Below are 112991 nucleotides of genomic sequence, written 5' to 3' on the forward strand. Positions count from 1 at the left end.
AAACCAATTTCAAGAATTCTCCCATCATGTTGGAGCACACAGATAAATATCCTTCCATCTTAAAAATTAAACATCTCCAAGTGTTGTCAAAATTTGAAGTTTGAGTTTATTAAACTAAAAGTTTAAAACTGTAGTCACAGACTGTGAACTTTAGAAAGTGCCACGTTTTGCATCACAACACACAAAACTGTTTATAGCCAGGAAAGTGTTCCTCTTCCTCTTTTTAATTTTCAGAAAGGCGGTATTTTGCAAGCGTTAACTTTCCACTCTCTGGTGTTTCTCTGAGAGGATTTTGTCAGATCACATGCGGATCGGTTGATGCTTCTATGTGAGGTTCTGGCTTTCATCTGGGATTCCTTTTCTCATTTTGTAATGTGTCATCGTTGACTCCAGTCTTCAAGTTTGCTTGAGACCCGAAAGGTCTGCATGGTCACCCTGAGGAAGTCTGTCAAAGTTCCCCAACAGGAAATGGATGGAAACTTAAGCTATTTTAGTGGAAAACAACTTCTCCTTCTTTTTTTTTATTAATATCTTGACAGAAGTCTGAGGGTAAAATTGTGAACCAGCTGTTCGTCTATTTTTTCTCCATCGGGGAGAGAAAGCCCTAATAGAAAAACACTGAAACAAATTTAAGACTAGTCGAGACTAACCTCCAAAAATAACCTTTAGGTATGTTCTGCAACCGCAAATAAACAAATAGAGCTGTGAGGCCATTGAACGGCCCTTCAAACAAGAGAACTCACCATTTTTTTTCTCCCAACTTTTGTGTCTTTACCTGAAACAATAATTCACTACACACATTACTTAAATGTCAATAAACTTCTCTTTCAACTGGGTGACATGTCTTGAAGTTGAATCACGTCTTTTCTTCCTGAAATGTTTCGCCACAGCAAGATCTTCATTGTCATGTCATCTTTTTTTTCACACTGCGGCTCACTTTTTTTTTTGCCATGTTCGTTAACTTATTACATGTTTGAGTATCTGCCATCAAGCTTGGTCTCCAACAAATTGAGTATTTCATCACCGGTTTCTAACAAAATGATCTGACCACCCTGGATCCAGCAGGAGAATCACTGCTGCAGTGGCAGTTCTCCTGTCACTGCTATCCATGCCATCTTATGCCACACCAGAAGAAGGATCTGACAAACCCTGGTCCTCAAGAGCCTCAACCCTGTCTGGTTTCCAGGTCTCCCTGGACGGCTTGATGCTGACAACCTATGGTAAATTACGTGTGTTGAGTCAATCAGAATGTGGAATTACTTGAGTCAGCTAATCAGCAGCCAACTGGTCAGAAGTGGAAACAGGCAAGGTTGATGCTCTTGAGGACAAGGGTATGCCAGCCCTGTCCTTGCAGCTCTAGTTACGTCATGTTGGGCCACTTCCAATCTATTCATTTTTGACGGTGATTGCCAGGGTCACACATGTGTGTCCCGTCCCAAAGAGGGTCACCAGGGCTTCTCTTCATGTTCTCCATCCCTGAGGATGGTCACCTCGGCCACTCCTCTTCATGTTCCCTATCCCCGAGGAGTGTCACCAGGATTGCTTTTCACCATGTTCCCTATCTCTGAGGAGTGTCACCAGAGCATCTAATCTTCATGTTCCCTATCCCTGAGCAGTGTCACCAGGGCTGCTCCTCTTCATGTTCCCCATCCCTGAGCAGTGTCACCAGGGCTGCTCCTCTTCATGTTCCCCATCCCCGAGGAGTGTCACCAGGATTGCTTTTCACCATGTTCCCTATCCCTGAGGAGTGTCACCAGAGCATCTAATCTTCATGTTCCCTATCCCTGAGCAGTGTCACCAGGACTGCTCCTCTTCATGTTCCCCATCCCCGAGGAGTGTCACCAGGATTGCTTTTCACCATGTTCCCTATCCCTGAGGAGTGTCACCAGAGCATCTAATCTTCATGTTCCCTATCCCTGAGCAGTGTCACCAGGACTGCTCCTCTTCATGTTCCCCATCCCTGAGGAGTGTCACCAGGACTGCTCCTCGTCATATTCCCTATCCCTGAGGAGTGTCACCAGGACTGCTCCTCGTCATGTTCCCCATCCCTGAGGAGTGTCACCAGACCGTCTAATCTTCATGTTCCCCATCCCTGAGGATGGTCACCAGGACTGCTCCTCCTCATGTTCCCCATCCTTGTGGAGCATCACCAGAGCGTCTAATCTTCATGTTCCCTATCCCTGAGCAGTGTCACCAGGACTGCTCCTCATCATGTTCCCTATCCCTGAGGAGTGTCACCAGGACTGCTCCTCGTCATGTTCCCCATCCTTGTGGAGCATCACCAGAGCGTCTAATCTTCATGTTCCCTATCCCTGAGCAGTGTCACCAGGACTGCTCCTCTTCATGTTCCCCATCCCTGAGGATGGTCACCAGGGCCGCTTCTCTTCATGTTCCCCATCCTTGTGGAGCATCACCAGGGTCGCTTCTCTTCATATACCCCATCCCTGAGGAGTGTCACCAGAGCATCTAATCTTCATGTTGCCCATCCTTAAGTAGGGTCACTAGGACCGCTCCTCTTCATGTTCCACCTCCATGAGAAAGGTCACTGGGATCCTTCCTCTTTATGATGATGACGGTGCAGCTAGACAGTTAGAAATGGGCAAATTACCGGTAAACAATCCAACCGTAGTTTGTGGTTGACTCGCTTTTGTAACTAGCCTAGTGGTCGTCAATGGAACTACAGAGTCAGGGAAATCTAATGACTTGACTTCAGGGTTAAGGTAGGGTGTTTATTGTTTGAGACATAGCTTAATTATTTCTAAAAGCATCTATAAACATCTTTTCATTTTGTAATGTGTTTAGAATCAGATCGTACTGCATGTCAGACTGATAATCTCAGAGTCAAAGTGGATTTTGTCTCCAAAAATTAACATTACTCTCATGATTAGCCATGACGAGAACAGACCCAAGCGCTGGAACCCGAAATGATCATACACAAGTCTTTGACGTTAAGAAACTTTTAATTAGTTTGTGGATGTTGGCAAGGAGGTCCGTGGAGCCGTCACCAGCGAGGACGCTTGGAGCTTGGAGTGATGTGGACTGACGAAGAGCGAGGTTGTGGCGTGACTGGAGTTGATGGCGTGGCTGGAGTTTAGGCAGGTAAGGCAGTCTTGAAGGTGAGGAGCGTGGGACTGAACCCAGGTCGGCATTTGTGGAGGACAGATCTCTGTAGGCAGATCGAGAGCTTGAATTGGTTTAGAGAAAAAAACACATACAAGGCTTGAGATCGACTGGACCATGTATGCACCATAGTGGGCAACGAACTGGCGATGAATACTGGACTGGAGCCATCTCAAATACAGAAGCGGGTTGTAGGTAAATGCCGACAGCTGGGTCCAATCTGTAAGGAAGGAGAGAAGGAGGGCCGAGGAGAGGACTCACGGGGGCACCATGACAATTACCTGTTTTTTTATATATCTTAAAATTGAAAGTAAACACTCAAATGAGTTATTGTTTATCTTCAAGCTTCAAGCATCTTCATCGTTTCCATGGAGCTGCATTTTATGGGTTTTAAATAACTAATTTGTCAAGTGTGCAAAAATCCACATCAAAACTAAAACAGCAGCAATTATTTTTAAAGAAATGTGGTCAGTTTGTGAGTCATTTAGTGCTGTGTTCCTTTTTCTGTCATTTATTGGATGCGTGTCCAAAGTTCAAACTTTTCTTTTAACTGTTTTGGATACCAACTCTGCAGTGAAAATTTAAATTTGCTGATGGGAGTGTCCTACGTCACTTGTTGCTTTGAATGATGTCTTGTTTATTTTGTAGAAATGGAAAACTCAAAGCTAACTAATCCTGCACAGCCCTACCTCTCTAACATGAACGTCCCCCCCTGTTTCCAAAGAAACCGTGAAATGCATATATGTAAAGTATTAGTTAGATGCAGGAAGAGGTCTGTCCTGTTTCTGTATTTCTATATTCATGCTGAATCACTGTCAGTTTTTGTTTAACCTTTAAAGGCTTTTTCTGTGAGAAACAGCAGGTTTAAAAGCTAAAATAGAGGGAAGCTAAAAATAAAGCAGACGTTTTTGACATCCTTCATACAGGCGATAAGCTCACATCAGCTGTTTCTCTTTTAATCAAATGACTGTTCATATTTTTATATGAAAGTACATTTTTGACCCTTTCTTGACATCCAGCCTTCATGTTGCCCCGCCCACTTTGTGTGACGAGCTTTGATCCTCAGTTGATCAGACTCACTCAAATATTCACTCAAAGGGTCTCTATATAGGGATCAGAAATCCTGCAGTAAACAAAAAAAACTGGTTTTTATTTCCAAAATGAGTTTTTACATTTTTGTTGCACCAGAGAGGAACTTCAAAAAGGTTAGGAACATGAAACTCAACACTCATGCAGTATCTCATTATGATAATAAAGTATCAGCAGAAATTTGCATTTAATTTTAGTTTCAGAAAGTAAAACGGTTTCTGACACCTTCAAACATCTCAAATAATTAGAACATTGGGAAAAAAGTTCTGTATTTTTGTCAGTCAAATTTTACAAAAAGGGATCATTTTGTTTTCTACTGAATTATTACACTAAAATTTAAACATTACAAGCATTCGGTTAATGTAATTTTAAAGATTTATGGGCTTAGTACAATAAAAAAAAAACTAATTTAGTGTCTCCGAAAGTAAAAATGTCACAGAAGATTTAAAAAAAAAAAAAAGGGGTTTTCAGCAGGATTTGTTTTTTTATATTTTTTTTATTGTGTTCATTTCTCTCCACTTGTTGTCGGACATCCTTCTGCTGCATCAGTGCTCTATGGAGTTGATCAGACTGCTACTCTGCAGAAGCTCAGGTTGCCTTGATAGCAGGTCATCTGCATTGGTTGGTCTGGTTTCTCTCTTCTAAACAACAATCCATAGATGTCCAGTTTAAAATAAAAAAGCCCCAGAAAACACAATAATTACTGATTCATCAAGTTAGTCAAAGCTGCTAAAAAGACTGCAAACAAGAGGGTACTTCTTATTTTTTATTTCAAAATATGTTCATTAAGTTTTAGGATCTTTTAAACATTTTGTTTAAACAGATCTTTTTTGCCTGGAACGTTTAAAGGTTTTAAGTTTTAAGTTTATGTAGTCCGTAAAATTCTGTTTATGGGTCAAAAACTACCCACCCTACCAAAGCCCCCGAATCAAGCAGCCCCTGCCTTTAGACACAACTGCTCTAACAGGTATACTGTGGGTCTGTGGGTAAAAAAAGAGGGAAAACCTAAAGAGAAAATGTTCATGCCCTTTTTATCCTATAGGCATGCTGTGGACGATGGACGCTTTTACAACTCGCAACGATAAGTAAAGGCCCGTTCACACCGGGACGAATTTCGCCCACGATTTTCGCCGACGTTTAACGCCTCGTGACTAAACAAAGGGCACCAATGTGAGTGTGCACACCGACGCGAAAAAACGCCACGCGTCAAAGCGTGACTTTTTAAAAAACGCCTCGGGTTCGTTTTTTTTTTGACGCGTCGCGTCGAAATCTATTCGACCAATGAGAATGGCGCTTTTGCACACGTGTCTGGAGCTTCTGAAGTTACAGTAAAACACAACTTGGGGGCGCTCAAACACAAAACTGCCTTGCTGAGCACACATACCAGCGAAGAAGATAGACGCCGAGTTGCATCTACACAGCCGCGAAGAAATAATGACAGACATTCTAAAATATACCTGAACCAAGCACCAGTTGGAGCTACTGGTGCTTGAAATATTCATGTTTTCTTTGTATTATTCTGACTAGCGGGTAAATACTTGCTCTCTTCTTCTGAGTGAAAAGCGACTTTAAGAATCGTAAAGTTGCGCAGCGCCACCTTGTGTACAGGAGTATTTATGTTTTACATTAAGCGCCATCTAATGTCAGGGAATGAAATTGCATGTTCGCTCGGCTAGTCCTCAGCGAAAATCGCCTGGGTGTGAACACAAAAAACGTGGCGAAAAACGCTGGCGAATAACGCCTGGCGAATATTCGTCCCGGTGTGTACGGGCCTTAAGGGTGAAATTGATGAGATTTTTTCTGTTTTTAACCCTGCCAAAACTGTTAGAAATATTAGAACGGAGGAAATCAAAGAATAAGTAGTTTGAGTGGAATTCCTTCGGGCACATGCGATAAGTAAGGAGCCAGTACTCGCCCCTTTCTAACAGCTAGAGTGTGGCGTAAGGAAACCGTTCAACAGAATCACCTGTACGTCATAATGTAACTTCCATTTGCCTTACAAATACTTCACAATACTCTTACCAAACACACGACAATGGTACATTCCATGTCCATGACGTCTCTTAAGGTGGCCGTACGAGCCTCAAGGGAACTGCAAGACACACCTGCGATCCCCTTAAGATGCAGCCGCTTCTCTCTATGACCCTCCATGGACTCCGACAACCCAAAAACCTGCAGCACCTGTACAGGTGCATGTGACTAATTCCTCCACTGTATTTTAAATCATAAATCTATTGTGCATAATAACACAACTGGATGACTTAAACTAATTTTAATTTTTTTAATGATATTTTTGTTACACTATACAAAAAGACGATCACCAGTGAAAATTATTTCACTTTATTTACACAAACCAACTCTAAAACGTTTTCTTTAACAAAGTAAAGGTTTCTTATTGCTATCACATAAGGGTGAAGTACTTCTGTAGGAAATGGTTAAACATTAATCCACATTAAACATGTACTTTTACTAAAGTAAATATTTAGATTTGCAAATCTTTTACTTTTATTTCGAGTAATGTTTTATAGTAGCACTACTGTTAGATCATTTTTGGAAAATCTACCCGGCTCTGGTGTTTAGTCACGTGACAGACTCCGGGTTTTGAACCCCCACCTCCATATGCTCCCCGCTTCAGACGGAACTTCCCCTCTCATTCTAATCCCGGCCGTTGATGAAGGATTACAGCAGAGAGCTCCCTCCTGCTGATTATGTGCTGTTGTGACCCTGGGTTTGTGCGCGCGCGCCACAGCGGCGCGCGAGGACAGCTTCCAAGCATTTGAATAGCAGTTTCTGCGTGTCATGCAAATGCGGCTTCGCTCTCCATTCAGCGCACGCGGAAAGTGAAGCGGAGCGACTTCAAACTTGTTTTAATTTATTTATTTGTTTGTTTTTATTCCTGGAATTTTAATTTACCTTTGTTTTTATTTGAAGGGGGGAATGTGATTAAAGAAAATCAAAGAGGGGGGAAAAACGCGCTCGGTGGGTGGGTGCAGCCCCTCTGGGTGCAAGCAAAGGAAGACGTCAGCTGAGCTGCTCAGGTTCCTCTTTAGCGGGGAAACGCGCACCACGCACACTTCCTCCTCTGAGAGCACTTCACCGCGCCTGTCCGTCCGTCCGCACCTTCATCCTGAGCGGGCCCGGGGAAATGATGGAAGCCCCGAAACAGACGTGAGGAATACGGACCCCCGCAGTCGCCATCCCCCCCGAAGTAAATTCCGAGGAGACGTTTCTGAAACTGCGCAAGTGCGGTGAGTGCCCTCTTTACTACCGAGTTTGCTGCTCTGAAACAACTGTCAAACAGGCGAGACCCCAAACTTGCTAATATTTATATTTATTAACTGGTAAGTAAAACAAATGTAACATATTTGAAGGTTTTCTAAAGGGAAACACGAGTTTTACAAAGAGAGGATGCCCACCTCCGAAAGAGGAACCTGAGCTTTTTTTTCATGCAACATTCTGCAGAAGTTGTCCTGCACACAAATGATATGTAAAGAAGTGTGATGGGACGCTGTTTTATCTCACTGATGCGCATCGTTTTCTTCAACTGTTGCCTCTGTCAAGGGACGCATGATGGCTCACAGCTCCTCAGTGTTCAGAGAACCAGGCAGCTTTCAGCTCCACCTGGGCTTCAAAGTTTGGTGGCTGCAGCCTCAGAGCTGCTGAATGTTGCACCATGATGGTGACTCAAGCTTTCATGTTGCAGCTTCGTGTTTTCCAGAATGTCCTCAGTAGCTAAAGGGTCATTACATCCAAAAATGTCCAGATGACTCAATAGTGTAAAAGACACACTGCTCAGGTGGTTTGAGAACATCCACCTTCACTGAAAAGACCACAAGAATGACAAAAATGACTCATTGGGTACTAAACCACCGTATTTTTAACATGTCTTTTCACCCCACGTGTTTTTTAGGTCCTGTTTACAAATGCATTTCTTTTTTTTTTAATTACGACATTAAAGTCCTAAAGAAAAGAAAAAGCGCAAAGGTTGTCTGTTGATCATAGCCATGCCCAAAGGTGAAAGATGTGGAGGATTTTGTGAAGCTTTATTTCCGGATAGGTTTCAAAAATAAACAAATTCTGGACCTTTTGGCGGCTCAAAATGAAATTATTGTTAGTGTAGCCGGCTTTCCGGGGTTTGGTTTCGGTAGAGCAGAGTTTCGTATGTAAATGTTTGGGTGTAGAAGACCGCTACTTTATTTTCCTTTTCATTCACATACCCAGAAGTCCACTCGTCACCTTGCATCACATAACTGTCATGCACACAGGAAACACCAAAGGGGAATGTAAATAGTTTGTCCCTTCCTCCAGATGAGACGTCTCGTTTCAACATAAAACAACAAAAATCTGTTACATTATGAGAATGTTGAAAATGCCAAAAACTGGGCCTCAAGTCTGTGTGACGCCCAGTCACACAGACTCGGAGATCTTGTCTTTGGTGGATGAAGAAAGGATTGAAGTGGACACCTGCAGGGATACTGATGTCTTCATCAACGGGCTGCAGAGATCCTGCAAGTCGCCAATCAATAAATAAAACATTAATAACCCTTGTGCTATCCTAGGCACTAAAACATTGGAAGTTGGGTCATCTAGACCCACTTGTCAGTGCGCTGAACCTTTTTTCTTCAATGATTTGTGATCTTCACTGGTGTCCATGGATTACATGAAATCTTTCCACCTTTATCCACCTTTGTCATGGTAGGGAGAACACGTCAATGTAAGGGTGGGGTCATAGGATAGCACAAGGGTTACACCGTAGATCAAACAAATGAGCTTCCAAACATTTGGAACGTTAGTGAACATTCAGCTCACCTGTTCAACTGTCTGCTCTGCTGCTGCGCAGACTTCACTTGCTGCATTGTGTTTGCTCACTTCCACTTTAATCTCATACATTTACGAGAAAAAAGCTCATGCGTTTCCGAGAATAAAGTCCTAAATTAACGAGAAAAAAACACCAAAGTCTCTGTTTATCGCATCCATCCCCAAAGATGAAGTATGTGGAACGTTTTGTGAAGCTTGTGAAGCTCTTTTTCTATCCTTTAGCTGATTATGCAGTTAAACTGATTATAAACATTCCCTCACTACACCCCTCGAAAACTATGTAGTGCAGTACTATCCACTACCCTGGATCATAACACAATTCTGACAGATGCTAGTTCCCTTTTTAAATTTATTATAATACAAATATGACCCATTTGCCGAAAAATATATACTCTATATGAACCCACTCTGTTCTGATGAGGAAAACTTGGAATGTAAATACATTTTTCTCAAATGACAAATCGTTCAAACGCAATGCATTGTGGTCTATAACCCCTAGTTAAGTGAGCATTGATGAGTTTTTCGCAGAGACTTCTGGGAAATTTCCAGAATTTAGGAAATGACGATTTCGAACACATGGCAAACGCCAATTATAGTGCACTAAATGGGGAGTGGTGAGGAAATTTAGATAAAACAACGTCCCATCTAAGATTTGGGGCGTTAAAGGTTTAATTTAAGTTGGTTTATTGATGTTTGAAATTCTTCTTTTTTTTTCAACATTTAAGAAATCATGTTTGAAAAACAGTCACGTTTCACCTTTGTGAAGCCTAATCTAAAAATGTGGAGCATGAGAAAGTCTAAGAAATATTTAAACAGAGTCCGTTCCGTTGTAACAGAAAAGATGAAAATAATCTGCTGGTGTGTTTCTTTTCTCAAATAGCCTCATATCAGGCCATCTGAACTCAGTGATGTCACTGTGATAAGGGCTATCACTGATAAAGGACAATCAGGAAATTTGCTTAGAGGCGAAGCCACAAAAAATGAACACAGATATTTGTCGGCTCCAGACATGCAAAGAAGTCACATGTGCTTCGCATCTTTCCACTTTCCATACATTTACAGTAACGGTTCAGAAGGAAAGTCACTTTTTCAAGATTTTGTTCATCATTTCCTTGTCACCGAATACAGGTAACGCATGCCCTTTGAAGTACTGTAACTCTTTGACCATTTGCACGGTCAACGTAATTCCAACAAATTCTGAAGATGGAGAAAGCAACTATGTAAGAGTTAATAGTTTGCATTATCAGAAATTAACGCACGCTGTGGAAGCCTGAACACGTTAATGCTGATAAAGCACACTTCTAAGGCCATTAACCATGGTCACTTATAAAAGAAATAACTATTAAACCACTTTTTAGTACTTTATTCTTGTTATTTTTTTGGTTTGGAGCGCTTTAGTCACAAAAAGTGGAATATTTGTTGTGTGGTACCGATCTCGACTGCAGCGGCAAAGGAAAGCTATATATGCTGGTCGTCACGACAGGTTAAATAAAGCATCAGTTCAGAGAGAAAGTTCACCTCTTACTGTTTGTTTTTGTCCAGATGATGAAGATAAAGTTGGTTTTAAAGATACTAGCGCAGTGATACCGAACATTTAAGCTATGTGACCAGAACTTCTTTTTTAGGTGTGCAATATCCCTGTGCATTATCACTGTGCTTTACGCACACGCAGCAGCCAATCAGAATTCAGAATTCACCCGGACTATGGTATAAGTCCCGCTTAAGAATCCTTTGGAAGTATGTTAATTTCATAAACAGTCAAAGAATTTCAGCAGTTTAAAGAATGTGTGTTATTTCTGGTTACCGGATGTAACACCGGTTGTGTTAGCGCAAAGAATTAACTTCAGCATCAGAATCCGTTGGAATTGCGTTAATTTTGTAAACACTGTACTGCTGTGGAGTGTTACATTGCAGCACAAATAAATTATCCCATGCATCAGAATCAATGAGAATTACGTTAATTGCGTAAATACTTTAATAAAGTGTTGCATATCAGTGCAAAGAATTAGCTTCAGCGTCAGAATCCATTGGAATTTCATTGATGGTATAAACGGTCTAAAAGTTATGGTAATTAAAAGAGCTAAAGTTCCAGTGTTGATGGTTAAAACAGCTAAGAACTATGGAAAAATCCAGGTACAGTAAAACACGGCTAGGAGCCTAGGAGTACAGTGTTCTGTTGTTTTTTGTGAACGTGCCGTTCCATCACAGTTACATATAAGGCTTAGAGGCGGAGTGCTCACGCCTCAGCTGCACGGTTGGCAGTTTAATTCCTGACTACCCCCAGTCACAAGTCAAGGTGGTCTTGACACTCACAGCTAGTTTGCAGTGGTTAACGTTGAGTAGCGTCGCTGCTTCCTCGTGAGTGTTTGTGTGCAAATGGGGGGCGGAGGCCGTAAAAAAAAACGTTTTGACCACAAATTAGTTACAAAGTGCTTCACATGTCCTTTTGCAGCTTATTTCATGTCTGCAGCTGACAAAAATTCTTTATATTTTAAAATCAAAACGGGATTTTTGTGAATCAAAAGTCATTTTATTCAATTAGAAATGGATTTTCTGGCTGTTCTGTTTTGTGTTGATCAGACAACAGTTTTCACCTGGAGCTCACCACAGGAAAACTGTCTGAGCTCAAAGGTTCGTCTGAGCAACTTTTAATGGTCAGACTGTGTGGAATAAAGTTGGATTTAAACCTAAACGTGGTTAATCTAAGATTTGGGGCATATTAAGTTTAATTTAGATTGGTTTATTCATGTTTGTAATTCTTTTTATTGGAGAAATTTGGTTCATATTTAAAAAACAGTCACAAAGATAACTCCAACATGGACTTAACCATTGTAAGTTATGATGTTCCAAAAGCTAAAAATAACCATCTGAGAATCACAAATGTTCTGCTGAACAACTTTTAACGGTCAAATTATGTAGATTAAAATCTACATAGTTTTAATCTAATAATCTGGATGGTTAAGTAGCCAGATGTTATATCTCATGTTTCCTTTCTGTCTTGATGTGTCAGACATGGCAGATCTAAGAATAACCAACTGTGTTCTCTCAACTCATTTAACCGTTTTAACCATCATCTATAAAAACCACGAGCTTGTTGGTCTGGTTTATCTTTTATTTGTTTTTTCCTGTTTGTGACCTCCAGAACATCGAAACATTACCACCACCACCCCACCCCACCCCCTTGCATTGATTCCGTCGTGCCTCCGCAGGTGGTTTCTTCACCTGAGGCGATGCATTCATGGTCTGGCTGCTTCCCAGAATCCGGAAACTTTCCCATCCGTCTAAAAAGTTATTTGTAAAATCTGTCTCATGAGAGAACGTCTCCTCTGATTGGATGTTGGTTCATGCTTCTGCTGTTCGTAGTGACATCTCAGTATTTCTGCTAGTGGATTGATGACCTTTCCTTTGGATGTGATGCCTATTTGCATTGCACCTGGATTTTGCCTTTATGTTTATGGAGTGTTTGTGTTTTGTGGTGTTGTAGAGCAGGAAGTATTAGTTGTCGTCATGACAACTTTTCATCTCAGAAAAAAAACCCTTTAAGTTGTGAGCAAAGGTCTTTCTTTTTATTCTGGTATATTATATGTCCTTAACCCTTTAACACCAAAGCTACAGCTTCAGTTTTGACATTCTCCCGCCTTCAATAACACTTTGTAATACTTCTGTAATACTGTTTATGCAATAATTCTGCAGAGAAAAGCAGAATTATTGTCAAAGAGCGTGTGTTATCTAGCTGTTGCTGGTGACAGCTGAAGTGATAGAGGTGACATTCTATATGAAGAAGTGTCTGGTTGAAATGGTCTGACATTTCCAAAACAACACATCTTGATTTTCTCTTCTTCATCGTCTGTTCCTCTGAACGAAATCAGAAAAAATGGAATCAGCTTTTGCCCTTCGATGATGATGACTCTTCAGAATTATTGTCCAACAAGTAGACTTTTTAAAGGTTTGTTCATTAAACAAAGTCTACGCTCAGAGTGGCCTGACCTTTTTAATCTTTTAGAAGAAAGTTTTAGCTTTTGAGCTTACCAGCTCCATTAGATAAATGACATGACACACATTAATGGTCTCAACTCTAAAGTGTTTGAGTTGCAGTGTTAAAGGGGACCATATGTATTGGTTTGGACAATGTATTGATATTGATATGAATAAATGGCTTTTCTGTAAAGATCTTTCAGACTGTCAAGGGTTAAAGGGCCTAAATCATGTTAATATCAAATTTTTTTTAGCTTTTAAGTGTATTGTATTGTTCATTCCTCAATATAAACAACCCCAAGAGCAGTATTTTAATCCATTCATGGATTTCTGAGCATTCCTTTAAAACCCTACACTCTGTGCACCAGCCCCTCCCAATTCACGAAAACGAGCGGGTTCTCACATTGGGACATAGATAAGTGAGGAACCTCCCCTTCCAGGAGGAGTCTCCACTGGCTAACAAACACTTTCTAAGTGGAGCTAGCAGGGATCAGCAAAAACTTTTTTATTATACATGCACAATATGCACACCCATCTTTGCAAAAGTTTGGGCGTTGTTTGTTTTCATGGGAGAAACGCAGACAGGTTAACGTCATGAAAAGGGGCGACACCCACACGGAGCGAAAAGCGGTACCTCAGAGATCGAGTCGTCTTACCTCCAAGTAGGAAAATGAACTGCGAAAATAGCTCATGTTTCATAAAAAGTTAATTCAAGGGTAGTATATTATCGTATACAGTACAGACCAAAAGTCCCATTCAAATGAATGGGAAGGTCTGTCCAAACTTTTTGTGTGTACTGTATATGGATTATGGATATAGTTTACTCTCAAAGACTTAAGAATTGCATGATGTAGACCCTTTAAGAAGCTTTCCTGTTTTTTTATTTGCTTTCTTTTACCAAAGTCTTAAACTGAACCAATCAAGTCATCTTGATTGGTTTATTCCAAGTCTTAACAAAAGAACATCTGAGTGACAGAAAAAGAGTGACGGACAAAACAGAACTGAAACTTTCAGAAGAACATTCTCAGAAATCCGTCCTCCATTTAAAATGTTGACGAGGCTTTAAAGTCGCAGCTTAAGCCCTTTTTTAAGTCTTTTTATAGAATCCAAAACAGAAAGCTCTGTGTAACAATTCTCACAGAAATAGCCCCGGGATGTTCTCCTTGTTTACTGCTTAACCTCCTGTTCCAGAGAACGAATGAGTTCCCACGCCCTTCCAAGTAATACAATTTTCACGATCCTTCCTGCAGAACCGATTGATTAAAACCTTGTTTCCACGTGTTCTGCTCTTTAAACTGGAAACACGAATGAAGCTCACGTTTTCTACTGAGTCAAAGTGAAGCTCCAGCATCGGACTAACCTCGTTTTTCAAACGATAGAACGTGACCTGGTCCTAGGAAACCTGCTTTGACAGACTTCCCTAGAAGGTCCAGAAAGGAGAGATGAAGGAAGTGAAATGGAACCACTTCCTGGGATTTCACATTCAAATGAAAGATTTTTCCTTTTTTAGGGCTTGACAAACGGCAAGAATGAACACCAGTTTCATTGAAAGCTCCATGCTTTCAGTGACGTCTGCTCACTGTCAACTCCGAGTACATGTTTATCGGGCTCTGGGATGGAGGCGCTCACAATAAACATGCAATAATCTGTGGACTGAAGAGAGATTTGATCCACCGTCTCCCTTGTGTCCTCTCCATCTGTGCAGCCTACATCTGCACACCACCGCAGCCCTGTCCCGGTACAGACGTTCTTTGTTCCTGCCTTCCTCCATTTATATGCATCCTCATTTACCTACCGGTACATAAAACACAACAACAGTTTGATGCAAAGGTTGGAAGAGCAAATTCCCTCGACGCTAAACACAAAGTGTCCTCTGTGGAGAAACCCTTTGAAACACACAAATGTTATTTATTTCTATCTTTTGTCTTTATTTTTTAAGAAAATATGTAGACTAAGCACCTGGAAAGCTTCCATGTGGACATGCAGCTTCAGGCGGAGGTTTGCGTTTAGTTTTCCCGTCCTGTTTTCTTTTCGTTTTCCACTTCAGTTTGATGTAATTCCCCATGCTAAGCAACAAGGAGCAACATCAAGGTGAACCAAATTTAGCGAAGCCCATTGAGACGACCGGTGTTGGGATTTTGGGCAGTACAAATAAAATTGAATTGAATTGAATTGGAGAGAAAGGCGGATTCGCCTCAGCTGGTCGCAGTCAGAGAAAACTGGAACGAGACAAACGTGAAAACACCGGAAAAGTCTGTTTTCTTTCTAAAAGACATGGTATAACATGATACCATCCACATCACCTTAGATGGTACCATTATTATTTTGATGATCATCAGGCATCGTTTCATTATCCTTAAGGTTTCAGGAACCGTTGCATGTGGCTTACGCTTGATGTGAGAAGAAAAGCACACAGATACTATGATAATACTGAAGATGTGTAACCCTTCATCACCAGAGCTTTAGCTCTAGTGATGACGTTCTTTGAATTACCGTTACGCTTCGACCTTTTGCGCAATTAACATAATTCCAATAGAAGTGAATCAAAGCGTTTATGTACAACACTTCACGCTACTATAGTGTTTACGCAATCAACATAAAATGACTGCTTCTGATGTGGAAAAAAGCATCCTCTGCAAATATGTCACACTTTAGTACTTTAAGGTGTTTACACAAATGATGCACTGTATACCGATGGATTCTGACGCCAAAAAAAAGCAGCTTTGGGCAAAACGCGACGCTTTACGGCAGTAAATTAATGTGAATCAAAATGAGCATTACTTTTTGTTTTTTAGCCTTTTTTTGATTAAAATAATTTTATAAAAAATTTTCTGCTGTTTGTTGTCTTCATATTTACCAACATTTTTTGTTTTACCTTTTTTTTAGGAAGTGAGGTGTTGTCTTCCTGCTGAGGCTCTGCTGTTTCCAACAGTGTAAGGATGACCACTTTAACTGATTAAAGCACAGTTCTACCTTTAATTTTGAGTAATAAAAGTTCATAAACTTAAACCAATCCATGATCTTTATTGTTTTCTTGGATCAGTTACTTTTAATTTTTTTCAGTTTGTTCTAGCTGACAAATAGAGAAATCAAGTAACTATTTCTTTACAAAAAAAACAAATATTTTTACTAAGAATTGTAAAGTTATTCCTTGATGTTTAGACAAAAATAACAACCTTTAGTCAACAAAACCTTTTTGTATGAAATTTAATTTCTTATTACATGGATGTTACCTTGTGGCTATTTTAATTCAAATTTCTGCATCAAACTAGTTTTTATTTGAAAATGTCACTTTTATGAAAGTTTTTAACTATTAGTTCCTGCTGTGATGGAGTTAGAGAAGTCCAATTCGACGAAATGGAAACCCCTTTTGGTTCATTAGAGACTTCTGTGAGCTTCTGTGTCGGATGATTGTCTCAGGCTGCTCTCACTTCTGGTTTCTTCTCCTTTCTGACTTCCCTGCAGACGGCATCATGGGCTGCATCGGCTCAAAGAAGGGGCAGGAGATTCCCATGAAGGAGAACGCCAGCGACGAGCAGAGCCAAGTACCTTCCGGACACTATGTCAAAGACCCCACCTCCGGCAAAAAAACTGTGTGTCATGATGCTGTGTCACCACCCCCAAAAATTGCCTCTTTTTCTCACTCAGTTGAAACACGCAGAGCTGCCTGCAGAAAAATAAGTCAGAAAGAGCGACAAATGCAACAACAACAAAAGTGTTGCTAAATTTAAAATTGAGGGAAGATGGGTTTCAATACACCGAATGATTTGTTGCAGGTTTGCATACAGGCCAGACTTTGTTCTGTGGCATGACTGAAGTAACTGATCTGAGTGTGTGTGGTTCTTCTGGCCACTGCTTCCTGTGTTCTGACAGTAACATCTTTGATAACCTCAGTGAAGAAAGAGGAAGTGACAGAGGCTGAACCAGACCATTCTGGCACGGTTGTGCATTCAAACAGCAATTTGATGCTTGGGTTAGAAACACATACGGTGTTATCTTACAGATGTCTGCGATTGCAGACACTTGACTGTTCTCCAAATACTTCCGGGTAGTTTGTCGTGGTTACAGAAAAAAACGCCTTCAGGTCAGAAACTAATCTGGAACTTTTTAAACAAACTAGATGGCAACATGTTGAGACAACCTCAGGCAGTAATATAAGGCTATATTTGACATAACAGAGTTCTTTATTTTTAAATGCTAGTATCTCCACATTACCACATTACAGACATCATACCGTGTGTCCTGAACCCCAGGACTGAAAAACTGTCAGGCTTTTTCGACAGAGTTGTTGGTTCTACATCACCTAAAATGCGAATTGTTGATTTATGTTTTCCAGCTACATGGGAATTACACTTTTTTTTTTGGAACGGTGGGAAGACTGAGTGCAATGATGATGATTGGGGGGGGTTCCAAACCGGCGCTGTTGGTTTTTGTAGTTTCATCATTGACCGTAATAGAGAACTGAACTGAGTGACCGCACCTCCCTCGCAATCTAAAAAGAAGGTACTTGCTGGCTCCAAGAAGGCTAAACCCCATAGACCTCTATAGAGAATAAACTATTACTATTACTATTACTGACCAATCAGATGACTCAATAAAAGTAGGTGGAGCCTGCTGCCCCCCTCATTCAACATTTAAAACGTTTGATTGACAGACTTTGTGAAGCTCACTTTTAAGTGAAAGGGATGTGGACTTCCAAAAAACTCACTCCTGATTGGTGAGATTGGTTTCCATATAAACTCAAACCGGCCCGAATCAATGAGTGCTGACTAACAAAATCTGGTTCCAACATATCGCTAAAAAGTGGCGACTGAATTGACTTCATTTGGTTTAAGCTGGAAGCACGTCATTTTCTATGGATGACGTCACACTCACTCGGTTCAGTTCCCAGATATGGTCCATGAGTTTCACATGGACATCCGTACTCTTCAGGATACCCCGTCACAGTTATCAGACACATTTTGGCCAAATGGGCACCAACATTGGGTCACGACTGTTGGATAAACGGCTAAGTTTTCTCAGTCAATCCCATCACTTAAGGCCAAAACCTGCCCCATTTTTAATACCTGTCCAACATATCTGTTACCATCTTTTATTAACCCTTTAACACTGGAGAAGTCGGCAGTAACACTTAATTAACACATGTTCTTTGACGTACCATATCTCTTCAACCAGTTATGCGATTAACGTAAATCAGCTGATTTACATCGATTCTGTAAATACTTCACTGCTGTAAGTTACGGTAGTCAAAAGAATGTCAACACTGGAGTTGAAGCTTCTGTGTTAGTGGGTAAAGGGGTTAGTAAATATCTAAGCCAGAGTTTGGACAGTTATCGGTTTTATTAACACAGGGCTGCATTTTTTATTTATTTTATTTTGCAGATTTGTCCTTTCTGAATTCATCTAATCTTTAAAATTAGCACCTAGGCCTACAAAGCCATAATCCCGAATAGAAAGGGAGGCCTTGTTTTTAGACTTTGGGATTAAGTAAGCACAAATCCAGTGGTTTTTACTAATGATAACCTCAGGACAAACCTCTGTCCGTCCCTCCCCCACAAGCAGCTGTTGTATCTGTGGGATGTTTCCAGGCAGTTTGGTCAACCGAGTGTGAAAGCGAAGCAAAACAAATGAAGTTGTGAAAGTTCGGGGTATTCCCTGCCCAATCAAACCAAGTCTCAAGGGCTGTTCTTGTGTAAAAGAATTAAAAAAAAATGTTTTCTTTTTAAATATTTGGGTTATTTTACGTATGACAAATTAAGTAATCTGCTTTACATTTAAAATCTTTCCAGATTTGTGCAGTTAGAAGTTAAATCCTTCAACGAGCAGCTCAATAGCGGAATTATTATAAAACTGAAGAGTTTTTACATCACTTTGAATCCTTTCTATCAGTCAACCTGTCTTTTCTTTCAACAGCCCAAACTCCCAGGACCAAATTCCTCAGAAGGTGAGTTTATGTCCACTTTCTTTGACAGACTCAACTAAAAATGAAGCAGCATTAACGGGGCTGTAATTACAAACTCTGACACGCGCAGCAGGTTTCAAAACCCTAAGAGGCAGAAAGGCCTCGTTTTTTAAGACTGAAAGAGGAAGGAGACTCAGAGTGTCGGTAAAGGGCGATAAGCCTCTCAGCACATCACACAGCAGACCCGTCCCAGTGCTATTATTATCAAACGCACGCGGAAGTCAGCCATGCGTTCAAAAACCAAGGCCAACCTACTGTGGGCGAGAAGCACTAACTTATCAAAGTAATAGGGTTCAATAGATACTCAGCTGGTGTCAAGATATTACTGCTGACAACATGCTTTTGTTCTTACTGCATATCTTGACCTGAGAGTGGAAAAAAATACATTTCCGTTTTGTTTATTTTTGACCGCTTTAGGGGAGAGTGTTGCCATCGCATTGTATGACTATGAAGCCATTCACGAGGGAGACCTGGGCTTCAAAAAGGGCGACAGGCTTAAAATTTTGGAAGAGTGAGTGGACCAAAGTTTCCAGGTTTTTCTTTCTTTATTTGCTGTATTTCTGAAGTCTTTCCTCTCTTTGTCCTTTTTAGATCAGGCGAATGGTGGAAAGCCAAGTCCATCAGCTCAGGCCAGGAAGGCTTCATCCCCAGCAATTATGTCGCAAAAGACACTCTAGAGACAGAGGAGTAAGTTCAAGATGTTTTCCTCTGGATGCACTGGTTTTTATGTTTTCAGGCACATTTTAATTAGATTTACAACAGAGTTAAACTTCAAGAAGCACAAAAGAAACAGCAGCCTGAGTGGAAAGTTATGACGTGAGAAACAAAAGAGAAGCTCGTGTGCTAACTAATCTGTTTCCTGTTTTTAAGTTGGTTTTTTAAAGGGGTAAGTCGGAAAGATGCTGAGAGGCAGTTGCTGGCCTCTGGGAACAAAACAGGCTCCTTCATGATCCGAGACAGCGAGACCACAAGAGGTGAGAGAGTTGGTTACAGAAGCTGTTTCGACTGTTTCCTGAATGTCATTCTGGGCTAATTCAGGAGAGAATTGGGTTAAACATTTACCAGAACCACCAGCCTGTTGGGATTATTGACATTGACACCAGTCAGGAAAACGCAGTTGAATGTGATTCGACTGTAGTAACGAAACTGTTTTTGTGGCCCTAATGTAAATGTTCGGAGCACACAGTAATGTGGGGCAGTACAAGACTGAAAAAAAGAAAACAGGAACTTCTCCTAACCCTATTGACACATGTATTCATTTTAGTGTCTTCATATCTGGTTAAAACATGTATTTATATTTTTTAACTGATAGTTTATTTAAACTTGTTGCAACAGAGCATAATACACAGTTGTCTCCATGGTTTCCACGATAGTCATCCTAAATACAGTACGTATTATCAAACAAGGTACACACAGGAAGTTGAATTACCACAATACTCTTTATCTAAAACAGGAAGAATGAAATCTAAACGCCAACATTTGACTAACTAGAGGTATTAATAGGAGGATGTCAGTAGTAAGGGTTTTTCTGACCCCATCTTAGGTTAAAGGTGTGCATTTGATGTCTTAGTTGGAAAGTTATTCTTTCGTTTTTAAAAAGTTCTCTTACTTTTTGTATTTAGGTATCCAGAGAGGATGTCTCTGTTTTCATCCATCTCATGTAATTCATTTTAAAACTGCTGTAAAGAGTACATGCCTCCCACCTCCTCCCACATCTCATCGGGTATGCCTCTGGCTGACTCCACCTCCCACCCTTGCTTAGCCCCAACAGGTCCATCATCAGACATTGACACAAAAATGTTATAGCCCTTTTATCCCCACCCTCTTTTTGATATTGTATTAACAGACTTTCAATTGGTGTGGGGTTTAATACTTTGTTCCACTCTTTGTGAGCGGTCAGAAAGGACCCGCATCTGCAGGTACCTGAAGAAGTCAGAGATGAGATACCCAAAATCAATTAACTAATGGATATATAAAAGTCCCTGGTTTGACTATTTTGTGAAGCCCTTATTTAAAGAAATAGGTGTGAAGGATTTATTATGCCTATGCTTGAAACAGCAGAAAGTTTTTTTGGGTAGCTTAAACGATGTTCTAACTTTTTTCCAAATACTAAGAGTGTTTTTAGTCCACAATGAAACTGAGGTATCTACTTGTGAACACACACTTCTACATATAGAAGTTTGTACACACACTTGTATTTGTAGAGGACACAATTCTACAAATACAAGTGTGTACAGTGGTTCTGAGCACATTGTTTGCTCAATAGTCAGCCATCGTGCTTGGGTGTCACTTTTCATCCATGAGATTATTGGTTTCAGTTGTGCAGAGTCCCACCGTATGACGTGGGATGTTTCCGGTGATTTGTTAATATCTAAGTAATTTCTGAGTTCTGTTTTAATGACAGTAATGAAGTCTTTATCATTAAAAAAGGTGCATTCAGTCTCCACTGTCTATAGGTTGGTGTAATGCCTATATCCCACTTGAGCACAATAGGGGCGTGATCTGAGATTGTGATAGGCATTACTGTTTTTTTGTCAATTCTATGTATTTCAGCTTTATGGGTAAAAAAATAGTAAATTAGTGAGTATGAATTATGGCTGTTCTCTTTTGGAAATTTATATGATCCACCGAACCAGTCTCTCAAGACAGAGATTTAACGGTTTTAGCCATTTGGATAAAGGACATGTAGAAATAGAATGCCTGTCCAGTTGTGATATGTTCATGTTAGTCGCTCTGCACACACAGAAGAATATCACCTAAAAAAAACTATCTGTCTCTGGAACCACAGGAAGCTACTCCCTTTCAGTGAGAGACCACGATCCCCAAGCCGGTGACACAGTTAAACATTATAAGATCAGAACGCTGGACAATGGAGGGTTCTACATCTCACCCCGCATCACATTTAGAACCCTGCAAGAACTGGTCAGCCATTACAAGAGTAAGTGATAATCAAATGTGTCTTCTTTGTTTTTATTGCTCTTTTGTGTTAGACTATTCTCCTTAATTTAGTTAACCCTCTAAATAATGATAACAATAATTAGGACTTTTTAAGTTATTTTGTAATATCATGCTATAATGATTGAGTGTAGCTGGTTAGGACAGCCATGAGAAACGTGCTTGATACAGAAACGCTCCCTGATGGCAAAGTCAGAAACATTAAGCTAATTATAGTAATAATTAAAAAGTTGGTAACAGTTGGTAGTCTGTGCTTTATCCTATTTGTTTACCATTCAGAAGAAGCCTGTATGGTGGCCCTGAACTCCAAATCAAATCAACAAATCACTCAACGCAAAAACATATTAAAGGTCACAGCGACAATTAAAAAGGCGAAATAAATATTTGAAAAATTTACATCTTAGAAATCAAAACAAAATTCTAGAAACCAAAAATTAATTTAAAAAAAAAAGATAAATTTAAGCAAAGAAACAAAACAGAAAAAATTGTTTTGGGAAACAAAAGTAACTTCCAGAAATCAAAATATAGTGTAAAAAATGAAACAAAACTAAGAAAGAAGAAAAAGTTAGGATGATTGGATGACGTTTGTCATTTATTTGTCATTGTGATATCTACTGACAGGATATTTCTTTAGGCTTCTGACCAAAGCCACTGCAAACGTTCAGTGATTGTTCCATCAGCTCTTTACCACAATTTGGGTAAAACCTTGGGTAAAAGTTTAATTTGATATATTCAATTTCAATATTCATTTTCCACCACAATTTATGAATAAATTCTTTAAAAACGTGATTTTCTGGATTTTTTGTCTTATTTTTTCTCAGTAATGAAAATTACAGCCCTCTCTCATCTTTTTAAGTAGGAGAATTTGTACAATTGGTAGCTGACTAAATACATTTTTTCCCCACTGTAAATAGTAAGTCAGAGAAATAATAGTAATAAAGCAACCTTGAAAAACAAAGATAGTTGCTAAATATATGGTTTACAGTTGAGGTGTGCATCTAAACCCCTCGCTGTTAAGGCTGTGAAATGGATAATTGTTTATTTGAAATTACCAACTTACCACTGAATTGTTGCTGATTTTCATGACATTTATGCTGATAAAATAATATTTACTTTTTTTATGTAAACAGAGCAAGGAGATGGCCTCTGTCAATCCCTGACCTCCCCATGTCTGAGCCCCAAACCTGAGAAGCCCTGGGAGAAAGATGCATGGGAAATCCCACGATCATCACTTAAACTGGAGAAAAAGCTTGGTGCTGGACAGTTTGGAGAAGTCTGGATGGGTGAGACTTGTGTGCTTTAAAACCAGAAATGCAGAGTCTACACCAGAGTAAGGAATATAGAAATGGCTCTTCTAACTGTAAACATTTGTTTGTTTTTAAGCCACTTATAATAAGCACACCAAGGTAGCAGTGAAAACCATGAAGCCTGGCAGCATGTCCGTGGAAGCCTTCATGATGGAAGCCAATCTGATGAAGAGACTGCAGCACGATAAACTGGTTCGACTTAACGCCGTGGTCACAAAGGAGGAGCCCATCTACATCATCACTGAATTCATGGAAAAAGGTACACAGTGTGTACAAGTGTTTTTGTGTTCTTGTTTTTGTTCAGTTGTGGGGTCTGAGACCCCAGGATACACTTCGCAGTGTGGGGGACCAAAAATGTAACAAACTGATTATTGCCCCCTAGTGTTTAGTTTGAATAGTTCATAATAATTACAATTTCATAATAGGATTTTACCATGATTTATTTCAGAGTGGATCTATTGAAAAAAAATACAGTATTTTCAATATGTCTTTCATCCATTCATTCATTTTTCTTTAATAATGTCTGTAAAAAAAATCTGGCAAAAAGTCCTTGTGACAGAATTTAAAACACTTGATGGAGTTTTGTATATGTGTTTTAGAGGTGATGGACACTTTGGTGACACAAGTTTAAAGTTCTTCTTTTCAAATAACAGTTTGCAAGTGGTTTGGCACTTTCACATATACTATACTTATACCATAGTTGTCTATTGCATCCTTATACTCAAAGAGCGGTTGTTTTAGGTAACTTGCTTGCATTTTTAAAACATATTCCAGTATTTAAGTTCTCGCTCCTAAAAAAAAAACAGAAAACCAAAAAATGAATGCCTGTCCAGTTGAATCTAACCTAAATAAGACAAAAAAAACAAAGAGAGAATGGAATAATGGATCTCAGTATCGGTTGTAATCTGTCTGTGTGTGTATGTTTTTTGCTTACAGGCAGTCTGCTGGACTTCTTGAAAAGTGATGAAGGGAACCGTGTTCAGCTTCCAAAGCTCATCGACTTCTCTGCTCAGGTGAGAAGCCTTCACTAAAAGTTAGATTTGCATTGAAAACAAGTTTTAGGTAAAGCCATGATTTTTATTTTCTTTATGTCGTTTTCTTTCATTTGAGAAAAAGTGAATGCTAATCCTTTGGTTGTGTCTTTGAGTTCTTGTCCTTTGGTCTTTTTGGACTTTTCATTCTAGACTAGAAGGTTGTGAGTTCAAAGCCACCTTTGATTCGTACCGAAGACTATAAATGGGACTCAATGGCCTCGTTTCCACTGAGCAGTACGGCCTGGTATTTTGAGTGTTTCCAGTAAAACAGACCGAACCGTACTATTTTTGGGCCCCTGTTGGATTTAGGTCCATAGAAAAATGGAATGGACTGGTTAGGTCATACGATGAAACCCGTTTATTGGCAGAAAGTCACTATGACAATGGAAAATGTCAAACTAGCCATAATCCAATGCAGACGTCTTCATTAAATCATTCTTAAAATTACCAAAAAATCTTGGCATTTATAGAACTTTAAATTTAGCACAGTTTTTTCTTTTAAAATAGCAATCAACTGGTCTTATTTCCTCTTTTCTAAAATTTTAGAATATTTGCAAAGATAAACCAACATGGACTTCTCTTTTACCCACCACTTTGATGAAGTCACCTGGATGCAAGACTATACAATTTTTTGTTGTTTTAATAAACTGCTCATAAAGTCCCATTAGCCCCATTGCTGTGGTCGGGAACCACTTGGTGTCTTAACCCCCCCCATCCAACCCATAATGCTGTCAAGCGGGGGGTCCCATTTTTAGAGCCTTTGGTATGACTTGGTAGTAGAATTGAAGTCACAACATTCCAATGTCAGGGCAGACACTCTACCACAAGGCCACTGAGCTGGTTACACTGCCTTCAAGTGTTTGACAGTGTTATTACAGAGCTTTAATGTATTAATCTGTAAAATGTTTTTCTTTAAAGCATTTTCCACAGGTTGTCATATTTTTGTAACACATTTAAACAAATTTATTTAGATTTAAGTTAATCACACTAGTAGCAGACACAGTGTTAACTAGATTTTTATTTTATTAGATATTGCTTATTATTTTAGGGTAATCTCTTGCTAATCAGTCAACGTTTAAACTTTCTGCCATGCTTAATAAATTCATTTTCAGGTTTTAAACAGACAAGGAACACAAAACTAAACTAGAAACTAATCTGATTTCTTGTTTGTCTTTAGATTGCAGAGGGAATGGCTTACATTGAGCAGAATAACTACATTCACAGAGACCTGCGAGCAGCCAACATTCTGGTCAACAAGGCTTTAGTTTGCAAGATTGCAGACTTTGGATTAGCTCGTATCATTGAGGATAACGAGTACACAGCTCGAGAAGGTATGAATCCTTTTCAAATGTCACCCATAAGGACTCAAATGTATGTGTTCAAGCAACAACATGCAAGAGCTGAAAATGTTTCTATTAAAAACTAGTAACTTTGTTGTGTTTTTAATGGGATAACTCTAATATCTGTAATGCCAACACATTTTTGATACAAGCAACTAGCAGAGATGAGCTTTTTAGAAACATCAATTGATTAACAGCTCTGTAGTAGTAGTGGGAATAAGTTAAATTCATAATAAGATGCTTTATCAAGATGTCAAGTAGGGGAAATTGAAAATAACTGTTTTAGAGTCTGCAGTCATCACTTTTGGAGTGAACTTGCTTTTTTCCTATTATCTATTTTTAGTTTTTAAGTGCATTTTACAGCCTTAATGTTTTTATTTGCAAACATTTTATTCGACATTTTTCTTTCAATGTTTAGAACTCCTTTCCTATAAAATATACATTAGATTTGCTCCATTAATGGTGGTTGTTGAACATACGGCAGCACTACATTGCAATTAATGTGTTATGGTTTTAGTTTCTTTGCTTTTATGTTTTGGTTCTCTTTTTGTTTTGTCATGTTTTGAGTTCATTTTCTGTTTTATTTTGAAACGTTCCTGTGTTGTGTTGTGTTTTCGAGTTTTAGTTTTGGTCCCCATCTGCCCTCATTGTTTCCACCTGTGTCTCGTTTGTCTGTATGTATTTAAGTCCTGTCTTTCCCTTCCTCCTCTGCTGGTCCATAGTTTTGCTGTCCCCTAGTTTTTGTGTCTTGTATTTCGAGTTTCAAGTTTACCAGCCTGCTGCAGTGGTATTTTGTTTTGTTTAGTTCAGTTTTAGTTATTAAAGATCCTGTTTCCTGGAACCTCCCCCCTCCTCCTCTCTGCGCCTGGGTACTCCCTCAACCCCCCTCCATAACATGACATAATGAAATAACTTCTAACTTAGTAAATTATTACCTCGTTTTTTTAGGTTTAATTTAATTCTACAACATGCTTTTTTCACATCTGTTACATACGTTTTCCTATATTTAATGAAGGGCAACAGATACATTTCAAATAGTCGTGGTTTCATGGAAATATGAAATTATACTGAGTGTCAAAAACACAGTAAAACTGACAACAACTAAAAACATCATGTGTCTATTCAATCTACTTCTATAACTAGGAGCCAAATTCCCCATCAAATGGACAGCACCAGAAGCCATTAACTACGGGTCTTTCACTATTAAATCTGATGTCTGGTCTTTCGGTATTCTGCTGACGGAGATCATCAGCTATGGACGCACTCCATACCCTGGTAAGAATGCAGAACATTTTAAGTCTACACTGTGGCTCTTCAAGCTCCTGAAATATTTAGACATAAACAGCAGCTGTGATGCTTAAGCCCAGAAGATGGTGAGAAAATTCAGCTATGTTTCTGCTGATCTCCAGGGATGACCAACCCAGAAGTGATCCGCTCCCTGGAGAAAGGCTACCGAATGCAGCGCTTGGAGAGCTGTCCTACCGAACTCTATGACATAATGTTGGATTGCTGGAAGAATAAAGCAGAGGAGCGCCCCACCTTTGACTACCTGCAGAGCATTCTGGAAGATTTCTTCACAGCCACTGAGAGCCAGTATCAGCAGCAGCCTTGAGTCGCATTACATTTGTTTCTTATGTGTTCTGTACGTATTACATACCCACTGAGCCTTTTCATTTATCCTTCTTTGTCTTTTCATACTCAAAAAAAAGAGTCTTATTACAACGTAGCTCAGTCATTTTCCATACATCCACGAATAAGCGATAACTAAAAAGTTCATGCTTTTAGACTTAAAATAAGTTAATTTTATCATCAAAACTATTTTTCTTTTTTTGTGTGTGGGGGGGGGGGTAAACCACTTGTCTGAAAAAAGTTAGATCATCAGCGAAGAAATCAACTTTTATTTGGCGTTGTAGAGCTGTTACAGGCGAATACGATTTGCACGGCCAGTTTCAATGTTAAGTCATTGTACAGACGCCGTCAGAGGTCCTGCGTTGCATTTGGAGTGTTGGTTGCAGCGGTCTGGTGGCAGCACGTTGCAGCAAAAATTCTGACGTGCGATATTTCCAGAGTTCAAACATCAAAACTTTCGCAAAGAATATGTGTCACATAAACCAATCAGAAACTTAGCTTTGACCCGTGACGCATTGATGGCGTGATCAGGGGGGTGTAGTCCAGAAGTGATCAATGTAGATTTTTTGGTCAGTGGAGATCATTACCTCTTCCTGTAAGGTTTGGAAATCCCTCCTCCACTTCCTTTTTTACCCCAGTTAAATCAGGCTTTGAAAAACCCTGTTTTTCCGACCGCTTTTAGCAATTTGGGTTGTTTGATATTTTCCGAAGCAGCTTAATGTAAATATGTTATCTTGAAAGAATTTTATAACGCCTTTTTTCAAATAATTGGGAATGGGCTTATAATTCCTGTCATTTATTCCAATGCATCGGCTTTAAAAAAAAACAACAGCTCACTTTTTTAGCTGCAGGCTACTTTGCATATTTAAACCTCGTGCACCTCTATTTCAACAGAAAAAGCATTGTCTTGCTATATCATCTACTTTTTGGAGGCTTGTTTAACATCAGTTTTTCACTTATAATAGATTTATTTGTCCTATTACAGTTTAGTTCAATTTCACCAATAACAGGAACGCATCGTTGGATCATAAAATGTCTGCATAGCAACCGTGCAAAGCTCGGATCCGTCTAGACGCATAATAAATCAAACTGTAGCGTCGTCTGTTAGAAGAAAACTGCATTATACAAACAGCATTTTGGTTTTCAAAAGTGGCTCTCTTAGTGTAAAAGATGTATTTTATAATGTAATAAACAAAATGAGTGTTGCAAGTCAGAAACTCATTTTTCTTGTCCCATCTGAAATGCCCTTAAAATTCCAACACTGCAAAGTAAAAACTGCTTTTTCAAACATAGAATAGTTTGAAGGCTCATATCATATGGATAGAAAGTCTTCTTTCTTTACAGGAAGGCTGTTTTTTTCTGTCTGCAAACCTTTTTATTTTATATATCAAACTGAGCTTATTTCCTCACAGTGCCTTCTTAATACAGTAGCCATAAAACCCTGTGTATGATCTGTTCACAAAGTCTTGCGGAAGTTTAGTGTTTTTCAATAAAACAATATATTTTTATTGCTGTGTAACTTATTTTTAAAAGATGCATAAATGTAACAAGTTGGAGAGGTACCGTACATATTTCAATGATATGGTGACTGGAGCAGCATTTTATTCCCAAGAGCTTTTTATATCTTTGTGTTAAAGGGTGCATGTGAATGACTAGTGATGGCTGCTTTTTCCTTTGCTGCAGCATCTGTGTCTTTCTCATATGTTGTTTGAATATTCATAATGGTTTTTGCACATTTAAACTATGTTTGGTGACAGAAAATCAGAGAAATTTAAAGGGAAGCTATGAGCCTGCAATAGAAATGATTTTGTGCTGGCATAAATTGACCCACTATTTATCAAAATCTGTGAAGCAAAGATCTAAGACGTTTGTGCTTTTCCTAAATTATTATGATTGAAAGAATTTGCAAAGTTCTGTATATAATCATAGGAATATGTTTATTTTTTTGTTCATTCTCTCTACCAATATGAATCTTTTTGCAGCATCTGCACCTGAAATGTTAAAATAAATAGTTTTTAAAAAGCAAATGTGTTATTAGTTTGTTTTCATTTATTGTTAGAATTGTGTTCATTCTTTTTTTTTTTTTTTTTTTTTTTTTTTTTTTTTATTTTTTTTTTTATTTTTTTTTTTATTTTTTTTTTTTTTTTAAAAAAAAAAAAAAAAAAAAAAAAAAAGAATTGTGTTCATTCTTAAAAGATCGTAATGAAGCTATTGGGAAGAGTAGTGGAAAGTTAGCTGAGGTTAGAAGGGAACATTTGGGGTATGGTGAGCAACAGTTTGCAAAGAAGAAGAACCAAAGATGCAAAATTTGCTTTGACCCTTGTGCTATTCTAGGCACTTTGACGTTGGGAGTTGGGTCATCTAGACCCACTAGACAGTGCGCTGAACCTTTTTTCTTCAATGATCTGTGATCTTCACTGGTGTCCATGGATTACATGAAATCCTCTTCACCTTTATCCACCTTTGTCATGGTAGGGAGAACAGGTCAATGGAAGGGTGGGGTCATCTAAGATAGCACAAGGGTTAAGGATGCATCTGCAGAAGAACAGTTAGGGTCAGAAGAGGTAAAGAAATGTTATGAAACAGAGAGGGGAGCTGTGGTTTGGACAAGGAAATCTGGAGTGACAGAGGAGAACGTTGGAGATCTTCAGGACATGTGAGAGCTGGAGGACAGTGCTGGGACAGAGGAGTTCAAGGCGGAGGTGAAACTGCACCAAGGATCAGCCTCTAGATTTTTGTGGCGATGGACAGACTGACAGATGAAGTTGGACAGGAATCTCTATGGACCAGGATATTTACAGATGACACTGATTTGTAGTGAGAACAGGTGGAGGAACAGCTGGAGAGGTGGAGGTTTACTCCAGAAAGGCGGGGAAGGGAGGTCAGCTGTAGCAAGACAGCATATATGAGTGTAAATGAGAGGAACTCAAGAGGAATGGTGAGGTTACAGGGAGCAGAGGTGAACAAAGTGGATGACATAAGGTTCTTAGGGTTAACAGTTCAGAGGAACGGTGAGGTGAAGAGGCAGGATGGAACGGGTGGAGGAAGGTTTCAGGTGCGATGTGTGACAAAAAGAGTAAAAGGAAAGGTGTAGAAGACTGTAGTGGGAGCAGCCACAGTCTCTATGGAGACAGCTCTCCCTCCTGGATCCTTGCAAAGAGACAGAGCTGGAGGCAGGACAGGTGAAGATGTTGAGGTTCTCTTTGGGAGTGACCAGGAATCCATCAGAGGAACAGATTGTGGAAGATGTTCTGGAAAGGAATGCAGGGAAAACAAATTGAGATGTTTTGAAAACATTGAGAGGATGAATAGTGATGATGACAGTAAAAAGATGCTGAAGTTTAAAGATGAAAGTGGAGGTTCTTCAATGCAGAGGGGGGGGGGGGGGGGATGTGAGGATATTTGGTGAGCGAGAAGGAAGAGGAAGAGAGATGGAGGAAGATTATTCACTGTGGCGCCCTCTATAGGATGCAAAGAAAAACATTATTTAAGAACAGGAATGTTTCAGGGTAAGGTGTCTCAAGCTCAAAAAATAACAAGAAAGAAGAGTGTAGGAATTAGTGTTAAACAATAAATTGTTACGTATAATAACTGTTATTGTCTCACTACAAGTATCAATTAGGATTACCTTTAGTAACTCCATTTAAAACCTCACATTCTTTCCAACTCTTCCCATCATTTTCTGCAATTGCCCTATTTTTCCAGATTTTGTCTACAAAATCAAAAGGTGTTTTCATTTGAACAGTTTTCTTCAAAAGCTTTAAACTGTCTGTAAGGCACACAGACCAGTGACAATTAAAATAATATTGTTAAAGTAAGTTAAAAGAATCAATTCCTCCTAAATTAAATCAAGTAGCTATACAACAACAAAGGTATCATCGATAACCTGCACTTATATGCTGATGATACCATCTTGTACACTTCAGCACTTTCAGTTGAGCTTGCCATATCAAAGCTCCAATCAGCTTTTAATCAACTGCAGAACACCTTTTATCATTTAAAACTGGTTTTAAACTCTAATAAGACTAAATACATGCTATTCTCTATAAGCAAAGCCAAACTCCAAAACCTGCTCCCAATTACTACAAAAGAAGGACATTTAATTGAACTGGTCACAGAATACAAATACCTTGGTATTTTAATTGACCTAACTTTTAAACCACATATTCAGAAACTGGTTCACAGGCTGAAACTAAAATTACGCTTTTATTTCAGAATCAAATCATGTTTATCATTTGAAGCCCATGAGAAACTTGTCACTGCCACTTTTATGTCTGTCCTTGATTTTGGTGATGTGATTTATATGAATGCTTCTGCTGATGCTTTGCATGCTTTGGACACTGTTTTTCATGGTGCACTGCGTTCTATAACAAACATGAGGTCACTAACCCATCACTGTGTTCTGTATGCTCGGGTGGGTTGGCGCTCCTTATCCCAGCGCAGACTGAAACATTGGTACCTTTTAATTTATAAATGCATTCTTGGGTTGGTACCGTCTTATCTCCAGCAGCTCATAGAACTGAAGAGCAGCAGCAGCTACAGCCTGCGGTCTCAGGACATGCTCCTGCTCTCTGTGCCCAGAGTGCGCACAGAGATGGGAAAAAAGGCTTTTAGATTTGCTGCGGCACAGTTTTGGAATGAACTCCAGAAAGAGTTTAAATTGAAAGATTTGATCTCCCTGGGCTCTTTTAAAAAACTTTTAATGCTATAAACTTTAACATGCTGCTGCCTCCTGGCCAGGACGCTCTTGCAAAAGAGATTTTTAATCTCAATGAGTTTTTTATCCTGGTTAAATAAAGGTGGAATAAAATAAAAATAAAAAAAACAATTCTTATTACTCCCAAATTTTTAGCAAACCCTGACTTTACAGTAAAATTTACAAAAAAATATTACTAAATATGCTTTACAATAAACATTTAGTAGACATTATATTATGGTTTTTTTATTGTTTTATTATACACTAGTAAATTACAGCGTTTTTTCGTTTGAAAAAAATCTTTATTGACAATTTAATATTGAGAAATAGTTGAAAACATTTAAGGGCAACATTATAAGAACTTGTATAACTGTTTTACTCAAACAAACCAAACAAACAAAAAACACGTGGAAGACTATCTTATAAAGAAATACACAATATAATATAAACCAATCGAGAAAAACAAAATAAATAGGGATCTAGCGCATATCTAAATACAATATCCGAAGGTTCTAAAAATCTAAGTGTTTGTTTTTTAATATTTCCCGATTTCTATTTTTTTATTTTTCTATAGAGAAAATCACTGTTTTAAGTCTGTTACTTTAAAGTCATAGTTTTTTTTCTTCTTTTTTAAAAAAATTAATAAATTGACGCCGTTTTTAAAACATTTGCCACTTCCGCAACGTCACTAATGACACGTATTCAAGATGGCGGCCGCTGCGATGGTAAGTGGAACAGAGAAGCGTTTCTTCAACTTTCTCCCTATTTCCTTTCAAACCAAAGCAAGACAACGCGCTGTCATGCTGGTGGAGTTAACAAACCCAATCGAGGGAAGGCGTCCGGATGTTTAGTTGTCTTTACGGGAGTTCGTTGTTGTTTTGGCGATCCGGCTACCGGAGTTAGCATGCTAGCGTCGCGATGGTTAGCCTGAACTGTGGCCCTTCATACACTTCATTATGTTTGTGTCGATTACAAATCTATGTCGACATAATCTAAATAAAGAGTCAAAGTCTATGTCCTCAAATTGTTATTTGTTGTTCAGCCAGGAGAGTTTGGGGGCCTTGTCAGGTTGTCGTTGGTTTGGTTTTTGTCGTTGTTCAAACACAGAGTGATAAATAGCTGAAGCGTTTTTTTACAAATACCAAAATCCCGAATAAAAGCCTTTATTTTGTCGCTTGGTCTTATGGTCTTTGTAGTTATGATGCAAAAGTTCTGTCCTGGTTTCTTAACTTCCCTTTTCTTCACGTCATAAGCTCTCATGCTGAGATATGGAAATAATATGTAAACATGAAATAATCTTTAGGTTTTAAAGGCAGGAAACTGGCTTTAGCCTTGATTTATAATCGGTTGATTATGGTTTCATGATGTTAAATTATCTTTTTCCCCATTTAACCTTTAAATGGAATCCATTCATTTAAGATTAGGCTGTTTTCTTTTACTTTCTCCTGATTGATTTGTGTGATTTCCTAATTTTTCCTGAATGAATGAATAAATTCAAACCTTAACATGTGATCCTTTCAGTAAGACTACAGGTTTTCTTATTTTGTTTGGTTGTTTCTAAGGTATTCTCTACTGTGTCATGTTTCCTGGAGCATGTAATGTGTTGCTAAGTTGGCAAACTTGTTTTGTAAAACAGTTTTTTTTTGTTTTTCTTTTTACATTTTAAGTTGATCCATATCTTTTTTCAAACTTGTCAAAAATCTTGAGGCGTTGGCAAAACGAGAAACTGATTGTTCCTCCATTCGTTTCATACAATCTGCTTCAAGAAACCATGAATACATAAAGGCCTTTGTGTGTGCATTAACAAGCTTTAAAAGTCAAACATGGCCTTACTGACACAGTGGCTACAAAGTTGACACCAGCCTGATAATTAATTATTCTGTTTCACCATTGAGCTGTAAGCTTCCACTTAAAGTTTTTAATAGAAATATGGTTCCTATTTTATGAGGTTTATAGTTCATTAGTAATTTTAATAAAGCCTCCACTTTAGAGCGCATAAACTGTCTATAATTTTCATGCTTTACCTATATGTAGAGGAAGAAAGTAAAAGCATTATATCCCTCAGGTATTGAGTTTCCCCCAGAGTCTAATTTTATTTGTGGTGGCTTCATCAAAAATGTTACCTTTAATTTCTACATTCCAGATTATGTAATTTATGTTGTCTTTAATGTTCCTTTAGTATTAATTACAAGCAAACTATGAGGAAATCCTGATTAAACCAGTGACAAGGAACCCTAACTGTGAAAACCATCAAATAATCCAGGCGGTCCTCGGCTCGGTTCTGCTGAGTTCTTGACGTCTCTGTTGGACAGAACACGGAGGCTGACTCTGCCCTGTTGAGAGCGATGCTCCTGTTTTACCTGTTCTGAGACAAATGAAGCGGGATGAAAGATGTTTTAGTGCAGCTCTCATGTGTGAATAAGCTGATGTGACGCTCACACCCTCAAGGTTCTTTACATATTTGGCTTCCCGGTTTTTTAGGATTGTTGAGCCAACAATGTGATGAAAAGAATCTGCCTGTTAAGCTGCGTAAGAACATGTGACCTCGCAAATGAATGAACTTTGCCTGACAGTTCTTTGAAATAGAAGTTCAGTTTCTCCTGAAGTCGCATGAAGCTGCTTAAAGATAAAACAACTACATTGTAGACAGAAAGAAAATCTAAATCGGATGAAAAGCAGTCGGCGAGTTTATTCTAAAATGGTTTTAAGTACATTTCTTTAGTTTTGTGACTCGAGAATCCCAATAAAATAATAAACCAATCGGGAAATCCATGCAGGAGAGAAAATTCATCAAAATAACACCATTTAAAAACTTGTGTATTTGAATTTTCTAAACCTTCTGGATTTTATACATTGGTTTTTATTTACATTTTTTTTACTTTTTTTCATTTTTTAATTTTATTCGTGTATCATTTTTCAATTATGTTGGGTGTGGGGGGCCGAGAGGGTTGAGCGTTTCTTTGTTTTACGATTTAATTTTATTTCATACAAAGCCCTTTGCGCTGCTGTTGTATGAAAAGTGCTTTTTAAATAAAGTTTGAATAGATTTAAAAATCCTTCATTCAATTCAATTATTCAATAAATAAGTACAGGACGTAAGCGTTAGGATTAAATGTTGATGGTAAATGTCTTGTGGTCTGAAAGGCTGGTTAATAAATACAAAAACAACATTTTTCAACTATAAACCATTAAATGCTCCATAATTTATATTTTCTTTCTCTTCTGCTGCAATTCATGTCATGTTTAACAGACTGAACTCTGGAGCTCAGAACAGCTGTTTTCATGTTAACTTTGATTTCATGTTAATCAACTTTATTCAACCCCGTTATCTGAATCTGACCGTAAACCGTTTCACAGACTGATTTAAAAAGAAAAAGACAGAATAAAGACAGAATCTGTGCTTTTTTACTCACTGAAATATCTCCCAGTGTTTATCTTCAGTGAGAAAGAGGGACGATTGTTCAAAAACTTAAAAGTTTTTTATATTTCTGTTTGGTCATGAAGGGGGCAGCTCCTTACACTTTGGTTCGGTTTCATTTTTTTTTACAATATTTCCTTTTTTCTTTTAGTATGTTATAAAGTCAGAAAACGTCTGGGGAAAAATGCATTTAGACATTCTTAAATTAATAGATGATTGAAAAATGCTCCACAGTTACAACAGCACATGTTTCTTTACTTAAAAGGGTTGCACTTGTTCAAATATTTTAAATTTGGACATGCACTCATATTTTGTGATATAGACAAAAATTATTCAGTTTTTTTCTTCTGGTCCTCTATTTTCTAAAAATGTCTACGTTTGTGATTTTTGATTAACAAAAAAAGACTAAAAACAAACTCGGTGTGTCTCTGATCACTGAGAATCAATTATGATCATTTTAGAATTGTTTTTTTTTTTTTAAACGGGAGATTTAGGACCTTCACAGAAAACCTCCACTGTTGATTAGCGACTCTTAAAGGTTTGATTACAGCTGAGGGCTGAAACTGTCCGTGTTATGAGGACGATCACTGCTTAAACTTCACAAAGAGCAGAAACTTTCATCTTAAACCTTATTCCAGAGCAAAACACCATTTCTTTCCAATACGTTGTGTTTTTGTTACTGAAAAAAACACTTTGTTTCTCTTTTTCGTCATTTTTTACAGATTTCATTTATTTATTTTAGCTAGGAAGTGGTGCGCTGCGACAGCTGTTGGAAGCGGTTGCTGGTTTAACTCCCTCATTTCGACTCTTAAAAGTGGAAACGGTGGTCTCTAATCTTTTTTTTTAGACTGACTGCATTAAATTCACGGATCGGCCTGTACAAAGCTGAATCTGGCCCCTGATTTTTATTATTTATTTAATAAGTTTCTGATTTCTCTTAACTTTTTGAAGGAAAACATTCATGTTCACCCTCTGTTAAATATCTGCATCCGACTTAAACAGTTTTTTTTTTTGTTACAGTAGATATTTTGTATTTATGTATTTTCCCTTTAAAACCCCCTAACCGATAAAGTGGAGGCTTAAGAATGAATTCAGCCTCGTCTGACCTTTTAAATTATGGCGTATAGATAAAACAAAATACAATGACACAACCATCTCAAAACTGGTATTTTCTAAATAAAATAAAACAGAAATAATGTAAACGTTCTAGGCCTGCACAATAAATCTAAAAGGCTTCATCATCACAACATCTGCCTTTGCTGGGCGTGTAATGTCGATGTAAATGGTGACAAACGGTTGCCTTAGATAATACATCCTAAAAACTCTCATGGCAGCTTGAAGTGTTTAACGAATGAGTTGCAGCCTTTTGCACATCTGACCAATTGGATGGAGCCCTTTTATGTCAGATACCCGCCTCCTATGTAGACGTTTGAAAAGATGTAGTGGTATTTTTGTTTTGTTGTTGATGAATGGCAAGTTCTCTACAGTTATGTGTTTTTGTTCGGCGGTCCACTGCTTGTGCTAAACGTCCGGCATGTTGGACCCCCTCTACAGGCTCAGGCTTGACCCCAACTGGATTTGAACCCAACTTTTTCTAGACTCGGAGTGCATAGCTGATAACGTTTTGCTTCTTGGCCTGTTCACGTTGCAGGTCCTGCTGAAGCAGACGATTCCACATCGGGGATAGAACTCTCCCTCTAGATCGGGGGTGGGCAATTATTTTGACCCGCGGGGCCACATAGGGTTCTAAAATTGGAGCATGTAAGGACCGGACCAGGAGCAGATGCGTGGAGTGAGAAAGAAACAATGTCATGGAATCTGGATGAAAACATTTGGATTGAAAATTGTATTTTAAAACGGAGCATTTTAGAGTTTTTAGGTAAAAACATTTGTTTTCATTTTAGAGCCAATTGCACCAACGGCTTGATGTACCTCGTGTGAAACTTAGAGAAATGCTGCATTCATGTGGGGTTTGAATGATCGGAACAATAAAAAAACAACAAATCTTCCAACTCCACACGGATGCTAAAGCAGAGTCCCCAAACCTTTTTCCTGTGAGCGTCACAATAAGTCTTTTTCTTTAAACTTCTTTTATCTTTCTTTTATTGTAAAGCCTTATGATAAGGTTTTGTTAATTCATGATCCTTTTAATATGATAAATAACACTATTTCTGAAAAAAAAGACCAAATAACTGCGATTTTCAAAGACAAAAAGTCAGGAAAAATTGCTGATACATTAAAAAGAAAAACCAATAAATAGTGGATCCTCTCCCGTCATTTTCCCCGCTGAGACTTGGAGGGCTGCAGCTCCTCACACGTCTCACAGTTTGCACTAAAACTGAACAGCTGTGCTGTGTCCTGCACGTCTGTGTCTCATCCAGTAATAATGAAAAAAAATGCAAATTTTTGTTTTCTGCTGCAGCTGCGCATATATCTGCGTTACCTTTTCACCAGTTCCATCATTTATTGCAGGAGTTACGTCCCAAAAATATTAGTGATCAGTCAAATCCACGGAGAATGATTATAGATGTTTATGGCAGTAAAACTCCTCACTGCACACTTTATACACTTTTCTCAGACAGACATGAACATTTTCACACTTTTCTCTTGTTTAAATTCTCAAACCTTCATAGAAATTTGGTCCAGGATCTTAGAATGAAAGCAAAGATTTGACAACGGTCACAGATTTCTGTACATCTGAAGAACTCCATGTTTCTGTACACGAGACACGGCACGGAGGAGATTGATTGACAAGGTCTCCAGCCAATCAGGACACAGAACAGGGTGCGCTGTTTAAAAAAAAAAGCAGCTTAATCGCTCTAAAAGAATGAGCTAAACCGGGAAAGATGAACTGCGACGTAGAAAGGAAAGACTGTCTTCTGTTCTGTTTGACAGAGATTTTAGAGGGTTTCAGGTTGGAGCACAGACTGCACAAGGGTGGAATAAAATATCACGTTCTATGCAGGGCTTGATCTTGTGGCCAGATAAAAAAATAAAAAACATGGATCTCTGATATTGTTCAGTGGGCCGGACCAAACATGGAGGCGGGCCGGATCCAGCCTGCGGGTCATAGTTTGCCCACCCCTGCTCTAGAGCATGGATTTGGTTGCTCATTGGCCTTTTTTTTTCCTGTAATTCTCAAAACCTCTGCTCTTTTGCAGAGTTTAGCCGCTCGGTTGAATGTAAATCATTTGATCATTTGTGTTCTTATCAGTTGCATAAAGTTAATAAATCTTGGAGTTTGTCTCTAATACAATGAGTTTTCCTCCCTTTGGTTTGCAGCTGAAGTGTAGAACAAGTCTAGAAATGAGTCAAATTCACTGAGTCATGCTTTGTGTCTGAGTCATTGCTGGTGTTTGCTGCAGGTGACGTGGTGGGCCTTCACGCTTCTCACCTTAGCACCTTTAGTCCGGACCTTCTACGTTCCTGGAGTCGCGCCTCGAGATTTCCATGACGGAGAACCGGTGGACATAAAGGTGAGCAGAAGTCCAGGGTTGTTCATGGGGTTGTTATGGGGCGACAGTGGCTCAGGTGGTTGAGCAGGTCGTCCAATGACCGAAGGGTTGGCGGTTCGATCCCCGCTCCCACCAGCCAAAAAATGTCGTTGTGTCCTTGGGCAAGACACTTCACCCTCCTTGCCTCCAGTTTGGCTCCACTGGTGTGTGAATGTGCATGAATGGTCCCGGTGATGGTCAGAGGGGCCGTAGGCGCGAACTGGCAGCCACGCCTCTGTCAGTCTGCCCCAGGGCAGCTGTGGCTACAACAGTAGCTTACCATCACCAAATATGAATGAGGAGTGAGTGAATAATGGACACAATGTAAGCGCTTTGGGTGTCTTGAAAAGCGCAGATAAATCCAATCCATTGTTATTGTTATTGTTCAAATATCAAGGATCTCCCAACTTCTAATGAAAGCGGGGCTAGAAGGCATCTGAGGAACGCAGCAATTTTTTGGAGCTTTGTGTTAAAGTGGGCGCGAAGCAAAGTCAATGAAGAACATTTTTAACTGCAGCAGGAAACAGTTTGTCCAACTCAGATGGAAATATCTTCTACTGGTTTGGTTTTTAACTATAGTTTTTTTCATTTTAAACATTTGTCATTTTTATATATATATATTTTTTTATTTATTTGCAATTTATCATCAACTAAAAAGAGAAGAAAATCGGTTATTCCACTGTTTTCTTGTACTGTAACATTTTTCAACTGCTTCTTTATTTGATTTATCACCTTCTGTTTTTCAGGCAGTGAAACTGACTAGCTCTAGGACCCAGCTTCCTTATGAATATTACTCCCTGCCTTTCTGTAAGCCGGACTCTGTGGTTTACAAAGGAGAGAATCTGGGTAAGTCCTGCTGCACACCTGCCTTCTCCTTTGACTGTATGTGAGACCCGGACTGAGTGACCCCCCGCCCCCCGTGTCCCAACAAGCTCACTCCTGATTGGCTGGAGTGCTTGCCATAGAAATGTTGACTCGGACCAATCGCTGCTTGCTGACGACGTCCATATTGCAGAAAAATGGCGACTACCGTATTTTCCGGACTATAAGTCGCACCGGAGTATAAGTCGCACCAGCCCAAAAATGCATTATAAAGTAGAAAAAAACACAGATAAGTCGCACTGGACTATAAGTCGCATTTTAACTTTCACAACCTCATATGACACAATCATAGCAGACTGTTTATCTAATAATTTCACATTAATTTTTTCTCAAACTTATTTATTTATTCTTTTCATGAAGCATCATTGGCCAACTAATACTCTGTTTTCATCCTGTTTTTGTAGAAACAGTTGTCATTTTTATTGCATTTCTGAATCTATGAAATCATTGGAAAATAGAATATTATGTCTTTAGCCGTCAAGATCTTACTGTAAAAAAAAGTTTGCTGATTCTCTGAGTCACTTAACATACCTCATACATCAAATTTAGCCAGGAACATCATCTCTGTTCCTCACAAATGAACATAACAGGAGGGTTAACAATGTATTTATTTCAATTTATTTCTAATATAAGTCGCTGCGGAGTATAAGTCGCACCCCTTGCCAAACTATGAAAAAAAGGGCGACTTATAGTCCGGAAAATACGGTAAATTGACTTCATCCGGTCAGAATTTAAATAAACCATTTTCTATGGGTGATGTCACACTCTCTCGGTTCAGTTCTGGGATAAAGTCAGTGTTGCTACCACAGAGTATTACCCCAACTATGCCATATTTGGTCGTTGTTGGGGGTATTTCTATAAATAAGAAATCTTTTGAGGGCCGGGATGATTTTATCGTACAAAGAACAATGTGAATCCAGTATGTCTGAAATATTCTATCAAAAAATCTGGGTTTTTTTTATTGAGATGTATAAATTTCAGTTTTTTTTAATACAAGTATTTTTAGAAATGAAAAAAAAAAACAGAAACTTCCATATTGGGATTTCATCCACACTACTGTAAAGAAATGCATTTACAGCATTAAAATCAAAATTAAATTTAAGCCGAAATTTTAAAAAGAATTTGCTTTCTATAAAGAGAAATTAAAGGATGGTTTAAAATAATAGATGATCTGCATTAAAAAAGTTTTCGTTTTCCCGCACAAATACTGCTTCTGATCCACAGCAGTTTTGCTTCTGACCTCAAAGACTAAATGTGCGTTTTGACTTCAGTAAATTCCCTTTTCGCAGGCGAGGTCCTTCGAGGCGACCGCATTGTGAACACGCTGTACAGCGTGGAAATGAACAAAGACAAGAAGTGCGAGGTGGTGTGCGGCAGCAAGAAGCTCAGCCTGGAGGAGAGTAAGCTGGTGGCCGAGCGAATCCAGGAGGAGTATTACGTTCACCTGTGAGTTTCCTCTGACCGCACGCTCGCCGCTCGCCAGGCTGTTCTCATGGCGCCCTGCGCTGTGTCGCCTCAGTATTGCAGATAACCTTCCAGTGGCCACGAGGTTGGAGTTCTACCCCAACAGAGAGGCAGGGGGGGAGGAGCAGAGCAAGGACGTGGTGAAAGACGTGCAGTTTGAGCACGGATACAGGCTGGGCTTCGTCGACAACAACAAGGTTTGGGAAGAACAACGGTTGAGGATGGAAACGCTCCTGAGAAGAGTTCTTTGCAGGACAGCACTGATATGTCTCTCTTTTTTTTGTCCCTCACAGTTTTATCTGCACAACCACTTGTCCTTCATCCTGTACTTCCACAGGGAGAAACAGGAGGAGGGCGAAGTCCACAACTACAGGGTGGTGCGATTCGAGGTGGTACCTCAGAGCGTGAAAGCAGAGGGTTGGTATCACCAGCAGCTTTTAAACACAAATATCGCTTTCTTCTTATTCTGTTGAAGATCAAGACGGCACCAAACTTTCTGTGAACGTTAACGCATTTTTTGTTTTTTTCCCACAGATTTAAAGGCTTCAGCAACAGAGAAGACGTGTGTTTTGCCCGAAGCCAGTGACTCCCACGCCATGGAGATTGACCCCAACGTAGAGAACGAAGTCCTCTTCAGTTATTCTGTTCACTGGGAGGTCTGTGTCTCTGCTGCTGTCGTGTCCACATGTTTGGTTGGATCACAGAAGGTTTTCTACTAACTTTGTTTTCATGTTGACACACAAACCAGAGCAGACTCACTCCTCCACCTCTGTTGAGGAAAAAAAATCCCAGTCCCCTAGAATTTTGGTTGATATATTTAATATTTAAATTATTACAACTCAGATCTGTCAAAAATCGAAAAAAAGGTTTATAGCACTGATAAGCAACTCCAAGCCTCAAAATACTTTTTCCAATTTATCCCACCTGGATTAGACGCTTCCAACCAGTTTCTGTGGGATTCTCTTGTGTTTGGCTTTAGACTGTTTTAATAATATTAGAAAAACAAATCAGTGAAGGATTTGGTCCAATTATCTTTTGACATCATGACAGATTTGTGGTCAAATGGTTGAAAAAAAATCAACATTCCTCCAGGTTTAGATTAGGATTATTTCTGAAGGTTCTGCTCCTCAATAAAGCCTTTTTAAATTATTTTGATCAAAAAATGCAAACTAGACTCTTAAAATCTGCAGATTCCTGTTTCTTTATTCATATTACAGGCAAAAATAGTTGTTTTTGTTAAAGTTCCATCTTTTCTCAGTTAAAATTCTTTGTTTTGTAAAAAAAACATTTTACATATGTATTTTTTATTATTGTGTATGGCATTCGTTTGTTTTAATGTGTTTGTTATTTAAAAGATGTAGATTCAGGTTTGACCGTGTTCTATATACAAATAGAAATCCGTTTTTTAACTGAATCATATCATCTTTCTCGGGTAAAACTAACCTTTTTTTGCCTGTTCTTCTGTACCGTCAGGATTTAGCCGCTCATCCTGTTTTTGCAGGAAACAGATTGTTTTCTGAGTTGGAAAACCTGGCAAAGTGTCTCTGGTGCCACTGATGACATGTTGTGTGCGCAGGAGAGTGAGGTGAAATGGGCGTCTCGCTGGGACACGTACCTGACCATGAGCGACGTCCAGATCCACTGGTTCTCCATCGTCAACTCCGTGGTGGTCGTGTTCTTCCTCTCTGGTGAGATTCTCACCATTTAAGAGAACAGACTTTCCAGCAGTGTTGAATTTGACTTCCAAGACGCCACAACAACAAAATACAAAAGATAAAACACAATTCCTGACTTGGCGTGTAGTTTTCTAACCTGCCAGACCTCCTGACCGTCTCCTCTTCTGCCGCCGCTCCTCAGGTATTCTCAGCATGATCATCATCAGGACCCTGAGGAAGGACATCGCCAACTATAACCGGGAAGACGACATTGTAAGACGAAGAAGAACGCCCGACATTTGTGTGAAAAATGCACGCCAAACGTCTGATCCTTTCTCAACCAGGAGGACACCATGGAGGAGTCGGGGTGGAAGAACGTCCACGGGGACGTCTTCAGACCGCCTCAGTATCCCATGATCCTCAGCTCCCTGCTGGGCTCAGGGATCCAGCTCTTCTGCATGTTTCTCATCGTCATCTGTGAGTTTTGCTTTTAATTCATGAACTGCTTTCATAATAGAAAGAAAATCAATGATTTGATCAAGTGATGTTTTGGCGCCACTGATTTGTGTCAAACATGTTTGATTGAATTTGATTGCTGGGATTGTAATATTCTGAATTCCTGCAGGGCATTTCTGTTCCTCATTAAAGTCTTTTTTTGATGTTGAATTTTAATTTCTTTAAATATAATGCGAAATACTTCCCCCACAAGGCTGAGGCGGGTGTTTTTTGTGCTCTGTGTGTGGCAGTTGTTGCCATGCTGGGAATGCTGTCTCCATCCAGCAGAGGAGCTTTGATGACCACAGCTTGCTTCCTCTTCATGTTCATGGGGTGAGACGCTTCCCCGTCGCTCAGGTTCTTGGCGTTTTGACGTCTCTGGGTTCTGATGGTGGCGTCTTTTCCTCCTTCAGAGTGTTCGGTGGTTACTTCGCTGGTCGACTGTATCGCACACTGAAGGGCCATCGGTGGAGGAAAGGAGCCTTTTGTGTGAGTTTGCTCTCCTGGACACCTGAGCTACGGCCTTCACAGACACTTGGTCTCCACGTTTTTGGTTTTCTTCTGCAGACGGCGACTCTGTACCCCGGCGTGGTTTTTGGAATCAGCTTCTTCCTGAACTTCTTCATCTGGGGGGAACATTCGTCTGGAGCCGTAAGCTGAGCCTAGAACATGCTGGAATTTTCATGGGTGATGGGTGTAAAGGTTCCTGCTGTCAAATAGGGTCATTTGAAGTTCCTGCAGGAACCAGCCTGTGGTTTCATTCATTCTTTTTCTAGACAGACTTTCAAAATGTTGCGTGAAGTTTGTCGTCGGAGTTGCTGAAGCTTCTGGAAAACTTTGGACTCAGATGAAGCAAAAATGATCAAAACAAACCTAAAAGTTTGACTGGTTTTTGTTTGACCACACTGACCCCCCCCCCCCCCCCCCCCCCACCCCCCCCCCCCCCCACCACCACCACCCCAGGTCCCCTTCACCACCATGCTGGCCTTGCTCTGCATGTGGTTTGGCATCTCCATGCCTCTGGTCTACCTGGGATACTATTTTGGTTTCCGTAAGCAGCCGTACGATAACCCGGTCCGCACCAATCAGATCCCTCGGCAGGTCCCCGAGCAGCGCTGGTACATGAACAAGTTTGTGGGGTGAGTTGGCCACGCCCCTTTCCATCACTGCCACAGATGTATTTTTTTTTTGGGGGGGGGTCCCTTTAACCACCTCTTTGATCTTCTCCTCCAGAATCCTGATGGCTGGGATCTTACCGTTCGGCGCCATGTTCATCGAGCTCTTCTTCATTTTCAGCGTGAGTACAGATCTGCTGCTGGCTCTGAACCCGACTGTCACTGCTGCTCGCCGCTGACGGCTCGTCTCCACACACAGGCCATCTGGGAGAACCAGTTTTATTACCTCTTTGGCTTCTTGTTCCTGGTCTTCATCATCCTGGTGGTGTCCTGCTCTCAGATCAGCATCGTCATGGTTTATTTCCAGCTCTGTGCAGAGGTAAATGTGAACTCCAGTGTCTGTGCGCATTAGGAGGGTGGATGTTTACAATCATTACGGTCAGGTTTACAAGTAATATAAATCCAAAAGGGGATTGGGCCTGTCCACACACACACACACACACACACACACACACACACACACACCCAAATGCCACAAACATACCTGTTTGCTCCAAAATATTCATTTTTTTAAAATGTCCTTTTTTAGTATTTTCTTTTTATAGAACTAAAAAAATAATTGTAGTCATTGTGAACAAGTTCTGTAGTTCAGAGATCTAGTAGAACTTGTTCTGTATTTATTCTGACTTTTACTAGTTGTGCAACAACAGAACATTAACTAGTTTTAGTTCTGTAGTTTGTGCAAACTGTTCTGTAGTAAAGGTGGTTACTTTTTACAAACTACAGAACTAGTTGAGTAGTTTGTAAAAACTACAGAACAGGTTCTACTAGAACCCAGTTCTTTAATTTTTTACCAACTATTAATCTTGTTCATAAAGACACTATAAATTTGTGTTAATTTTCCAAATTTAATGAATTACCCATGAAAAAATATCCAAAAAATGTCAAAAAAAAACATTTTTATTCTTTTATTTATTTATTTATTTATTTAAAAAAATGCTCATCAGAGATGGATTTTAAGTTGGATGTCTTGCCTGAGAGGCGGAAACTAAATATACTTTAAATCAATCTTCCCTGATTTGTTAATAACTTAAGTTTGGGTGAAAGCATTTCTGTCGTGGATCACAAACTCTTCACCTGCATCTCCTCCTCTTCCTCCTCCTCCTCCTCAGGACTACAGGTGGTGGTGGAGAACGTTCGTGGTGTCAGGCGGCTCCGCCTTCTACGTTCTTATTTACGCCATCTTTTACTTTGTCAACAAGGTAAAAACAACACACAAACACTGTGGGCTTCTGGGAGACTTGGACTCTTGAGCTGTTTTTATACAGAAAACATCATTATAGATAGATTTGTGTTAGAGGATCATGACGTCTTTGCTGTCCAAACAAATACAAACAAAAGTGGAAAAAATGATTCAAATGTTTTTGTTTCTTTTTTCTTTTGTTTCTACATTTTCTTATAGACTCGTACTGCATTCAATAAAAAAAAAGGGGAAAAAAGTAGTATCTTGATAGATTTTTATTTAAAGAACTATAAACGCCAAAGAAAGCTGATCAGCAATTAGAACTGAGCAAAGGTCTGTGTCCTGAATGAACAGTTTGGTCTGTATTGATGCCGAAAACGGGTCAGAACCGCCGATCTTTAGGGATGGGTACCGTGCCCCGGTATTGAACCAGCCCCGGGGCCACATTCTTCAAGACCACAGTATCGTTAAGATCTGACCTGAACGGTACTGCTATCGGTACTGGAGAAGTTACTTTTTCTTTTCTTTTTTGTGTCCCACAAGCGTTATCTGCCATATTTAAGTCAGTCAATTTTCCGTTAATTTATGATGATATTAATTTCGGTATTCACGTTGAAGCGGAGAGCTCTGTCTGTCTATTTGTGTGCAAGGGGGGCGGGGCTGTTGTTCAGACAGCACCCGCGCGCACAAAAAGACAAGGCAGCGCACACACAGTCAGTGGCGATCTCGTAGGGGACACCTGAGCCCACAGACTAAGAACACCCGTTTCTGCGTAAAATTAATGAAGTTTGCATCAAGGAGCCCCTAACATGCCGTCACCTTGCTGCTACGATGACCGTATGTTGCGCTGTTTGTGTAGAACACGCTGTAGCGGCGTGTTTTACACAAAACGAACAGGTAAAGAGGCGCGGCTTAAATTCACCGCTCATGATTCCAGACCAGTGACACACCATCAGCTGCTTCCTAATACTTGTTTTTTTTTCAACTTTATTGAACAAAGTATTAACATACAAAATACTTCCTAATACTTAATAATAATTAATGACTAATGATAGTTGTCATTCGTAAAATTAATATAAATCATTGGGTTTACTGGATTTAAACAAAAATAAATAAATAGAAAGGAGTCTGCATCAAAGTGAATTTGTTTCCATCATCTCACTTAACTTAACTCTGATGTTTGACAGACAGAAAAGTCTATTCAAGGTTGTAAAGAAATGGACAAAAGATCAAAGGAAACATCACGCTCATAAAGAATAAAAATAATTAGATTAAAAATTAAATGAATATCCTGTCTGGAACATTCTCATGTATAAAGTACATTTTTTTGTAAAAAAAAAAGTGTTGTTGCATAATGAGGAAATAAAAAACTTTGTTCTTAATTTGTTATTTATTTATTTTTCTTCCTCAAAAAGTATCGATAAGTGTACCGTTAAAATGCCGGATCGATAAGCAGTATTGGTAAGAGTAGTAGTACCGTTAAAACCTTAACGATACCCATCCCTACCGATCTTAGTTAAATGAGCTCCGCCAACAGGACAATTATTTTAAAACGTTTTCTAGAAACAATTGAAAAATTCTCTTAAAACATAACATTTATGAAAAATATTTAAAACAGAAAAATATATATTTTTTAAAATTATAAAAATAAAGGAAAGCATGAATTTTCTATTTTCGAAAAACCTTGAATTTCTTTTTTACATGTAAGATGCTTCCATTACATGAGTCAGCATTTGTGTTTTCATATTTCCATGACATCAGCAGAGTTCCTCTCATTGTGAGCCATGATGTTGTTGTTAGAACTGAGACGCTTGTTGTGATGTTGCAGCTGGACATTGTGGAGTTCATCCCCTCCCTGCTGTACTTCGGTTACACCGCCATGATGGTGATTTCTTTCTGGCTGCTGACGGGCACGATCGGCTTCTACGCCGCCTACATGTTCATCGGGAAGATCTACGCCGCCGTCAAGATCGACTGAGGCTCCGCCTCTGCGGCTCTCCGCAGTTTTTGATTTTTCTCACATTTAGGTTTTTGTATTTTTTTATTTTGCACTCTTGTTCAGAGAGCACTGACTCGAGTGTGGTGGGAACAGGAGCACAGCGCCATCTACTGGTCTCATGGAGGAGCAAGCGGCCTCCCCCTCCATCTCACTCCCTTCCTGGTTTTTTTTTTGGTGTTCAGAACAGAGACGGTTTCAGATCCTCTCCGTCACACAGCAGGCTAAAGCTTGACAGATGAAGGTTTCTACCTTTTTTCGTTGTGTTGTTTTTGTCAGATGATTTGTGATTTGTTTTTTTTTTTCTTTTCCTGTTATGCTGCTGGGATGTTTGTTTTTTTTTTGTCTTAATTTTTCCCATCAGTTTTGTCTTCACTCTTTCTGCTGATCATGTCTTTTGATTGTCTCCCTTCAGCCTTTCCGGGTCTGGGAGGGACTGTCGATGGGGACGGGGGGCGGGGAGGCTGGGATTTAAATGTTTGTAATATGGAACTGGTGGAAAATGATGCGGGGAGTTTTATACTGTAACAGAAGAACGGATGAATGAAATGTTCTGTTGTTTTTTACTGCAGCTCCAGTGCTTCTCCCTTGCAGATCAGCGCCATTGGACCAGACCATTTGCCCCAAAAAGTCCCGACTGTTTGGTTTGGGTCTGAACTGTTCGTCATTAACTGAGCAGCGCTCAACTATGCAGTCATGGAGGGTTTGAACTGTTCTGGTGGCCTACAGTTTAAATCAAACTGAAATTGTGCTTATTGTGCATAAACGTGGTTTCTTCTTACAAGCCCAGTTTTTTTTTCTTTCCTGCACCGGCTGTTCGGTTCTGCTCTTCACAGATCTGCGCTTGCTCTGAAGATCTAGTTTAGAGCCTCTCCAGGTCGCGAGGCTCCTGGATGACTGTTACTGTCTGGATGTAGAGTCTGCGGCACAAACCGGCGGGCGGAGGACGAGCTCCTGCTTTTCTGCGGCTCGCGTCGGTTGGAAGGGTTCCCTCATTTTGAGTTCCCCCTACATCGGTTTAACCGGGATGGAAATGGCTTTCACGAAAAACCCAATTAGTAGAAATGTTTTGCTCCTTTCCAGAACCGTTCCTGATGAAGGATAAAAGATTTGACTTTCAAAATAAAAGTTTAATTTAATGGCAGTCTTATTGTTATTATTTTGTATTTTAAACCTTTCTGCTCTGATTTACTCACAAATGTTTGCTAACGTTTCCCCGTCTATCTTTAAGGTCTCAGAGAAAACATCAGTATTTATTTATTCTGGTTGACTCTTGCTTTTGCAGCCGTTGGTGAGCAGGTTTTCAGCATAGGACTTTAGAGGAGGGGGGGGGTTCTGGTTCCTCCTGGAGCTTTAGCTGCTGTCCAAGGGGACCTCTGTTATGGGTGGGGGGCTCTAGGGGCTATTCCAGTGTAAATAAAGACGGCTTTTGTGTTTGTTGCGGTTTGTGGCGCTCTGTAATTATTCCCACCCCTTTATTTTATTTTTTTTACTCAAAGCATGATGCCTTTGATGACCATGAGAAGAACCCTTTTCTTTTTCAGAATGTACAAAACAATAAAGTTCGAAGTTGAATACAAACATTTGTTTCAGTCCATGGATTTTGTTTTCCCTCATGCCTACAAGTGTACAATCCATGTTTTATAATGTAATATAAAACTGATTATATCCATTTTTTTCATGTTCTCTGCTGAATCCTTTTCTGTGAGGCGGGGTTGCTGGGGTCTATCCCAACTACTGTTGGCTGAAGGATAGATTCACTCTGAGGGGCAGTAGTTCCAACAACGGGCTGTACGGGCGATTTCCCGGGGCGCACATTTATAGGGGGCGGAGGCTCGGTGCTTAGAGAAAAAAAATCTGGGCCACTATTGGTTTGCTATTTTCTGTTATCCCATGGTCCGGGTGAATACTCGATTCTGATTGGCTGCTGGGTGTGCGTTAACCCTTGTGCTATCTTAGATGACCCCAAAAGGTGGAAAAATTTCATGTCATCCATGGACACCAGTGAAGATCACAAATCATTGAAGAAAAAAGGTTCAGCCCACTGTCTAGTGGGTCTAGATGACCCAACTCCCAATGGTAAAGTGCCTAGGATAGCACAAGGGTTACGAAGGTGCCACAAATGTGTGTGAAGGAAATGGGGCAGGGTTGCAGGACGCAGCTCGAGGGGTGAAACGGCGAACAGAGTTGGTGTAGAACCGCCACTGATGAGGGGCAATACAAATAAAACGAAGCATGTGTAAATACATAATAGTAATACACATCATAGCTAAAACACAATCTCCACATGGAAAGGCTCCACCAGGGTTCTGAACCAGGACTTTCTGTACTGTGAGGCAAAGGCATTGACCACTGCACCACCACGGATTGATAGATGCACTAATTTTTACGCTGGATGACCTCCCTGACACAAACCTGTGTATGATCCGGGCTGGGGACCGGCACAGGGAGACCCAGACTCCTTGTGGCTAAATAGTTGAGCAGTACCGTAAAGGATCTTTCCCAAGGACCCTCGCTGGATGAAAAAAAATAAAAAGTTCATTAGGTGTTCCAATCAAAGCACACCACCAATTTGGTGTTTTATTTCCAAGAGGTGCCTGGATTTAGGCTACTTGGTTCAGTTATTGTATTTTTGAAGCAGTTTTTTCTAACAAGTCTTTTTGAAGGGGATTTGGTTTCTTTGGTTGTTTTAGATCTCGACCCCTTGAACGGAAACATCTTTTCTTTGTTTTTGTTTTGACTTTTGTCAAAGAAAATCCCACATTCTTTGAAACGATCAGTATTTTGTCTTTTTTTTATCTTCCTTGGATAATGTGTGGCAAACAATTCTGATGTGCTTCATGCTTTTATTTTACAGTACTTTGATCAAGTCTATATTAAACTACAGTATTTAATTGAGTGAATAATGGATTAGATGGATCTCCAGCCTGAAGCTGACTACATCTATAAAAGTGATTGAAGAAAGCCATTTTGTCGCTCCAAGTGTTTACTTTTTTCTACATTTCAAAGGTCAATAAGAGCTAAAGTGCTCACTGGAAACTGTTCAATTATTCAGTTCAAACATTTGGGTCTTCTTACCCCTGTAACAAACCAACTAAGACAAAACAAGTTTTTTTTCTGCTTCTTATTGTCTGTGGGAGTAATTAACACAACCAATGTTTTAATATGTTTGCTAAATGTGCAGTTTTTTGCAGTTAACCCTTGTGCTATCCTAGGCACTTTAACATTGGGAGTTGGGTCATATAGACCCACTAGACAGTGCTCTGAACCTTTTTTCTTCAATGATTTGTAATCTTCACTGATGTCCATGGATTACATGAAATCTTTCCACCTTTATCCACCTTTGTCATGGTAGGGAGAACACGTCAAAGTAAGGGTGGGGTCATAGGATAGCACAAGGGTTACACTACATAAAATACGTGTAAAACTGCGTAATTCTCACCTGACCAAAAGCTTTGAACGGCTCAAAACTGTATTGACGTGAAGACCTGTCTGCGCACATCGACAAATGACAAACACAAAAAACACTCACGAATGATGTAAATATCATACGTGTAAAATACACTAAATCTACAACACGGCTGTAAAATAGGAATTTTAAGCAGAAAAAAAACAATGTGCATGTATTTGTATTTTCTTTTTTTATATTTTTGAGCAAAACGAATTTTTTTTTGTCAAAAATAAATGCCCACCAATGCTCAGAGGGTATGAAACCGCTGGTTTGCTTTTTAATTATTTCAACATAACACATGACAAGTCAAAGATACACTGTACTGTACAATAAGTCAATAGTTCTGTTGTTGTGTTCATCATCTCTTTGGATCAACCAATATACAAATCTGTAAATTAAACATTGCAGATGAGATATGTAACAAAAAAGCAAGACTCTTCTTTCTTTCCTTTTCTCCACATCATTTCTTCAACTCTTGCTGCACTTGATAAACTTTGAGCTTAATAACGCACCGTAGGCGAATGCAAATAATCAGGGTTTTCACCTCGTGTACTCCGAGAGGAGGCTGTAATAGCATTTCATAAAAATAAATGGGCTATGTCACTTCACAAGATACACAAAGAGATTGGAATGCAAGACTTACATGGAGCTAACAATATATAAAACTATATGTGGATGTATAGCCGGCACCAGACGGTGCAGCTTCTTTCTACAGAAGAGGGCGTGTTAAAGGTGAAGAAGCCTTTCTCAGTTTTAGAGTGAAGAATAAAAATTCCCTTACAAGCGTAGTTTGTACTGCACCTACTAGAAAAGAGGAAAACGTGAGGATAAGTGCATCTCTAGTAGGTGCATGACGAGGTAATGAAGCTACAGCCGAGCTGAGAAACAGAACAGCGGCGCCGGTTTGAGTTCTGCTGAGGATACAGAAGCCCATTTAGGACAAAAAAAGACCAACTGAGGCCTGAAATTCACAGCGACATAGTTGCGCGTTAGCTGCACATGGCTAATGAATGTTAGGATTAAAAAAACAAGCCAGAATGCAACCTGGACTGTGTCCTCAATATGGATTAGAAATGTGTTGATTTATTTGGATCCTTCATGCAGGATCCTTTCAGAGCAGATTTTAAAACGGATCATTTGGATTTAGATGTTCCGTCATCACAAATTTTTCAGTTAATTCTTTTTAACAAAAATATTCTTCTTATTTTGTACGAATTTAAGATATGTTTCTAAAAAAATAAAACACACCGGTCATGAAAATAGGTGTCATTTTTAAAAGTCGTCATCAGAGAGACTTTTAAATGTGCAATCCTCTATTTAAAGTTCTTTTTTAATGTTATTTACTGCTGTAAATCTGCAACATTTTTTTTGGGAATTCATTATCTTGCAAAATTTGTTTTTTCTTGTTTTACTGAAAAACAAGTTGTGGATCAAAGTTCCTCCATAAGACATTTGGCGTTTCCTGTTGCCATGTCAAGAATAAAAACAGAGGGGTTTCAAACAATGCTAGCTTTATTTGGCAAACAGCCCCAATATTTATGTCTTAATTCTTTCATATTCTAAAGAAGAAAACTACTCACTTAAGATAGATTGTGATTTTTATGTCTAATGTGGAATTTTATCAGTATAGTTGAATAAGAACAGGTTTCTACGGCATTTTCTTTGGTGTCTCATCAAGCTTTTAGTCAAAAGAGTCATGGATATAAATCTCTGATTTCTTTAGAGAGTAAAATGTAATTATGGAGGCGGTCTTAATGCTGGGGAAACTTCAAAAAGATTTTTTCTGAAGGGAAGTCAAAATGTCTACATTATTTGTCAGCACCAGGCTTCTTAATAGTTGCTATAGACTTAAAAGTTTCACAAAAGTTGCAGTTTTGTAGTGAAAAGGTTTATAGAATTGTTTTAATCTTCTCCAATAGGAATGCAGAGCAATTCAAAGCTGCCTTTTACATCTTTGCCACATAAACCTTATTTTTCTTTTACTTTTCTTACCTCAAATGGACTTTCACGCATGTCCAGCCGTGCAACATCAAAGTGAAGTTGCGACCTGCTCACATCCCGAAACTCTGATTCTGCCACTTTACGTGTACCAACATCCATTTGAAGCAACGTTTTCCCCTTTTTATTTTTTTAAAACTCAGATTTGTTCTGGTTTTGGCAATAAAAGTCCTCTCAGCCTGGACTTTTATTTTGAAAGCTGGGCATCACCACACCACCGCCTCAGATGCTGCTGTTCTGTTTGAGCGCTCGGCTGGAACGAGGCTCGACTAGCTAAACGAGTGAAAGCTGGTTCAACCCAAAAAAAAAAAAAAAAAAACAGATCAGGGAGGAAAGGAGGCGGGGCCAATACGTAGAAAGGTATTAGTGAAAAGTATATCAAAAATACTGTTATTCTTTTGGAGAAGAGAAATACACAAAAGTTGATAAAGTCTACACATCAGACTAATGGCACATACATATACAGGATCAATACAAAATTAAAAACATGTACATATAAGCTGAATTTTAAAAAGAAAAAAAATACTCTTCTTTTTTTTTAAGGTTGAAAGTGCTAGAATTCAGATTAGCTCACAGAAACCCAGGGAGGACAAACTTAATGCCAAAAGCTTTCTAATCCTTTCTTTCCAGGAATAAACGAGATAACTGTTTTTAAGAAAATCTCCTTTTGATCGCTACAAACTGAGACGTTTTTCTTAAAAACAACCTATTTTTTTTTTAAAGTAAAGATCCAATTTGAATTCCGTTTTCCTCCAGAACGTTCCACAGAAAGGTGCAGACAGCCCATTTCAGATCAATCCAACGTTCGACCATCAAACTTATTGAAATAACCAATAAGGGGAGACGTTTCACATGCTTCCATTTTGGATTGAGATTGGATTATGATATTCCTAATCTAGCCTGTGTGAAGCTTTTCTGCATCAGTGCTTTTCCTTGTTTTCTCCAGTTGCTCCTGCCTTTCAAAGGGACTCGAGTTTTTCGTGTAATGTGCACTAGAGTCATCAGCTGCTCATTGTGAGAGTTTTATTTCCTACAGTTTCCAAAAAAAACAACATGTTGTTATAAGTCATAAGCTATTGTGCAAAAAATGAAGTTTCTTCTCCCGAGGTTTTGGTAAGAAAAAAAATGAGGTGATGTGTTGTGTTGTTTTTTTTTTTTTTTTTTTTTTTTTTTTTTTTTTTAAGGTCCTGTTTGTACAAACAGAAAACAATATATCATATGACAAACAAAACAAATAAATGATAAAGAGATACGCCGGGCGGAGCGGCCATTGATGACCGCCATCCTCCGGGTATCGCTTCATTTCAGACCCTTTTCTTTCACTCTAATGAAGCAGCAAAACGAGGATGAGGAGGAGGAGGAGGAGCAGGTTGGACTGAAGAACGCTTTGTCGGTTCCGGTTCTGTTTTAGCTCCCTGCTCATCTTGCAGGATGTTTTAGTGGTCTACAGTTGTGGTAACTTGGAAACCGTGGCGAAAAGCAGCAATTTGTTATTTTTTTTTTTTTTAACGAAGACAAAGCGAGCGGCTCCTCTGCACGACGAAGGACAACATCCCTCAGAATGAGCGAGGAAAAGCACATTTCTGTAAAACTGAATGCTTCTGGCTTATTTCAGCCTCGTCGTGTGGCGTCAGAGCTCTCGTCACAGCAGCAACCTGAAGTTTACACAAAGACTTTTTCATCCAACTGATGTTTTTGGCGTTTGCAACATGATCGAGTCCTTTCTGTGTGGCTCAGCGTCCGGCCTGAATGAGGACTGAGATTCAACCAACATGTTTTGGTTCTTAACGGAGCTCCAGCAGCAAAACCAGCTCAGCTGCGCTCGTGTGGCGGGAAAGTTGTCAGATCAGGGGCTTTAGTGTCTGCATGACATCCAGATATACAAGCTCCACTCATGGCTGATTACCTGGTTCAGGTGTGTCCTGCCAATTAGAACATGCAAGGGCAGGTCGTGCTGGAAAACATGCACGACTGCGGCCCTCGAGGCCTGGCTTTGCCTATCAGATGATGACTGCTCCATCGAGGGAGGAAGAACAAATTCTACACTAAGGAGCTTTGATTAGAAACAACTTTGAATGAAACCAGGTTTTAGAAGTTTACTTTATGCACCGACAGACAAAAATCCTTCAACTTTTTCATGCCGTACATGTTGAAAGACACCTTTCTCAGAATTAGCTGGCTATACGTTGATTGCGAAAACACTTAATTACCATAAAGTGTTGCCCATCGGCACAGAGCTACTTTTCTCAGTTTCAGAATCCCCTGGGGTTACGTTAAATGCATTGAAACGATTGAAAGGTTAAGCTAATTGAAAGAACGCCGACGCTGGAGCTAAAGCTCAGATCGGACAAATTCAGAAAGCTTTAGGCCACAGCGCCCCCTGCAGGTAGCAAATAAAGACAGCAGTTTGGCTACATTCGACTTTCTACGTGTAAATGACCAATAGCTGCTTAGCCAATAACAGCACAAAGAGCCGCTTTTCTCCGCTTTAGAATAAGTCAGTTGACACACTTTCATGCGATTAGGTTTTGCATGTCAGCGCAGAGCTACTTTTCTCAGATTCAGAGTCCGTTGGAATCACTTCAGTTGCAAAAACGGTTAAAGAAATGCGTTATAAGATTGCCAACGATAGAGCGATATTAAAGAATTCAATTCGGAAAGTTTTGCCCCTACAGGTATCAAATGAAGACAGCAGTTTTCCCTCCGTCTGCACATTCGAGTGTAAATGACCAAATGCTAATTAGCCTTTTAAGGCGTTTAAATGACAGAAATCTTAAAGTTTGACAATGACTTGATGAAATGGAGTGCTTGTAACAATCTGAAACTAAAGAGTAACAATAACAAGACACGTGGCTGCTAAATGCGCTGCCATGTTTGGAGTTTAAAGGCAAACTTCTCATTGCAACTGTACGGAGACCCATCAAATCCTGTCGGGATGGTGTTTTCAGGACTTTCTGTCCAGCAGGAGGGTGAAATAAACCAGAAATTCACTGTAAGCATGACCTGTGGGATGAAGAGCATCCCATCAAAACAACCTATTCTGCTCAGAACCTAACTGACAGCCGATCCACTACCAGCCTTCTAGAAATACTTCCGTCCGCAGCTCTGACTCCGCTAGAACTAAACTCACGTAAAGATCGGGTGAAAAGCTTATGGGGAAAAGCTAATACTTCATCCTGTTGTTGATCAAGAAATAAAAAAAATGCAAGATACACACAAATGTAAACCTGCCAGACATCAAAAACATTACTTAGTTTTAATACATCTACCAAAAAAGTACACCTTACTGAGATAATCAATTATAATCATTTTTCGAGATATTTCGTACACTGCAATAACATTATTTTATACTTTTCTGTGATTCTTTGCTCTTTTTCTTTTTTTCCAGCCATTCACATATTTCGGGGTCCATCATTGCCATGATGATGCATCTTTTTCAAAGACTGCCTGAAGGAGCGTTTTCACTCAAAACGTTGAGTCGGCACAAACGGCTCCAGAGAACTTTTGAGGGGGGAGAAGGAGGGAGACCCCTTATGAGGAGTCTCCCGCCGCCAGGAGGGAAGGAAGGAAGGAAGGAAGGAAACCTCCGGAGGTACGAGGAGGAGGCGAGGAGAGCAAAGGGCAAGTGCCTTCAGCCAAAACAAAATGAAAAAGTGCTTCTAATGAGGAAAAGTTAGCGCAGAAACGTGTTTGGCAGCTGTTTTCTTACGTTGAGCCCGTTTTGTTTTTTGTTTTTTGCATGGAAATGATCAAACTGAGCCGACTCTAGGAGCAGATCAGCTTAAGTTTTTCCTTGTTCGAAGAGCACTTTCATGAAGACGACGATCGATCGGTTGTTGGGGTTTTCTATTTTTTTTGTGGCAGTATTTTGGCCATCTTTCATATTTTTCGCAGCCTAACCGATCTTTCTCCTCTCCATAATAATCAGGTTTTCAGCACAGATGCTTCAAACACATTTTCTACCATGTTTTTTTTGTTTTTGTTTTTTTACATTTGCAAAAAAAAAAAAAAAAATTTAAACAAAATCTCCACTTCAAACTATATGCTTCCTGGGTCACAACAAAACAGATAATCTTCACTAAATTTCTTTATATTATTACTTTAGAAAGTATGCAGTACCACGCCTTTTGGCCTACTGATGCTGCTCTCTATAATACTAAATAGGGGATGGAAGGGAGCTAAAAGCAGAAGTAAACGGAAATAAAGAAATGGGGTTAATACGTCGTTATATCTATAGGATAAGGAATAAACAAACAAGAAAGCCCAAATAAAAGCTGCTTCAACTTCTTTTCTCACCTTTTTTCTTTTTGTTCAAAGGGGTTCGACGTCCTTTTAAGGCTCAATCAAAAGCTTTTGTGCGCACTTTCATTTAAGGCTTCTAAGTGAATGTCCGTCTCTTTTCTCGGGATCTCCCGCGGTGTGATCGGGCCCAGTGAGGGACCGCCCGTCCCAGCTGAGCTTGGGCAAACGGGTGGGCCTTCTTTCTCACTGGAAGGCTTGGTGGAAGCGAGGCAGTGTGGTGGTACTGAGGCTGGAGCTAAACACTGGTGGGAGGGGGTGCAGGTGTCCCAGGCCTAGCCCCCCGCCGGAGCTCTGCTGCTCCTGAGGTTGTGGTTGCAAAGAGGTAAGAGGTGCCGCGCTGACGGCGGCCGCTGCCGAGGCGACTGCTGCGGCCTGAGGCTCAGCAGCGTGCAGAGATGAGGAGGAGGATGTGGAGGAAGTCGCAGACGAGGTGTAGCCCATCACCAGACCTCCGGTGCTCATGGGGGCGCTGTATGGAGGCAGGTTCAGGGGCAGAAAACCCAGCAGGTGGGAGAAGTCCATGTTAGCAGCACACAAAGACTCAGCGATCACCGCAGGGCTCTTGGACAGGAGGGGATCCCCGCAAAGCTCGTCCGCCAGGCCCGAGGTAGGCTCCAGTCCGTCCTTGGGGGGTGAGGCAGCGGCGTGAGGCTCTGCAGAGGGAACCGGGCCAGGTAGACCACTCTGCAGATCCATGAGGAAGCTCTCCATCTCCACTTTCAAAGGCTTGTCCAGCAGGTATGAGGTAGATCCCAGCTGGTATTTGGGTGCTGGCTGGGGCTGGTGCTGCTGCTGGGGGGCCGCAGGCTGATGGTGAGGGGGGAGAGGAGGGGAATGGTGATGATGGTGATGGTGGTGATGATGGTGGTGGTGATGGGAGTGTGGGTGGATGGATGCAGGGGACTCCATGGGACAGCCCATGCCCATAGCTGCAGACAAGGAGTTGGGCATCAGGGATGGGTGTGGATGACCCACCCCGGGGTTAGACATGGCCTGCAAATGGTGGGGGTTGTACATGCTCATCGGAAAAGATGCCCCGCTCGGGAACGACTTGCCCATCATGGGGTCTTTGTTGGGCCCCATGCCACACATCATGGGACTGAGCTCCTCCTTCACAGAGCACGGCGGAGACCCCGACGCCAGGAGGCCCAACATATCCGGAGGTTCCGTTTTGATCTTCAGCAGCTCCTGAGAGTGGCTCTTCTTCACGTGGCGCGTCAGATGGTCCTTCCTGCCGAAGCGTTGGGCACAGTACTGGCACAGGAAGTCCTTTCGGCCCGTGTGGACCACCATGTGACGCCGCACGTCCTTCCGCGTGTAGAAACGTCTGTCACAGTGGTCACATGGATGCTTCTTCTCCTTGGCACCACCCGAGGACTTCCCCGAGTGGCTCTTGAGGTGCTCCAGGAGAACGGGGGTGCTCTCGTAGCTCTGCATGCACACTTTACAGGTCAGGTCCCCCGCAGTTGCAGAGTGCATGGCCACGTGGCGTTTGTATCCCAGCTTGGTGTTGTAGTGCTTTCCGCACTCGTCACACTTGAAGGCCTCCTTGTTGGGGTCATGGGTCTGTAGGTGGTTCTTCAGGTGGTCTTTGCGGTGGAACATCTTCTCACAGAACGAACACTGATGGGTCTTCTGTGGAGAGTGTGTGGCCATATGCCTGCAGACGACAAGACAGTGTTAGGACTACCCAGAAGACGACACGACATAGCAAGGGTCCCCCCCCCCGGGCCTCGAGGGCCGGTGTCCTACATGTTTTCCCACCAACCTGCCATTGAAGCTCCTTATCGGCTAAACACACCTGATCCAGGTAATCAGCAACAAATACGGCAGGGTTTCTTGAAAACCAGCAGGACACCGGCCCTCGAGGCCTGGCAGTGGCGGTTTTTGATATGGGCGATGTGGGCGGTCGCCCAGGGCGGCACTTCATAGGGGGCGGCATTTGCCGTGCCCGATGCACACATATTGTGCTACGATATTCAAAGAGGAAGCTTGAAGCTTTTAATCTGAAATTGCTTCAGCTGCCGACACTTAACACTTTTATTTTTGACACATCAGACTGTTAAGTATGTCTTCATCCTGTTTGCTCTTCACACTTATGGTGCAAAAAAAAAAAAAAAAAAAGGATGAAATAACTCAGAGTGAAACAACGTAAAACAGGCACATGAAAAAGAATTAGGCAGAACAATCACCCGTGCTCAACCCAATTTCGACAAAAGCAGGCAATGGGGATTATTTCCCACAATTCCTTGCTCTGAGACGGCAGACCAGACACGCACGTGACCACCGCCCTCTGCTGCAAGACGCTTGCGGCCAACACCTCTTTGCGGTACAACATAAGTCAAAAAACTCGAGAGGGGGGCGCAACTCGCCGGTGGCTGGCTGAATCACACTAACAGGCGTGAGGGGAGTCTTTTTCTATCTGACAATCAACTCTGGGCCGCAGCTGCGCCTCCCGTTATAGAGACGGAGCCGCGTGTGTCAGAGGGAAGGGGAGGGGGAGGGGTGGTGGTGGCAGACCATTTTTTATGGATTGAGGTTTTTTGGAGGATTTCTGCTGTTGGTGTTGCACAAATTTAGGGAAATGCCAAATATTTTTGGAGTAATCCCACTGATGAGTTCTATGATTTAGTCTTTAATGTTTTATAAGACCTAAACATATTAATCACAATAAGTTATTTTTAGACCTAATCCCTCTGATATGTTTCACAAAGACACACACAGGACGTCACACATTAAGAAATTATTGCTAAAAATGAAGCAGGAGTCCAGCTCTAAAAAAATGCCCTAAAAAATGATAAAAGAGCAAAAAAAAACGGAATTATTTGATTTGTAATTTCTTATTAATATTTCCAGGCTTTCTTTGTTTTGTTCTGCAGAATGTTCATATTTGTATAATTTTGACAGAATATATTTATATGGAGAGCAAAATATTACAAGTTATTTAAGGTTTAACTTGTGTTCCTGTTTTTATTTATATTCATGTTCAAAAAGTTCAGTTTAAAAGGTTTAAAAGTTTAGCTTTAGCGTGTTCAGTAAATGTTTATCTTCTTCGGCCCAAAACCTTAAGCATGTTTTTAATTTAGGCCCTCTGTGTGACTGAGTTTGACCCCCCTGTAATACAAGTCTAGAAAATTCATGCCTTTTTTGTGTAAAATGGCTAAATAGAAGATAGGGAACACAACAGGATGTTGTCAAATTTTGTATGTGTGCGCGGGGGGGGGGGCGCTGGTGGGGTTACTCGCCCAGGGAGTAAGTCAGTGTAGAACCGCCACTGAGGCCTGGATTTGGGGACCCCTGACGTAGAGCAACCTCTTTGAGGCTGGGAGGTTCAAATCCACGGTTGGATTTGACAGTATCAGACCCACCCTACCTAATATGCAGCGACGGACTCTCCAATCTTACAAGGATGCAGCTAATAACGGTGGATTCACTTTATTAAACTTAGAAAATACCAGTTTTTATGATGGTTGTATGATTTTTTTGTGTTGTATTTATGTGCCTTACTTTAAAGGTTAGTCGTCCGCTTTTTGAGTCTCCATTTTATCGGTTTGGGAGTTTTAAAGGACAAATACCAATTACAGATGGTATTTAACAGGTAATATTTACTGTAAAAACTAGAGCTGCGACAGTGTGGTACTTTTGATCACCGTGGTGATGAACCAGCAGGGGGCGTGGTGCCGGGGTTACCAACACCAAACACGAAATCCCCCAGTGGCCGCGACACAAATGAATACAATTACAACGCAGTATTCTTTATTAACAAATAACAGTAAAAACTGACTAACTAACTACTACCTATCTAACTAATGAAATAACTACATAGGTGTTGTAGAATGACTATGTGTGTGTGTGTCAGCGCGCTGCGTGTGTAGGAGGAAGGAGCGCACACACGTGTTGGGGGTGCGTGTTGATTCTTCTGCAGTGGACCGCTCTGGAGTTGCACGCGAGTTTCACCTGTGCTCTCTGGTACAGACATATTCTCAAAATATTATTTATTGCTCAGTAATAAACAGACTGCAGTCATCTTTCCGGTAGCCATGAGGCCTGACACCCATGAAGAACGCGGGACAGGAGGCTCCGCCTTTGTTTATACGGACACGTAACTGTGCGTTGCACAAAATAGTTCCCAAACAAAACATGTAGTGATGTTCATCGAAATCTAACAGTACGCGTTCATGTTTGGTGTTACAGAGAGAAGGAGAACAGTACTAAAAGGTTTCTCCCAGAAACCCTTGAAGTCTGAACACAGGACTAGCAGAAAAAGTACATTATCAGCAAAGATGAATGTGTTTAATGTGTTTATTATAGTTCTAATCACGCACCATATGCTGAAATTTAAAAAAAATAAATAAATAAAAAACCTGCGGTGATGCAGTTATCGTCACACCCCCAGTAAAAACAAAAACAGTTTAATCTGCTTGCTGATATTTTACAGAGCGTGAAGATGTATGTCTTTCATCAAAAGTTAAGAGTAATCAGAAACTTAGGACAATAATAATTAAAAAAAATCAGAGGCCATTTTCAGCTTTGTACAGGCTGATCTGTTTTGCGCCTCTTTACATTAGTAAAACATAAAACTCTGGCTTCACATTAGATAAGTGATGCATATCAGAGCAAAGCTGCTTTTCTCCACGTCGCAATCCGTTGGATCTTTGTCAACCCTCATGCTATCTTGTGGGGTCCATTAATAGCACGTTAACGCTGGCACTAGACAGTGCGCTGAACCCTTTTTCTTCAATGATTTGTGATCTTCACTGGTGTCCATGGATTACATGAAATCTTTCCACCTTTATCCACCTTTGTCATGGTAGGAATAACACGTCAATGCAAGGGTGGGGTCATCTGGACCCCACAAGATAGCAGAAGGGTTAATTGTCCAAACCAGAGGTCAGCCACCCGGGGCAGGCGTGCCACAGTTGGCACATGGAGGAAAGGACAGTGGTACTGCGGGGGGGTGACAACAATAAGCGTTTGATCTGTCGTGTGTTTGGATTGTTCGGATTTAAAAAATATTTAAAAAGGGGGTTTGAGTGACAGTTTTCCTCCATGGCGTCACAAGGTCCATTCATGCAGCGCTGGGTCTGTGACCCCGCCCACCTATATAAATACAGACTTTTTTCCACGTCAGCCTCCATGAACAGGCGATTAAACTTGAGTCTAACGCAGTGAAATGAAAACGGTGTAACAGTTCCCCTGGGTTTTGAAAAGGTTGCGGGTGAGACGACAGGTGTGGTAATGTGAGCGCGTGCGCAATCGGGAAAAGCTGCACACGTTTACGACTGCACAGCTGGCTTTTTTGGTCATGTTTTTGGCGTCTCACCAGCTGACGTTTATGAAGTTATAAGGTTTATAACAACCAATAAAGATCAGATTAAACCCAGACTTTCTTTCTGTTCCGCTAAACGTCAACGTGAAATGTGAACAAGTTTTAAAATAAAACTACAGCTGATCACATTTACTGAGGGTGACGATGATGAAGAATGATGCAGTGGAAAATGTATATGACTATAATTAGGAAACTAAGTAAAAAGTAAAAACATTTAACTTGACATGCAATCAAAGCAGAATTACAAATTTAACTGACATGAAGTTACTCAGGCCCCGTCTCTGAATGTAACAAAAAATGAATAAACCAAAAGCGTTCGCTTATTTTATCATATTAGCGGTTGTGTTTAGAAATATTGATGGTATTTTGCTCTGATGTATTGTTCTAGGTGTGACATACCACAAATGCAGTACTTTTTTCAAAACAAACATAGTTGCAATACTATTTCAACTTTGACCCATATTTCTTGTGTAATATTGTTATGAAAGCACTTTTTTAAGTTAATGTATGTTTGATCTGCTGTTTGTGAATTAAATAACGTTTCGGGCATAATGGAAATGTTTTCATATTTTTTTGGATCAAAGTTCACATCATAGTTGGTGATGGAACCGTTGAGACAGTTTGGAATTGGCGCTTGATGTCATAAACGTTGCTGACCGCTGGTCATTCAAAGAGCATGATTTTGGTTAACCGATGAACCTACTGCAGATATTAGCTCCACCTAGTGTCAAAACTAAGAAGTGTTGAGAAGTCAGAAATCCCAGTTTTGAGCGTAAAACGTTAAACATTTTGTGTGCTCAAAGATTACGTGCAATCAAAATTCAATTCTCTCTTTTTTCTGCGCTCGAAACAGAGCGCTGTGCCCAAAAAAGCCAGCCAATCACAGACATGGACATGAAGGTTTTTGTCTTCATCCTCACAGCTCTAGTAGAAATAGATCGAAATGAAAACATCCTAGCGAGCGCAGAGATCAACGTCTTGGCAAGAAAGATGGTGCACTTTAGACGACTGAACCAACGGGGCATCTCAATAATAATCTAGGAATTCTGCACTTCGCTCACGTTCAACCATCCCAAAATGCTCCAAAGCTAAAGCGCACTCGGGTCAGACTCAGTCATGACCCAAAACAGACGTTGATCCTGGAAAGCCTGAGAAAGTTTACGAATTCAAACCTTTCTGGAAAGAAAACTCAACAGACATGGGAAACTCTGACAACTTGTTGCTGTGTGAGGCAGCAACCATGTTGCTGCCTCACACAGCAACAAGTTGTCAGAGAAGAGTCATGAGGTTGAAGGTGTGATTCCCCCAATCGACATTTTCTGAGCTTTTTGGAAGAGGTTTTCTCACATCGATGTCCAGAAAGGTCAAGCGGAGACGTTGTGTACCTGAAGAGCTTGTACTTGGAGCTGAAGGCCTTGGGACAGTGCGGCTGCGAGCAGTGGAAGGGCTTCTCCCCCGTGTGGCTCAGGCCGTGGAGGCGGAGCTTCTCCTGGGAAGTGAACAAAGCCCCGCAGACCAGACACTCGTTTCCTTTCGCTCTTCCCACCTCCTCCTCCTCTTTCCCCCTCTCTCGCTCTCTCTCCGTCCGTGGCAGCGGGGCGGCGCTCCCGAACAGCTTGGCGGCGGCGCGGCGTCCCTCTTCCTCCGGCGTCAGTGCGGTGATGTGGTGTGAGGCATCGGCGGCAGCAGCTGCCATGGCAGCCCTAGAGCGCCGCTGCCATGAACATGCACTCGTGGCTCCCCGGGCCTGCAGGCACAATGCGGGAAGGTCCGGGCGGGAGACGGACAGCTCACAGGAAACGCCGGCAATCCAGGGGAAACATCCAGGTGATCCGAAACCTGAGGAGACGCAGACGCTCCTGAAGTCAGAGACTTAGGTGGAAAAACATGGTACAGCCACGGATGGTCAACAATCCCTACTTTTTTTCTGGGTCTCTTCCTCACCCAGTCCCAACAGCGGTGGCTGGCGGTGAGTGAGAAATGCCGCTCTGCATCCTTACGGTTCTGCGAGGAGAAAGAGCAGAAGAAAATTCAGCCCGGAGAACACCACATGTCGTTTTTAAGAAAGTTTCACGTCTGCAGAGAAAGATCCAAGTCCATCAAACTGCTGAGCAGGAAGTCGGTGGTCAGGTCAAAACGGAAACAGCAGCAAAGCAGCGACCCACCCTGATGAAGAACGTGTTTTTAACATGTACTTGAGGCATTTTTCTGATACATATAGAGAAACTTCTGCTCAAAACTGCAATTTTCTTTATATATGTCCTTTTAAATAAAAAAATAATTTCAAGTGATAACTTTTGTTTGATAAAAGTCTTAGAACCAGATTGTGTTCCTTTAAGTCCCACTGTGATAATCTTTTGATCTATTTTTAAAACGCTCCCACTGGTCTTAATTATGGTTATGTTATTTTGAGGCAAAACCCCAAAAAATGTTATTTTCTAGGACATAGTTTCTGCAAAGCGACAGTAGTTCATTAGAAATTCCCCTCTAAGTTGTTGGCAGGACCGTTGCCAAGGAGTAAGCTCGTCCCCTCATCCCATCAACCCTTGCTGAGAGGTCGGAGGAGGGACCTTGTGGCCCGCCAAGCGTATTTCCAATGTCACAAATAATCCTTTTTTCAGACTGCAATTTTTCATCTGCTCATTTTATTCATTTCTGAATAAAGAAATACTCAGAAATGCCATTTTAAGCCACATTTTCTATATACATATTTTCTCCATCATCAGAAAAAAAGGACGTTAAAGAATCCGAGTTGGTCTGTTTCTGGATGTTAAAGTCAGAACTTTGTGAACTTTATATTCACAGCATATAGAACTGATTCTAATTCCGTTTTTTTCTTTAAACATACACAAACCTCTGTTTACGTTTGATTCTACTTCCAGCAGGGGCTGCTGCTGCTTCCTCAACAGGACTCAGTCCAGCATCCTGCTCTAAAACTCTCACTGAATCTCTTTAGTTCAGCAGGTTGGACTCACGTTGTTATGCCAGTTCACAACAGAAGAGGGCGCCAAACCGTGACTCAGACGATTCTTTTGGTTTGGATCTAAAGTCTAAAAATGTTGGGACTAAACTTTGTTACTGACGCTCTGCTGTGTTTACAGCTGTCAGACGTGGGTGCGTCTGTGTACATGTTATGAAAGCGCATAAGGCTCTCGTAATCCATGGCAAAACAGAAACACCCCCCAGATAAGAGGGGGAGGGCTGTCACCAGATGGGGGGGTGGCTCTGACTTGACTGAGCAGCAGCTACCTGCACGACTGAGCTTTGAACGAGATCAAGGAAACGTCAGCTGCTGCTTCCCCCGGCAGGACGGCGGGTTTGATCCCTCCTCGCAGTTCCTTATTTACCTTCAGTGACCTTCTAACCCCCCCGCCCCGCTCGCCACTACACCGGCTGAGTCCAAGGTTGGGTCTGGCGTGTGGGCCCACGTGCCAACACGCCGCAGCGGCGTGCTTTCCGCGTCTTGTTTACGGATCTTCAGGGCCTGGAAGCTGCAGTTCAGTGCCCGTCATCCCCCAGCAGGGGGGGCTGCAGCGGGGTGGGATGGGGGGGGGGCAGATCTTTTGTAGCTTGGAGGCTGATTTTGCATTCCTGATGTGAACCATGCAGTGTCGCGCTACACAACATCCCATGCAGGGAGAACAGTCCTGGTTGCCATGGCAGCAGCTTTATACAATGCAAGAAATGTCGTGTTCTGGATGAAAAACTTTACGTTACTGAGCTAAAGTTGTTTATTTTAAGTACGTCTTAATGTTTTTTGGCTGATTTTCTTTCTGGGTTGTGCTTCAGTTCAAGGCAAACATTTATCCATAAATGTTGATGAATTAATAAACTAATTTCAGTCACATGGTAAATATTACATCATCAGGCAGGTAAACTGGGATTTAAAGGGTTTTTAATTGATATGACATTAACGACTAAAGACAAAAAAAAAGCACTTTATCTCACATTTCTTCAGTTTTGTCTTGATTTATGACATTTTAACTAAATATCTTACCAATTTTCATTGTTTGTTAATGTTTCGGGCTTAACCTGCCTCCATTCAAATGTTCTCAAACTAAAGTAAATGAAATACCTTAAAGAGCCGTCATGAACAGTTTGTATCGTCTCATGCCGCGATAGATGAAGATCCTGACTGGCTGCAGTGTCTCCATTGTGGACCGTTAAAAGAAGTTTTGGTGCGACCGGGGTGCAACGATAGGGCGGTCGACCTCTGATCGGAAGATTGCAGGTTTGATTCCCGCCCTGCCCATACATATGTCAGAGTGTCCTTGGGGAAGACACTGAGCACTTGTGGATGTTCCAACTCCAAAGCACCACGATCCGCAATTTTATATGGTTCCGGCAGCGACGTGGCACAGGGTTCTGGTTCGGTATACAAGCTAAAACTAAGTAGTACATCTGTCATAACAACAGCTAAATGTTCAATCTGCGAGGCTGATTGAACATTTAGCATTTAGTGCAAGCTGATATATAAATAAATATCATCTTGACAGCATTTTAAATCAATACAAGTATCGCCAAATGAAATATCGCGATATATCGCCGATTTTTCCCTACACCACTACTGAACACCCACCTTCGGCAGCAGAGTGTGAATGTATTGGAAGTGAACTATCAGAATTTATTGAAATGATCTGGGCTGAATGGGATTATTTTAGCTATAATGAATCCAGATAAATGTCATGTTTTTTTGCTTTGAGACCACCTCAAACATGATCTAGAACTTTGTCAACTAAAGTGAGTTTCCTTTCGGGCGGACGGATAGAATTTATTCCAGACTCTTTGTTCAATCAACAAAAAGAAGTGCACAATGTCAAGAATACACAAGTTAAGAATACAATAGTTAACAGATAAATAATTAAAAACTTAACTAACCTTTTGCTTATCATGCATCTTAATAATGTATCGTCATAAATAGTTAGTAAAAATTATATATTAATAAGTTTAGCTTAAATCCTTGAGTTTTAGTGACCAAAAATTGAAAAGCTGCAGTTCATATGCTCAAAAATGACATCTATTTTTTAAGTTTTGCATCTTTTTCCTGTCCACATTCCACATAAACGCCTACAATTGTTGCAGCTGTACAGAGGTTCAGTAAATAATTATGGACAGAGAGGCAAAAAGGCATCAAGGAAGAGGACAAAGAAAGAGTTGATCCATTTCTCCTAAAACTGTCGGCGCGCTTGTTTCAGCGAAGGCTCGTAAGCGTTTTTGTTTGGATGCATAACTGCACGTACACAAAGGTGGGAACACTCCGTGCCTCATCACTCTGCCTTTTTTTGTGTTTTCAGCGGCACAAAAGTGCAGCCATTTCAACCATTAATCACGCTCTGCAGCCATGGCAGAGTTTCGCTGCAGCCGGATGGAATTTCACTCCAAAATGGCAGATGCCACTGCAACAAACAGCGCGCCGCACGCTCACGTGGACGCTCGGCCCGCTTCTTCTAATCAAAAACTTTGAAAGAAGGATTGAAGCGCCACTTTCCAACCGCCTGGGTGTCTTTGGTTTCTGAGCTGGATGAAAGAGCTTCCACATTCCTTTCCTGGGGGGTCAGAGGTCAGCCTCTGCACTGCCTGTGTGCCCGCCCGCCACGGCTCCTGCATGCTGAGTTACTGCCGTTAACTCTTTGCTGCCCGCCGCAGACCCGCTGCGGTCTGGGAAGCTCTTTGCGGGGCCGTCCCGGCTGGAGCAGAACCCAGCGGAACCAGCAAACTAAAAATAGAAAGGGGGGGGTTTAAGGTTTGGAGCTTGGGTGACAACGTGGGGGTGGGTGAGTGTTCGGCTGCATAAACATTTATGGCAAAACGCAGGAGTCACCCTGGTAAAAGAGCTCACCAACACGTGTCAATTCTTTTACTTTTCTAAACCGACTTGGGGATTTGAAGGCAAAATTTCTATAATATGATCAGCAATTTAAGGCAAAAGTTACCGAAAAAACAACTAGAGTTGATAAAGAAAAAAACATTTTTTCCACACAGAGTGTAAAAAAAAGAGAGAAAGAAAACGTTTCGGTAAATCAAGGCGAGGACAGAGGGGCAGCGGAGTGAAGCTGGGGGGTGGGGGACGGAGGCGAGGTAAACAGGCAGGAGGGATAAAGGGATGACGAAAAAAGGGAGGGAAAAGCGGAGTCATTTGCAGCGGTGGAGTCAGGGGTCTTTGCACCAGTCAAGTGACTCCAGAGGGAGAGAAATACAGTTTGGGAGGGGTGGAGGGCAGCAGGTCATGCTTTACTAACCACATTGACCTGGACCATCCGAACAGGAAGCTTTGGGTTACTGGAGGGAGCGTTCACAAAGGAGCGTTTGGAAGGAAAAGTACAATTTTTTTTTTGCTAGGGTGCGTGAAAAGTCAATGAATCCACGGCGGCTGGAGAACCACCGCTCCACCCGGCCTCGTCTGATCCGTCTACGCCACCAGCTACTGCTGAAAAACATGAAAAACACCCACCATGTGTGCACGGACACCAGTGACGATCAGTCATCCAGGATGCTTTCATGCATACGTTATATAAAGCAGACGTTTCCAACTAAAAAAACTAAGTCCAGATGACTCGTTATCATACATCCCATAATAATAATAATGATTTTGAGTGAGATGTTTGTTGTTGTTGTTTTTTTCTTTCATAAATTACATAAAAGCTGCAGCTGCAACCCAAATAAAAAGCTCTTATTTTGAAAGTTAGTTGGTTTTCTAGAAAGGAAATGTGTCGTAAATAAAAAAAAACTGTGACGATGCAGAATTTAGTTTGCCCTAAATATCTTAGTTTACGGACTATAAGGAGATTATAGAGCGCGTTAACAAAAGAGTCAGATAAGAGATATGACTACATTACCCAGCATGCCTAAAAGACTGCAATTGCACGCGATTGGTCTGATGGCTTGATGGGAAGATTTAGAGTTCTAAACCTAATAGATGACAACTCTAAACACGTAAAAACCAAAACAGTGCTCTCACTTTTGCAGTTGATTATGTTAAAGGGCTACTTCCGCCTGGTTCCTAACTATATTACCCATAATGCTCAAACAGTCCATCAAGCAGTGCGGCTTCGTATTTTCCATAAGTTGTACTAAAATGGTCGGATTTTTGAGTGCCATGTACCCCAGAAAATCGGTTCCAGGTCAGTCAGTGCAACCAGAATTCGTCCAAAATAAGGTGCCGCTTCACTGTTAGAACATTTTTAAGGCTTTTAAGTGCTTTTTGGATCAGAAATAAGCATTAAACTTCCTTTTCAAGTAAAATCTTTGAGCTTTTTGTATGTTTGGAGTCTCACATGTAGAGGCCAAGATTCTCCAATAACAATGCAGTCAAGTAAAAGTACTTTTATTTTGTGATACTCCTACTCATATACGTTCCTCATGTTTCCTTAACTCTCACACAAATCAGGAAAACAAAATAAAAATGAGCAGGTTTTGCTTTCGCTATAAATTCTAATATCTGCATACTTAAAAAATAAGTTGAATTACCTGAACAGAAAGGGAATAATCTTTGATTTACAGTCCAGTTGGCAACAACCAGACCTCCGATTTAGTTTAACGTAAAACGGAAATTTTAGTCATTTATTTAGAAGTCGTCTACATGAAATACTGACATTTCCAAACCAAACGCACAGCAGATTCTGTGGTTCGTCTCAAGACTAACAGATAACAACAGAAAGGTTTATCTGTCAAATTAATCACACAAGCAAAGCGTGCAAAACTTGTTATCTATCCCTAAATTATACTATGATCCAGGTGAATACTCAATTCTGATTGGCTGCAGGGTGTCCATTAAAAAGTGAAAATGGACACCTAACAAAGAAGTTCTGGTCACATAGCCTGAATGTTCTCTGCTAATTATTCCTTGGAGTAATTATGGAGCACAAAATAAGCCGGAAGCCACAAATGCGCAAGTCAGAGCTAAAGTTGCTAAAGGAATAGATAGCAGTGTTGGGACAAACGCGTCATACGAATATTTGACTCACAAAACGCGTTTACTAGTATATTCATTGCTAGTTCTATCATATTTACAGTACTTTGTTGGAGTTTGGGGAAAAACTTATGAAACAAATCTACAGTGTTTGTATATCTGACAAAAAAAAAACTCTTTGAATAGTTCATGGTGTGAATTATGGGACGCATATAAACGCACTATTTTTAAAATCAGGTTTATTGAACTTATGGAAACTAAGGAAGCCTTAAACAGCGGTCATGTTTAAAGCCAGAAACAGCTTCCTTCCAGTCAACACAAAACAAATGTTCAAGGACAGAGATGGGAGTTACCAGTTAAGAAATCAGCTAAACTTCCAAAAAACGGTGTATTCCTACTACAAAAAAGAAGATGTGCTTATCACTTTGTCGTGTGGATTTAAGGAATGGGTTGGCCGAAGATTTAAACAAAGCAAAAGTTTACATATATGAAAAAAAAACCTACAATATGTCACTCATGGAAGTTTACAAATGATCATCTGTGGTTCTCTGAGTCTGCATGAAACCAAACTGCAGCTCACAAACATCCACCTCAGCCTCTACTCTTCCCATAACTTCTATCAGTTTGAGTCCATCTTTTTTCTTCTCAAACCTGGAACCAAAGCACTTCTCCTCCATTCCTGAGGTATCTCCACACTCTCCAAAAACCTTGTTCAATCAGAAACCGACCGGTCTGCCTCTGTCAACAGTCCAGTTTCCTCCGCATTTATCCGGACTTGGGACCAACAATAGACAAGAACCGCATTGTGTCACGTTGTGGTTACACTGTTAAAGTCAAACTTACTTTCATAAAAACCTACAAATAATTTATAATAACAATGCTGGTTTCTTGCAAGCAAAAAACCAACCAGAATCTAATTCAGGAAGCGGTTTTAATCACATGATAAACCCTCTTTTCTGCACCACAATGAAGGAAAAAAAGACAACTCAAGAAAGAAAAAACAAAAAGCAAACACAAATAAAGCACTTTTCTTTAGTGCCTCAACTGTGGAACCGCATTCAGAAAAAAAAGGAGATGAATGGAAAGTAGGAAGAGAAGCCATCAACTCTACAAACCTGGTAAGCAAAAAGACTGCAGCTTTGGGAGATGATGAAGAGCAGACACACATGAAGCACACATGAAGCACACATGAAGCATGCTGGCTGTGTCTTTAGAAAAACATTTGGAGCCAACTGATGGCAGAAACTCAGAAGAATCTCCAAAAGTTTGTCTTCTCCTTAAAGTTACAACCGAGGCTCAAAGAAGACAAACTCCTCCAGAGAAAGTCACATTCCCTTTTTTTTTTGTCATTTCGCTTCAGCTCCAGGATGAAAAGGCTCCAGAAAAAACACCACTAGGCTCACAAATGAATCTTAAAAAACCATCAGCTTGGTTTGCATGTTTCTGCATCCCTGAGTAAAATCAGGAATCTGGATCTAATCAAAGACCGGTTTCTGCTTTTGTGATTGTTCATCAGTCCATCCCAAGGGTGCCACAGTTTTGGGAGCACAACAACTTTTTTGCAAACAAGTAACTTGCATTTTGAGAAGGAAATACTGTTGGAGCGTGCAAAAACTTGAACTCAACAAAGAAAAATGTGTTGTTTTTTTCTCTGTTTGTTTTGCTCCAGCGGATCACAGACGAGGAGAAAACGCCTCTGATTTATCTCTAGTCAGCAACCAATCATTGGGAAAAAAATAGATTTTTTTCATCATTTTAAATGCTTAAGGCATGAACTGAACTCATTATGAACTCATAATCATACAACAATCCAACTGGAAAACAGTATTCTTCAGATTCTACTCGTAGGGAAAATAATTTAAATAGTTTTTTTCCCCAAACATTAAGGCATTGATTTTCATCTGTCAAATCTTTGATTATTTACACTTTTCTACATCTGAGTGTTAAAACTCAGATGTAGCTGAAGGTTTCCAGCTGTTGTTCATGATCATCTTGTCTTAAGCTGCAGTCACATACAGGGGGGGTTGACCTGTACGGGGGCGGCGGGTTTTTCCGTGGAGGGAGGGGGGAGCGCAGGTGTGTTTAGCAGTTTCCTTGAAGCACACCTGTGGGTGGTAAGCGTGTTGTGAAGTATTTGTAAAGAACAGGTGAGTTGCACACACTTTCAACGCTGTCGTTTGGTGGCCTGACGCTGCACCCTTGTCCACATTTTTTGCCCCGTGGGCCACAATGGGCACTATAGACTAGGAGCAGATGTGTGGCGTGTTTCGGGTTTTTTACCACATCAGAGAAAGAAATAACATGAAACCCAGACAAAACCTGCTTTCATTTTTGATTGAAAATTAATATTTGTACTTAAAAAAGAATTTGGAGTTTTTCTTTCAAAAATGTGGATTTTGTTCTCACTTTAGTGCCAATTGCACCAATGGGTTGATGTCTCTTTGGAAAAAATAGTCAGTTAGAGAAACGCTGCGTTCATGTGATGTTGGAACGATGGGAAAAATGCCTGTCCGACTCTGAAAACACACATGAACACGTGTGTCCCGCTACACATTCAGGCACATTTCTTCTTCTTTTTTTTTCATATACTGAAAAATATTTTGTCGGGGAAATCAGACAATGTTGACTGTTCCCTTTACATATTTGAAGTTACCAAAATAAAAGCACTGTGAATTTGCTTAGGCAAAAGCAACTTGTACATGAGTTACAGTTGCAGTGATCATTAAATAAAAGTAATTTTATTTGTATCACAATGAAAGGCGCGTTAATATTCAGGTGGAGGTTTTTCTAAATCATACTCTTTTTTTTTAATGTTTGGTGTTACGGAGTGAAGGAGAACAGAAATAAAAGGTTTCCCACAGAAACCCTTGAAGTCTGACCACAGGACTAGCAGAAAAAGTAAATTATCAGCAAAGTTGAATGTGTTTAATGTGTTTATTATAGTTCCAATCACGCACCATATGCAGGACTTAAAAAAAAATAAAAAAACGTGCGGTGATGCGGTTATCGCCACACCCCTAGTTATCAGTAAACTGAATCCTTCCACCCACAAAAACGCTCAACATTTCTGGGTTTTTGTCTCATTTGGATCAAATTTGAGTTTAAATCCTCAAAAGGCTGCAACGTCACAAAGAACGGACTTCACTTTCAGTCAACGTTAAATCATTTAGAAAAACGAAATAAATTATGAATTTCTGTTGATCAAACACCAACATGAATCTTTTAAATCCCCAAAATAGCTATTTTTTTCTCCTCCAATCTTCAAAGAAAACTTTGAAAATATTTTCAGCTAGAGGCCAAATTTCAAAAACGCGTTCAGGAATGTGACACAGAAAACAGGCCGAGAGGTGCTCAAAGCCGTCATCTGCTCTGGCTGCTCTCCCACACCCCTCTCTCCATCCTTCCTCCAACCCCCCCCCGCGGTTTCAGTTCCTGTCCTGACCAAGGGCGAAGCTTGGCACACACCGCGGGAGGAGGATGGGGGTCGCAGGGGCGGGTTTGAGGTGGCCAAGAGGAAGACCTTCTGCGTGCCAAACGCTCACGCATCCCGACGGTTGATCCCTGCTTCATCGCACTGGGATGTCAAGCCCCACCAGCACCGCCGCCCGCCACTGCTGCTGCCCCCCCACGTCCTGCTAAAGATAGCTGTGGTCGAATAGTAGTGGGTGGGGGGGTGAGGGGGTGGGACTAACTGCCACCAAGAAACACCTTTAATGCAGCAACAGAGAGCAGAGCAACTGTCACCGGATTCTCACAGAGAAAACCGACGAGTCAATTCCCAGAGACTGAACACACTCTGTGAAGGTTTCTATTCACTTTATCTGACAGACAGCGGCTGAGGGGCTGCAACAAAAAAAAAACCAAAGGGGGGGAACCCGAGCTTTCCCAGACTTTCAGAATAAAAGATTAACTCAGATATGCTGGAAAAGAGACTAAAAATGGATCCAAAAAAGACTGAAAATGTCAGAAAGGGCGAACACATACAGAGCGCTTCTCTACCCCCCTTTAAGGCCCAAGGCACCCTACAGTCACAGTCCCATTCGCCTGCGTTCAACGTGTGCTGCCAAAGAGACGACAAATCAAAAACACAATTCCACGCAGATTAGGGCTGCACGATGAATCGCAAATGTATGATTATCACAATATCAAGCTGTGCGATACGGATATCGCAAAAGTCGGCAAAAAATTAACAATCTTATGGCAGCTTGAAGTATTTAACGCATCAAATATGCATTTGACCAATTGGCCGGACTCTTTCCGATGCTGACCAATCACATGGACCCCTTTGATGCCCGACTCCTATCTAGACGAGGGTCACTTGGAGTGTAATTAGTTATGCTGACTTTTATTTAAATTAACCTGTTGCAGTGAAATGGAAATGACCTATTTAGTTGTTTTGCTGTTTGTTGATGTATCACAAGTTATATTGATGTCACAATATTGAATCACTAATATCAAAAATCACAGGTTTTCCTCATATCGTGCAGCCCTACAGGACGGGAACCGAGCCTACGGCCTTCCAATCAGGGGTCGGCCGCTCTACCTCTGCACCACAGCTGCCCCCAAGTTACAAACTACAAAATATATCTGTAAACAAATGTTTTGGTTCTTTTGTTTTGCATCACTTTTATCTGTTATATTATATTGTTTTAACATTTTTATACTTTGAATTGACTCTAATATAAAAGCTGTAAAATAAATGAAGCTACCTTTCCCCAAATGCCACATTAAAACCTGGGATGTTTGTAAAAGAAAAAGCTGAACAACCATAAATACCAAAGATTTTCAACCCAGGAAAACATTATTGAAACATTTAAATGGACAGTGAAAGAATAAAATAAAAACAGATTCCTGTGTAAAATAGTTTTACAGATACTTTAATGGCCATGAAATGCTATGAAATGTGACGTCTGAAGAAAACAGAAAAGGAAAAAGGAGCAACAATCCATACAATTCCCTTTTACTTGTGTTTGGTCTGACACATTATGATTCTAAAAATCTGTTTTTCTAAAACCAACACTGATGCTTTTTTCATTTATTGAGTCAGCTAAAATTTATGTCACCAGCTATTTATAAAAGCTCCAGAGACGTAAAAACAAAAAAGTCAACATGAATGAAATGTCAATAAATTAATAAAAAGCATTAAAGGTTGTGCTACACTTTGATGTAGAAAAAAGCTTATAATAACTAAAAATAGCTTTAGGGTTTGCTTTAAATAGACAAGAAATATGAGATAGTTCGGCATTGTATTCATTCGTTTTCTAGCCCCACTTTATTCCCAGTTGGGGTCACAGGGTCACTGGAGCAAACCCAGCTATAGTGAGGGTGGCTTACATCCTGGACAGTCCTACAGTGCATCACAACCACATTCACAACTACGGGACGACTCCCTAATGAACATAAACATGTTTTTAGACTGCGGGAGGAAACCAGAGTTCCTGGAGAAAACCTGTGAACATGGAAACTCCACACAGAAAAGACTCAGCTGGGATTCAAACCAAAACATTGTCACTGTGAGAGAGTGCCAACCACTACACCACCGTGCATCCCCAGTTCACAAATTAAAACCTAAAAATAAGGGATTTTTTATGTTATTTCTAGCTTTACTGATAAAAGGACACATTTCCAATTGTATCTATCATCCGAAGTTGCCACGGCAACCTACATTTTCAAAATTAGAAGCAGTTCTTGAAGTTATACAATTGTTAATTCTGGCACTTTGGAGTTCCTCGCTCTTATTTTGAAAAGTCAGGCAGTCGCTCAGCTGATCCCGCTCACTTCTACAAACGTGTTCATATCTGTGTGCTCCTCACACTTCCATCCACCATCTGTTTTTCTGAAATATCCACTTTTTCCAAAAAAAAAGTGATTTATATGACCGAAAGCCTCACGGCGGTGACTCTCTCTGACATCCACACTTTTCCAGACACACACTTTAATGAGGCCTTTTATCGTTTCATCACACCGGCTGATGACAGACACAAGACTTCACCATCACCTGTCGCATGAACACACAAAACCTCACAGCACAACAGCAGAAGCAGCAGGTCGGGTTGTTCCAGACAGAATATTGCTACAAGACAAGAGGTTTTTGTATTTTAAAGTTAAAATTATATGGTTTTTTTTTACAAAATCAAAATTTTTCTGTTACTCAATGATTAGTTTTGCAGTGAAGCTCTTCTCTTTAAAAATGATTTTTTATCATGTAGTCTTTTTTTAAAGGCCAATTATGTCTTAAAAACCAATAAACCAAATTGAAAAGCCTCAGACAGATATTCTTTTTAAACCCTTTCTTCAAGTTTTCATTGCAAAAAAAAAAAAATTATTAAAAGAAAAATATTATAAACATTTTTATTAAATAAAAGCTTAAGAGCAAAACCTCAATACAAAAATATATCCAAACATTCTACTTTGTAGAAATTGCTGACAGGCTTCTCTTTGTTTTAAAGAAAACCATTTATTCCAGAGTTTCTAAAGATTTCTTTTCAAAATATAAATCAATGTTTTTGTGGAATAGATTTCCTCGTCAACTAGCAGCCACTGGTCTGAATTTGGGGAGGGGGGTCACGTTTTAGCCAACATCTGTACAGGCGTTTAGCACTGACTGTATCTGGGAACTGGACTGAGTAGCTGTGATGTCACCCATAGATTCTTTCAGCTCCAGCAAAATGATGTCAATTAGTAGGGATGTAACGATACGCTAAAATCTCAATTCGGTTCAGTTCAGAATTTCATAGGGCTCGGATCGGTACGGCTGTTTAACAAATCTGCCTCATATAAACTGCTATTTAATGAACTATTATTTTATTGTTATTTAATGTGTGTGTTTGTTTTGCTGCCGGAAACCTGAATTTTTCCCTTGGGAGATTAATAAAGTTTTTATCTATTTTTGGTATTTTTTCTGTACAAAAACTAAGGCAGAAAGAATTACGGTACTTACAACGTGCATTTATTGGTTTTACATAAAAATAAATAAAACTGACCTATGTAGGTGATCTGAATAAGAAAAAACTATTAGCTGCCAAGAACCAAAAACTTTGGATACTTAAGACTGGCCTGAAAAAAACATTTTAACTTGCACTTTTTTTTTTACTTGTAGACCCAATTGTTACAGTCTGTGATGCCGTTTTAAGTTCATTAACAGATTAGATGTGTTACTGTGGCATACGCTATCTTTGTGTAACAATGTCAAAACACAGCATTCCACTTATCCAAAGTTAAGACAGCGGTGACTTGGGGGTTAGCCCCGCCTATATCCACTAAGACTCATGGGAAGTGTGAAATCTTGTGTGTTTAATCCTTCACCATCACTGAGAGAGCTGTGAAGAGAAGTGAGGTTCATGTTGTTACGCTGATTGTGTGTGATCATAATAAATGGGTTTTAATGCCGGAAAGGAGATGGAGCAATCTATTTGTCTACTCTCTCTCTGAGACTGTTTGAGGGCGTGTGGAGTATGAGGCAAGGACAGTCAACGCAGCTAGTTCATTAGCAGCTGGGCTATCGTTTCCCCGCTACGAGTGACAAAGCAGCTGGGTCATTACAATGCATATGTGGGGACTAAACGAAAAGGGACAGAAGTGAACCAAACCAAAGGTGCCGTACTGAAACGGGTCAGTTCTACTACGTGTATCGTTACACCCCTATCAATTAGGTCCCCATTCTTTTGGCAATAGGACGTCGCCATGTTGGAGCCAGACGACATCGGAAAGCAGTGTTTGGTTCAAGTCAGTCTGAGTTTCTGTGGCAACCAATCCCGCCAATCAGAACTGAGCTTGATCAATCCACACCCCTTACCACTTGAAACTCTTATTTCTTTGGGTTCGTCATTCGTCGATGTCCTTTGAAGGTTTCAGCCGACGGGTCTTTACGTTAAATATGTTTGGAGCTGTTCAAAGTTTATGGTCAGTGAAGAATTACTCATGCGTTTTTTACTGAACTACTTTATACGCAGCTGTGAGTTGCTTACGCAAAATTTGTGGCTAACGGACTTCTCACGCATGTAGCACCGATGTATGACTTTTCTACCGCAAATACGGTGCACATGTCATGTTCAAATTACGTAATTGCTTCACAAAGGACTAATGAATTACATACAAACAGCGCGATAATCACGCAAGGTTCATGTTCTGCGTTGATTTATGTGCTCTTTGCGTGGTTTATTGGCACTTTTTTGTGAAGTGTCTATACGTGAAAAGTGTTCTCACTTCTACTGCACATTTTCACATCTGACCAATTTTCATCTGTGCAATGTGCGAAAAATGTACATAGTGGTTGTGTAACACGACCTTTGGACCATATGCTTTTATTGAGGCATCTGATTGGTCAGTTTATAACTTGAATAAGTTGCACTTCAAAAAAATTATATAAAAAAAAACAAGAACATGTTGTAAAATTTTGCAGGATGGTTATTCAGACGGAGTAACATTTTTATTTCTCTATAGAAGTCTATGGGATTTGGATTGGATTTATGGGATCTTGGAGCCATCAGGTACTTCGTGTTGTCTAGGTGAGAGGGGGCGTGGCCAGTTCTCATGTACAGTCAATCACATTTCCTAGTAATATCCCAATTCAGTTCTAGGAATATCATGAATCATAATGAATTCAATAGTTGTAATGACATTATGCCAAAATGTCTGTAACTTTGTGCAGGACCAGAAAATGTGAAAGTGATCAGAATATGCATTAGGGCTGCACGTTATGAGGAAAATGTGTGATTTCCGATATTAGTTATCAATATTGTGATAAAAGATATATTTTGCGATACATGAACAAGTAGGAAAACAACTAAATACATCCTTTTCATTTCACTGCAACAGTTGAATTTAAATAAAAGTCAGCATAGCTAATTATACTCCAAGTGACCCTCGTCTAGATAGGAGTCGGGCATCAAAGGGGTCCATGTGATTGGTCATCCGATTGGTTAGCATCGGCCAATTGGTCAAATGCATAAAGGGATGTATTTGATGCGTTAAATACTTCAAGCTGCCCTAAGATCGTTTTAGTACATTTAAAGTAACCATTTAATGCATTTTATGCGTATCGCACGGTTTGATTTTGCGATAACAATCGATTTGCGATTCATTGTGCAGCCCTAGTCTGAGAGTCTGAGGGGAATTGTGTTTTTGATTTGTCGTCTCTCCGGCAGCACACGTTCAACCTCAGAAGTCTGCGTTCTTTCCGCTCTTCCTTCAGTCCCTCATGCAAATGCATCCTCCTCCTCTTCATCTTATCTGTCTTCCTGCTGGAGTTTCCACAGACGGCTCTTATCAACAAACACAATCTCAGCCAGAGCCTGGCGTTCGAGTGACAGCGGGAACGCACGGCCACACATCTGATGTAAACACCCACCACTTCCCAGCTGAGCGGCACGCTAGCTAAGAATCATCATCATCATCATCATCATCATCCCCCTCTGCTAACACTCAGTTAACAGAAACGAGGAAGCACATCTTTCAACAATCACAGAGCTTTGGTGAGAATAATCACTAAATTATCCAACAAAAACAGCTTTTTATTTTCAAAGGAAACATTGGTAAAAAAATGTAAAAGAAAAAAACGATCTCAGTCCTGAAGGTGTGGAGCCATCAACATTCACCCTGGCGGCTCGTAACACACACACCTGCAGGCTGTGTTGTTGGGAACATTAAAATAATAAAAGATTTGAAGAATAAAGGCATTTGGTAATTATCTTTATGAACGCAAACCTGAACGGAAATCAGGATCAGATTAAAGTGAATATTAAAAAAAATCTAACCCCGGATACAGTTTTAACTGTACACTTGGTAAACTTAAAATTAGTATAGATTTTTTTATTGTAAATAATAATAAAAATACTATAAACTTGAAGTAAAAAAAAAAAACTAAACCTGAAACTGTTACCAAATGAAAAATAAAAAATTGTTATTAGTAACAGCTCCTGTTTTGTATTTTCATTTCTCTTTTTTGCCCTTTCTCCTCCTCTTTGCTTTCAGTCTCAATTTACAGTTTCAGTTCCGACTTTTCGTTTTCCGGAGATGACAGTAATTTGACGTGGGGGTGGGGCTTTGAGCTCATTGGCTACTGGGACTTGTGTGACATCTAATGACAGAGCTTATGGTGACATCATCAAGTTAAAGGAACATAAAGGTTGTGTACAAATTCCTCAACTACTACCACCACCTCACGCGACCTTAAGTTGGCCTTTTCACATAGACTCACTCCGGAAAGCAGCAGCAAAGGTTGTACTTCCTGTGACACTCTAAGAAGTTCAATCAGCCTCAGGAGCTGCTGACCATCTCCTACACTTCAATAATCCAGTCTGTCCTGACCACATCCATCACGGTCTGGTTTGAATCAGCAACTAGACACGACAGAGACAGACTGCAGAGAATCATCAGATCTGCTAAGAGGATTTTTGGTTCCCGCCTTCCCTCCGTTCAGGACCTATTCCGGTCCAGGTTCAGGAAGCGGGCTGGTAGAATTGCAAAAGACCCATCTCATCCCGGACACTACCTTTTCAGCCTTTTCCCGTCAGGGTGACATTCTAGAACGCTGCTCCAAAACCACTCGCCACAAAGTCAGCTTCTTCCCCCGTCACTTCATCACTCTGACAAACTCCTCACCAGTCACAGAGAACGGAGCCAAAACCAGAGAGTTGTCACCACCGTCGTAATTTTATTTATCCTTATAATATAATTTATCTTTTTTGTCTTAACCCCTTTTACAACTATTATATTCCTAACTTGGTTTGCCCAAGAGCATAAGACACCGAAGCCAAATTCCTTTAGATGCACTGTACTTGGCCAATAAAGCTGATTCTGATTCTGATTAGAACAGTATATGAGGCGTTTTGTAGTGGTCTCTGACAATTTAGACAGCAAAATCCAGCGCCCTAGAAATTTCCCAGACGTTTCCGCTTCCTGCATCAATGCTCCCTAGACTGGTAAATATAGACTAGGCCTGCACAAGATACCGCAAATGTATCGTTATCGCAACATCAAGCTGTGCAATATGCATACCCCAAAAGACGGCGAAAATCGCAATAAATGTTTACCTTAAATGTGCTAAAACAATCTCATGGCAGCTTGAAATATTGAGCAAATGAAATAAATCCCTTTGTGCATTTAACCAATCGGAAGGACCCGTTTACGTTGTTGATCAGTCAGATGAGCCCTTTTATGTTTGATGTTTGCCTCCTATGTAGATGAGGGTCATTTAGAGTATAACTTTTAAACTGTTGCAGTAAATGGAAATGATGTTTTTGGTTGTTTTGCTATTTGTTTATATACCGCAAATTATATCGTTATCGCAATATTAATCACCAATATCGCATATCGCGAGTTTTCCTCATATCGTGCAGCCCTAATATAGACCACAATGCATTTCATTTGAATATTTTTTAAAGTGAAGAAGAATGGATTTAATTTATGTTTTATAATCTTTCAAAGTTTCCATCACAGTGGATTCTTTGTCAAATGTCTTTCCTTCAGAAAATCTTTGACGTCATGTTTGTCATTTAATTTAAAAAAGTGAGCATGGTGTCCGATTGTTTTTAGGAAGTAGTAGTTTGGAAGTAGGGAGGGAATCCGGATAATGTCCAAAGGCTGTCCCAAAACAAAATAAATACAACTTATTTTTTTATTTGGTAACATTTCTAGATTTGGAGTTTTTTTTTTTTTAAGTATTTCCTTAAATTTACATTTTTGTTTTAATTATTTTTCCAGGAATTTTCAATATTTCTTTCAAGTTTTTAATGAGAAATTTCGACTTTAAAACTGTTTTATAACTTTTTTTTTTTCAACATAGGGTTTTCATTCACTTTAAAAATACTATTTGTATAAATTTAAGTTTGCATTGAATTGACAAAAAAGGGTTTGGACTTAATAAATTGTCATCCAAATCCTTTTTAAACTCTGAATATTGTCGTTCCTTGTTGTACTTCTGTTTTTTGTTTATATTTTATTTTATTTAAGTTCTCTCCTCTCCTCTCCATCTGCTCGTCTCCTCCACTGTGTGGTGGAGGACATCAGCAGATCTGCTCCTAACCTCTGGAACTTTCTACCACACGACCTCAGCACCATAAACTCCTAATCAGTGCAGAAATTGAGCCTCAAACTCACAATTTCAACCCTTAAAATAAAAGCACACCATTTAAACTTTTATTCACATTATAGTTTAGTTATTTAACTTTTTAATGTTGTGAGTAAATAATATAAATAACGATATTTTATTGGATCCTCTATAAAACAGATTTCAAATATCTATAAAAATAATTGTATAATGTAAGATAAAGACCGACTCTAAAGTTTGTCGACCTCAAACTTTCTCCTTTTTTCGACAATCCCATAAATTATCTTCCTCCTGTTCAGCGGTGAAACTTCTGCGACATGAGTGCGAGGCATGTGTGCGAGCTGTGTTAAGGAGTGTGTGTGTGTGTGTGTGTGTGTGAGAGTACGCGTGAATGCGGGGAAAGCCCTTCTGGCAGGAGTCCTGACCGTGACACGGAGCGCGGCGGCAGCTGGAGGTGCGGGCGCCATGCCAGTGGGCGTCACGCCAGTCGCCCCCGCCCTCCCTCTGACGCTCCCTCCTTTCTTGCTTGGTCATGTTTAAAGAGCAGAGCGTTCACAGACCTGCACACTTTCACTGCCACACACACTGCACCGTGGCTCCTGTCCTGGTACTCATCAACGCCAGAGAATGTTAAAAATATTTGGGGTTTTCAAGCAGGTTTTAGTCGGAACCCAGCCGTAGAAGAGGAACGTAGAAAGAAACCTGATAGAAATCCTTCTGTTCATGACATTTATGACACAATGATGTATTTTAAGGATGGGTCTGACATCGGGAAGTTGCCCTTCAAGCCATTTCATGTTCGGTGGTTAAACTCAACGTGATAACAGAGCTAAACACAACAGATAAACTACTCAAACCTCAGTAAATTAAATGTATTTAGCCTTCATTTCTAAAGTAACACAACCCCAAAAATTGAAGCAGCTAAAAGATGTTTCCAACAGAAACAGACATTCCTGCAGCTTCAGGACTTCAGAGTACCATCATCTCTGCATGGAGAGACCTTGGAAGACGCTGCCAGTGAAAAAAATGAGTGACAGGGATTTATCCAAGAACCACAGGAACAGTTAAAAACAGAGTGAATGAGGATTTAACAGCCATCACCACAACAACACTTCAACACGGAAGTGGTACTGTGATGGTGTGGGGCTTTAGGGCCTGAAGAACTCATAGAAAACAAAACCAGGACTTTAAATCCTAAAGGAGAATGTCCTCTTTCAGTTCGTGCATTAAAAATGGAACGCTTATTTTCCAATCAATTAATAACTAATCATCTTAAGTTTTATATATGTATTGATGCATGTCTCTTTTGTTTGTCTTCCTCAGTATTTTTGTTTTAATTGCTTGAAATAAATCGATTCCAAATCCAAATCTCCTTGAGTTCTGCACCAAATCCAGCAGTGGGACCACTTCTGGACGGATCAGCTTGACATTCTGGAGTCAAACCCCGACTAAGAGCTTTATGACCTTCAACAACCAAAGAGAAGATAAACAGGGTGTCTGAATACCAACGACTCAACTAACCTCAGTCATGACCACAAATGATTAACTTTCTGACATGGAAACCGGCAGGGCTCAGACAGTTTTGTGTTCCCAAACACGGCAAAGGCTCAAGTCTGCTACATCGATGTGTTGAAACCATATTATGAGCGTGATTCTGCTGCTACCTCTGGTAAAACATAGCAGCCTTCTGCTGTAGTGCCTGCAGACCAAACTGCGCTGAAGGTCGAGATGCCTACATCTCCTCAAAGAAGTGCGCGACTCAAGAATTCTGCAGCTCTTGGTCATCTGCAGGAGGCCCAGAGGAGGGATTTTGTCTCTTGTATCTCTAACTTCAAATGTCTTTTCAATGACACCTCTGTCCTAAAACATGACCTAAACTTTAACAAAGCTATAAAACAAGGTCTGTGCGAGGGTAACCCAAAATAAAAAGGAAACAAGAGACTGACTACCTACAGTACCAAGCTAGACCTTGGAGCTAACGCTGCTTGGTAGAGATTGGTCGCCGAAGTTTCATCACAGAGTTGAATACAGTCTCCATTACATACTCCATACCTATCCCTTACCAAGAACAGATCTCCGTGTGGACAAAGTGGGTAGTACCACCTTTGTCTTTAAAATTGCACATGTTAAAGGGTTACTAGCAAGTCCCACTCACAGGAAGTGCTTCAGTCATATCTGCTTTTCTAATGCAAGACGTTTACTTGCACTATTTTGTCATGCTATTTGGGTTTCCTTAAATATATTATTATAATGAAACAATCATTTAAACATGTGTTGATACATTTCTTTGATTTCTCTCAATATTTCAGATTTAACAAACTACCAAAGTTAAAAAACTTTTTTAGTAGAAGTTCAGACATCCTGAAGGCACAAAGGGCACCAAGGATCTCCGTTTCTATGGTGCGCTCATTTCCAGTCTCATAAATGGAGGCTTTTAGTGTCATCTCTGTCATCTACAGTGAGGACAGTGTTGTGATCCAAACCAATGACAAACTAAACCTTAAGAAGACATTTTCTCCTAAGATAGATCCTTGCTGAGCTGTGTCCAGAACCATACAAACAGACCAATGGACCGTCCACTCATGACTGCTCAGTAGCTCCGCCCTCTGAAGCTCATGCGGCCTGCGGTGTCCATCCACCCGCTGGGACGCTGACTTTTGTTCGGCTGAGCGGCCGCTGGCTCTCTCCCATTCAGACGGGGGTTGGCCACAAACAATCTCTAAGTTTGGCAGCGTCAGCTCAGCTTAAAACAACAGCCATTGTTTGGAGGCTTTTGCCAACAGAAATTTACATGTTTCAATGGACCCTTGGCTGTTTTTTACCGTTTCTGCTTATTTCCCCAGTTGGACCAGAAATGTATTTCTTATTTGGGTTTTTGCTCCGTATCTTGTTTAATGAAAACGTCATGACTACTCCCTCTTTCAGGTGTTTTTGAAGGATAAATGGAAGGGACTGAAAGGTGTGAGGATTTAACAGATTTTGGTTTCTTGCTTACATCACGACGTTTACGAAACCTTTTCTGCGTGATGTAAAAAAAACACAACTCAAACCTGTCAGTTGATCGTCTGCTGCCCTAATCAAAAGAACGACGTGTTAAAGGCAGGACTCGCTGTGCTGTGCTATGCTGTGCTGGGCGTGCGAGGACGTGTTTGATTGCCAGAAGAAGATAAGAAGATAAAGATCAGTCTGGGACATGCTGAGATGAAAATACATGCAAAGTGTACTAAAGGAGGATAAAGCCACTTCTGTGTTTGTAGCTACATCCAACCACAGCGGACACTATTCTCTGTTTTATAAATCCATGTTATCCATGTTTGCAGTATGGCTTTGACCCAAAAGCTAACTGATTTTGACCTTTCTTAAAAAGTAAATCCACTTTAAGGTGTGGGATTCCAGCGGCTGGTCCATCACCTCACTCACTACCCAACAGCACCGGGTAGTCTGTACTTTCCTGTGTACTTTCCTGTGACAGGTCTGGGTTCCAGCTGAAGTTAGCAGATGCTCCCACATTTGCTCATTACTCCACATCCATTCTAAACTTGAACAGATCAAAAAGTAAATAATCTGCTCAGTTTGACTTTGCATTCCTCATATGGGAGCACTAGGAATTCAGCGAAGAAACATGACGCATAATGAAACTGCGGCTTATGTAGCCACTCCATGTGGTGCCACAATAAACGTATTTTTCCACAAATGATGAAAATGTAAAACTATTTAGATGAGATAAACAATATTTAGGATCAAATAAGTGGTTCTGCATATCCACAAATAGGGCTGTCACTAATGATTATTTCAGTTGTCGATAAGTCAATGATTACTGTCTCGATTAGTCAACGATTATCGTTTACAAAAGGTGATAGTGCTGGTACTCAGTCCATGGAGGTTCGTGTCATGTGTGATACCGCTAATACTCGGCGTACAGTGTACACTACATGTATAGTTCTTGAATTTCAATTTAACCTTATAAAAGATAAAAAGTTTAAGGTCCCAGGCAAGCTACAGGATTCCTGATGCCTGCACTAAATCATTGTCTAAACTTCCCATAGAAATAGTAAGCAAAAATATTTTTATGAACATGGATTTTACTGTATTGCCATTAGTGAACAGTAAAATATTCTACAGTCATTTTTCTTCCATTTAGGGCTGCACAATTAATGGCAAATTTATCGTTATCGCGATTTCAAGCTATGCAATGACCATATCACAAAAGTTGGCGAAAATCGCAATAAATGGTAAACCTTAATTGTGCTAAAACAATCTTATGGCAACTTGAAGTATTTAATGAATTAAATAAATCTCTTTGTGCATTTGACCAATCGGATGGAGCCCTTCATGTTGTTGACCAATCGGATGGAGCTTTTATGTTAGACATTGCCCTCCTAATTAGACGAGGGTCATTTGGAGATTATTTTAAGGTATTTTGACTCTTATTTAATTTAAACTTTTGCAGTGAAATGGAAATATTTTTGTTCCTTTTTTTATTTGTTCATTTATCGCAAGTTATATCGCAATATTGATCACTAATATCGCATATCGCGGGTTTTCCTCATATCGTGCAGCCCTACCTCAATCAGTTTGCAAAATGACTTGGGTGGCATCCAGGGCGCAGCGCCCCAATCATGTCTTTAAATCCATCCTCTTCAACCATTGAGATCTCATTCCTTTCAGAAACACGTTAAGGATGCTCTGTGGAAGAGTTGCCGCCATCGCTGGTGTAACCTGGCTCCACCCCCGGCTACAATCAATGGCGCAGATCAGAATTTCGGGCTTCAGCATCTGGAACGCCCTTGAATCGCGCGTCAGTACGCATGTGTCTAAGGCTGGTCGCCCTTGTTTACACTCTCTCCTGCTGGCTTATTGCATCTCACCAGCCCAAGCTATCATTAGCGTAGCAAAAAAGATGCCAGTTCGGAAGAGGAAAATAAAGACGTACGTGGATCTATTCGTCTATAAGAGGATGCATCAGAATTGGGAGCCTTTTGGGTCACAAACCTGAGGTACTTCAAACGGCAGGTTTTCATCTGCACCTGATTCAACACAGTTTGAATTCAGAACAACTCAGAAACGCAGTTTTAACATCGTATTTTTTTTAATATACAGTACAGACCAAAAGTTTGGACACACCTTCCCATTCCAAGTCCTCCTACAAGAAAAAAGCTGCAAAACATGTTAAAAACAGCAAAAACTCAGTTTTCATTTGAGTGGGTCTTTAAGCACCAAATGAGGATAGATTTATGTGTTTTTCTGATCAAAACCACAGTGGGTTGTACTTCTGAAAAATGTATCTATATGTGTTATTATCCTGTTCACGCGATTTAAACTTTGAAGTTTCCAGTGAGTTTTTAATCATAAATAATATGTAGCATCTCATGTGAATCCAGAATTAATGGTTACAAAAGGTTTTTGTTTTTTTCAGATGGACTGTGTTTGTTTTGTTTCTGAATAAAACTTATTTACATGTATTTCTGTCTTTAGTGAAGAAATAAAAATTGTTATTAAATAGGTTGTTTGAATTTCATGTTATTATATCAAAAAAAGGAATTCGATTGGGTTGCCCTCACACATTTTCAAATCTGGCCCTCTATGCAAAAAGGTTTGAACCCCCTCCACTACAAAACGTTAAACATACATTTAAGGCTGGATTGGATGAACGCAGTAAAAAGCAGGCAACCGGAGAGTCAAGTTTAGGTTAAACAAGACCGAAGCGGCCCGATGAAGAGGAGTTGATGAACATTTGGGCTGGACTGCAACGGGACGGGAGGTGGGCTCGATGGGGGGAGGGGTGCGTCACGTGACCGAGTCCAGCAGAGAGCGCTATAATAGGCCCCCTCTCGGAGCAGAGAGGCATAGGCTGGACGTGAACCAAAGTCCCTTTGCCACACACAGGCTGGCCATTGTTGGCTATTCACTGGACTCCATCTCAGGGCACTTTATCATTCAATTAGGACAGCTTTCACACTGCACACCACAGAATAGAGGCCTTCAATCAAACTGAAAACTTCACACTGGCCCTGGAGGGGACGCAGAGAGGGGACTCGCAGTCGTCACCCCACTTTCATTTTTAAAACTTGTTGTTGTCGCTCACAGTCTTTGAGGGAGGGAGAGATGCAGGGGGAGAGGAGAGGATAGGTGGAGACATGTGAGGGAAGAGGAGGAGAGCCGAAGAAGAGCCATTCCAAGTCTGAAACCACGTGCACCTTCATGCATGGGAGTGGGTGAAGGGTTAAACCTGGACCGAAGTCCTGCATGGATGCAGGGAGGGAGGGCTCAAGGGAGAGAATCTCACAGAAGAGAACACTTGATAGAAATAATGAGAAAGACAAGTATGCTTGAAAAAAACGGGGGAGAGAAAGAGAGCATGGAGGAACACAGCGTCGGATCAAAACACGGCGTGAGGAGCGAGTGGCGTGAGCGCCACAGTGGATGTGGAAGGTCGGTAAGCGAGGAAGAGGAAGAAGAGTAAAGCCGCTCACCAATGATGAAGATTATATCATGACCAGTAACTACATAAACATCCCACCATACAAGTTCAAGTGTCCTATGTTTTATATGACTTTCATAATGGTACCATGTGTTCAGAATAAAAGCTCATGTGCAAAAAATAAACATTTTTTACCTTTATTTATAACAGGTAGGACACGTCAATTATATCGTGTGATTAATTTAGTAAACAATACATAAAAAAAAAGGATTATGTTATTATGCTGTATTTTACAAGGAAAAAGTCGTAAATTCATGGGGAAAAAAGTCAGAATTTTGCTAGAACAACGTCTTAAACTCACAAAAAAAGTTGTAATTTGACAAATTATTACAATTATTGTTTTTCATAATTTTTTTTACTTTTTTTCTCAAATTGTTATGATTTTATTCTGTAAAATTACAACTTTTCTATCCTAATTCTACGACTCTATTCGTTTACATTTTTTACTTTTACTCTCAAAATGTTACGACCTTATTCCTGTAGAATTCTGAATTTTTTCTATTTATTTTATGATTTAATTCTTGTAAATTATTTAATATTTCTGTTAATTTTACAACTTTATTCTCGTAGCTTTATTTAGATTTTAATTTTTTATGCTAGCTCTTATACTCCGTTGTAAAACGGTTAAAGGCTAATTCTAATAAATACAAATTCAAATGTTATCGAAATAGAACTAAAGGAAATAATAAATGAAATTAAATACTTCTTTTAAAAAGTATTTATCTAAAACATATCAATTTTATACATTTAAATGAAAAACTATAACATCCACACAACACGCCTGCATCTCACCGACTTCAATTTCTATGAATTCAAGTAGAAAACAGAAACATTCACACAAATACCTCAAACCTCAGAGATGCTCTGTCTGCTCAGATAGTCTCCCTGGATGGTATAAGTATAGCCCCCAATTCCACAGTTAGAAACCTTGGGGTTTTACTTGACCAGGATTTATCATTTAAGGCTCACATATCTCAGGCGTGCAGAACTGCCTTTTTTCACCTGCGGAATATTGCTAAGATCAGAAATATACTTTCTAAGAGTGATGCTGAAAAACTCATCCATGCATTTGTTATGTCGAGGCTGGATTACTGTAACTCCTTGTTAGCAGCGTGTCCTAAGAGTTCCTTAAGAAGTCTCCAGCTTGTTCAGAACGCAGCTGCTAGATTGTTAGCAGGAACTAGCAGAAGAGATCACATCACTCCTGTGTTAGTTTCGCTCCATTGGCTCCCAGTTGATTCTAGAATTAAGTTCAAGATCCTCCTGTTAACCTATAAGGCCTTACATGGAATGGCCCCATCCTATATTAAGGACCTCATAGTCCCTTACCAACCAATCAGAACACTTCGCTCGCAAAATGCAGGACTGCTTGTGGTTCCTAGAATTGGTAAAAGTACGGTTGGAGGTAGAGCGTTTAGCCACCAAGCCCCTGTCTTATGGAATAAACTCCCAGCTCATATAAGAGAGGCCGACTCAGTTTCTACATTCAAAGCTAGACTGAAAACATTCCTCTTTGGACAGGCTTATTGTCAGACTAGTTAGTATTTAGAGATTATTTAACTTAATGTTAGTTTGTTTAAATTAAACTTAATAATAACTATTTCTTTTAAAAGGCTGCTAGAAGTTGAAGCTGGGGTAACTATGGTGCACTGGGGTTCTGTCCTCTTTCCTTTTTTACTTCTACCCTTCCTCTCCTCTATTCTTGATCATAATTTATCATTTAGTTCTCCATGCCTCTGTTTGGTGCAGTGCGATTCATGTATTGTCCCTCTTTTCCTCTCCCCTCCTGGGGAGTGGGAGTGCTTCCAGACTCCAGTTGGCTCATCCGTGCTCCAGTTCCTGACCGTTTACCTCGCCTTTGCTCCTGCTCCTACACCTGGCTGTGGATCCTGCCTCTGGCTCATCTCTGGCTCGTCTCTGCTCTGTACCTGACCGAGTACCTCGTCTCTGCTCCTGCTCCTACACCTGGCTGTGGTTCCTGTCTCCGGCTCGACTCGCGCCTTTGACTGTCCCGATAACCACGGCTGGATGAAGCTCGTCTGCTGGACTTTTATATATGTAGTTGTAGATTTAGATAAGTTAATTCTTCTCTAAGATTTCTGGTAAATCGCCTGTCCGTCCTGGGGGAGGATCCCTCCTTCATGTGGGCACCCCTGAGGTTTCTTCGTTTTTTCCGGAATCCGGTTTTTTTGGGAGTTTTTCCTTACCGCGAAGGGGGGTCTAAGGGCAGGGATGCCAGTATAGCTTAGTCAGTTTGTTAGTTCATTTTAGTATTTTTCTATTGAACTCTTTGTATTCGTGATCCTTTTGATTTCATGTTTTACTTCGAAGCCCATCGAGACGACTGTTGTTGTGATTTTGGGCTATACAAATAAAATTGAATTGAATTGAATTGAATTGAAATATAAAGAAAAATATAAACAATACCACCTTAAAATGAAAGTGGAGGAAAACTGTCAGATTTCTGGTTTGAAGGTTGTGTAGAAAAAATTAGTATAATATGACTCGTATGTTGCTATGCTAGCTATCTTATACCATAGCTACCATTATGCAATAACTACAGATTTACATTTATATTCAGTATTAACCCGCTTAAATTTATTTTCAGCTATAAAAAACAAAAAATTACGTATATGTTTTTTCTTTCATGTAGATGCTAAATTACGGTAAATTTGGAGCAGAAGTCGTTTGATGCATATTTTCTATCAAAAAGTGTAACAAGTTAAAAAATAATTATTTTACTGAGTTAAATAGTCAAATAAAAGATTGTTTTAGATTTGCTACACATTTAAAAGTAGAGGCTTATGCAAATATGATCACTGTCTATGCAAAAACAAAATAACATATGATTGAAGACATTCCAAAGAACCTTTTAGGGAAAAACTTTACAATACAGAGAATTCCAATGTGTTTATCCTTTTGGTTTTATCTTTTTTACAGTTTTAAAATTTTCTCCTTTTTAGTCTGCAGCTCATAAAAATAATTTTGTCAAAGCTTTTTGAAAAATTCTGAGGAAAACTCAAAGGCATTTTATCCCAAAAGAAATTCAAAAAGAATCTTAGCTATAAAACTTTCTATGTTTTTTAATCATTTTTACTTTCTGTCTTATTTTAATTCATATGCGAGTATTTATTTATTTGTATGTTTTTTGTTGAAAAGCTAAAAAAACAAAACAAAACAAAAAATGTCAGCAGATATAATGTTTTCTGTTTTTGGTCAATTTTGTTTGCCAAAAATTGTTTTCTGTGAAATTTGTTAAACAGTTATGTCATTAAATTACACATTACTACTTCCAATGCAAATTTCTGGAACATTCAGATGTATAAAATAAGAACCAAATTATACACTATATAAAAGTATTTTGTTTCAGCTTTTAAAATCATTTTCTGTTCTCATTATTTGAATTACAGTGTGATATTAGGTCCACTATAAAATTAGATAAACAATATGAGAATAAAGTCATAAAAATGTGAGAAAAAAGTTATACAATTATGAAAAGAAAATGTGACAATTTACAAGACTAATTTTGTACGCTTATGTTTCAAAAATTCATATTTTTTAAATGAAAAAGTTTTACTTTTTCAAAAACAAAGTGTTACATTATGCTTTTAAAACATTTTAACAAAGATAATCAAACATTACCTCCTTAAGTTATGGAGCAGACAAATAATTCAGAAAAAATTAAACGGACATAAAACAGCTCAAGAATCTCACTTTTTGCTTTAGCCAACGTTTTGTTTTTTACATTAAGTCATCAATAAATAAAATCAATAAAAATTTTGGACTTTAGAAAAACAAATAACTATAATTGATCTAACTTATACTTTATTGATTTCTAATTTCTTTCCAGTTTGATTTTTGTTTCATTAATGAAGTTTTTAATGTTCTGTTTTCTTGTCTAAAATACTTTTTTTTTTTGAGGTTCTAATAAGGTTTTCTACATTTACATTTGATCTTTTTTTTTGCATTTTCCTCTAAATCTTTTCCTTGTTTGATCTCAGCAGTGAAAATCTGGAAGAATGCGCTCTGTTCCCTTTTCCTGATGAAATCTGGCGGCGGGACCTGGCGTGTGGAGCCAGCACGCCGTGGCACGCACCAACACCAAAACATCAGCCTCTCTGGAGCAGAAGCCAAAAAGCTGTGGAGGAAGTCAGAGAGGACGCCTGGCTTTGCGGCGCTCAGCCCCCCGCGGCCGCCCCGGCTCAGAGCGCAGACAGGAAGAATGTGCGAGTCAGTCGCTCTCCCCGCTCCGATAAGGTTTCATCCATTCGCTGACTCACTTCAGGACCAGTGGACCCAGCGGAACAGAACCGTATTTTGGATATGACTGTACCGGAGGAACGGGCGTGAGTGGAGATGAGTCACAGCGGCGTTTCTGTGATTCAGCATCGCCTCTATGATGTGAGGAAATCAAGGCTTCCATAAACAATAATCTACTTTCTCCACTAGTTGAAAACCAAACAGGAAATTCGGGACTTTCATCTCGTTCATTCACAAAATTCTGAAGGATGAGTCAAGGAAACAGAGGGAAAAGTCCCTGATCGGAAGCTGAACACAAAGTTTAGGGATAAAAAAAACTGGTGAGTTAGTAATAAATCATGCAGTTTTTCTCTACAATGTCTAATAACCGACATTATAAAGCTTTTATACTAAATCTTTACATATATCATTTTTGTGAGGCTGTTTTTGAGAAGAAAAAAATACATTTTATTTGAGGTATCGTCACTGAAACCTAAAAATGTCCTCTTCTTTTTAAATTAGTTTTATTCAAGGTTAATGATACAAAAAAGCTCTAAAAAAAACCAGAAATACTCAGCAAAAATCACTGCAAAGAGTTTCCTAAACTTCCAACTTTCCTTTCCTTCACTTAACAAAATGATCAGAAAATGCATCAAAATGCAGTTTATAAAAACACATTTTCATGTAGTTTACCGTATTTGTCGAAAAGTTTAAATACCGTAAAGCTGCCATCAATAATAGAACATTTATAATCATTTAGGAGCACCGAAAAATGTCTTAACGAAAATAACAAAAAGACATTTCTGAGAGGCTCTCTTCAAAACACTATATAAAAATAACCATTTATAGTCATTTTTATTCTAAAATACAACCTAGAACAATGTAAAATACTTTTATTATAGCTGTACGATATGAGGAAAAATCGCACTGTGCAATATTAGCGATCAATACTGCGACCATGATATACCAAAAACAACTAACACATAATTTCCATGTCACTTATTCAATTATTATTATTATTAAAAAAGAGGTGGGCCTCTAAGATCAAAGGCTCCATTTGATTGGTCAAATGTGTATAAGGCTCTACATATGGTTTTAGTATGTGTTAAAACAATTAACTGTGTATTGCAGTTTACGTGGTCGTTTGCGATACGCGGATCATACAGGCTGATATCGTGATGACGATACATTTCTGTTCTTCAGGACCAATTATAACAATTATTTATTATCCATTTTCTTCATGAAATTTCAAACAATCAGCTGCGGATTTTTAAAGAATTACTTTTAAAGTATTTGCACTTCTTGATACAATCAAATTTATATGAAACATTGTAATTATTGTTCTTATTAGAACATACATTTTTCAAAGTTTTTGCCCTTTTGGCCCCAAAAATAAAAGAAAAACCATAAAAGGGAATATTTTCTATAAATTTCTGACAAAGTTGTTCCTGAGCTTTATGTATCCTGGCGGTCAAATCTCAAACCCAAACAAAGGATAATCTTTAGGAGTTTCCTCCTGAACGGATGATGGAAGCAGCACAAACACAACGCAATAAACAAGCCTATAAACCCAATCCTTCAGACTGCGGTGTCGCTTCTGCAGCTCCAACTAAACAAAGTCCGACCACGAGTCCTGACATGTGTTTCTGGCTCCAATCATATGGCCTACATCTGTAACAACTGCCAGGATGTCAGAGCGTCCTCCCAAACCGTGCTCGCTCTTCTCCTGACCTTTCAATCCGGCGCGATGACAGCTCAGCGGCGCGCAGGCTTGGGTTTCCTTCAGAGGCTCTGCAGACCAGCTGCTCCAGAGCCGAGACCCAGGACGTCCACTGCACGAGCAGCGGCACCTGCATCTCTGCTTCAGCGGGACGACCCGCAGCCTGCGGGCCACGCCATCGCACTACGCTCAGAGCCAAAAAGCAAACCTGGAGGGGCTTCTCACTGCCGGATATAAAAGTTTCTGCCCCAAAGGCTCAGGTCAGCGGATCTTCAATTACATGTCGATTAACAGGAACAAATTCACAATGAATTCATAATTCAGGTTAAAAAAAAAAGTCAGGCAAAACAGGGAAAGACTAACAAACTTTAAAAGTCCTTCTATGTTTTACTTTCAGAGGTGAATATCAACCTTAAATGATTCATTCCTCACTCAATCTAAAATCATTTTAGCATTGGATTTAACATTTCTGATCTTTCTATCATTTTTTTCAAATCACACTTTTCTGAACTGCTCTTTGGGTTTTCCAACATTTTTGCTGCAAAGTTTGAAAAGTTAAGATTTCAGAAACAATTTAGAACCAATATTTCACAAAACTAAAGATTTTCATTAACATTTTTTTTAACATATTAAGCCTCATATATTTTCTTTGTTGTTGTTTTCTTTGCCTCTAAATGGGGGGCGTTGGACTCCAGGCCTCGAGGGCCGACATCCTGATGGTTTTTAAGAAATCCTGCCTCATCTGCTGCAGATGACCTGAGTCAGGTGAGTTTAGGAGCTTCACTGGCAGGTCCGTTAGGAAAACATGTAGGGCATTTAAAAGTATAAAGTAAGTATAAAAGGTGCTCAACAAATATGTCAGAACTTTTGATAGCAATCTGACACTTTGGTTCCAGTTCTGTAGGAATAATTAAGCATTTTCCGTTGAACATTTTTGGCTGAACAGTTTGGCTAAAAATGTTGATGAGAATTAGCATTAATCACCATTATAAACCAGTTTAGCGCTTTGCATTCAGCATCCTACAATTCTTTATTCATTTCAACATTCCTGTTTTTAAAAATGTTTTTTTTTATAATTTGTCTTTGGGTAAGTAATTTGATTTAAAAGTATTTATTGAAGTTTATTTTAGGAATCGTTTTAGGGTGTATTCAGACCGGAAAAGTCCATCGGTCCAGACAGAGTCCTAAACTTTGCATTTGGTCTGTATTCAGGCTGCTTTTCAACCGGACGATTCTGTTTTCAACCAAAACCACATGACAAAAGATCTCTTCAGTCATTGGCCAGGAATCAAGGGGCGGGGCAAAGCAATGTGAGAAACCAACATTGAACGTCTGTATCAACGTCAGGTACAACACTTTTTACTCGCTACGTTGGTAATGCGAGACATGTTGCAAGATGTCAGGGATGAAGGTACGCTGATAAGTGTTTGTGACCGATAGATTGTCGGGAAATAATGAAAAGCAAAGTGTGTCACCTTAAAAGTTGTGTCAATGAGCCTGCCTTCATCCGGCCACATTTCAATGAGTTGCTGTGTCTCATCGTCATGGTTGTAACCTTCCTACCCTGTTTAAATCCCATAATGCCCGGCTACGGCTGCCGTTTTGGTCGAGTTGTTCCGCCCCGAGCACAGAGCCTATTCAGACGGAGGAATCTCAGAGCGAACCAAAGTTCAGTATAATTGGAAACGAACCGAGACCACCTCCAAAGATGGGGCAGAGAGCGGTTCCTGGTCCTGGACCAGAGTCCACTTTGGTGGATTCAGACTGAAAAGTTGCTCTAGCTCAGTGTTTTTCAGGCAGTGTGCCGTGGGAAATAAATTACCCTCATCAACTGATTTAAAAACATTTACCATCTCCAGGATATCCGCTCTGTGTTAATCCAAACAGTTCCTGATAAAACACTGAGCAGTTAGGAATATGAAAGATCATAAAATACTTTTTTCTTTCTGTTTATTTGATTCTATTAAAAACACTTTGATAAGAATGACGGTACCGGGTTTTAGCCACAGCTTCAGCTCTGTTTTCGGTAAAGTCCCGCCCCTTTTCACACGTCATCAGTCTGACCAATCAGATGTGGTTAAAGTCTTCACTTCCTTGTTCTGATTCTGCTCATAAAGTCTCTCAATTCCAAAGAAAATACAAGCTAATGCTCGTCTTTAGCTTTCCGCGGGATCCAGTGTCAGACTGTGGAACAAGTGAACAAAACGATGAAGCACAGAGACGAGAATCTGTCTGGCATCACTACATCTCCCATGATGCATAGGGTTAAAGTGACAGCGTCTCAGCGTGATGTGAGTCTTCCCCGTTAAACGTCTTGAAACCACAACGAACACACATCAAAGAGTTTTGAAATCTTCTTGATGAAATCAGAGGTCAACACTTTAGTTCTCCTTCCAGGTTTGTGTTTATTAACAGCCAAACATCCCAGAGTTTGGTCCAAGTCATCGTTCTAACTGAAACACTTTTCTAATAACGTCTGGATTATTTTAGATGTTAAACTAATAACAACATTTAAGAAACAGGATTAAGGTGAAGTGGCCAACAGACACAAATAAACTAAATTGAAATAAAGAAATAAAACATTTTTTGTTAAAGTTTTCAAAAACTTTATCTTTGATTAAAACTAAAGAAAAACTAATAAAACTTCAACATGTTCACTTTTTGTGTAGCTACAGAAAACATAAATATAATGTTAGTGTTTTGTGTGTAAAATATGATCAAACATATTGTGATCATATTGTTCATAAATTACAGCTGCCTTTGCACCAACATTAAAAAAATTTGTTTTAAATAAATCAATATTTAGAAAGAATACATTTGTTTTTTTGTGAGGTTACATAAAATTGCCTGTCAATAAACTGAAGGGAAAAACAACTACCAGGGTAAAATTTCAAATAGTTTAGTTAAAAATTATTACTGAAAACTGACTTAACTTTTATTACAACTTTTAGCTTTTTCTGTCACAATTATGACAAAAATGCACGTGAGATTGTGGAGGGACAGTCCATCAATACAGACTATAGAGTTCATCCTTTTTTAATTTTTGGATGCTGGTGTGCCACAGGACTTTTGTCAGGGGTAAAGTGTGCCGTGGCTCAAAAAAGCTTGAAAAACACTTCGCTAGATTATCAGGGAAAAGGAACTCTGGTTCACTTAAAGCAAACCAAATGTTTCCCGTCTGAATCCACCCTTAAAGTCCAGATAACAACAGCATCTCTCACCAAACAGTAGAACCACTGCAGAAGTTTCACAAAGTGGACAACGTGTGATGAATTCTGGCAAAAACAATATTTGGTGATCTAGAAAAACAAAAAAAACAAAGAAAATATATTGTTTTTCTAGTTTCTTGTGTTTGGAGAAAACCCCAACTTTAGATACATCAGTACATCACCACTACACACATGGACCAGAACACTTTTAAAACCACTTTAAAATGTTTTCTTTTTAGATTTATCTTATCTGATCATGAAAAGAATGTAAATATATTGATTCCGAAGGAAGTCACTGATTTCCAAGAGGATTATGAAGCTTGAATCCCGATCCAGGAAAGAAGCACTCTCTCTCATTCGTGATGCTGACGGCGTTGACGTTAACGGGCTAAAGAGCCTTTCATCCCACTTCTCAGAGGGAACATCTTTTATTATATTCACCATTAATATTCAGCACATTTCAGTGCTTCACCTTCATTTCATTTCCCTCTTCTTTAGATCTTTAGCCCTTCAAGGCAACTCCTCAACTATTTCCGCCATCACCATCTTTTCAGCGGGCTCTGAAGCTGAGAAAAGCGGCTCTGCGCTGATTCGCAACACTTTACAGAAGTAAACGACACAATAAAACGTAAACCAACTGACGCTGACGCAAAAAAAAACGCTGCTTTGTCCAGATATTGTTAGAAATGACATTGATTGCGTAAACAGTCAAAGAGTTACGGTAGTTTATAGATGTGTGACACTGCCTTTAGCGTCGCTTCCACTGCAAACCACATCAACGGTTGGCCCCCCCCTCACAATAATATCCTCTGCTGTGGGTCATCTTTGAAACCAACAGACCTTCTTCTATTCCGGAGTCAGCGAGTGCCTATAAGGTTAAGTGCAAGTCTATCAGTGACTGAGAGACGACCCCTTGAACCAACGCTGTGTTTACTGCACAGAGAAAAGCCTATTAATAAATCTGTGGCAGACAGCCCGGCGGAAGTTGCCCGAGGGCTGTAAACTCAGTCTAGAAGAGAGGGATGAATGAAGAGCAAAACAGAGAGCGCCAGATGGACGGCGAAGAGAGCAGGAAGAAGAAAAGCAGCAAGGATGCATGGAGGCTGGCAGAAAAGGAGAGGATGCAGGGAGAGGAAAAAAGACGGGAGTGAGAATGATGTGTGCGAGTGAGTACTGGTTGATGGATTGATGTTGGTTCCATAAAACCACAGCTGCCTCGCTCTTCCTAGAAAAAGAACCACAAGGAAAAGTGGCAGTATGTGGTTCAAGCATCTCGCATCCTCTGACTATTTCTGACCGGCCGACTGCAGGAGTAATCAGAAGGTGCACAGGTCCAAAACGCACAAACCCTGCCTTTATTTCCCATAAATTGTGCTTTTGCACTGTAATAAATGAAAAGTTGTTTTTTTTTTAACTTTAATTAGCCTTGTAAATATTTGTGTGCATGCACGCATGTATCTGCGCCGCGCCGCGCCTTCATGCGTCTGTTTTTAATCAGTGCGTTGCCCAGTAAAGCCCCATTCTTCCCTCTGACAGGCCAGCTAACCGCTGTAAATATATGCATTGAGTTCTGTTTACTATAACACCAATAAAATCGTGTTTGCACCCAAAAAACCTTCACAAAAACCACAACTACCTTGAATTATTTTGAAAATATACAGGAAAATGTTTTGGCTTCATACAGATTCAAACCGTCAAAGAAATGCATCTACAGCTGCAACTGAAAAAAAAAAAAATCACAAAAATGTAGGCTATGTCCAAATTCCTTCACAAATCCCTAATTCCTAAAAGACTACATAGTCCAGAAATATCCAGTATCCTGGGTTTTAATGTAATTTGGACACAATCCTCACATCTTTTCTGGGGTTTTATTTTATTGTCAAATATGCCGTCACCCATTTACTGAAGCAAAAACCTAACAAATATCAACTTTTTACCAATTATGAATCCACTATGTTCTGATGATGAAAACGTGAGTGATTGATAAAAAATAAAATCACATACATTGATGCACACTAGTTTTTTGCAGAGACTTCTGGGAATTTTCCAAGCCACTGGACTTTTAATGATTCGGAGATCCTAAAAGAACAGTGGCTAGCGCCTATGTAGTGCAATAACCGGGGAGTACTGAGTGAATTCAGACACAACTTTTAAGTTTATCAATGTAAAAATGTGAAGACTAAAATCAAATTGCAGTCGAAAAACGGTAAATAAATCATCTTCTATCTAAATGTAGCATCTACTTGTAAGCAAAAACAAAAGTGATTTCTTTTTCATAGCCTTAAATAAATTCAGACGTTAAGGGTCAATATATTTTAGGTCAGAAAGTAGTTTTTGATCTAATAATAAGTTTTAAGTTTCAAATGGTACAATGGAAATCCGGATTTTAGAGAATTTTGCAGGTAAAATCAGTTTTGTCTGTTGTTCCGCTTGAGCTAAAATGAGCAAAACCATTCAAATGATCTATTAGCAAACTGCTTTAGTCACACAGGATTTCAATACAAAGCATTTCAAACTTTGTAATTATGCAAATTTCAAGTTTTAATTGGCATTTTTATGAAAAATAACTGCAAAAATACACAAAATAAAAACCATACAGCAACAGATAACATTAGAAAAAACTGCAACTTGTCGGGGGGGGGGGGGGGGGGGGTACATGCTTAATTTTTTATTCATCTAAATTTGATCAAATAAAAGAACATTTCTGACTCACATACCTGATGATAGCAGGAATAGTGAGAAAAGTTTTTTTGTTTTAAAAACAACTTGGAACCGTTTTATCCATTAAATACTGCTTCTAGAATATTTTGGAAGTGGTTTTTTGTAAAATTGTCAATGAGCTGCAATCCAAAGACTTTTTGTTAGGAAGGAAATGATTCCTTTTATGTCTGTTCATTTTGAACGATCCGATTCCTAAAATGGATTCGGGACATCTTTCCTCAAGACTTCCACCAGTGTGCATCAGAGAGAAATACCTGGACCTGAACAGTGCAGGTTAAGTTTTCCAGATTTTCTTGAAAAAGTATTCAAGTGTAAATTAAATATGTGTCCAAACAAACAAGCAAACAAGAATTAATGTCAAATCCATTCACATTTTTTTTTCATAAAGTTGTTGTTTTTGCAATGATGGCTGGATCATTTTTTGCTGACAGCGGCAACACAGACATGTGATGCACTTGGTTGTTTTTATATTATAGTATAATAAACCTACCATGTCTGAGACCAAATGGTATTTTCCATATATATTTTATTTTGAAAGTATTTTTATATGGTACAGTCAACAACTCCTCTCTGACAGATTGATCTGGTTGGATTGTTGGAATATAAATCAATCAATTAAGTTGATTGTCTCTCCATTTTTTACATCCAACATGCCCCCCCCCCCTGAAAGCCCAGCAGCTCCTGTGAGAAACCTCACACACTGCCCTGCAGACATGTGGTCTCGCAGCACTGAACATGCATGCATGTAAACACTGTGGAGGACCTGAGAGTACACAAAAGTACAAACACCTCGTGTTTACACTCCTGACCGCAGCGGTTTTTGGGCGCCATCCCCTCCAAACGACAAACAGTCGGATGTTCTTCAGCGGACATCGTCTATTCTAGCGTGAACCCGGTGTCCTTTGCTCCCTCTCCCCGCCTCCCCTCTGCCCCAACCCCGTCCCATCCCCGCCTCTAGAAGGTGAAGAAGTACAAAGAAAGGGATCAGAGCTTTTCCGATGTTTATCCCCCTCGAGAGCTGTCCCTCCCATTACCCAACTGATGCTCTTTTCTCATGGAAATCAGCCTGCTGTTGCCACCATTGCTGCCGCCGCTGCCCGTGAGGGCTGCAAGGCATTGTGGGAGATTTTACAAGGCGAAGACCTCCCCTCCAGCTCCAAAACAGTCCTTTCTCCTTCCAACACACACATCAGGAGCAGCTCAATCACTGGGGCAAACATGAAACGTGCTGACTCCCGACCACAGGGGCATGGAAGCAATGTAAGGCGATGCATGGAGCTTAATGAGAAGAAGCTGGACCCAAGAAGAGAAAGTCATGTTGAGCGATGCAGCCAGGAATGCTGGGGAATAATCATCAGGAGTGGAAGGAATGTTTTTACATATCACTTCATGCATGTGGGGAGAAAGAAAGAAAAAAAGCTAAAGAAAGGGAATAATCAAATCTGTCACTGCAGCCAAACCCACCATAATAACAGCTACGCTGCACAAGGCTGCAGGGCAGATCCATCGCCATCTGGGTGGCTGCAGCAAACATCAACACACGCCTCTCAACTTCCACTGCAACTGGCAGAAACCAGCATGGCCTCGTGACAAACGCACTTCCATTTCCTTATTATGTAGCAGGAGGCCTTGATGGCTTGGTGCCTGACTCAGACCGAACTCACCTAGAGCCTCTCTGATCTGAGTCCAGCTCAGACCCTCATCAAACCTGCTCTGCAGGCAGCCGGACGACTTTTCCCGCCACGCAAATACTGAAAGGACGGGTCCCATGCGTGTGCAGCAGAGTGCGGCTGACAAGTCTTCGGCGAGAGCGCAACAAATCAGGGATCAGCCGCTCTGGGAGCTCCTGAACAAAAACACCTGCGCCTTTTTGCCACAAGTCATAAAGCGACATTACCAGGACAAAATATTTGGAACTTTTCCAAGGCTAAAAGCATTTGTCGAAATTTTTCTTAACAGATCAACGATCAACAGGTTTTACCCTCCAAATGTTTTCTGAAAAGGGAACACTTGAAAAACCAACACTTGACATCAGATTTCAACGTTTATTAAGAGTTCCGGGTTGTTTCCCGGGTTTTTGAGCCCCAAAGTCTAAATCTGTCAATATCAATAACTGTTTTTCTGCACTTCCTGCTCAAGCAAGTGCCGCTCAATAAAATGTCATAATTACTTCATGAAATGCAGACTTCCACTAGAGTATTAATCTGTAATAATCAGCTTTAAATGTTATTACAAATAAATATCCAATCCCAGTTCGGATGCAGCTTCCAATCAAGTCTGAAACTATGTGATCGGGCCCGATTTCCAATCAGATGACCGGATCGGGACAGAGCTAAATAACAATCGTGCAAAATTCAAACCCAAAGAGCCATAAATTGTGTTCTGTTTGTCCAATCATCATCTTCTTCCACAGACAAGAGTCCAGCTGACTTTATGGCACCATCTTCAATCTGTGTTTTGACGGCCCTGAAACTTCTTTAAAATGAAAACTTCCTTTTGAAACCATTTTTTAAAAGGGTGTGTTCCCAGATTTGATCCACACCAGAAGTCACTTCCCGTCCTTCATTGCAGGTCCAACCGGAACTCTGAACAATAAAAGTGAGTTTTTGTCTGATTGAGAACAAGAGTTCACTTCAGACCAAGACGGAGTGAAGGACGTCAGCACGACAGAAACAGGTCGTCCCGTGAATCGACACCAGCATTTCACATGTTTTGTGATGAAGTGCAAAGCTCTATAAATATACAGAGAACCAGAAGTAGCAGAGGCTTTCTTATTGGTTTGTCCCCCATCCTGGTCAGAACTTGTTTTGGGCATTACTGCCCCCCCCCCCCCCCCCCCCCCCCAATGAGCAGGTTTTGGAACAGAAAGATTTTTCTGTCTTTGGTTTATTCCTGAAAGTGCCAGGTGTGAAACCAAACCAAACCAAACCGTAAGAAGATGCCAAATTTATTAGCAAACCCAAATAAACAGCTTAAGCCATTGGAAGTTTGCGATGCTTTTCCTGAGACAAGCTGGTCAGGATGGACGTCTTACGGTTGACGTTGGTTCGTTTGGTTTTTTTTTTATTCATATCGTAACTTGGGCTGAATCCGAATTCTTCCCCCACCCCTACTGCTTCTCCCTACCCCAACATTTAGCCCCTCCGAGTGGGGAGTTATGAAAAAATAGTGTCTTTGAATTCGGGCGTTAGCCCTTAAAAAAAATATTTCGGACCAATTTATGCTAAAAAGTGACTTCATTCAATCATTTAATTGAATAATTGAGTTTTGTTTCCTAGGTAAAGACACACTTATCTGCTACGGCAGAACAATGGTTGCTTTTGACATCGGACGTTCACGTCAAATAGAATTCTGCCCTTGGAAAAGTTTCTTTAAACTTCTCCCGGGACAGAGGCTGGACTGCGTCCCCGCTGTAGCAGCCGGCTGTGCTGGTCGTGAAAAACGGAGAGGGCCATTTAGGATTTACTGCATAAGAAATAAGGCAAAGTCCATTATGTAATTAGAAATGTGTGTTTTCTTTTTCTTACTTTTTTGAAATCATTGTGAATCAGGAGCAGATGAAAAAATGCAGTTGGATAAAAGCGAATTTGTGATGTACACACTTCTGTTGCACCCATTTGTAGACGACTAGATCCACGTATGTCTTCGTTTTTCCTCGTCTGGGCTGACCTCTGGCTCAAAACTGTACGGCTGGATAGCTCCAATATATCCACTATAAATCCACTATATGCTAGTGAGAGCATGTAAACAGAGAGCTCTCAGTTATGGGTGACAGGAAGGGAAAAGGGTAGCTCTGTGCCAACGACACCAACACAACTCCAAGGTGATGAAATCCTGCCGCTCTGCAGAAGCTATGTAATAAAAAACAACTAAAAACAGCATAATCATAATCAAAAGACCACTGGGAACGCTTCAAAAATAGATCAAAAGATGATCAGGTGGGTCTTCAAGTAATGTGGTTTGTGAGGAAAATCGAGTGGAGATATAGTTTGTTGACCTGCACTGCAGTGACCAGGCTTCAACTGCTCAATAGATATCATTTCATCCGACGCATCTTTTATTTTGAAATGTGAGTGGACAGGCGTCTGTACGCTTTTGTTAGAAAACCAACCAGGTTTCCCTTCAAGAGATCTACCAAGGAAAACCAGGTTTTTGAATCACACCTTTTCACTGAGATATTCATATTTGTTATGATATGTATTGTCCAGTTTGTCTCAGACTAAACCTGCCTGAAAAGGTCAAACAGTTGATCAAATCTGACCAGTAAGGAGGTTTTTCTGCCTCTGGCTGTTGATGTGGACCACAGATTGGACCGAGTGAGTGTGAATTCACCCGAAGAAAATGGTTTCACTCAAATGAAGTCCATTCAGTCGCCCGTTTTTCATGATAAGGGATGTTGGAATCAAAAACTGTCGGGAAGCAGCAATTGGTCTGAGTCAACTTTTCGACTGGCCATCACTCTCACCAATCAGGAGTGAGCTTGTTGGAAGTCCACACCCCTTACCACTTGAAAGCGGGATACACAAAAACTGTCAATCAAACATTTCAAATGTTCGACGTGAGACCACCTACTGTTATTGAGGCATCTGATTTATAGAAAAAATATCATTAAAAAAAGATGTTTGTCAAAAAGAATGTTTACAAAAGGTATCAGAGCAAAAGGGTGAGGGGTCACTCAGTCCAGTGTTCATGAACAGTCAATGCTGAAGACATATCACACATCACATTTCCTTTCTGGTCCACTTACTAAACTGCACCAGAGTTCACTTGCAGGAACTTGTTCTCAGGCAAACCGGACTGTGTGTAAGAACTGGACTGAGCAACCCCCCTCCCTTCCCGTTCCAAACAGGAAGTACTCGCTGGTCCCAAAAAGCCAAAATCCCACAGACTTGTACAGAGAAATAAACATCTATTACCCAGTAGTTATATTTGACAGAAGAACCATTCTTGCTCCAATACTTTTTTTACCATGTTCTTAATAATCCTAATTTTTTTCAGGATATTTATGTTTTGTTATTCAAGTTATAAACTAACCAATCAGATGACTCAATAGTATATATTTTTAAAAGGCAACTGAATTGACGTTATTTGGTTGCAAACGGGAGTTTGGCATTTTCTATGGAAGACGTCACACTCACTCAGTCCAGTTCTAACATACAGTCAATGCACCGGCCCACCAACTGGACCATCCCAAACTAAATCCAGACCAAAAAGCTTAGTGTGAAAGCAACTTTACTGTCCCCACTTTGCTCCAGAAATTCATATTTAACCACAAAAGAAGGCGACCCAAGAACACCGACAGTAATCTGAATTCATGGAAAACGCTGGTTGCAGTGTTATAAACACAGACTCCAGCAAACAGTGTGACAAACGTTCTCGGGCTTTTGGGACCAAAACGCTTCAGGTGAAACGGACAAAATCAGTGGAAAGGTCAACAAAACAAGGTCAATCGGTGGAATGACCTGAACACGAGGGAAGATGTGTGTTTTCCTGAGGGATGATGGGATGTCTGAGGCGGATTCCACCCACAAAATCAGCCCCAAATTAATTCACAGCAGAAACCGACTGGAGTCATCCGCTGGTGATTGTCAGAAAGTCCGTTTTTAAAGTCCCCTCTGGCTCTGCTCTCCTTTCCACGCGTAAGTGACAGCAGACGTGTAAAAAAGCCTGCGGGAACGTCAGCTATCAGTAACAAGTGCATAAACTGAGCCCCCGCATTCTGAACCCAACAACCCCTCACCCCCCTTCCTCCTTTTTTTTTTCTTTTTTTTGGGTCGGGACTTAGTTGTTATTTACGCGCTCCAAGCAAAAGCCCTCCAGTCCAGAAAGGCATGATGGAGCGCGTGGAAGCGGTTCCACCGAACTTCCGAGTCAGGGTCCCAGAGGTCTGAGGAACCCCCCCCCCACCCCCCACCCCACCCCACCCCCCACTCCGACCCTCCATCCATCCCCTCCTGCTCCACAGATCACCGAAAACTTTTTGCAGGGACAAAGTGCGCCGCCGCGGGTGGAACAGCCTCACGCGTCCGCGACGCGTTTACCGGCCGAGAACAGGAGGGGCTCCGGCGTGCGCGCACGAAAACGAAGTAAATAAGTGCCGGGCTTCCTTCCAGCCTGCCGCGGCGATATAACTCCGCACGAAGTTCGGATGGCCGCGGCGCAGCCTGCCGAGCGTCGCGCACGACGAAGTGTCACCCCCGGTTCTGTGCCGAATCAACGCGTAAAAGCGGATTCCAGAGCCGCACGATCGATGAGCCCCCCCGACAAGAAAAAGACGAAGCAGCAGCAGCGGCGGCAGCGGCGGCGGCAGCGAGCAGTTCACTCACCGAAAACTTTCCAGCAGCGCATTAGTCAGATCCACATACAGTCCCGGTGAGCTTCATCCCGGACCCGAACCCCGATCCCGCCGCGGCTGAACGCTCGCCGCCGCTGGACGCTTTTCTTCCGCTTCTTCTGCGCTTTTCGTAATTTTCCCGATTTTTTTTCTGTAATTTTTCGAAATCCGAGGCCTGAGCGTGCGTGTGGCTCTGCGCAGGCTGCAGCCGAGTTATGGGGCGGTAAGCATTGTGGGAGCGTGACGTCAGGCCACTTTCACAAACTTTTTTTTTTTTTTTTTTTTTTTTTTGAACCAGCGACATCATACTGGTTTTTCAGAAGAAAGCAGCCAGTTCTCCCAGTTCTGACCCACTTCCCCACACCTGCAGCCCCACGCATCCCATGAGCCTCTACTTCACAACCACCTGTTTGAATCTTTTACACATTTAGATACGTTTAGTTCACTTTTAATCCTTTAATTTGTCATTTACCGTAAAAAAATATCTTTTTTTTAACATCAACAAGTGTTTTTATGAGTTAAAAAATTCTTGAGTTAACAAAGAAAAGATTAGGAGAAAATACTCAATGATAAAATAAGATTATACAAAATAATAAAAATTATTCAGAAATAATACGTAGTGCCAAATGCATTTTTTTGTTTGTAATGAAAAAAATATTACAAAATGATAAAGATGTGTTTTAAAAATCTAAAAAAATGTTAAAAACTCTTTTTTTCGTTATATATCCCATTTAGTAATAATAATAAAGTTATTTTGTTTTAATTTAAAACAAAAAAGGGGGGGGTCTCCATTGTTTCTCTTTGCTGTTTACTTTATTTATTTATTTATTTTAGGAGGGGGGGTAGGTGTGGGTAATGTGCTTGGGGTAGGGGGGGGGTATTACTTCCAGGGCGCATCAGCTCGTTTTCTAAAAAAAAAAAAAAAAAAAAAGTCAGCTCGTTTCCTCATCACTTTCCTCCACCTCAGCCCCCCAGGACCCTGGCAACACTGAGCCCGCGGGGGCTGCATGTGTGGAGGTGGAACAGGGGTGGAGGGTCTTCAGAAGGTTGTGTTCAAGTGCTGTTCAAACGTTAAACAAAACGGAGCATATGACATTTTGGTTTACATTTACAATTTTTACAGGAACATTTTCAGATAAACCTTTTGTTTTGTTGCATTTTTTGATGTAAAAATATTTAAGGAAAAAAATCCCAATTTTTGGTCATTAAACATTGCATAGCGTCCTTAAGTGGGCATTATTGTCCAGTTGGCAAACATTTTGCGTCGATTTCTCCGCGAAGAAGCCACATATCCTACGGTCCGCGAACGCGTCAGAAGGAGAGCCAGAAAATGCCAGTTGTTGACGACGCTTCTGCGCGTTTTTTCAGCGTGACCCTACCTGTCCACGCGCAGAAAAGTCACCTCTGGACACTGACTTCCGGTTGAGTTTGGTAGAAAAAAAAAGTAAACATCAAAGACACCGGCGCTTTAAACACAAAGCAGCGCCGGAAAACAAAACAAAAAATCATAAGAAAATTACTTTTCCGTGATTACATTTCGCTTTTTGTAGATTACGCTGCTCCTTTGGCGAATTATTCTCTTAATAAAACTAAACTTTGTCCACAAATTCTTGGTACTAACGGCAAATTTTGCTTTTACAGCTTCATAAAAATAGAATTTTTAACTTTTGTTTCTGCAAAAGTAAGAAAATAGTTATAATTAAAAGTTTATTTCTCTTTTATAATGTTTTATTATTTACAGTCAACACGTATAAACCATTTTATTGATTATCTATGTTTTAGTATCCATAAAAAGCAGAAAACTATTTCTTAGAGGAAGAAAAAATTAAAATTCTGTTTATTGCATTAAAATAAAATACAAAGAGAGTTTTGTGGTCTCCCTCTTAGCTAATTTTACCAAGTAAAAATCAAATTCTTTTGTAAAAAAAATAATAATAATAATAATGCTATTTCTTATTTTTAAAAAGAAAACTATTGTTTTAAACAGAAGTTTTGTTGAAGCAAAAAAAAAACAAAGTTTAACCTTTTTTGTTTACTTCTTTTTCCATTTGTGTTCAAAAATCTACACGTATCTAAGTTAGTTATCTGGTTTCCTGTAATGTAAGAAAAAAAATCAAAACAGTTTTCTGACCATCAAACAAATTAAAATAACTCCAATAATATAAGAGAGAGTTAATCAAATCACTTTAAGATGAAAAAAATCATTCATACCTGTTCATTCATGAAAGATTCTTCCCATTTTAAAGCTTTATTTTAGTTTTTCTTATATTCTTTTTCCTGTAAAAAAAATAATAATAACAATAAAAATAATTTAGTAGAATTGGTTTAAAGTTTTTGTTGCAAAAATTACGTTGGCCTGTGTCTGAATTCCCACCCTAAATACTATAAAAAACATATAGTGCGAGACTATGAGGCAAATATGACGTCATGGAATTCCCGAAGATCAAATCTAATTGATATGATTGTTTTGCGACGACCATTTATGAATCCACTGTGTTCTGAAAATAAAAAACGTTGATGGTTTATTTAAAAAAATACATTTGAAATACAATGTATTTACAAAATACATTTGGCAAAAACTGTTCAGACGCAATGCATTGTGGTCTGTGTTTACCGATCTAGTGAGCATTGATGCACACCGGCTTTTCGCAGAAACTTCTGGGAAATTTGTAGGGCACTGGATTATGGAAATGTCAATTCGGACAGCACTACAAAATGGCAAACGCACTACATAGCGCACTAGTGAGTAGTGAAGGAATTCGGACACAACCTTTGTTTGTCCAAAGGAGAAGCCGCTTTTGTTGTGGAGCGCCTTTGAAACCCCTGTCTAAGGGAGATTTAGGGGTCCAGGATTCGAAACAGTAAAGTTCTGTCAATTTTCATGCTAGCTAGGCTAAAGCTGCTGAAGAATCACATTCCTCAAAGAATATACAGATCATACAGCCGGTTTGACAAAACAGCTGAAAATCATTGAAAAGACTTGTAACTTTCAGCTCCAACTCATTTTTCCCCCTGAGAATTCATTACTTTGTGAACAAAGCGTCAATGTAAAAACCGAAGTGTGTCCCTTCTAAAAACAGTTTTAGTATGAGAACGTCAGAGCAACAGTCAAACACAGAGGAGGTAGTGTGATCATGTGGGATTGTATCATCAATTTATTGTAGGAACCATGATTTCTGTTCTCCATCAGTAAATCCTGAATGAGGTCATGGTCCCTCAGTCCCCAGCTCAGGCTCATGCAGGAGCCTCTGTAACCTGTGTCGCTGCATCCGCCTTTGGTGTGGAAACAAGAGCAGCTCCTCAACAGACAGTTGAGACGAGCCTCCCCAGCGTGGAGGATGATTGTGTTAAGTGTGTTGAGAAAAACAAACAAAAAGAACGGAAAACTTTTTAAAGTCGCACTTGGATCATCTTTTGATCTAATTATAAAACTTTCCCAGAGGTCTTTTAGTTCCAATTTACGCTGTTTTTTCGCCAAAATCTAAAAACCCTGTGTGGTCTTCTAGGACATAGTTTCTGCAGAGCGGCAGGAGTTCATTAGAAATGCTCTCTTATCACGCGCTAGCTTACAGCCCCTCACACGGTGCCGCATATATGGCGGCGAGCTATATCGGAGCCATCCAGATTCCAGCTCAGACGAGGAAAACAAAAACGTTCAAACAGCTTTTTTTTTCTTCTGCTCCTGATTCACAATGATTTGAATAGAGAAATCCTCAGAAATACAAATTTGAGCTTATTTTTCCCTACATATATATGTCCTTCATCATCAGAAAAATGCTTCAAAAGCACGATTTTCAGCAGAGTGGGTCTATAACTTAACTAATTAACATTTTCAATAAAAGAAATTCAAAAGTGCGGTCCTACATGACCCAGCAGCGTTCAGACTCACCTGTCGCTCTCACAACCCCTGTAAAGTGTGTTGCACCTGCCCCCCCTCCAGAAACTTGAGACCTCAGCCTTCTCGAAAGGTCACAGGTCAAGTCCACCATGTTCACATTGGTTTACCCAGTTTTTTGTTCACGTGCCACATGAAATGTCTGTCTCACGCCATAGTTTCTAAATATCTGTGGTTACTATGGCAACAGCATGGACAGAATCGGACTATTATGGGATGAATTCCTCCTGAATTTAGTTGAGCTTTCATGAATGCCAAACACGTTCTGGAATTCCAACAGATTACATTTGATGAAAACAATCGTATTGGTTGTTTTGTGACTTTTTGGCGACTTTGCGCCTCGCAGTCGGAGCTGTAACGCTCTCCTACTGTCTGCTGCTTTCCATCCTCCCTGGTTTTTCTGCAGATCTCCGCTGTTCTTCTCAAGCTGCTAATTTTACCTCTGTTTCCGTTAACAGATTAAGGTGACTTTCTCCTCCTCGGCAGCAGATGGTTTAAAGCTGCTGGGAGAGAAACGGCTCAAAGACGGAGCTTCTTTCATGATTCCCTTGTTTGTTTACTTGGGCGGCTGCGTGGTTGCTGCAGCCGCAGTCGGGTTGATTGCAGTCGTTGCCCGGTGGTCTGCTATTTCAAGCCGCTGAGTGATTTTTAACCATCTCCTGACCTCTCTGTGTGTTCGGGTGCATGTGGAAGCTCGGCCGCCGCAGCCACTCCTCTGCATGCATGCGTCCACCACCAACAATCAGGCCTGATTAGATGCACAGAGAGGAACGAGGGAGCCAGAACATCTGATGAAACGGAGGAGAGACACAGACCCTCCAAAGTGAAGACTGAGTAGAAACATGTGCCTTTTTGTCTTTAGTCATCTCTAAACAACAGAGTTCAGTAACTGCAGTGTTTACTTCCTCAAATAAAGGGGTTTTGTTTTGCGTACCTGCCATCTAGACTCCTGAGGAGAGCTCAGACCCATCTGTGAAAGTTATTGGATGCAAGAAAAAGTTAGATGGAGCAGGACATCAACCTGAGACTTGACAACAACAACAAAAAAAAAGCCGAGATGAAAGAGATTTTCCTCAGCTAAGAAACAGAACTCATGACTGGACTCATTCACAATCTTCACGCTGTGATCAGATCAAGAGCAAATATCCTTCTGACTACCAGATGACGACAACCTTTTTCTAAATCCACCCAAAAACTACATTTCCCAGCAGAGCACCACCTCCTCACATTTGGTATTAAAAAGCCCAACTGTCCTCCGCAGATAACAGGAGGAGTTACTTCAGTAGAATGCAGGGGTTCAGGTTCAGAAATGTCCTCTACAGAGGACACATTTGCATGGCTGGCAGTCAGGACATTCAGAGAAATCTGTCCGTTCTGTTTTTCAGGATCTCACTGTTGTTAAAGACATTTTCTACTATCTATGTCTTTCAGTGGTTTTATTCAGATTCCTGCTCCTCAATGAAAAGGCAATTTCCCCCCAGAAATTAAAGGTTTCAATCAAATTACGGCTACCATTTTTTTAAGAATTAAATGCAATTTTCCGTTTCATTTGAAGTGTGCATAGATTTTTCTTCCATGTTCATGTTGTCCTGTCACCTGTTTGATCAGAAACACAAACTGACCTTCCTCTTGTGTTAGGGTCGGCATTGACTCATTCTTAGTTGTAA

The 112991-nt window shown here is 40.2% G+C and overlaps 3 protein-coding genes across 5 annotated transcripts; 2 read left to right on the plus strand and 1 right to left on the minus strand.

The window, feature by feature from the left end:
- The first annotated feature begins 3081 nt into the window (after positions 1-3081).
- hck (HCK proto-oncogene, Src family tyrosine kinase) lies at positions 3082-29256 on the plus strand. Of its 3 annotated transcripts, none has more exons than XM_078949937.1 (14): positions 3082-3099; positions 15889-15935; positions 16468-16595; positions 18916-18946; positions 19382-19475; positions 19556-19651; positions 19835-19938; positions 21753-21902; positions 23050-23202; positions 23303-23485; positions 24163-24239; positions 25438-25591; positions 26744-26875; positions 27010-29256. In XM_078949937.1, exons 3-14 carry the CDS (start codon positions 16476-16478, stop codon positions 27210-27212), a joined length of 1497 nt encoding a protein of 498 aa, XP_078806063.1. In that variant the 5' UTR covers positions 3082-3099; positions 15889-15935; positions 16468-16475; the 3' UTR covers positions 27213-29256. The 3 variants fall into 3 exon arrangements, with proteins under 3 accessions (XP_078806063.1, XP_011475106.1, XP_011475107.1); XM_011476804.4 differs by lacking the exon at positions 3082-3099 and adding an exon at positions 6865-7457; XM_011476805.4 differs by lacking the exon at positions 3082-3099 and adding an exon at positions 7261-7457 and having other exon boundaries at positions 16468-16547.
- A 3330-nt stretch (positions 29257-32586) lies between these two features.
- tm9sf4 (transmembrane 9 superfamily protein member 4) lies at positions 32587-48826 on the plus strand. The gene is made up of 18 exons (XM_023956395.2): positions 32587-32650; positions 38709-38819; positions 39584-39683; positions 41009-41165; positions 41239-41380; positions 41477-41600; positions 41718-41839; positions 42760-42871; positions 43041-43111; positions 43183-43315; positions 43585-43666; positions 43747-43822; positions 43901-43984; positions 44297-44472; positions 44567-44630; positions 44708-44827; positions 45621-45710; positions 47520-48826. The coding sequence occupies exons 1-18, from the start codon at positions 32633-32635 to the stop codon at positions 47667-47669; spliced, it is 1932 nt and encodes a 643-aa protein (XP_023812163.1). The 5' UTR covers positions 32587-32632; the 3' UTR covers positions 47670-48826.
- Positions 48827-54274: 5448 nt separating this feature from the next.
- plagl2 (pleiomorphic adenoma gene-like 2) lies at positions 54275-107661 on the minus strand. Its single transcript, XM_023956394.2, has 4 exons — positions 107422-107661; positions 64688-64771; positions 64153-64606; positions 54275-59098 (listed from the first exon to the last, which is right to left on the minus strand). Exons 3-4 carry the CDS (start codon positions 64461-64463, stop codon positions 57622-57624), a joined length of 1788 nt encoding a protein of 595 aa, XP_023812162.1. The 5' UTR covers positions 64464-64606; positions 64688-64771; positions 107422-107661; the 3' UTR covers positions 54275-57621.
- Positions 107662-112991: the final 5330 nt, after the last annotated feature.

This window comes from Oryzias latipes, chromosome 7 (genome assembly GCF_053564925.1).
Source record: "Oryzias latipes strain Hd-rR chromosome 7, Olatipes_Hd-rR_3.1".
NCBI classification, from domain to species: Eukaryota; Metazoa; Chordata; class Actinopteri; order Beloniformes; family Adrianichthyidae; genus Oryzias; species Oryzias latipes.

Coding starts and splice junctions, on each gene's coding strand:
- hck (XM_078949937.1), top strand. CDS start 16,476: ATGGGCTGCATCGGCTCAAAGAAGGGGCAGGAGATTCCCATGAAGGAG. Junction 19,652..19,834: donor GACACTCTAGAGACAGAGGA/GTAAGTTCAAGA, acceptor CCTGTTTTTAAG/TTGGTTTTTTAAAGGGGTAA. Junction 23,203..23,302: donor GTTTGGAGAAGTCTGGATGG/GTGAGACTTGTG, acceptor TTTGTTTTTAAG/CCACTTATAATAAGCACACC.
- tm9sf4 (XM_023956395.2), top strand. Junction 43,316..43,584: donor CATGTTTCTCATCGTCATCT/GTGAGTTTTGCT, acceptor TGTGTGTGGCAG/TTGTTGCCATGCTGGGAATG. Junction 43,823..43,900: donor GGAGGAAAGGAGCCTTTTGT/GTGAGTTTGCTC, acceptor TTTCTTCTGCAG/ACGGCGACTCTGTACCCCGG.
- plagl2 (XM_023956394.2), bottom strand. CDS start 64,463: ATGGCAGCTGCTGCCGCCGATGCCTCACACCACATCACCGCACTGACG. Junction 59,099..64,152: donor TCCAAGTACAAGCTCTTCAG/GTACACAACGTC, acceptor TGTCGTCTGCAG/GCATATGGCCACACACTCTC.